This window comes from Phoxinus phoxinus (assembly GCF_949152265.1).
Source record: "Phoxinus phoxinus genome assembly, chromosome: 16".
NCBI lineage: Eukaryota > Metazoa > Chordata > Actinopteri > Cypriniformes > Leuciscidae > Phoxinus > Phoxinus phoxinus.
The window spans coordinates 14,218,384-14,340,279 of NC_136891.1; the positions used below are offsets into that span (position 1 = coordinate 14,218,384).

The following is a 121,896-nucleotide window of genomic DNA, read 5'->3' on the forward strand; positions in this document are numbered from 1 at the left end:
CTGTGACGTTGCTCTCCTCTGAACGCGAATGAGCCTTTTGGGGTGGGGATTCTTCTCTGCTGAAGACAGTACGAAAAAGCTCACGGTCTGTTTGAAATAGATGCCATTTCGCAATGTATTTATGTGGACACGAACGGCGCACTTTGGAACAGGGGCAGTGCCATGTGTTTAATTTGGTGTTGTAAACAACAATGACACGCCCCAACCGGCTATAATAGGACACATTTGGCTCAAAAACTGAGATGAACTTTTTAGTTTGAGGGCTGCCAGTTGAGGTTTCTACAGACAGTGGTACACTGCTAGAAACGGCAAGCTGCTGACGAGCAAGGCATATGTTTTTCTTCTCGTCACCAAACCATTTTGCTTTCACCATTTCTGTTAAAACATCTTCCTTTAGAGAGACTTCTTCAGCTGAGGATGTGCAGAAACTTACAGATCTGACATGCATGCACTGGTAGGATAACATACCACTCCTCTGTGCTACTTCCATGTTTACTTGGCATTCGGTTGATTCGCAGCAGACTTTTTGTTGTTCTCCCCATGTTTTGAATTGGACATGAAGAGGACTACTCTGACCAACTGCAACTTTACGCACTGTGTAAATTCCATTTGATTTGTCCACACATTGGCTTGCAAGGTGAAATCTGGCATTAATGTCCTGAATTGGATTTTTTGTGTGTTTACGGTCAATATGTTTTTTTATATTTTTTTTATTCATGATGTTATTGCAGATTGGGCATTTCTGTTTAATAACAGGCCGTGCGCGAACCGTGCCTGGCATATTAAATGCTGTGTTGGAGGCTGATGGTGTCCCAGTAGTAGGTGGCATGTTACAAACATTGCTGGAGGCTGATGGTGTCCCAGTAGTAGGTGGCATGTTACAAACATTGCTGGAGGCTGATGGTGTCCCAGTAGTAGGTGGCATGTTACAAACATTGCTGGAGGCTGATGGTGTCCCAGTAGTAGGTGGCATGTTACAAACATTGCTGGAGGCTGATGGTGTCCCAGTAGTAGGTGGCATGTTACAAACATTGCTGGAGGCTGATGGTGTCCCAGTAGTAGGTGGTATGGTCACAACCTCTGGGACAGTAAATGTATCACTAGTATTAGTGGACAGTGGCTTCTCTTTACATAATTCTAAATGATTAAGAAAAACATCTCTCCTCAGAATTGTGGCTGTACAATAGAGACAGTGGAAATGCAGAGATTGTCTGCAGCCCAAACCACATCTGTGAAATGTGAAATCTGAAATATAACAGGAAAAAAAGGAAACAATTAGTTCCTGTGCTTCAAAGTGTAACTCAAACCTACCCCTGATGGTTTAAATGTTTAATGGGATGCATTTATATACATGAAATATTACTATAACAAAATACAAATACACAAATATATAATTCTTTGTTTTTTTTTAGCTCAAGTTTCAGTGTGCAAACTTTAGACGTTAATGAAGACAATATTAATATTCTCTCTCTCTGTCTCGCTAATAAATAATATTTGATGCCTAAATCATGCAGAATACCATCTACATCTAACTAATTCCAAAGGGAATACTATTAAATATGTGTACCTTAAAATGTAATGCAAATCGCTTTGGATAAAAGTGCATAAATGTAAAATAATATCTATTGCCACTGTATATTAAAAAATAACTCAATATGTTCATACCTCCATGAACAACAGCCTTTTTTACGTGGACTTTCATATGATTGGTCAATTTGTCCAGTCTTGTTGGTTTGAAGATACTGGCATCACAAAATGGGCAGTGATAATTTGTGCAACATGTTGTGCATTGGTTCAGATGTGGTACCGCTGACCCTCTCTGAATCGTTATGTGCTTCTATAGGTGAAATAAAATACAATTAATGCAATTTTCATGGTCATAAAATGTAACAAATATTGTAAAATGCCACGCCAGTTTAACAAATTAAATCACAAACCATCAATATATAATCCAACAAAGTGATACTGTGTTATTGTTAAAGATTATCTTATAATACAAAATACTTCGTTTCAAAATACTTCGTTTAAAAAACAGTTCAGTACAGAGCCGTTTGGTATAGTTAAGCTTAACGTTATAACGTTAAGTTTGTTGCATCCATCAAAGAACCTACCTCTTTCTCCTCTTTTTCTTTTTTTACAGTGTGCTCCGCCATATTTCAACAATTTACTGTGTAACCATAGACTGGTCTCTAAACCCATAGTAACACATGTCTAAACATAAACTCCGTACACTTCCGGCATCAGACTTCTACCCCGCCCACTTCCGGCCTCAGACTGTCAGGCTGGCGCTGTCATCCTCACACTGTCATGACGTCATGGTTCTGCGGTTCTGCAGTCAGACCTATCTCCGTTTTTCTCAACCCCCCAAAAATGACAATTTAAACATGCTGTAAAAATTTTTTATTATCTGTGGGGGTAATTTGAGCTAAAACTTCACATACACACTCTGGGGACATCAGATACTTATTTTACATCTTGTGAAAAGGGGCATAATAGGTGCTTTTTAAGTTAAATCAATATATATTAAGTTCTCAGAACTTCTGTCTGTGAGTGTAAATGTGTAGTATTTACTATATTCAAATAGGCTCAGACTGTTATTAATAGCATGTATGTATTGAATACCAGCGTAGGATTACTGGCATGCCGCACGGTTTTGTTGCTCCAGTATTTCCGATACCGCGAGTGAATGAATAAATGAATGACTGAGATCAGATCAAGAACTTTCTTCCGTGGAACGCAAAAGGAGATATTTTGAAGAATGTTGTTCGCACCATCACCAAGTGTTGTGAAGCTGCACTGGAGCTGCATGAGTCCCACTGGAAATCTCTTGGAAGCGATCTTGAAAAAAGCTTGTACAGTACGCATACACAATTATGCATATTAAACGGGTATAAAGCTATATAACCTATATGTTTGTGTTTTTTCCCCAGAGAATGGGATCATTAAATCGGACCGTGTATATGAAGTTATGTTGGCCACAGACCGTTCTCATTTCTCCAGATGTAATCCATATATGGACTCACCACAATCTATAGGTAAGTTCAAGTCCAGACAGAATTATCATTTTGTTGACACAGCTGTATTGCACACACACACACACTGCGTTCTCTAGCAGTTGTCAGCCTGCACAACTCTCACTAGCTGGTCTCCGTTACACACTCAACGCAAGAGTGGATGTCTATTTATCGAAGCAGAAGTGCAACAAAATAAGAAGGAAGCACAAAAAATGAACATACATACACAAGTAAATACAAACAAGAGTTGGTTGTTAGTTGCCAACAGCACAACAGCACCAGACAAATGACCCCCAAACCATTCACATGTGGAGCGAATCCTCTGCGTCTGTTTTCAGGCCTTCCCGCTTAGGTCTCTCCAGTGCTGTAAAGCTTTGCTAATATTAACACAAGTCCTAAAGCTCTTGCCCAGACATAACCCTTCATTTGTAATGTCTCTCGGCCATCTCTCTTTCTTCAGATCTCCCAGAGAATTTGCTCGTTCTCTCCCCTCCACCGCCATACGCCCCCTAATACTGATTGGCTACACGTTTGTTGTTGTGTCTGTCCGACCAAATTTCAAACAGCGTTTTTCAAAACAGAAAGCAGGTTAATGCGTTTGCATGCTGGGCGAAATCGCCGTAAGGGGCAAAAGCCCAGCTGTGGCGATCAGTCTATGCGTTTATGACCTCCTCCCGATATAGGAAAACGGGTCAACTCTTTTACATGATCAAGTGCATTGTGGGCTTATTAAGCATAATCGGGTTAAGAGCGTGCATGTAAACTCACTCAATGTGTCTATACTCACTTTTTCTTGATCACACTCTTTTCTTGAAATCTCATGAGAGTAATATATGATAATATATGAGCCGTAGGTTTCCCGCTGACATGTAGCAATACTCTTCTTCAGTTTTTAATGCTTTATTTAACATCACAACCGACATAACAAATGAATTATTCAGAGACAGATGTGCAAATTATTACGTTTTGACGTCACCACGGTGAAATAACCTGATTTATTAATAAAGTCTTGGTAACGACGTGGTTGTCGGGTTATTGATTTGTATAGTCTGATGACAGGTTGATTCTGTTGATGTGTTTTCTTTTTGGCATGAAGGTCTGTTTTGTAATTTCGTACAGGTTACCAAGCAACTATCAGTGCACCACATATGGTAAGTGAAACTGCTTTTGTGAGTTATACTGATCTGTAATAGCCGTCGTTGGCCTTTTTGAGGTGCTGATGACCCCTCATCTGTGTGCTGTAGCACGCATACGCTCTAGAGCTCCTCCACGATCACCTGTATGAGGGAGCAAAGGCTCTGGATGTGGGATCCGGCTCGGGAATCCTGTCCGTCTGCTTCGCCAGAATGGTTAGTCACTTCATTTCCATCCTGTTAAATGAATTGGAATGGAATGCAAACAGTCATAGCATATAAATTAGTGTGTGTGTGCGTGTGTGCGTGTGTGCGTGCGTGTGTGTGTGTGTGCGCAAACCTGCAAAAATAAATGAACACATGGAGAGACCTAAAATTATTAGGTTTTCAGAGAATTAAGTTCTGACCGATGAGTTTATTCATTCTTTATTCTTTCATTTATTTATACTTGTTGGGTTAGTCCTTTTTGCTTTCATTTTGCTATATTTATTATTACAAGTACATACAAATAAATATAAATACATATTTGTGTATGTAGTTCCTGAACCACGTTTTTGTTGTTTCTACACGTGATACAATTGCAAAAACTTAACAAAATGATATAGGGTTGCAGAGTCAGAGTGTTACTCTTTTGGCGTAAGTCGACTTGTGTTGGCCGTCTGCCGGAAGCTAGTTATTTAACATATTAAATATGGATATTTTTCTTAGACGAACCTTAGGGTGGCTTGAGGGTGAGTAAATCACAGGCTAATTTTCATTTTTGGGTGAACTATCCCTTTAACTTGTTTAATAACAAAACGATCAGAGTTACAGGCACCGCTGCTGAAACCACAGTCGCTGCACGCTGGCTAATTCTCTCTGGATTTGCTCCATCGAGTAAACTCTTGATAAAGCTTGAACTGAACTTCAATTCCAACAAATTCTTGTTGGAATGCCTCTCCAAATTTAGTGGTATAAAAAAATCCCAATCCTCTAAGTAACTAACAACTACAACAGGTTTACATATGGACGCTGGTGACTCTGGTTTGTTCATCATGTATGTCTGTCTAGACCAATTTTTTTTAATTTTTAGTAGTTCCTTTAAAGTTCCTGCAGTGGGAAAGGGATTCATGTAAAAATTTAATAATTCTACTATTAGATATTGATGAATATTGTGTATGTATTTCATGCCTACATGTATTTACTTCTGGCAGTTTTTGTATACGCATGGTATGTGTGCACTACAGCGGATGTGTTGTGGTGTGTTACAGGTCGGGCCGACGGGGAAGGTGATTGGCATTGATCATATAAAGGAGCTGGTGGAAGATTCAGAAACTAATGTAAAGAAGGACGACCCTAGTTTGATCTCTTCAGGGAGAATCAGACTCCTCGGTTTGTCCACATCTTTGGTCTCTCACAATTGTTTTTGGCTGGTTTACATTGTGTTCTTTATAATGTGTTCATTTTTTAGATATGCAGAAATATTTAATTTCTGACTGATATTGATTGGCAGTTCACAACTATTAACACAGTTAATACTGTGTGGGGTTTTTTTCTGTTTAAATGTAAGTTTGTTATATTCAGAGGGAGGCAGTACACTATAGGGACAGAACAGAACCGTTATATGGGCTCAGCTGTGGTGTTGTGTAATACTGTGTGTGTGTGTGTGTGCGCAGTTGGAGATGGAAGAATGGGCCTTCCAGAAGAAGCACCTTATGACGCCATACATGTCGGAGCCGCAGCGCCCACAGTGCCACAAGCAGTATGTTTCCTTTGAATCACAAATACACTTTGATACCAAGACATTTTTGCACCTTAAGCAGGAACTTTAAAGGAGTAAATCACCCACATGTTAAAATTCTGTCATCATTTATTCACCCTGCATCGGAGACATGTTCTGTCTTTTTTCATCTTTAGAACACAGTTTTTTTTTACAAAACTTCCACTCCAAAAATATTTCTGTTCGTTTAGTTTTCCTGTTTTAGGATGTTTAACAGGTTTGGAGAATAATTAGTGTTCATTTTTGGGTGAACTATCCCTTTAAGGTGTAGCGTATGCCAAAAATGTTCTAAACGCGAGTTTATTTCTGTTTGAAATCGATGGGTTTCTGTCTTGTTCTGTGTGGTTGAATTTAAAGAAAACACATCCATGTCCACATTAATCCACCCCGAAATAAAAAAAGGAATTATATTTTGCATCAAGGATATTAAGCCTTGTTTAGGACCATTAAGATTTTCGACTTTGTGATTTCTTTTCTTTTTTTCATGACAATTAAGCACATATTTCCTCAATTTCTATTTTGTAACACCTGCAGATATGTGACTTTTTTTGTAATTCCCATTTGTGGAGGGTTGAATGAGGACACAACCCAAACTGATTTGCAGTGCACGCAATGGAGGGTGTTCACTGAACAATAAAGTTCTGTGCTCAAGGGTGGATAAAGTGATGTGCAGGAAAAGTTCTGTGGCTTTCCAGTGCTGATCGGTCAATCCTCACTTGAATCTGGAGAAGCAGAGACAGAGAGAACACTATTAGCATTTGCTGCAGTGGAGAACTAGCTCACCCTTTCCTTCTCTTGCTCTGCTTATATTCTCTCCTCTCAATGAAGCACAGGTGTGGGCGATCAGCATGATCCATGATGAGACGTCATTACAGGGCGACACTGAAGTGCACTCGGGATACAAGTGCCCTGTTCAAATACCCACACTTGTGGTCTTTTGCACTTGACCAGTTGTGTACTTGCATTACGTATTTCCTGTATTTGGCCCAAGTGTTCAAGTAGGTGTAAAGACTGCAAAGTCTTGCAGAAAATTCAAGTGTTTACAGAGCTTTATTTTATTTTCAATATTTTGCGCTTTAAAATAAACTTCTAAATGTCTGTTCAGTAGTTGCTGTGTAACTAACAGAAGATAAAATGTTAAAATTGTGGTGCCGCTAATTAAGTGAGGTTTTACAAAACACACATAGATAGTCTACTCATCTTTGCTCCAATAAAATGTGCAACACTTTATTTTACTACCAGATGTAATATCTAATTCATTTAAATTACAGTAGAATGTCTTCCTCGACATCACGCAATTTCGGGGCAAGAGAGTTCCCGAACATAATGCATGATGGGATACGCTTAGCCTCGCGCACTTCCTGTCGCGTGCACGCGCTCTCAAGTGGCCAAGACCGCAAGTGTGGGTATTTGGACATGGTAATTATACTAAAGACTTTAAATTTAGAAAGACAGGCCACTCTTATTACCATAAATGGGAGAAAGTGCAGTGTCTGACATGGTGGAATAAGTCTTTGAAATAAAAGAGCCAATCACTGATTGGTAAAGTCATCGCATCACTGCAGCTTCCGTTAGAAGCTCCGCTTGCTATAGAAACAGTCATTGTTTTGAGACTTGCTAATGACTATGCATACGCATTGGCTGGTCCAGCCTTAAAAATGCTGCTTCTTTTTTTTCATTATTTGAGCGTGAAGAATCAACGTTTATGACATAGTTGTTGTCAGATTTCATTGGTGATTTCAATAAGAAATGTAATCTAAAGACTTTAGATATAGAAAGACCATGCACTCGTATTACTATGAATGGGAGAAACTGCAATGCGCAATTAGGTGGAATAAGTCCCTTCTAAATAAGAGCCGATCACTGATCGGTAAAGTCACCGCGAATTAACTTGATTTGAAATATTAAATTTAATCATAAGCTTGGTTACCTGATTTGGAGAATTTGATGTTTCCCCATTCAAAGAGATTCAAGAGCTGTACTTGCATGACAAACAGCTGCGTGAGAGGCGTTTCAAAGATGGCCGCCGAGTCGAATTACTTAGAAGTGATTCTCATTAGTTTTACATCAGTGTCATGCATATATTTCTTTCTTATGATTTTAGGGTGAAGTATGACGTGTTCTTGAGAGGGTCGGTGAGATTCTCATGTGTGTGTGTGTGTGTGTTGCAGTTGTTGGACCAGCTGAAGCCAGGCGGGCGTCTGATCCTGCCCGTCGGCCCCGCGGGAGGGAACCAGATGCTGGAGCAGTATGACAAGCTGGAGGATGGCAGTACCAAAATGAAGCCACTGATGGGCGTGATCTACGTGCCTTTAACAGACAAAGACAAGCAGTGGTCAAGGTGGAAGTGACTTCTGTCCTCTGTCCCCTCTCTCTTCTAGGGCACAGGTGAAACGTGTGGGCCGGGGCAGCAGACAGAGCGTTTGCCGCCTGACATCTGTTTTGCTGCTCCATGCCATGATGAACAGCTGCAGTTTGCTTTCTTCTTTTTTTTACTTTAACCCTCCAGCCTGAATTGACCATAAACCACATTATAATGTTTTAAATTACTGCTGGAATGAGCTTGAGTTTGTTTTAGTTTTTTCCCCCTCAATAATGCTTTCTGAATGATGAGACGTGAAAGCATGAACACATCAAAACCTGTTTAGACTTGCCGTTATTGCTTTGTTCAGTCTGGTGGCTCAAATCCAATTTTTTCATGAAATATAGTATTGGCAGCTTTAACACTTTAACCCAACCATGACATCAATTAAAACTCAGTGCCTCAAAAGTCATTCCTGAAATCAGTTAGATTTTAACTGAATTGATTATAGTGTTGTTACAATTTGAGACTTGAGTTTACATGTTCAGCGTGATGTTTAATCTCCTCGACAGACTCGTGTCACATTTAGACGCTTGTTAGCAACCACCTTTTTTAACACACGTAACCGCTTCAAAACATCACGAGTGGGGTAATACTGATGTATTTTATGTTGTAGAATAAAACGTGAAAGTATCTTGAGCTTGTGTTCACCACAGACCTTATTTCAGCCATTTAAACAAAACCCATTCAAAAGACCCATTGAGTTCGGGACGATGGAACCGGAAGTGCTCAAATGCAACTCGGTTCGGCCTACAAAGTGATGTCATGCCTGCACAACTCTTTATCATCAGAGGCAAAGTGCAGACTATCAGTCCTAAAGATCGGATTTGAAAAACTAATCGCTTGCAGTTTGAACAGCCTATACTTTGATATCTTCAAGATTGCCGAAACTTATTTTTGCACGAGTTGTTTTTTTACAGTATGCACATTTAAGTGGTGATGTGTTGTGTATCTTTGATGTCCATAGTAACTTTATTTTCTTTGTTTTTTCTTTTTTTATAGGGATGAACTTTGAAAGGATGACCTGGCAATACTCATCACACTACACACACACACACACACACACACACACACACACAAATGGACTTCACTGAGGAGAGCATTTATAAATGCTTAATTTCCATAACCTTTACAGTCTGACGGTCATGAAAGATGGATGTATTGATCAGATTCTTTTATTTAAAAAGGAAAAAAAGTGGAATTGGGCTTGTGCTGAGATTTTCATGCCTGCAGTTTGAGAATTGCGTGAATGCAGTTTTTTGTTTGTTTTTCTTTTTGATTCTTGTGATGACTTCAGTATTACAGTCAGTTGGATTGTTCGTGTATCTCAGCGTATTGTAAACACAACACAGGGTCGGCCGTTGTGCTGAATCCAGCCTGTTATTAAAACATAATTCACTGCTACATACTGTGCAGGGATCTCTTTGCTCTACAAATCCATTTCAATAGTAGCGGCTTGTGTTTTCAGCTGAAGCATGTGCTGCCCGGGCAGAATAAACCACTGGATAATTCTGTCTAAGGATGCTAAGAGTGGAGCGATAAGCCACGAGAGGCCATGTTAGAAGGATTTTACCACGGTTATGGGATGTTTGGTCTGACGTGGTCAAATCAGTGTAACACAGTCTCGATTGGCTTAGTGTGGGATAATGTGCAGTCAGCTGGTCATTATAGCAGAATATAATATATAATAAATGGAAACGATGTATTGAAAGTTGAAATTATTTTAATTTGTGAAGAAAGTTTAGAATATGAAAAATTGGTTGTCTGGATCAATTATTCACTTTAGCGTCATTACTAAAACATATGTTCAAATCACCGAATGCTGCCATTATTCAATCACAATCAGGTATTCCAGACAACAGAATGTACAAATTGTGTTTATAGAGGCAGCAGCAATATTGTAAAAGACACCAATGTTCAATAAATAGCTACATTTAATAATTATAACAATGTAAAAAGAAAAGCAACTCTTCTGGCTGGTAATTTAGTCCATTAGCTATAACTTTAAGCTGTTTACGGTTGCCAAGCAACACTGCAACATTACTAAACTGGTCAGCGTTCAGGTGTGCGTTCATTGGAATTTTGCAGTGAGTGTTTTACAAGGCATTTGTAAAAACTATTCTAATCAGACTTTACAGTCTGAACTAGTTTAGCCTACACGTATAAATGACAATTTTAGAGATCAACTTCAGAGCGCAAAGGGGTTGTTCACCTGAAATAACTATTTTGTCATGATTTATTTTCTGTTCTGTGAAACAATAAGGAGATGCTTTTCCACATGATGAAAGTGGGTGATGTTTTATACTGTTAAAGGGATAGTTCACCCAAAAATGAAAATTCTGTCATCATTTACTCAAGTTTTTGCAAACCTGTATGATCAACACCAGGGGAGTAAATGATAACAGGATTTTCATTTTTGGGTGAACTATCCCTTTAAGCTTTTAAAAGCTTGTGTTAAATTCAAAATTGCAGCCTTAAGTCATACCCAATTTGATGCTGTTGACCCCAGACAACACTGGTTCTCGTGCTCTTGGCAAGTGTGATAAACGTGTTGAGAGTCTTTGGAAGACTTGGATTATTGCGCATGATTTGTATGGGTTGCTTTTGTGGTACTTTTTCAGGGTTTCTGCAGGTTTTATGAAGGTAAATTGAAGACCTGGTAGAGAACATCAATATGTTCTCTAAATGAAAAACTCAATGCGTTCTGTTAGCAACACTCCAGAGTTTGAAATTACAACTTCCAAAAGATACCCGTTACTTTTTAATTCATTTTTACAAAGCAAAACTAACTTGAATCGCTCTTCTCCCAACCACTTGAATATATTAATATCTGTTACTGTACCTTCTGATGACGCTGATGCACAAAAACGATGTTCTTCATCAGCATATTTGTCTTGTTTTCCAGAACAAATGTCTAAAGGTTCTTAAATCAAGATGCATTAACTTGAGATTCAAATTGACAAAAAAAAATATGAAGTCTTGTTTTCTGTGAAATTGATCAAAATGAAGTGTTTATGATTAAAACAAGAACAAATATCTTCCAATGGGCTCAGAAAAATCAACTTTGTTCAAAGGGATATTTCATAACTCAGATATTTGTTCTTGTTTTAAGCATAAACTTTTTACATTTGCATCTCAAGATGTTTATATATTTATATTGGAAAACAGGACAGAGGAAGATATTTATTTGTTTGCAATGCATGCAACATTTAATGCCATGACCTTTTTGCTCTAATTTAAGGCCTGATTGTTTTGTGTAAGGGTGAATTCAGGCCTGCAGAAACCCTGTTTTTTGTCATTTGAGCTTGCCAGCAATAATCACGCAGGCTATGTAAAATCCTCAGAAGCTTGGACATTCTGCCTACATCTCATTGTGAATTTCACAGAAGCAAGAAAATCAGCAGGTTTGGGATGATATGAGCAGAGTTTGGTGCACATGTAGCGATGCTTACTGCTCACTCTTATGAAATGTGCTTCACATCACTGCAGAACTCAAAATATGCTCGTCTCTATTATCTGTCGTGTGCAGCAAGTCCCACTCAGATACACTCTTGCTTACAGGATTGAGCTAAACCTTCAGTGGTCATTTTGATTGTAAGCGGTTTTCAATGGCAATTCTCTGTGCATGTTTGTGTGTTACCTGCACGCACAAACAGTGCTTTAACCAATAAACTCGCTGCTAAGCAATGATCGGTTCATTCTCGACTCTTCTTTCACACAATTTTAGCGCTGGTTATGCTACTTCATCTGACCCATTGTGATTCAGTTTTCATGGCTTCACGTGTTCCTTCAGGGTGTTTTGAACCTGAGCAGTGGGGATCCAGAAATAAAATCCCATTTTCTCTAGCCTGGGAAAACCCAGACCACTTCCGGCAAATTTAGATTTGCTCTGCAAGTGGGTCTGGCAAAGAGCCCATTGAAACCCATTTCCAATCCGTAGAAATCGCGGCACCAATCAGAAACGTTGGGGCGGGCTTTACACGATGACGACAGAGCAGAGACGGTAACGCAGATTTTGTACATTACAGGGATGGATGCCGCCGTGGAACATCACAACATCACTCGTTCGAATCAGCTATCGCGTCTGTTTCAAGTGATTTAAAATTGTCATTTTCGTTAACACAAACAGAGAATTGCTGAGAGTCTCGAGATGTTTCTCCGTCGCTCTGCATACGTCATGACATTCATCGCTCTGATTGGTTTTAGATCTATCCGACGTCCGTTGGTGACGCCCCTGTGGAAATGAATTGTCTATGGAGCTTTGCCAGACCCTTACTCAGTTACAACTGAGAGTGGTCTGGGTTTTCCCAGGCAACATTTTCTCCATAGATAAGTAGAATTTTCATTATATCATACAGTATAAAGTTTCAAGAAATCGAGAAACCTACATCACTTTGTCTCATGTCCATATATTTATTCACTCATTTAAAGTGCTTATTCATTTCTCAACGACACTGGTCAGAGACCTGATTCTTGGAGACTTCAAAATGCACAAAAATCTGTATTCTTTGACATGATCATCTCTGTTATGATTTTTCAACAGACCCACTCATCAACAGAACTATTTTATTAATTCTTTATTGGACATGAGATGTTGAGAATTCAAAATGCTTCTCTGGTCATTTGTTTTCTTTTGTCAGAATGCCTTGAGTATTTCAGATCGCTGCCACTATCGTAGGCTATCTGTGAAGATCAAACAAGCAAAAATCAAATGTAGTGTTCCACAAAACTATATATAAACAAATTACACATTAAGGAACTGTAATAAGAAGAGAAAACGCTAGTTACGCTTGTAACTGTGGTTCTGTGAATTCTGGATGACCGCCAGAGGCAGTGTAAACACTGGATTATCGCAGCGCCAGCTAGATAGGTCGAGAGAATATACCAACAAAGTCACGTGGCGTGACGTATGCTGAGCCCTGGACGTTTATAGGCTACAGTAGCTCATCACTCTACCTCGGTACGCCTTTCTCGCGCATTCCGAGTGACTGAGAACTCTGGCGGTCATCCAGAATTCACAGAACCACAGTTACATGCGTAACTAGCGTTCTGTTTCATTCTTACTGACCGCCAGAGGCAGTGTCTCCCTGCTGCCTTGTAAGCCAGTGTAATGGTCTCTACTATCCAGTTCGACAACCTCTGCTTCGACACTGGAGCACCTTTCTTTGCACCACCATAGCAGACAAATAACTGGTCCGACTGTCTAAATTGAACAGTAGAGTTCACATAATACTAATACAGGACACAAAAGTTGGGCACTTGAATCAGACCCTGAAGAAGTCTGAAAAGACGCCAGTTCAATGTGCTGATTTATGAACTGAGGAAGAAGGACCTTCGGAAGAAAAGAAGGATTGGGTCGTAGAACCACCCCGGAGTCATCCGGTAACCAACGCAAGCACAGTTCGCTAACAGACAGCGCGTGCAACTCACTGACCCGTTTCGCAGTAGCAATAGCTAACAAAAAAGGAACTGTGGGTCCGGTTTGAGTGCACGCTGGCGCGTTTAGCTGCCGCTACTCACCGGTGAATTTTTTATGTTTTAAAGCTTTGATTATCTACTTGTATTACTGGATTATGGATTTTCACTCATCCAACCATTAATGCTTAGTGAGAGAACACGTATCTATCTCTGGCTTCTACTCTGCTCTGCTCCTGAAACTGTTTACCATGTGGACCAACGCTATTTACGTTTGGTTTGCACTCATCTGGACTCTATCAATAATCCTCCACCAACCTGTTGCTGGTCTGTACCAGTATACAGTCGCCGATCTCCTCTGGATTCGCCATCTACCTGGATCTCGATCGGCTCCACTACATCCCGATATGAACATCGTTCAACCTTTCCGCCGGAGATACATCCACCGCGGGTCACGTAGGAACTTTCACTATGGAAACTCCACTGCAATTAAATCCTTCTGGTCCACTTCTCGCCGTCGTCCTCACAGGAATTCCAGCCGGGCAGCTGATCATTCCTCGCTGGCCAGCCTAGCCAGGTCGGCTAATACCACGTATGGATGTGGCAACACTACCGTCAACCTCGGCTTCCTCAATATCCGTTCTCTCAATGGAAAGGGTCATTTCATCCACGATCTCATTAATGATCGTGACCTTGATTTTATGTGTTTATCTGAAACCTGGCAACAGCCAAATGACTTTTCCCAAATGAATGACGCTACTCCTCCGGGGTTTGTTTACCTTTGCAAACCACGCGGTTCTCACGGAGGAGGTTTCGCGATAATCCATCGCGAGAAATGGAAAGTCTTGCCGGTGTCTGTTCCTGATTTTAATTCATTCGAGTTTTTGGTTTTTAAATTACAAGGACCAACTCCAACGATCATTACATCAGTTTACCGTCCCCCTAAGCCACACAAGGATTTTTTGCTTGAATTTTCGACTTTGCTCACTCACTTATCTACACTTTCATCTAATGTAATAGTGCTTGGGGATTTTAACATACATCTGGACAATAGCAATCTTCTTCTCACCAAAGACTTCTTATCTTGTCTGGACAGCTTTGGATTTAGTCAATACATTAACTGTGCAACTCATTTCAAAGGCCACTGCCTGGATTTACTGTGCTGCTCTGGACTTACTCCTCTTAACTGTGCAGTTGACAATCTCCTTATCACTGATCACTTTTTTATTTCTTTTAGTGTTACACTTCAGCTCTCCTCTACCAAACCAACCCGGTCTATCTCCTACAGGAATATCAAGGACATTAATCCTGATACTCTCTCCTCCTGCATTGATAATATTCCCCTGCTGGTCAATAACTCCTTACCGGATGACCTGGTTACTCACTATAATGATCAATTAGCTCTTATTTTAAACTCCCTTGCTCCAGTTAAAACTCGTTCTGTTTCTTTCACTCAGTCAGCTCCCTGGTTCACCCCTCAACTCCGGACTCTGAAAACTAAATCCAGACTGCTTGAGCGCCTTTACAGGAAAACCGGTCTTACTATCCATAAATAAATGCATAAAGCTCATATATCCCATTACAAGGACTCAATCGCACTAACCAAATCACATTATTACTCTGGTCTAATTAACTCCAATAGAGGTAACACTAAGTCACTGTATTCCATACTTAATAAGATTCACCAGCCACCTGATTCTCTTCCTTCGCACATGTATTCTACTGCCACTTGTAATGACTTCCTGATATTTTTTAATGATAAGATTCATAACATTCATCGTCACATTGATCCAAACATCCTTCCTTTTTCCTCATATGATCTTCCCCAACCATTACAATTATTATCCATTTTTCAACTTCCCAGTCTCTTTGAGATCGCTGAAACAATTCGTAAGTCAAAGCCTTCTACCTGTCTGTTAGATCCCCTTCCCACTAACTTGGTTAAATCTTGCCTCCCCTCCCTGCTCCCCCTTATCTCCATCATTATACACACATCTCTTACCACCGGTATTGTTCCTTCACTCTTCAAAACTGCTGCAGTCACTCCGATACTTAAAAAGCCTGGTTCAGATCCAAATATTTTCAATAATTTTCGTCCCATTTCTAATCTACCCTTCATTTCTAAAATTTTAGAAAAAATAGTTGCTGCTCAACTCCACACTCACCTCACCCACAACTCCCTCTATGAACCTTTTCAGTCTGGATTCCGTCCACTACATAGCACAGAAACTGCACTCCTTAAAATAACTAATGATCTTCTCATTGCAGCTGATTCTGGTCTGTTATCCATCCTGGTTCTCCTTGATCTGAGTGCGGCCTTTGACACAATTTCTCATTCCATCCTCCTCCATAGGTTATCCTCTATTGGCATTGTTAACACTCCTTTACATTGGTTTCAGTCCTACCTATCTGGCCGCACTCAGTTCATCACTATAAAATCCTTCAGTTCCCAGCCATCTCCAGTCACCTCAGGAGTGCCACAGGGCTCTGTCCTGGGGCCCCTCCTCTTTATCACATACATTTTACCACTTGGCAATATTTTCCGTAGATTTAATATTCAATTCCACTGTTTTGCGGATGACACCCAGCTTTACCTTTCCAGTAAACCAAATTCCTTATTTCCTCCCTCTTCCCTCGTCACTTGCATACAAGAAATAAAATCCTGGTTAAGTTCAAATTTCTTAAAATTGAATACTGATAAAACAGAACTTCTTGTCATTGGCACCAAAAACACCCTCTCTAAATTTGACAGTTTTTCTCTCCATATTGATGATACTTCAGTTTCCCCCTCCCCTCAGGTCAAGAGTCTGGGTACACAGTACACGACAGTACACTATCTTTTCAATCTCACATTAATAGCATCACACGGTCAACTTATTTCCATCTCCGTAATATCAACCGTCTCCGTCCCTCCCTTACCACTGACTCTGCTTCCATCCTTGTTCACAGCCTGGTTACTTCGCGTATTGACTACTGTAATTCTCTTCTTTTTGGTCTCCCTCACAAAACCCTTCATAAGCTCCAACTGGTTCAGAATTCAGCAGCACGTGTTATAATCAAAACTCCCTTTTCACACCATATTACTCCTATTCTTCAACACTTACATTGGCTACCAGTTCAATGCAGAATTGAGTTTAAAATTCTCGTGCTTGCTTACAAGGCAATCCATAATCTTGCTCCTCCTTACATCTCTGACCTCCTCCATGTTGTTACCCCGTCCCGTTCTCTCCGATCCTCTTCTTCCATTCATCTCTCTGTTCCTTCTGTCCGCCTCAGTACCATGGGGAGCAGAGCCTTCTGCTGCTCTGCACCCAAACTGTGGAACTCTCTTCCACCTCACATTAGGAACATAAACTCGCTTACAGAATTCAAATCCATACTCAAGACTTATCTGTTCAAAATATCCTATTTACTGTAAAGCATCCATTGTCCTGTTTACTTGTATTTGTGCTATGTTTTATTTTATTCTCTTGATTAATTTTACATATTTGTGTGTTTTTACTTTGTACAGCGACCTTGAGTGTCCAGAAAGGCGCTTTTAAATAAAATGCATTATTATTATTATTATTAAAAGAAGTCTTCAAGGACAACATTTTAACGTCAATGCCTTGCAAGGGCTCAAACTGGGGTGAACACAGGAATGCAAGCACGAGTGACAAATCCCACACAGGAAAACTAGGATTCCGAGCAGGGTTCAGACGGCGCGCGCCCTTCAGAAAACTGCAGACAAGACTGTGAGAGCCCAGCGAAGAGCCGCCAACTGGAACATGATACGCAGAAATAGCAGCAACGTATACTTTCAACGTGGAAGCTGCTTTTCCTTCCTCCAGTAAGCGTTGAAGAAAGCTTAAGATACTCGGAATGTCACATTTTGCAGGATCAAGCCCTTGTTCCTCACACCATGTAGAAAAAAGCTTCCAACGGGAAGCATAAATCTGTCGTGTGGAAGAAGCCCTGGCATTAGAGATGGTGTGAATAACAGCAGGGTCACAATGCTCCAGGGAAGGATTTAGCCCAATGGCCAGACCCAAAGCTGCAGACGTGCCGGGTCCGGGTGCCAGACACTGGCCTCCAGCTGGGAGAGGAGGTCCTTCCTGGGGGGAAGCTTCCATGGATTCCCTGTCAGAAGTCTCAGCAACTAAACCTAGGTCTGGCTGGCCACCGTGGTGCCACCAGCAACACTCTGTGCTTGCGTAGGGAGATCCTGTGCAACGTCTCCCATAACAGAGGGATAGGTGGAAACGCATATAGCAGGCAGTTCGGCCATTCGTGAGACAGCGCATCCAGGCCCAGGGGGCTGGACACTTCTGTTCTTGCGAACCATAATCGGCAGTGGGTGGTCATCTCTGAAGCAAAAAGATCCACCTCCGCTCTTCCAAATCGTAGCCAGATCTCCTGCACTACAACTGGATGAAGCCTCCATTCTCCTGGGTGTACTTGATCCCTGGAAAGAGCATCCGCTGTCTGGTTGCACACTCCTGGAATATGAGCTGCCCTCAGTGAAGCGAGTCGTGGCTGACACCATGTCAGGATCTCTTGAGTCAGCTGTAGAGACCTGCGGGATCTCGTGCCGCCCTGGTGGTTCAGATGGAACACCGTTAAGGTATTGTCGGACCGAACGAGAACATGGCGGCCTGCCAGAACCGGCATGAAGTACTTTAGGGCCAAGAACACTGCTCTTAGTTCTAGCAGGTTGATATGTTCTGTGGCCTGGATCGGTGTCCAGCGCCCGCAAATACCCCTCCGATTCCACGTTGCTCCCCATCCTGTGAGGGAAGCGTCTGTCGTGACCAACTCCCGACGAGAGGGAACAACACCCAGGGGCACTCCTGCCTTCAGAAACTCTAACTGTCTCCACCGCCTCAACGCACATATGCAACGGTGAGAAATTATAACCAGTCGATGGCGATTCCTGGTGGGATCTAGCCGCAAACTGTTGTTCCATAACTGGAGTGGCCTGAGGTGGAGTAAACCCAGGGGAATCACCACTGTAGCCGCTGTTAACATCCCTATCAGTCGTAGGACCACCTCGTACTGCAAAGACACCCCTGGGCGAAAGCGAGCCAAAAGTTGCAGAATGTTCGTCACACGTTCCTGAGACAGGGAGGCAGACATTAGACAGGAATTCAGGGTCATTCCTATGAACGTAGTGGTCTGTGATGGAATCAGACGGCTCTTTTTCTCGTTCACAGAAAACCCCAGCTTCTGCACATGTCTCAAAAGCAGTCTGGAGTCTTGTACAGCCTGCCGCTCTGTTGGGGCACAGAGAAGCCAGTCGTCCAAATAAGGAAGAATACGCATACCTCTCATCCAAAGAGGAGACAGAGCTGCGCTCACACACCTTGTGAAGACGCGAGGAGCAAGGGAAAGGCCGAAGGGTAGCACTTTGAACTGGTAAGCTTGATTCAGGAAACTTAAACGCAGAAACTTTCTGTGATGTACAGCAATTGGGACATGAAAGTAAGCATCTTTCAGGTCGACACTTACAAACCAATCGTCTGCAGTCACAGACCGAAGAACATCGGCTGTGCGCAGCATTCGAAAAGGAAGGACCTTCAGGAACAAATTCAGAAGCCTCAAATCGAGAATTGGGCGGAAACCACCGTCCTTTCTTCGGAACAAGAAAATATGTTGAATAGAACCCGTCTCCCTGAACGAGGGGATGAACTTTTTCTATGGCTCCCTTCTCTAACAGTGAACAAATTTCCAGAGAGAGAGCCACCGCGCGAAATGCGTCTCTGACAATCGTAGGAACAATTCTTGAAAATCTGGGAGGCCGTCGTCGAAACTGTAGAGTATATCCCCTGCTCAGAGTCGCCAACACCCAGGGGTCTGCTGTGTTGGATCTCCAGTACTCCAGTTGATCTATTGAAAAACGATCGACCGCCGGCCTGACTGTCTCAGGCTTTATGTGTGCGATTTTTAGTGTTCGCGGGGGGACGCTGACGGGGTCCTCCTGGAAACTGTCGATGAGGTGGGCGAAAAACTCTCGCATCTTCAGGAGCACGAGGTCTCTGAGGGGGCTGTGACTGAGTCCATAGTACATCCATAGTATCCCCATGATCGTGAAAAAAGGAATCTGAAGCACTTGTAGAAAGCACATCAAACTCTGAATGATGAGAAAAACCAGGGAAATCAAGAGACTCTTCCCCAGCTCCCTGATTCTGAACATTCTCATCCTCCTGTGTCAACTTCACAGGTGTAGCAGATGAGACAGGCTGAAGCGAGTGAAGCAGACGTTTCAGCTCTGCCATCTCTAAAGAAAGCACCGACACCGTCATAGAAAGTGAACTTTTCTCAACACGTGAATGTTCATCACCTCGCGATTTGACCTTCTTAGATGGGGGGGGGAGCACCAGCTGCCGGCGACGCTCTGCGCTTCCGAGTGCGTGAAGGGGCTGCATCCAACTGCCCAAGTTTCACTGTCGAATTAGGGTCTAACTCTGCAAGACGAAGCTGTCGTTCCGAAATAGGCAAAAGGCTGCAGTGCATGCACGGGTCCGTGAGAGCCTCTCGCAGATGTTGAACACCCAAACACGACGGGCAGAAGTCATGACCGTCGTCAGGGAGAAGATGATTAGGGCACAGCTTACAAGTCAGTGGAAAACCAGTGGCGATCGAGCTGTGAGCCATAGTTACTCGTTAATAACACCCTCGGATAGCACCGTAAGGTTAAGTTAAGCGGGATGAAAAAATAATAAAAATAAATAAAACAATTACCTCGGGCAAACCGACAGGTAATACCAACAAATATCTCACGAAAAAGAAAAAGTGTCTAAAATGGCCGGCGGATTGAACCGATGGACAAAAAATGTAACATGGATTCGAGGAAAAAACACTCTGAGTAACGTTAGATATGTCAACGGGAGACCGTTAACTCAGTCGCGGAAAAACACAAGCCACCGGATAGCACCGAGAGGCACAGAGTGTTACCGACGAAGTAACGTTAATATGACTCACCAAGCGCTGTAAAATAAATCCAAATCCTTGAAATTGCGTAGACGCGCGCTGTCACAGCTTGTGAGGACGAATCTCGCTGCTCTTGTAAGCTGCATTTGACAGCGCGAATAATCACTCAAAAACAACCTATCTCAACCAGGCGAGAAAGCGAAAGAGGTAGAGTGCTGAGCTACTGTAGCCTATAAACCTCCAGGGCTCAGCATACGTCACGCCACGTGACTTTGTTGGTATATTCTCTCGACCTATCTAGCTGGTGCTGCGATAATCCATAGTGTTTACACTGCCTCTGGCGGTCAGTAAGAATGAAACAGAACAATCCCTCTATATTTTTGTTGGCTACAAAAGACTGGCTGTATAATCAGACTACAAACTATATTTTGGTGTGAATTTTCTTGGTAAGCTAGTCAGATCATATGCCAATTGATGCTTCAAAAAAACTCAAAATGTTGGGTTGTTGTTGGTGGTTTAATTTTTGTACATTTTTAAACTCTACGGTTGGGCTTGTCCATATTAGACCATATATTTGAAACAACCCAGCATTTTTTTTAGAGTGCATGAGCAAACATGATAAACAATACAGTATTAAGATATCAAGCACTTTTTTTTTTTTTTTTACTTTTGTATGATAAGCAATTTTGGTAATGTGTTGTATCGCCCTTTCGTGTAGAATTAGACACGCATACCTTACACCAAGACTTTACTACCTGACTACATGAACCACTGTCTCCACACTGTAAATGTAGTCTTTTATGACAGAGAATAACACAATCTAGCCCCACTTATAGGCATATTTACTTAATCCACGAACCCTAAACTAAACCAACTGTTAAAACTAATTTTTAACTTTTCAAATTTATGCAAATTAACTTTTTATTAAGGGCATGTCTATAGCAGCCCGTAGAACCGTACAAAGAAAAGTTATGAAATTTGGCGCACAAATACAAGACAGTTTAAACATTTACCATAGCAAATTTGGAGTATCTTTCTAAAACCCTCTAGCGCCTCAAACGGCTCAAACTTATCTATGCTAATGACGTTTGTACAATAAAGGCCTAGAAACTAAATTTGATTCATTTTTAAAAATCTACTTTTTTCAAACTTGTCCTAGACAATTCATCAGCTCTTCACCAAATTTAGGTGACGCCAACTCTGAATCAACATGCACCACTGCAAAATTTTACATATATTGTAATCATTATGATCACAACTTGTATTAATCACTTTAATGAGATCATTGTTTCTGTCTAAATGAATACATGGTATTAGTTAACTGTATGATTTATATTATCTTAGAACTGTGCATGTTTGACATATGACTTTGACAGTCACCTCTGATCACAGATCACTCTAAATTGTAATGTAGACACGTGCATTTTCTGTAAAGCTGCTTTGAAAAACTATATGTATTGTGATTGTGAAAAGTGCTATACAAACAAATGCGAATTGAATTGAATCAGTTAGACAACGCTGGCAAACTTTGATCTGAAACTTACGTTTTTCACACATTTATGTATGCACAATTAAGCATGCATGTGACTAAGTCCAAACCAGAAGAAAATATGGATACTCATATAGTTGGTCCACATTTTAATTTATTTTTTATAATGTATTTCTCCAAGATTATTCCAATATAATGTGATATTTTTTTACAATTGTATAGTTTATAGTTTCAAAACATTTTAGTAACATAAACACACTAATTATACAGACTATTTAATATCAAAGTTAGCCATAAAAACCACATTGAAATCTTTCCTGACCAGAAAGTCATAACCAGATATTCTCTGATATAAGGCCATATTTTTTAATCCAAGGAATTCTTGTCATGGTCTGTTTTTAATTGTAAAGTTGAAATCTAGAACTTTTAAGATGGCACCAATATTTATAATTAAACCTGTATTCCCTGGCCTGGACTGAGATTCATAAAAAACACAACGTCAAGCACATGTTCATGTAAGGATACAGAAACATAACGGTTTAAATGTTTCTCCTACTAAGGCTGAGGCCAGACATTCTCCCGAATTAAACAGAAAAATTGTCTGTGATGCAAGTCTCATTTAAGGTCATACAGAAGCATCAGGCTTGTGGTATATCATGCTGCATTAAAAAAATAAAGCTAAATCCAAATTCATTCACATGATTGATATTTTATTTTCAAATTTTCAAGGTACCATTATTTGAGACTGACTTAACCTATTTTGGCATACTATATAGGAGAGATAGTTGTGTCATTTTGCACTATCTACAGCAAGAATACTACAAGTTTGGGAGAACTACCTCCAGCCCTGCTCAAGCACACCGGCCTGTGGTCTCCAGCCTGGTCACGTGCTTCAGGTGTGTTTCCAGCCTGGTCACGTGCCTCAGGTGTGTTTCCAGCCTGGTCATTCAAAATTCTGAAACTGCATTTGAATTTAATAAGGAGCCACAAATAAATAATATTACACTATTAATTACATTTATTATGATGGATTGAATTTGTCATGTATAACACGGCACACATAGACGTTGAAGTGTAAATGTCAACATAATTTATGTCTCAAGGATTGAAGTCTGTCTGTCAGTCTGATTTTGATGCAATTTAATCAATATGCTGCAGACTACAAACCTTGTCGGAGACTGGTAGAAATATTTTGTTTATACGCAGAGTTATCTAAGCTTAATGGTGCAAAAATATTTAGTTGTGCGCAAGATGTCATTTAGGTTTCGTGCACACTGCAACCTTAGTGCTCACTTCCAGTTTACTGCTCAGATCTGATTTTCTTTTTTTTGTATAGCAGTTCAGTCTGTTGTTTTAAATGTGGCCAATATCAATATATTTATAGTGTGATCTCCCTCGGAAGCCAGGCAATATAAAAAACAAAGACGAGGATGTGAAAAAGAGAGCAGAGATTTTAAACATTTATGGTACGAGCCCTCATGTTTTGCTTGTATACAGAGCCGTCACTGTAATACTTATGAGCTCTGATACATCACTGTCCTTCACTGACTACCTTTCACAATTGTCTTGATACCTTCGGGTATGTAAAATCTTTGAAGTGACTCCCATGGGCACAGAATTGAGACGGATGTTGATCTAGAGTAACATAGAAGTCGCATGAATTCTGATGTGACTGTTCAGACTGCGGTCGCATTACAAAACATCTGACCTGTATCGGATTTAGGACATATGGAAGTGGCACAAACCGGAATTAAAAAGATCAGATTCCATGTGGTTTGTGCCATTCATACTGTCATTAGAAAAACAGATCTGAGTCACATGTGAGCAAAAAAAAATCAGATTTGGGCCACATTAGCCTGCAGTCTGAACGTAGCCGAAGTGCCCCTTTACATCGAGACTAGGCTGTGACTGTAACTTACGCACACCTGGTGCATCATGAGCAGGGCTGGCTACTTCTGCTTAAGACTCTTTTGACAACTAAAGTATCCTCTACTACACACACTCATGCACAAACAGTGCATCAGATTGGAGGGTTGATTGACAGGTGGCTGTTCTGCTACAGATACATGCCATTGATGAGGTAATCGGACTCTTCTGTGGTGAGAGGCAAAGCTTTCTTCAGTCTGCGACGCACAAGCCAGAGCCTGACGCCCGCCATCAGCAAGAGCAGAGCGCTGATGATCAGACCCAAAGCCAGCGGGAGGATTGCACCTACACACACACACACACACACACACACACACACAATCACACTTCAAATGTTTGAAGAAATACACACACACAGAAGTATAAGTGACGTGTGTATGTTTGGGTACTCATGAAGTAAAACGCACCCGACTCAGGAGGTGGGTGTCCTTCCAGTACACGGTATATTTTAGATGCTGGCAGTGAATCCTGAGGCTCTAAGAGAGGATTCTGCAGTTTTTCCTTATGGACCGAGGCTATGGGAGCTGCACAGAATAAAAAAGTTTACATCTCGCAATTCTGACTTTATACAATTGCGACTTTATATCATGCAATTCTGACTTTATAACACACAATAGCGACTTTATATCATGCAATTCTGGCTTTATAACATACAATTGCGACTTTATATCATGCAATTCTGACTTTATAACACACAATTGCGACTTTATATCATGCAATTCTGACTTTATATCTCGCAATTGTGAGTTAAAAGTCAGAATTGCGAAATATAAAGTCGCAATTGAGTGTTATAATAGATTTTTTATTTATTATTATTTTTATTCTTATTTTAAAACAAGCTTCCATATACCCTAACTGAAGTCACACAAAAAACAATAATGAGGCATGAGACACTAACACACATTGTTGATGTTAACAGTACATGTTGTTCGTGAAAGCACACTTTGATTTTCACTTTAAGGGGAAACTATATTCTTCTTTGAAATCAATGAAATCACGGAGTGAACATGCATTAGATTTACATTGTTTAAATCATTTGAAACAAGACCTGATGTTGTTGTACATACATGTGTATATTGTCCTGCTGGGTAATGGAGTTGCAGTGGCCTGATGTTTTGTTACTGCTGAAAGATGGCAAAAGAATAATTTTTAGAGTCACAGCATTCTCAATTGAACACATTGTATTTAATACATTTAATCAGCTAATCAAAGTTTAGTGATGGGTGATTTCAAAACTCTGCTTCATGAAGCTTCGAAGCCTTTGTGAATCTTTTTTTTAAATCAGTGGTTCGGAGCGCATATCAAACTGCCAAGTCACGTGATTTCAGTAAACGAGGCTTCGTTACGTCATAACTGTTTCGAAACGTTTCAAAATGTCAATGGTTCACCGCTGGTGGGCGATGATCTCTGTGAACCAATAAATCATGCTGATTCACTGAGATTGGTGAACCATTGAAAAAGTGTCTGTGGGTTTTACCTGATCTCTGATCATTTTTATACATTTGTAGACGTTTTAATTAGACTTTAGTATAATTGAAAGGAATTATAGTAGTTAATAGTCTCTTATTGGACTGTTTAGCTGAGCCATCCATGAAACAAACAACACAAGCCATGGAAATTGATAAAAGAACATATTATACAGACACTTGATATTTAATCTTATTAGATGATTAGTTAATTGCATTTGAAAGATTTTACTTTCAAGAAAGCGTTTGCAATGGGTTTGTAAAAGGTTGTTTTATGCATGTTTGGCCAAGTTTTGGTTGCATTTCCACTGGTCTGACCAGCAGGGGTCACCAGCGTGTGGTGATTCGAATGCTTCAACAGTGAATCATTTTGCGAAGCAATCGGTTCAATTCGAAACTTTGAAAAGCTTTGTTTCTCTCATCACTATCAAAGGTGGTCAAGTCTCACATGGTTTCTGAATGCACTCATTCACACAATCAGACTTCTGGAGGAAGTTGTTGTGGTTTCCTCTGCAGCCGCCATACTGGAAGTGCTGGCAGTCTCCCGTTTCAGGATCATAATACCAGCGTGGGAAAACTCCTTTACACGGGCCGGCCACTGGGGGCGCTGCACAGGGATCTGACACACAGACACACAGACACTTTTACTTTCTACACACTATGTGTCTAGACACATACGCCACATTTACACTGCAGGTCTTGATGCCCAATTGACCCTTCGCTAAGCCCCGCCCTCCTTAGTTACTGTTGCTACGCCTGACAAGCTTTCGCGTCTGGCACATCTATTACAGTATTTAGGCACCGGTGTCAGACATTCCCAAGGAGATAATTAGTCATTTTTGGTGTACAGGTGAAATATCTGAGAGAGCAAGACAAAGGGGACTGCAGTATGCATTCGAGGGATATATCCACGACATAATATGCAACCGATTAGAGAATAATTTCATCAGAATTTAAGCTAAAGCCTATAGGTCCCAGCACAAGCAGCAGCCGCCACATATGCTGACCATTCAAATGGGAAACACACAAATTGAGGAACAGCTATGTTCATGCACAGCAGGGTAAGTGAATTTTGAAAATAATCTAATAATTATAAATCAAACAGTTTATCCATAAATTTTGTGGAATAACACTAACACCGGGAGAGCCGCGATCGGATTGGGGTAAAGTTACTCAGGGGTAGGCCGTCGATTAACAAAATGCTGAAATATATTTTAAAGTATGTCAGTGAGCCTCTGTCTTGCCTTTAATCGTCTAATTTTACGTTCAAAAATATGCATTATGAACAAAGAACCGTCATTATTTCCAAGCAATAGGTGTTTTTGTTAATCCTGTCGACATTTAGTTGTGAATAGGGCGTCCCACACTGCTTGATTCACGCCTGGTATTTCTCCCCTTGGCTTTTAGGTTTTGGGAAGGGAAAAAAATAAGGATACCGGGTATCAGATTTGCGCAATCCATACGCACAACGCTTCGGCATGTTTCCCTCGCTCGAAAGCTTGCCAGACCTCCCACACCTAGTTACGGTTGCTAAGCCACGATTGGCCTGTGGCGGTTTTTGGCCGTGGCTTAGCGAAGGGTCAATTACGATTTGTTGACTATATCTGATTGTTTCTTTTAAAAGTGACCCATATCCGATATCTGCATTTACACTATACACTTGGCGAAACAACCCAAGGTTGACGTACTGTCCAGGAAAAGCTTAGGCCAAAAAGGAACTAAAAATAGTGCAAATTGCAAAGGACCCAGACAAAATGATATTACACGTTTTTGCTTTCCGCACCATCTTTAACAGTCAGCCAAACATTTGTCTCTTAAGCCTTTGATTTACTCTTATCATCTGATCGTGGTTGTATCTCTCTATCAGTGTTACTTGATCTTAGTGCTGCATTTGACACCATTGACCACAACATCCTTTTAAATAGACTCGAACATTATTAATGGCATTAGTGGAATTGCACTAGCATGGTTTAAATCATACTTATCTGACCGTTATCAGTTTGTAGCAGTAAATGAACAGATGTCTAATCAATCTCAAGTTCAGTATGGCGTACCACAAGGCTCAGTATTAGGACCGCTGCTGTTCACTCTGTATATGCTACCATTAGGAGATATCATTAGGAAACATGGAATTTTCCCCTGACGAAACTTACCAATTCACAAAATTAACGGAATGCATAGCTGATATAAAAAAATGGATGACTAGTAATTTCCTACTACTAAATTCAGAAAAAACAGAGATTCTAATTATTGGACAAAAAACTTCCACACGTAATAACCTAGAATACTGTCTAACACTTGATGGCTGCTCTGTTAAGTCTTCGTCGTTGGTTAGGAACCTGGGTGTGCTCTTTGATACCAATCTTTCATTTGAAAGTCACGTGTCTAGTATCTGTAAAACCGCATTTTTCCATCTTAAAAATATATCTAAATTACGCCATATGCTCACATTGACAAATGCGGAACAATTAGTTTATGCGTTCATGACCTCAAGGCTAGATTATTGTAATGCTCTACTGGGTGGTTGCCCTGCACGCTTAACAAACAAACTACAGCTAGTTCAAGACGCAGCAGCTCGAGTTCTTACCAGAACCAGGAAGTATGACCATATTAGCCCCGTTCTGTCAACACTGCATTGGCTGCCTATTAAACATCGTATACATTTTAAAATATTGCTGATTACTTACAAAGCACTAAATGGTTTAGCTCCGCAGTACTTGAGCGAGCTCTTAACGCATTATAGTCCTTCACATCTATTGCGATCTCAAAATTCCGGCCAGTTAATAATACCTAGAATATCAAAATAGACTGCTGGCCGTAGATCCTTTTCCTATTTAGCACCAAAACTTTGGAACAGTCTTCCTACCATTGTCCGGGAAGCAGACACACTCTGTCAGTTCAAAGCTAGATTAAAGACATCTCTTTGACCTAGCATTCACATAACTCATTGTAGACTTCTATAATTCAATGTAAGGCTGCATAGATTAGGTCAGCCGGAACTGGGAACACTTCCCTTAAATCCTGATGTACTCGTTACATCATAAGAAGAATGGCATCTACGCTAATTTTAGTGTCTTTGTTTATCCAGAGGGTTTCCCGCAGCCTGCCGGATCCAGGCCGTATCCAGATCAGATGAAGGACCTTCGCCTGGACCCGATGTCAACGCAGTGCTGAAGTGCCAACTAGCCTCTCCCTATGGAGGATCCCTTTACCACTCTACAGATAAAGCATTGTGGAAAATTCGCGTCTCTACCCCGTAGTGATAAAATAAAATACAATTTTGTATCAAATTTATAGGCAGGACAAGTAGTTTGTTTAGGCTTGGTTTGTAGAGAATTACAAACATGCGCACATATATTCAAACGCACATAACTATAGAATTAATTAGAAGAAAAGAAAGAGGAGAGCCCTTGTTGCAGCTTTGGCATTGAACAAAGTCATGTGATCACGGTTGCTGTCCACCCAAGTTGATATATATCCGATTCATGTTAGATTTATTTCCACATATAAATGAGGCCTGAAACCGATCTGAGAATATTGGAATCCATGTGCTTGTTACGTTCGTGGGTCATATCTGTGCCACACACAAAAGAAACACATTGGAATTGGGTCACTTGAACCATGTAATGTAAATATGGCCATAGACATATGTGGCATGTGTGTGTATCTCTAATAAGGAGATATTTATATTTTTTAAATTATTTATTGATATTTATTTATATTGATTTACTGATGCACTAACTGTTTGGCACTTTTAAAATTTCGTTGTACAGGTTACAATGACAATAAAGTACTACTACTACATGCTTTGTTAATGGTGTGTGTGTGTGCGTCTGTCTGTGCGTCTGTGCGTGCGTGCGCGTGTGTGTGTGTGTGTGTGTGTGTGTGTGTTTGTGCCTTTGAATTATGTATCTTACGCATTACCTTGGTTGCTGAAGCCATAATGTTGGTGTTGTTCAGGTTTAGGGCTGTCAGTGAGCTGTATCTCTGATGGCGTCTGGGCTGCTGCTTCAGTTTTTTGAATATCTGGCCCATGTTTAGAGGAGGGGTTGGACTTGTGACCAGTATCAACTATAAAACAGACCAAACACTTTTATACATCTTAAAATAATTGGGGTACTGAAAAGCTTTTTGAGAAGATGGCCGGGGAATGGCTTGGTGGTAGGCTTACAGTTTTGGCAGAAATCTTCATCTGATCGGTCAGGGCAGTGTTGCTTTCCATCGCAGGCATAACCGATGTCGATACAGCAGCCATCATCACACATGAACTGATACCGAGAACAGTGACCTGTACACACTTTGGAGAAACACACACATCTGTGTCAAGTCCATGCCGATTCATGTTTACAGTTTATTAATCCCCACCAGGTAATTACAAGGGTCTGCACATAACAGACATCAGAACAACATTAAGAAACCAAAACAATAAAAACACATGTACAGCAGTAAGGAAACAGTGTTCTCTTTCGAGAACGGTCACTTCGTATTGCGTAGCAGTGGGGGAAACTCCTTTCCTCGAGAATAGTGAAGCTTTTATTTTAAAACATAGTGCAGCACTAAATGTGCAAGGTTCCGTGAAAAGGTTTCAGCTTTTATTTTCCTTTTACGCCCCGAAGAAGATATCACGGGTTTATCAAGTTCGTTGAAACACTGTTGCCAGTAATTTACTGTTAATTGTACAGTTATTTACTGTAATCTACAGTATGTTACTGTAAAAATGCACTAAAACTCTAGTTAAAACTAATTTCACTTGCAGAAACCGACTGCCCAACTGTTTTTTTAACACAACCCAGAGTACTCCCCCCGTATTCCTGGCTGTGGAAGGAACAAGCCAAGAGTGAGGTGTCGGGGTGGTGGAGGGAAGCTATACTCTGTCAAGGAATGTAGGTGAGTCGACTGAGTGCCTATATATATGCTTCCTCTCATGCTGATGGGATAGACATGATGATTGTTGATGATAAGTTAATTGGATTGATTATTTGAACGTGCTCCTCCCGAACTTTGATGAATAATCATGTATGGTTCCCAGAGCTGGCACAGATGATGGACACAGCCCCTGGCCTGTACCAAAGAGGAAGGATCTCCTCACACAGGCGAACGGGGCGATTTGGCACCCTCGCCCCGACTTGTGGGCCATCCATGTGTGGCACCTCAATGGGTATCCTGGGACCTCCCAGAGAGAATCTTGAATACTATCACTGAGGCTAGGGTGTCATCTACAAGGCGCCTCTATGCTCTGAAGTGGTCGGTGTTCAACAGCTGGTGCACAGCTAGGGTCCTCGAACCCCAGTCATGTGAGGTACCAGCGGTACACTCTTTCCTTCAAGAGCTCTTGGACGTGGGACGCACCCCCTCCACGCTCAAGGTATATGTGGCGGCCATAGCAGCGTATCATGCTCCTGTGGCTGACCAGTACCTAGGGAAAAGCGACCTGGTTGCTCGTTTCCTTAAAGGGGCCAGGAGGATGAACGCCCCTCGGGGGCCAGCGTGGGACCTCTCCACAGTCCTTCGGGCCCTGAAGGGCCCCCCATTTGAGCCGCTTCAGTCGGCTGACCTTAAGCCACTTTCGCTGAAAACTGCTCTCCTGTTGGCCCTGGCATCAGTTAAAGGAGAACTCCGGTCAATTTTAACATTGAGCTCAATTTTTAGTAAATTTGGAGTGCTGTCAATACAGAGAACAACGACAAAAATCGGTGTTGCCTACACCGTGTTATCCTCTTTTTAAAATTTGCACCCTATTGACTTGAATGGGGCACGTTTTAAACCTGCTTTTATTTCTCTTATCATCCTTGATGTGTCATTACAAGTGCCCAGCCATGTTGAGTGATTCCTTCAGAGTGAACACGAGTGAATCTGACTGCAGGAGATGTGAAAGATATGAATAAAAATGATGTTATATCAGCCAGCGCATATACCTGTATTTAGTTCCTGTTTTCGGTCGAAGTCCAAAGTAGTCAATTGTCGAGTTGACGCGCGTGATCTAAGTAACTAAACCTATGCGCGTCAACTCGACAATCGACTACTTTGGACTTCGACCGAAAACAGGAACTAAATACAGGTATGTGCGCTGGCTGATATAACATCATTTTTATTAATATCTTTCACATCTCCTGCAGTCAGATTCACTCGTGTTCACTCTGAAGGAATCACTCAACATGGCTGGGCACTTGTAATGACACATCAAGGATGATAAGAGAAATAAAAGCAGGTTTAAAACGTGCCCCATTCAAGTCAATAGGGTGCAAATTTTAAAAAGAGGATATCACGGTGTAGGCAACACCGATTTTGTTCGTTGTTCTCTGTATCGACAGCACTCCAAATTTACTAAAAATTGAGCTCAATGTTAAAATTGACCGGAGTTCTCCTTTAAGCGAGTGGGCGATCTGCAGGCACTCTCCATGGGTTTGTCCAGCCTGGAGTTTGGGGTTGGTGATTCCAGATTCCACTCTTAAACCGAGACACGGCTACGTACCTAAAGTGCTCTCAACTCGTTCAGAGCGCAGGTTATTACGCTATCAGCGCTTCTTCCCTCGGAGAACGACGGGGGAGCTAATTTTCTCTGTCCTGTCAGAGCTCTCAAAATCTAGCTGGAGCGTTCTGCACCGTTCAGGCAGTCGGAACAGCTCTTTGTGTGCTTTGGCAGCCGCACCAAAGGGTTACCGGTCACGAAGCAGAGGCTATCGAGATGGATAGTGGATGCCATTTCTCTGGCATATGCCTCAGTGGGTCAGGAATGTCCTATAGGCGCTAGAGCCCATTCCACAAGAGACATGGCCTCTTCGTGGGCCTGGTCCAGTGGTCTACCAATTGAAGACATATGTGCAGTGGCCGGCTGGTCCTCACCATCCACATTTGTTAGGTTCTATAATTTGGAGGTACCCTTCTTACAAGCTCGAGTCCTCTCAGTGTGATAGTTCGACCCGATCAGTCAGATTATCAGTCTAACAAGTTTACTGTCCATAAGCACATGTTGTCCTATTACTGGCCATATGAGCCCTCATTATGTCATTAGGACCCGACTCAGGTCTGGTTCGTTGGTTCTTATTAAATGGCTCGTGTCTAACTGTGAACCTCGGGTTGTAACCCTAGGCTCCATTTCGGGACGGAGTCAGTTGCTAATAGTGCTGCGTTTTTAAGTTAGTACCAGTACCAGTAGTACCAGTACTGATCATTTTCCTGTATCAGTATTTAAGCAGATATTGTTTATTATCTTTATGAGCACAGCGCTCTGTGCTGTGATGCGATCGGAAACCAGATTGTCAAAGTATCAATTTGAGCTTAAGAACCTGATTTAATCTGATGCTATGGCGAAATGGTCAGCTTTTATAGTGTAAGTCATGCCCATTCTGGCGGGATGGTCTGCTAGCTCCTGATTGGTTTGTGCGTATGAGCCGCTTCGCTGTAGGATGTACAGTTGCTGCAGCACACTTATTTCCCTCTTACTAGTGTTTTTATTTCTTGCGGTTGTACTTTATTTTTAAGGGGGTGAATTTAGAGATGTAACTTCCCAAATCCCTGTTCATATATATGTACACATGTATAGCTTTTTCACACTGTTTCAAACCATTGTTTCATTAAACGTCCCTAAAGTATCCATATTACTTCTCAGTGAACCAAGTTTACATGCACATCACTATTATCTCAATTCAGAAATCAAATTTTACTTGACCTTTTGACATAAGAGCTCATTATACTGAAAATATCCGTTAAGTTTTAGAACAATTTGAGCTCTGAACCTTCGTCTACGTGCACTTTAAACAACACTGGTTGTGACAAACACACACAGAAACTCGCACAGAAAATTACAAAAGTAATCATCCATGTTCACATGCAACTGTGAGACAGTTTTGAAGGAAGATAACCCAGTAATATCTGACCTTCAGCGTGTGGAGCTGGTGCGAGCACACTGACCGACACGTTGTCAGAGCTCTTCTGTCCCGCTGTGTCCGTGACGGTGATCTCAAAGGTGTAAATCCCTTCTCTGAGTCCGCTGAGCTTCAGCAGGCCTGGGTGAGTCACCTGCTCAAATCAGACGATATAAGACCAGACAAAAGACCAGTAAACACTCAAGACGACATAAGACCAGTAAACACTCAGACGACATAAGACCAGTAAACGCCTCGTTTCACTGAGAGTCTGTAATTGCTGTGAAAGATTACAGCTGAATTTTGTCACATGCAAAATAATTATAGGTCACAAAAAGGTCTCAATTCAAAACACTGATGTGGTTATAGCGATTTGTCAGTGAAGTCACTGGAAAGCACCAGGTCACTGTAATTGTTACAGAGCAGGCTTCCACTTCACCTCCTCTTCACCACTGTAGGACACTTTCACCAGAATATTAACCATCACAAACTCTATATCCCATCATGCCGCTCACCTGGGACTGATTACACAAACACCTGCAGCTCATCCACACTCACCCATATAAACCCCCGTTCACTCTCAAGTTCATTGCGAAGTATTGCATTGCCCGGCGTACAATTTCTGAGTGTTTTTCCTGTGTTTGCTGAACTGTTACAGACCTTGGATTGTTTATATCTTCTTCTGCTGCCTACCTCGACTCGGACTGTTATATCGATCTCTGATTGTTCTGCTGCCTGTCTCGACCCGGATTGTTCATTGGACTGTGATTCCTGCCGCCTGCCTCGACCCTTGCCTGTTAACTACTTCTGCTCTGTGATTATCCCCGTTGTTCTGTCTGCTCCTGATTTACCCGGCCTGTTGACTATTCTAATAAAGCTGCAAATGGATTCTTCTGCGTCCTCCAACATCATTACAGTAATGTTGGTTGCTAGTAATCGTTCATTTTTTAGCAAATCAGTGTTAATTAATTGTTTCCCCCCTTATACTGTATGTTCAGATGACATTGAACATATTGTTGATATATGTTGTGTATTGTATACAAAATTGTATATCATTAATGTCATCTCTGTATTTATTGTTTTATTGTTTTATTAGGATCCCCATTAGCGGCCCATTTAATGGCAGCTAATCTTCCTGGGGTCCTCTTTAAAATATTCACAACATAAAATTACACAAAGCAATAACAACACAAATTACAATCAAGAGAATTCAAACATTGCAATTACATTAAAAAAATTACCAAGTGAAAGAACATAAAAATTACCAGCTTTCACGAGGTCATTTGCAGCAGTTCCTGGGTTACTGTCCTCTTAAATTTGTATTTGTTCTGAATTCTGCGTGATGAGACCGAGAGTTGATTCCAAATAGATATTGCTCTGTAAAGTGATGTGCGTTTCAGAAAATTTGTCCTGGGAAGCGGAAGTTTTATGTCACCACCTAGTGCCTGCCTGGTGGCATATAGGTGTCTACTTCCTACAAAAACAAGCTGCTCAGAGAGAAACTGTGGCTGTTTCATAAATACTGCATTCCACAATATTAAAGTCAATCGTAGTTTAATTTTGTCGTCAACTGTGAGCCAAGAAAGGCATTTATGCATCAGGACCACGTTAGTCTTAAGAGAGCACTGGAGGACAGTCCTCGCTGCCCTATTTTGTGCCACTTGAAGCTTACGAAGGTCTTTTTGTGATGCAGACGACCATATAATTGGACAGTTTTCTAAATGGCACAGAACAAGAGACTGGACAACCTGTTTAGCAATGGACATAGGAATATATGACATACATTTTCTGGACATTGCAATACCATTCCCCATTTTAACTATCATTCCATCAATATGAGCTGACCAAGACAAGTAAGAATCCAAGGTGACGCCCAGTAACCTGGCTTGCATCACTTGTCTTAGCTGCAGCCCATTGACTGACAAGTTCAGAGAGGGCTGGGTAGTTAGTTTTGATCTTTTCCAGAATATCATAGATGTTGATTTGTCTACAATTAAAACTAATTTGTTATCTTTTACCCACTTGCTTATATTCTGCAAGTCATGATTTAATAGATTTGAGACATCTTGAGGAGTTTTTGCAGAACAGTACAGTGTGGAATCATCTGCATACATAACAACAGTCGAATGTTTCACAATAAAAGGTAAATAATTTGTAAAGATCAAGTATAGCAAAGTATGGTTTGCAAGCATAATAAAAACGTTATTTAAAAAATGTTGGTTGCCAGTAACCATTCATTCTGTTGCCCTAGTGTTACTGAAAATCACTAATGAGATTTATTGCTGGTCATTTCATTTCTTGCTGCTAAAAATTCATGCGTGAATCGTGCTCACTCAGAATGCAGACCGTTTCTGAAATGTTCTTTTGTTTTTTGTGGTCAGTGACTGTAACATGATCTTCCCCATCCATCTTGTCTATACTTGTCAACAGTCTCTCACAGAAGACAAATCACAGATATTTTTCATTAAAATAAACAAAATTGGAGAAGAATACTACATAAGGCATTGATATTATTTAGGTCACGGTGTATTTAGACTCTGCGGATGTCCATTACAATGTAACTGACACAAACATAAAACAAATAAATGTAACCGGTTGTGGATAGCAATCGATGGCTTTCAAGTCAACACAAACACTTGCAATACAGACAGCTGTGTTTATTGTAATAAAAGCGTTTAAGTTTTGCCACATAATGCAGTGATTCCTCGTTCAAACTGAGAGAAGTCTGCAGCGATAAAGTAACTAGAAGTCAGATGTGGCAGTTTTAAGCAACACAAGTAACAAAGTTGATCTAAGTTCAACTAAAGCAAATGAGTAGTGATACAATATGTGTTGACCACAAATGAGAGTGTCATATGATATTACCACTGATTCAATTGCAATCTAGCTGGAAAACCAAACATTAGTACACAAACCAATAGTACAGCAAAGGGTTTTCGCAAACATTGCTGGTCAGGATGTTCACACACGTTGAGTCTTTGAAAGATGACTGACTATGACAGGTTTACCTTCATTTTAACGGAGGGGTCTCCTTTCACAAGAGCCCAGTCATAATGTGTGATGTGATGATCATCGGTGCTGTCTCTGCCGTCCAGCACCGCCCAGTCCGTCGGCAGCTGAACCACCAGATCCTGACCCGCATCACTGCGGGGCGGCTCATCCAAACCTGTGGGACCCAGACCCAGGAAAATCAACTTCAACATTTATTGTGCCAACATTTCATTCAAGTGAATGAAAACAAAACATAAATTATTTTTTTGGTGGCACAGCTTGTAGCCAAATGGTAATCGATAACTTGGGCCCGTGGAAGGGGTATCTGCAGGATCAAGTAAAGAACTTGGGTGTCATATTTGATCGACAGATAAAGACGGTGGTTCGTAATTGCTTCTTCTATTTAAGGGCAATAGCCAAATTGAAACCAATTCTGTCAGCCAGTGACCTGGAAAAAGTTGTCCACACTTATATTTTTCCCGTCTAGATTATTGTAGTGGTCTTTATGTTGGGACCTGCCAAACACACGTTTCACACTTGCAGCTAGTACAAAATGCTGCAAGGTTGTTAATGAATGCTGGGGAAACGGATCATGTTACTCCTTGTTATTCTTTTTAGGATGGCTACCAATACATTTTAGGATACAGTATAAGATTCTGATATATGTTTTTAAAGCACGGAATGGTGCCAGAATACTTAGCTGAACTTATTAAGCCCTAGTCCCGGCATAATACTAAGATCATCTAACAAGTTTCTTCTAACTATTCCCCGTGCGCGTCTCAAATTAAAGGGTGATCGTGCTATCGCTGGTCCAAGAGTGTGGAATAATCTGCCATTGGATGTTAGATCTTCCTTAACTCTTAATAATTTTCAGGACGCTTACAATCTCATTTGTACTCTTTGGCATTTTAGTACATGGATGTTTTTATGTTTTGTCTTGTTGTTCTTTTGCTTTTATTGTAATGTACAGCACTTTGGAACTGGTAGCCTGTAACGTGCTATAAATAAATAAACGAACAAACAAACATTGTTTAAAACTACTGCCTTTTCGTTCAATGTACTATAGAGGGTACTGTACAAAGATTTATGTTTTCAATCTTAAAGGGGTGGTTGATTATGATTTCACTTTTCTAACTTTAGTTAGTATGTGATGTTGCTGTTTGAGCATAAACAACATCTGCAAGGTTACAATGCTCAAAGTTCAAAGCAAAGGGAGATATTTTCTTTTAAATAAATAGTTTTTTAAGGACTACAACAAACGGCTGATAGGGACTACACGAGCTTCCTCCCAGGTTAGTGACATCACCAACCCTAGATTTTACATCAACCCCGCCCCTGGGAACACGATTTATAGATTATCATGACAGAATATGCTAATCAATGACTAGAAGATAACTACACATAAGATACATAAATTCATCAAATAACCATTCAGAAATGTCCTGTTGCTTCTACATGTTGTCACTTCTTTTGCGTCTCTCCATAATTGTCGGACTCCGTTTTGAACATAAAAGGCTAAACCTTTTTTAAATTTTCAGTGCATGTCTGTGTGAGGTAAAAGGACACGAGCTCTTAAAGCTCGGCTTTATATAAAAGTTGGATCCCCTATGCTCCTTCTGTGGAGTGGAAGACGAGTCTGTTCCTCACCTTTTTAGGGTTTGTGGTCATGTTGCTACTTTTTGGAAGAAATTTTGTCTGTTTGTGCGTGCTTCTTTCTTAGACTATTTTTCTTTGGTGTTTAAGGATGTCTTATTTGTATTTTATAACTCTGACAAGAATCTAAAAGACAAGTATTTTCTTATAAATCTAGTTATTTTTTAATATATACAAGTGCAAATTTGTGTCTGTTAAACCTCTTTTTAGTATTTTTTGACCTGTAATATTATTTGGGTACTATCTCTTCTTCCAGCAATGTCAAAGCTTTAAAGTCCTTTACGTTGTGCACAAAGTATAATATAATGCTTTTTTATCATGTAGGCCTATGTAGGCAATTTGCTTGTGTTCAAAAAAAATAAATGGAGATACCCATTATATCATTATGCTAATTTGAAGCACAATTTACTTTAGTTATTGACTGCCTTCACGTGCTATCGGAACTTCCCACTTCTAAAGATTAGCTCATCAAGTGATTTGCTGATTTGCTACTCAAGACATTTTGCTCTTATTATCAATGCTGAAAACAATTTTTGGCATGATACATTCACTGAAACCGGAGAAACCCACCCTGCATTAGGGACTCCTCCTCCCCGATCCCATATTCGGGTCCCCTCCCGGCTGCAGTGTCGGGACGGCCCGGTGCAGCAGAGGGGTCTCCCCTCGGGGGTTCGCGGGCTCTGGTGCTGTTGTCTGCTCGGCTGTAGGTGCTGAAGCCCGGCTGGAAGGAGAACGAGCACACACTCCTGCCTCCGCGGGTGCAGTTGAACAGGTAACAGCGCAGACTGCCGTCCGGCTGCGTGAGCTCCTCCTGGATGATGGCATCAGTGCAGTGCGGCAGCGCGCAGCAGGCGTGCACGCAGTCCCTCCAGCTGAACACGCTCTGCGGCGCGGACAGGAAAGCGCCGCCCTGCTCGATGGACGCGCTGGCGCGGATGATGCGCTCCTCCTGCGCCTGAAAGACCCCGACACAGGGGTCCCCGTCCCCCGCTTCCCCTCTCGGGCCCGGCTCGTCCTGCTGGAGCTGCTTGCGGAACTCCTCCAGCAGTTCCTCCACGCCGGATATTTGGGATTTGAGGTCAGATGTTGGAGAGGAGGAGCGCGTCATCAGGACCGTCCTCGTCACGCAGAGAAGAAGCGAACAGATGAGCGCTCGCTGGACATGATGAAGCGCACAGTGAAGCATGGTTGCGCTGTAAACGCTCCTTTCCCACGGTGGAAACGATCACCCGCTTTCTCTCACATCATATTCGAGATTCAAAGTGTCAGTTTACGACGTAAGAATCGCCTTTTTGCGCATTTTAGAAGAACAGCACGAAGCACCTGTCGTCTCCACAGGCACTGAGCTGGAGTCAGCATCAGTGAATGCAGTGTTGTGTTGTGTTGCGATGTATGGTCCCTGCAGGGGGCGCTCTGTGGCTCACTGATGCTGCCTTCACGTGCTGTCGGAGATTTACCACTTCTGAAGTCGTGATTACGAGCTCGTAGCAAGTTTTCAAGTCCAATTTATTTATATAGGCTAGCGCTGTTTAAGAATACATATTGTTTCAACGCAGATTTATAGTGATAACAGGAAAATGATGCAACAGTATAGTTTAGTAGAGGTAAGTAGGTGGTTCATTTTTGTTGTATAAAAAGTTGAGTAAGAAACAGCCTCACTGCAACGTTTACTGTTTTTTTTGTGATTTGATGCAAATGTGATATAATACAAAGTAGCCTATAGTGTTATAAATAGCCTACCTACATTTTTTTTTATGAAAATACATTTACACAATGCTGATGACCATTAAAACACGTAATCACGGTCTGTGAAAAGTCCATTAAGAAATACGAAATATAAAAAGTCATGATAATCTTTCAAAAGTCAAAACAGCAGCCTAATGGTTCTGTTAAGCAAAGGTGATGAGAGGAATAGCTGTGAACTGAGTACTAGGCTACTGGTTTACAAAGACATGCAATACAAATTTCAAGAACTGATTTTTTCTTCTTCTTCAAAATCTACTTCTAGCTTAAGTGTTAGCAATGTAAATGTATTAGTGAGAAAGGTGTGCCTTCTTTGAACACAACACATCTAATCTATCTATCTATTTTGGGCAGACAAACACGCATGTCTTGTGATGGCTGTAGGCGATATCTGTATTTTGTTTTCATTGCAGTCAGAGCAGAAAATCCACTCTCACTCTCACATAGGTAAGTGGTAGAAAAAGATACAAAAATGTTGAGTGCAGCCGCTCCTAAGATGGGGTATTCCTTGGCAACAAAACACCCAGAACTGTCCAAGACTCTTTGGACCTTATCATAAACCTGCACAATGCAGCGCCAGGCACAATGCAAGTGTTATTTGTTTCAGCCCGACGTAGTTATAATTTTCACTTCCTTCGCCACGTTGTTTAAATAGCAAATGCATTTGCGCCCATGGGATGCTGGTCTGAAAACGAGGTGTGTTCAGGCGCATTGATGGTGCTTTACTGTTTTCTGCATAAAGATATGGTGGAATTCAGCTTGTCCCGTAGATGGTCTGCTTGCTTTAACCTCACGCACGAGCAGATCCGTTTCCTCTCTAGAGGCGTGTTCAGTTTTTCCACTTGCAAATTCCGCCATGTAAATAGTGCGAGTGCAACTGGCTTTTAAAGGGAATGTGAAATGAGACTCTGATTGGTTTATTGCACGTTACGGACAAAAAATTGTCCCTTTTTGAGGGTGAGCAAAAACGCGTCGTTTTGTGTGTGTCCCTTTAAATGTAAATGAGCTGCTGCACAGAGGGCGGAGCTTCAAGAGCTTGTTTGTGTATGTTAGCAGCTTCGATTACCTCATGCAGACAAGCACTGAACATTTCTAAAACTTTTAGCCTTTTATGTTCAAACCGGAGTCGGACAATGGTGGAAAAACTCAAGAAGAAGTGACAACATGTTGAAGCCACAGGACTTTTCTGAATGGTTAGTTGATGAATTTTAAGTTAAGTATCTTCAAGTCATTGATTAGCATATTCTGTCATGATAATCTATAAATCGCTCATGTGGGAACTGTTGTAAGATGCCTACAGAGTGACATGCTATTGCATTTGTGTTACTATGTTGCAATAAATTGTGAAAAGACGGATGTGCCAGCTTGAGTAGACTCACAAATGTGCTCGACTACAACAACTCTTCCTCTTCTCATGGACTCACCCCCTTTGTTGTGTGTTTCCAGGGGTGGGTTTTATGTAAATTTTAGGGATTGTGATGTCACTAACCCAGGAAGAAGCTTGTGCAGTCCCTATTAGTCGTTTGTTGTAGTCATTAAAAAGAAAATATCTCCCTTTGCTTTGAACTTTGAGCGTCATAACTTTCCAGATGTTGTTTATGCTCAAACAGCAACATTATATACTAACTAAAGTTAAAAAAGCAAAATAATAATCAACCACCCCTCTAACACCTTACCCTGTGACAGCCACCTGACCTCGGAGTGAAGAAGCAGGTGCTGATGTTCTGAGCCCATTTCTGTGCACAGTGATGTGAAAAGAGTGCCCCTGCCCTGACAGCATTTACTAATTTGATGGCAGTCTGCAACATGTCGTTCAACTCCGGGTGCAGTATCTTACTAGCAAGGGCTTCTCGATGTAAAAACTAGCTGATGGGGCAACCTCCCTTAAGTCGAGCAACAACACCACTTTGATTGCCTGTCATTGCAGCCGCTCCGTCTGGAATAGGCCCACACAGTTTTCCCACTGGAAGCACTCGGCCGTTAAAGGGATACTCCACTTTTTTTGGAAATAGGCTCATTTTACAACTCCCCCAGAGTTAAACAGTTGAGTTTTACCGTTTTCGAATCCATTCAGCCGAACTCTGGGTCTGACGGTACCACTTTTAGCATAGCTTAGCATAGATCATTGATTCTGATGAGTCCAGTAGCACTTCTTTCAAAATGACCAACGAGTTTCAATATTTTTCCTATTTAAAGCTTGACTCTTCTGTAGTTAAACCGTGTACTAAGATCGACTGAAAATGAAAAGTTGCGATTTTCCAAGCCTATATGGCTAGGAACTACTCTCATTCCGGCGTAAGAATCAAGGAATATATATATATATATATATAGGTAAGTTATGGTTAAAATTAAGTTAGGAATCTTTTTGTTTGTTGTGTTGGCCTTGCCCCCTTTCTGAAGTTTATGTTTTTATTTGTTCGTTATTTTGCTCCAATAAACATCAACTTAAATTCACTATTCAGATGTGTGTTACTTGGGCTGAGACAAGAAGTTCCTGTGCTCTTTCTCTAAATTTTGTTATTTTATTAACATAAATTATTTATCCCCCTATTTGGGCCTCTCTCCATTGACAAGCGTTAACTTCCTTCTAGGTGGGTACTCTATTAAAACTATTGGATCTGCCCAGAGCCACTCTGGATCTGCCATAACCAATCGCTAATGTTCGGTCGTGACGAAACTTTAACTTCAGCGCACGACCTCAACGCCATCGTTCTCAGCCACTTCTTTTGTTCGCTGATTGGACCGGTAAAAAATTTACCGGAGAAAGCCCAAGAATACACCGCAAACAGACGAAGTACTGAAGGAAAATGAAAATTTTACGGAAGTACGTAGGAGGCCGGAGCCAGGCTAACAATGACCCTGATTTTCCTGACTTTGTGAATTATCATTGTGTGATTCGTCAGCAGGCCGTGGAAGGGAAAGTTGTGGACCTTTCTCACGTAATGACACTGGTGGTCAAACTGATGAACTCAATACAAGCAAAAGCACTGTAGCATCACTTATTCAAGGCGTTATTGGATGAGCTCGATGGAGACCTACTACTTCATGCTGATGTCTCGGGGTTGTGTCACGGGAAAGTGCCACAGTGCTTTTTCTCTTACTACCTGAGATAAAGACTTTTCTGTCTGCATGGAACGATGAGCACAAGGAACTGTAAGATGATACATGGCTGCATGACCGCAAAACTGAATACACTCAACATCAAGCCTCATGCAAGACCAACACCTTCCCCACATGATTAACACAGTGAATGCATTTAAATATAAGTTTGGTGTCTGGATCACACATCTAAAAAACTGGAGGCTTACACACTTACCCATCCTGAAAAAAATATCACAGAGCATTGAAGACACGGATGCTTTTCACCCAGAGAATTACTTTGCTCACCTGGACAAAGTGGCAAGAGAGTTCAGTCTGTGTTTTGGTGAGTTAGATGTCATGGAATATATTGCTGCATGTCTCAAACCCATTAATGCTCATTGATATAGGAACAGGTTGCAGCCAAATTCAAGCAAGTATTTTACTTGTCAAGTGGAGTTGATATGGAGATATCAACACCTCGCAGACTGACCCTTGGCTGTCTCTAGCTATGAGCTAAACTACAGAGGATTCACAGACAGTATTGATTCACAGGCACAGCATCACACTGACTTGAGTAAACATACTGCAGTAGTTTTGCCTTCTGAAGGCATTGTGAAAAGTGATGCTGTTAGGACATAGAACTGCGCTTTGCTTAATTGGGAATTCATTTATATTGTTGTTACCATTGTTGAGATTCATACGCTGATTTTTGATGTCTGTGTGTTCCACTATAGACTAATTTGTTGTGCTCATTGTTGTCAAAATCTTATTGTGGCAGAACTGTTGGAATACAGGGATGGTATCATGTATGTATTGATAGTTCAATAAAATTGTTTGGTTTGATTAGAATCAAATGACATTAGAAAATCAGGTTATTGAGGATTATAAAGCCATCAACAGGTAACCATCATCACCTGATCTCATTTCACTTTAGCTTTCTTTGCTGCTGCAAATGTGTTTGACAAACACATTGACACAGCAGCAATTCAATATAAAAGATTAAATAAGAGTTAAAAACTCAACTAATGGAAACGCTAATCACTGTTACGGTGCCTTCAAATGAAACAGAGTTAAACCCCTGTTAATTCTCAATAAGAACTTCTGTAGACGTCTGACAGAAATAAAGTCAGTCTGGTTAGTAATAAGTGAAGCTGGTAATGCTGTTTGTGGAGTTGTTTAATCCTCTTCTGCTGAGATCTTCAGAGATTTAATGTCTTCTTTTATCTTGATTTCATCTAAGACTGTGTCTGAAGTCAGTTGTAGTTCTTGGGTTTCTGCTCATCTCCTTTTCTGTTCTCTTCTTTCTTGAGTGATTCTGCTTGTTAACAGAATTATTAAGGATGAGATGACTCCATATTTAATATACACAGATGTTTTGGCTCCGATAAGGTCCAGTTCTGGTTTATTTATTTGTTCTTGGCTGACATGTGGCATTGCTATGGCCTGCTTGTGGCCCAGATCTGGCAAACAGGAGCGGTCCGCCCAAGGGCCGTCATTCCACGCTGCATGTGGGCCAGATCAGTATTCCACAAGTACCAGATGTGGGCCGGATCTGGGCCGAAACAGTGTTGCAATGTGGGCAGGAACCTCTGTGATCCATGGTGTGAATCATATGGAGCATATCATCTAGGATATCTTTGAAAAGAATCTCTTAGACTGAGCAGACAAGCACATTTAAGTGGCCGTGGTGGCATGACAGGGAGCTTTAAGGCCAGGTAGCCACTACATGAACCATCGTTAAGCTCTGGTACCAAGGCAGCTAAAAATCAGAGAGAATTGGCACAATAGCAGTTTATACAGAAACCTGCCGAATGGCAGTAGCAAGAATTTCTGGGGCATCTAGAACCGCACGGACATGACAGAGAGCTCTGAGATGTGGATGGCCATTTCAGTTTTTTTGCGCTGGCCATGGCAGGATCCTCTGGTGAACAGTGCAGACGAGACAGGACCGAAGCAGTCATGACAAGGTTCTGCAGACATTGATGGGACATCGAGGTAAAAAACGAGGTACACATTCCCAAGTGCACAGTACTGCCAGACGCAATACTGCTGCTTCAAGCCCCTCCGCCAGATGCAACCATGGTCTCTGTCTGTCCCGCAAGATGCTGAGGCTTAATAGCGGGATGGAGAGTCTTTCTGTCACCCTGAAAGATGCAAAACTGACAGAGAGAAGACTGATGAAATATCTGGGGTGGGAGGTCCTTTTATCCATGACTTATGGGGACCTGAAACAAAATATAAAAAACAAAACATTAGACTAAATACATTTAACATGACTTTCTTTCCATTTAAAATTAACAACAAAAACAAATGTGTAAAAACGGGCTGATTTTAGGCTCAGTACCTGAAACCAGCGGTGGTGAAGGATCTTCCCCAGACAGAGGCTTAGGCTTCTGCTGCAAGACGCTATAGATCAAATGGCAGCGTTTTGTGCAGAAACATATGATTATGACCCGAAGCCTTTACATCTGCTCTACTCATGTGACCCTAATTTGTAAGATCTGATCTGGAAGAACAATTGTATGATGATTGGACTTCTTTTCTTATGATGAACATCTCTCATTTTGACAATCCAGGCTCTGATCAGAGGTTTAGGTTGGTCTTGTGCAGATCATCGCAAGTTGGAAAATGGTCTCAATCTCACAGCATCATAAAAAATATCACCACACCACTAGAGACCGCGCCAATGCAGACTTCCCATGGCCCTTGCCCTTGATCCTCAGGAGGGTAGTACCACTCTATGGTGTCTGGATTGCAACTCTGATGTAAGTTTGCAACAACAAAGCATGTTTTCTCTTTCAGCTTTGAGGGATAATGCATACCATACAACATTCCTCATGAGGTCCTCACGCCCAAAGTCAATCAACTTGACCTGCAGGGTGTCTTTGTTCACAAAGGAGTTCCCCAACTTTATTTTGCCATGAAACACATGGCAACAACACATGGGAGCCACCTGTTGCTTGCCGCATGATGTGGCACACTAAACTGTGCCTCCGTGGCCTTCCAAGAAACTAACCAAGTTCTCACCAGCAGCTTGATAATACATGGTACGCTTGTTCCCTTGTTAGCCAGGATTGTGAAGGCGATCTCCAACGGTAGGGGCTTTGGATGAGCACGCTAGAATACAATACATTTCTAAGATATTTTGTCTATTAAAAAAATAATTTGTATTCTGATGAAAACAGTGACTGGGAAGAGAAAACAGATAAACTTCTGTAAAATGAAACTACTGTATGCTACTATTTTCTAAATTCTCTTTTTGAAATCCTTTTATATTATATTGCCAAAATGAAAGAAAGACATTTAGTTTAAGATGCACTTCCCTGCATTACATGATTATGTCTGTTCCTTCAACAGTATAATCTAGCTGTGTGTGTGTTAGTCACCTCCACAAAATAAACTATGTGTGGAAGTTGCAGTAGATCCTTAAACTTAGAAGCCAGAACCATCAAACCCCCTGCAATTCACAACTGAACCAGAGAGCTCAACCGAAAAACATACAACCCAGTTCTCAGCTTACCAGAAAGAGAGCATTGGTTAGTCCCTCCTTTATCTCAATTTTACTTAGACTTATTCAAAACATAAAACACTAAATCTACTGTTTATATATCTTCTATTTCAAATTTAATGTATTTCAAAACATAATTTAATCTGGGATGAGTATCATATTCTTTTCAATTCATAGACCTCTTGTATTTAATGGGTATTTTTAAGATTATCTCCAAGAATCACTCTAAAACTGCTTAGCGTTACATGATTATGTCTGTTCCTTCAATAGGACAATGCAGCGGTGGAGCAGTCACTTCCACAAAAAAGCAGCTCATGGCAATCAAAACAACCCACACAGCAACATTGTGACATCTGGCACATGTGGAATGACGGCCCTTTGGTGGCCCACTCCTGTTTGCCAGATTTGGGCCACAAGCAGGCCATATCAATGCCACAGTCAGCCAAGAGCAAAGAAATAAACCAGAACTGGACCACAATGTCACAACGTCACAATGTTGCTATGTGGGAAGGGACCAATTTGCAAGCGAAAAAAACGGAACGCGTCCGGGACAAACCGGATTTCACCGTATCTTTATATACACAATATTAATCTTTTACATTGTAATCCTTTTATTTCTAAAATTTGGCTGTTTGTGTGCTGCTGCACGTCCTTGTGTGTAATAAGCAGAGTGTATGTGCGTTGTGGACCCGCGGCGCACATTACTAAACGCACTCTTTAAATAACAAAAAAAAAACATTGCACCATTGACTTTAGACCAGGTTTTAATTTGTCAATGGCACAGTCTATTTCAGTTCCTCAAAATAGCAACGCGCCAACAATGCGCCTGAACACACCTCGTTTTCAGACCAGCAGCCCATGGGCGAACAGATTGGCGCAATTGCATTTGCTATTTAAACAACGTGGCGCAGGGGAAAATGATAACTGCGTCGGGCTGAAACTAGCAAAAAACACTTGCGTCACGCCTGGTGCTGCATTGCACCAGATATATAATAGGTCCCTATAACAGTTAGGCCTGGTCGAACGATTAATTAATTCAACTCAGATTGGATTATGTTGGTAATAGGCACTTACCTAAAGCTAAAATATTTTTCATGCCTCTAAAAAGTGCTTTTGACCTTCTTTCTGATCTGAATGGTCTGTGGAAAACATTTGATGTTTGACACAGACCGCCCAGAACGCAACTGAATGCTTTTTCAAGATCCTCCACTTGAAAAAACGTGGAAAAGTACTTTTAAACAGCAAACGATGGAATGTTTACGTACATATTTACAGCGGGTCTATTCGCACTGGATTAGCATTACCTGAGGTAATTTTTCCTGGACATTTTTACAGAAGGTAAAAGTCGCCGTAATCTTTACTGACATTGTCTGTAATGATTAATGAGATGGCACCGTGACTAAAATCTCTGAGAAGCTCTGGTAATAATGACGTTACCCAACCTTAAACTTAATCCAGTCCGAATAGGGCTTATGGATGCCTCCCGTCTCCAGGCAACCTTGAAAGACCTGTGAGAAACCAGTCAAGTGTAGTTCTTGTGATGCCCAGTGATGAGGTGGACCAAAGGATCTGATGATTTACAGTGTCAAAGGCACTGGATCCAGGAGAAGGAGAACTGATGATTTGGATTCAGCTTTCGCAATCTGCAGTGCAGGGCTTCATCGAGGAATAGGATCTATAGAGAGCAGATAGTAGAAGATCAGGAGAGGAGAAGTTTAGATACTTCTGCTTCAGTGAGGGAAGAGAAGGAGGAGAGAAGATTTGTCTGTGGGTAATGTTGAGTTGTTAATAAAAATTAAAGGAACACCATAGGCTACTAACCTTAAACAAACGTTTAAACCAAAACTGAATATTGGAAAACGTTCAAAAATTTGTTAGCTTTGTATTGTATTGACCACTGGGTTCATTTATTAATTTGGGTGTCTTTCCTAAGATTTTTCTAATTGACTTTTAGTAGGGCCTTTTGTATGAACCGCCTAAAACTAAATAAATAAATAAAAGAACTGTACTTTAAGGCAGCTTTGTGCATTTCAGTGATGCGTGCTTCACTGGATTTGCCTGGTCATTTAAAATAATGTACCTAAAAGTTGACATAGTTTGATATTAGTGTTAGACTATAGTTTTAAGTTTTATGAAGTTGTCTGAAAACATGTTGGGCTACTTTATTGAAAAATATAAATCTATTTTACTATGTTTATGGACAGTTTTGAACAGTTGAATTAGAAATATCCTAAGAATTTGAGAAAAACTTATCCCACATAGCAAATCCCTTTCAAATGTACAATTCAGTTTAACTGCTCCTTTTTGTTGGTTACAGTCCTGTTAGTATGGGACCTGAGGCTGGATTTTTATTTATTTATTGAAATCTCAACAGTAACCTTTCAAAATGAAACAACAAAAATGGAAAATATATAGCCTATAGCCTATTTTTAATAAATTAGTCAGAAATGGCACTGTTTTCTGAGAATGAATTACCATCACAATGATGCAGAGCCATTAGAACTGCTCTGGGACTGGAAACATTTTGAACATGAACAATGGCTAGGAGGTCAATTTATTACGTAACAAACTGTGTCCACAAAGGCAGCTGACGCACCTCTTGCGTTCATCATTCATCATTCCCACCGAAGGAAGGGTCTGTGGTCTCGTGCAGGTTCCTTTGGGGGCGGGTCTCCAGAGAGAGGGCGGGGCTCTGCAGAGAGGGCGTGTCACAACATCCGGGCTCTTGTGACGCGCATGACAGCCGTTGTAAAACAACTCAAGACGACAGTAAATACCAAAGAGAAGCAGACGGTCCGTCAACAAATACATGTACCTGTCAGACCCAGCAGAACGGGTACTCATGATTATTTCACAGTGCGCAGAGGTCGATACATGTACGAACATGGTGTTGCCCCCTCAGTAAGCGGTAAGTGAATGTAATTCGCTCTTATTCGGTGTATGATAGCACTATGCTATCGCCTCAGCTTTAACATTAGGCCTCAGGTACCTGTTGTACCGATTCATTCATGATTTATCAGCATTAACATGCTCATTATACGGTAGAAATAATGTTTCAAGTTTTTCAAGGGCATTATGTGGCAATACGTCTAAGTTACACTCTTGTGAACGCGTGAGTGGCTAACTTGGTTAGCAGTGTGTGAATCTGTTGGACACTAGGATAACGTTAACGTTAACGTTAGTGTTTCTAATCCTGTGATGATGCCTAACTTACCTAGACAGCATCTGGCCATCGTTTCTGGGCACTGATGCTGTCTAACGTTAGGCTGTTTTTAGGTTTCAGACGCATTCTTTGTTTAACCTGTTTATCTGTGTGAACATCACAATCACTGGTTCCTATTGGCGTTTTATTTATAGTCTTAAGTATTTGTCGTCTGGTGAGCTTTAGACATGTAACGTTACCACAAAAAGTAGCCTAAGTGTTGTCAAATTATCTTGAACTATCATTATCACTGAAAACTTTTAGTAAAATCTAAAGAAAGAAAGAAAGAAACACATGATGAAGATATGTAGCATGATAAAAATCAATGTAAATTAGACTTAATTTTCTTGTTTTACTTTTATGAGAATCACCGTGTAGCTGTTACAAGCATTAAAGGGTTAGTTCACCCAAAAATGAAAATGATCTCATGATTTATTCACCCTCAAGCCATCCTAGGTGTGTATATGACTATCTTCTTTCAGACAAACACAATCGGAAATATATATATTTTTTAAATATAAGCTGTTTCAAGCTTTACAATGGGAGTGAATTGTACCATTTGTTTTTTAAGCCACCAAAAAGTGCATCCATCCATCATAAAAGTAATCCATACGACTCCAGGGGGTTAATAAAGGCCTTCTGAAGCAAAAAATATCCATATCCATATTTATAACTTTATAAACTATAATCACTGGCCTACGGTAACGGCCTAACGTAAGTCTAGTTCCGGTAGAAGAAGAGTGACCTCTGACCCGAAGCATGACGTATTGATGAACACGGAAGCGCAGAGGATAGAGCAAAACGACACCAGTCATGAATTAAAGTCTAAAACGAGAATTTTTAAAGAGAATTGTCAGAGGACCTTGAGTTTGTTACCCAGCCTGTTTGTTTGAACCACAAGAGGCTAAGCTTACGCTATTCAGAGGTTAGAGGTCACTCTTCCGCTGAAACTAGACTGCGTGGACGGTTGTTACCGGAATAAATGATTGCAGTTTATAAAGTTATAAATATGGATGTTTTTCTTACACAAACGCATAATTTTGCTTGGCTCAGAAGGCCTTTATTAACCCCTGCAGAGTTGTATGGACTGGAGCACTTTTATGATGGATGGATGAACTTTTTTTGGGGGGCTTCTAAAAAAAAAGGTACCATTCACTCCTATTATAAAGCTTGCAAGAGCCAGGATATTTTTAATATAACTCATAATGTGTTTGTCTGAAAGAAGAACGTCACATACACCTAGGATGCCTTGAGGGTGAGTAAATCATGGGATAATATATATATATATATATATATATATATATATATTATATATATATATATATATTTTTTTTTTTTAGGTGAACCAACCCTTTAATTATACAATTGAATTACATTGATGTTAGTAATGCATGTTTACTGATACGCCGACATCTCTCTAGTGTTTAGGTGAAACAAACACTGATATCTGGACAGTTCCACTCTTCCACCGGGAAGCCTCTTCACCACCTCGGCACTTAACGTATGTTTTTACATGAAGAGGGGCGAGAAACCCGAGGGATACAGACAGATGCGACCCAAGACGTTCCCTGCGAGCAACTACAGTGGCAACAGTCAACAGATGCTGCAGGAGATCCGAGAGAGCCTGAGGAACCTCTCCCGGCCCTCGGACACTACCAAGGCCGACGGGAGCGCCGGGAAGGGCCCGCCGGACGATCCCAGACAACAGGGGCGCAGCACCAACCCCAGGAACCCCCACCACCACCGAGCCCTGCAGGAGATCCGCAAATCACTCATGCCCTTCGCTTTTAATGAAACTACCTCCAGTGGACACAGCACAGACATCAACAAACACATGTTGCAGGTGCTGCAGGACGCGGGCTTTGATGAGGTAATGCTCCTTGTTGGATTTGGGCGGAGCTGAACGTTCCTTTACTCTTCTTCCCCTCAAATGCGTCATATCAATCATTTGTGGCAGGAATGCTCTCTCCTGTCACTTTACATTATTCCGCTTATTTGAGGAATGACTGACACGGTATGTTGCCAGACCAGCTCTGGTTGAAGAAGCGAGCTCAACGTGTCATACTCATGCTCACTAACAACAATGTGGGTGTGATGTACATATTTTAGTTTTTTTCCAATTACTGTAGATAATTGCTCTGCATTCTTCGTGAAATGGATGGATAGCATACAGATTGACAAAACAGATTTTTGTCTCTTACTCTGGCTGTACAGGCAGATGGAAAATGCTTCTGCTAAGTATACTTTAATAACCATAATGTACAGTCAGATACCCAGACAAGTCAAGATGTCAAGTCACCTTTATTTATATAGCGCTTTTTACAATACAGATTGTTTCAAAGCAGCTTTACATGGATAACAGGAAAATAATGCAACAAAGTTTGTTTCTCGAAGAAAATGGCATCACAGTCCAGCTTAAGTTCAGTGATGGTTCATTTGTGTTGTAAAAAAGTTATAATTTATATATATGTAATATAGCCGCTCTGGAGAAAACCGTGATGTCATCATCCAGCTCAGTTCAGTTCTCATATAATGGTGTCAATGCAGGCAGATCAATAATATTGTTGAATATTAAATGTCCCCATCTAAGCAAGCCAAAAACCAAAGGCGACAGAGTGATGATCAGGACTCAATGGGATAATGTAGTCTGCTGCTTCACAATAATATTATTATTAATTTTTACATGGTTGCGCTTGACAAATAATGGTCAATAAAGGTCAGGAAAGATTTGAGCTCAAAATTAGTTTATTATGTGACTGTAGTGTGTGCAGTGACGTGAAACTAGCCAGCTCTGTAATGCACAAATCTTCTGCACATATCTGACCGCAGAATGCCATAACCAATCACAATTAAGTGCTCTAGAGAGCCATGAAATAATAAAACAATATCGCACAAATGCAAATGAAATGTTCAGGAGCGATCTGTGTTCGCAGCTCAGAGATACCAGTGCGACTTGTTTCCCCTTTTGGCATTTCATGAGTGCCAATGTTACACGGATTCTCATTAGTAGTAGTAAAACTGTTTTTTTATTTGAATATCTTATTTTCTTAGATAAAAGTCAGCTCAGTGTTTATGTATGGACAACAATAATGAATATTATGTCTTCAGATGCATGAAGTTCTTTATAAATGTATATGGTAAGTCTGGATGTCGCTCAATGGTCGTCATCATCTGTGTGTTTGTACAGGAGATGGTGGTCCGTGCACTGAAGCAGACGAACAGTCGTAGTGTGGAGGCAGCCATCGAGTACATCAGTAGGATGAACTTCCAGGAACCCGCGAGGGAGCAGATAACAGCCGCCGCTGCACGCCCTGTGAACACGGGGATAAAGCAAACCGGTTCGAAACACCACTTACAAGACACACTTCCGTAGTTTGATATATCAGTCAAAATCTGCTGAGGGGTAATAATGAAACAAATGCTTTAAAAAGTGATTTTTTTCACTTTTATTTACAACAGAATCTGCATTTTCATGGCTTTAAAAAAAAGATTAGTCAACATCATTCAACATGTTGTACATTATATTTTGACTGATATTTTTATGCAATAGCTAAACATTCTGACTCTGACAGTCTTGTTTTTAATATTTTCAGTAATTTTCTATTCCTTACTGATCTTTTTTTTTCCTCCATAATTTTGGCAGTAGATGAACAACTGTTAAATGAGTGATCTTGAGATGAGTCCCTGTAGTCGTCCAATTTGACTCATGCTAATGTCAGATTCAGAAACTTCATAGGTTAATTTTTATAAAATGTAGTTTGATCACTTATGTCTAAAAAATTTAAGGCAATTATTAAAGTTTGATTAAAATGTTGTTTAATTTTCCAGTAAAAGATGATACATTTCTGTTACATTTAATTACCCCATAGCAGATTTTGACTCCTAAAGTGAAATTGGATTGAATTGTGTCATTACCCAGACCTAGTAATTCATTTTAATTGTTAATGGTTGATTTAAGGCAATTCACCAAAATTCGCCCAACTGTTGATGACTGTGCATATAGTGCAGCTCAGATGATCGGTCAGTGTAAAGGCGCCTTAATATGCCCAGGTTTTGATTTCTCTCGGGCCCTTAAATGTAAAAAAACAGTCTTGTTAACAGGTCTTCTAAAATTTCTGCACAGGCTCCTGATAGTATTGTTGTAATGTTTCCTTTCTAGGTCCATCCCAAATTCAACAGACAGTGTTGCGGCGCCAAAGCTGGAAGGGTTCAAAGGAATCACTGGCCCCACAGCGACACAGTGCTCTAATGAACGATGGCATGATTTACCGTCCCAGCAGCCCTGGACCTCAAAGTGATCTCTCACGGCCCGCTACCTTTCCTCAAAACCTTTCTGCTGCAGCCAGCGGCCAACGAGTGAACCCTAGGCAGGTGCGTAGCATCACTCCTCCTCCCTCCTCATGGGACTCCAATCCCGCAACCAAGCGGTATTCTGGGAACTTGGATTACCTGGTGCCCCGGATCTCTCCTGTGCCTCAGGGGCCCCGACCCGACGGCTACATAAACCTTCCGTCCCAGAATCAACGAGGCCTCAGTCCAGTGCCTGTGGGTCGGCAGCCCATCATCATGCAAAACTCCGGGAGCAACAAGTTCACCTTCCCTCCATCCTGGCCTCAGAATGGCGCCGTGCAAGGGGAATACATGGGCATTAATAACAGGCAGCAGCCGCCGCCTCCTCCATATCCAATGCACCAGTCCAACAGACAGAGTCCCACGGCCCAGCAGATGCAATCCAGCGCGCTGTCCACTCCCTCAAACGGTAACAACCTCCCCTCAAGCATGCTGGTGCCCAACCGCAATAGCCACAACCTTGATATGTACAACCTTGGAGGGCTTCCCCAGGTCAGACCTCAGACTTCACCCAATCAGGACGCTCCTCCATCATGGCCCCACAGCGCTCCGGGCCGCTCCAACTCCTTCACCAGCGGGCGTCAGTGCACCTCTGTGCCCAGCTCTCAGCCCTCCGCCACGACCGTCACCACCATCACACAGGCGCCAGTCCTGCAGCCGGTGAAGAGCATGCGTGTGCAGAAGCCAGAGCTGCACACGGCCGTCGCCCCTACGCACCCGCCTTGGCTTCAGCAGCCGCCCACTGTGTATCAGGAGCCGAGCGCAGAAGTGCCCAGCTACCAGGGCCCACCGCCTCCCTATCCCAAACACCTGCTTCAGCAGCAGCCGCCGCCGCCTCCAGGGTACGACCCCAACCCCACGCCCAAACCCGGCAGCAGAGAGGAGGACGGGGCGGAGCACGACACCGACACGGACAGCAGCTGCTCCGGTGAGAAGAGTCCCGAGGCCTCAGAGGAGCGCGAGAAGAAGCTCATCACCACCTCTCCCGTGCCAGTGCGCCGACTCAAGCGGGACGAGGAACGCAAAGGGGAAAGCGGAGTTCCCATGTACTCGCCGCAGGCTTTCAAGTTCTTCATGGAGCAGCACGTGGAGAACGTCCTGAAGAACCACCAGCAGAGACACCGCAGGAAGAAGCAGTTGGAGAGCGAGATGCAGCGGGTTAGCATGCGTTTCTTCACCGCCACATACTCTCACAATGCTCTCTGCTCCCTTTACTCTACTGTTGATTCACATCTTTTTCCCTTCATTATTTCCTGCCTTTTTATTCTCTTTCTCTGTCTTCCATATCTTTCAGTTTGTGGATCTCCTCTGTAAAGCCGCATTATCTCGTCTTTTCTTTGTCTGATCAACTGGTTTTCATAGTTTAAAGGTTTCTTCTGGAGTAGTCGTCACTCAGTGTGTGGTAAAGTAAGACCCTGTCAGTTGGATGGCATGAGTGTATGAGTCTTTTCCTCAAATATGTTTTCATGAGCTCTGTTCTAAAGCTCTACTGAGCTGCCTACATCATCACCTAACATCATAGCCTTTATGTTGAAAAGGCATGAAGCGTAATGGACATATTATTGGCTAAAATTAAGCAAAAATCTAGGGGTCTGTTGCAGAGAATGCAATCCCAGAATTTAAAGTTATGGACTTTGTGAGGTCTATCTAATTATAAATAGATTTTTGCCTAATATTTATGCACACAAAAGCAACATTCAGACACCTTAAAAGTTGAATAGGCTTACAGCAGTGGGAATAAGAGAGTGCATATACCTATATGTATTATTATGCTAATCAGAATATTGTCACTAATTTGCTATTTGTTTGACACAGAGTTGCTTCCTCATTTCAACGCCACTTAGGAGGTTTTGTGATGGTTCGGATAGCTAACTATTATACAGTTCACTGGGTTTTAGAACAGAGCTATGATCTTAAAGGTGGCATGAAATCTAATTTTACAATTCGTATTTTTATGTCTAATGTTGTAGTGTTTATTATAAATGATTTATCTGTGCACTTCATTATTTTTTTTTAAAATTCATGTACCCTTATAATCTTTAATCAAATATTACCCTTCCCTTCCCCCTCGAAACGTCTTCTCTTCTCTTCCTGTCATGTGCTATGGCGCGAGGGCGTGGCAACTCCCTCAAACCGTTAGTCTGCTATGAGCGAGAGATGGAGAGGAGGAGCGCTAAAGTAAAACCCTGCCCTCTGTTCAATATTCCCTTTCACTTGGAAATATGTCACAACACTGGAGAAAAGCCGTTTGTAACTTCCGGTTCATCCTGACTTTTTCCTGGGTTAAGGGTTTCCTGCATTTCTGATTTAAGATCACATCGACTCCCACATGGGATCCATCCAGTGTTTTCACATTTTCGGCGCTGATTGAGGGATACGGGGTGGATTGGGTAGAATGATAGATATATCTAAATTTGTATGTTTCATAACCCACCTTATTTTTTTAATTGAACTATTGTATCGTGTTCTAGTGTAGGGTTATGATAGCATTTCAGTAAAATACCAATTTTCATACCAACACAACACAGATTTCCAACACAACAAATACCAACACAGCATTATATAAAAGTAAATATTCAACAGGGTTGATTTATAACATGTCTATGAGGCTTTTATTTTGTAATCAACATTAATATTTTCAGGTCAATTTACATTCATGTATAATGGAAAGTGTTTTTCGGTAGGGGTGCACCTTTCACCGGTTGAAAATCTGAGCCCAGAATATGAATGGGAATCTAAATGGATTGAATAACAGAAAACAAGGTTCTTGCAGTACAGAGCATGCAATTATTGTTGACTTATATTTATATCAATTATAGTTGAAAGCATGCAATGATATCCGGGTGGATTTCAGTTGAAACTCATGTAACATTGCAAATTCAGGTTACATTTGCCTTTCCTAGTTGTGTAAGAACAAGTTAGTTTTATCCACGACTCAGCTTAAGGTATAGTTCGTCTAAATTTGTTAATTCTGTCATGTACTCACCATCATGTCATTTCAAACCAATAAGTCTTTCTTCTAAAACTTAAAAGATCCAATAAATGTCAAAGTCATGGTAAGAATAATCAATCGAGTGGTCTAATCCAAATCCAAGCCTGAAGAGACACGGTGGCTTTTATATGATGAACAGATTTACAACGACACGCAAACTGTAGTAAACAAGCGTAAAAAAGAAAGTTTACAGAGTTTCAGTGACATTACTGCATTAAACTACTAGCCTATATATATAATGAATCTAATTCAATGGGGGTAATATTTGTGGGTCCTGATAATAATAAAATAATATAATATAATGATGATAATAATAATAAACGTCTTTATTTTGGCTCAAAATATCGCGATGTACCATGAGTTCAGTACCGTGAATTGTTTCGTATCGTGACGTGTGTATCGTTACACCCCTACTTCAGTAGTAAATAATAGTTTAGATCACTGTAGGAAACCCTGTGCATTGCATGCTTTGCTGTTTTTCAGTGCTGGAAGCTGCCTGCCAATGTTGTGTTTGTGAATATTGTATAATATATTGTCTGATATGATTTCAGAAGTTTAGCTAATCGGTGTGTTGTGTGAGCAAGTTTGCCTGTGTTTATGTACAAGTGTGTATTTTGTGAGGGCTGTTGTAACCGCGTGTGTTGTGTGTTCAGGTGGGGCTTTCGGGCGACGCACAGGAACAGATGCGCATGATGCTGTCCCAGAAGGAATCCAACTACATCCGCCTCAAGCGCGCCAAAATGGACAAATCCATGTTTGATAAGATCAAGACTCTGGGAATTGGGGCGTTTGGAGAAGTGTGTTTGGCTCGGAAAGTGGACACGGGAGCACTGTATGCCATGAAGACCCTCCGTAAAAAAGACGTCCTGTTGAGAAACCAGGTGGCCCATGTGAAAGCTGAGCGGGACATTCTCGCTGAAGCAGATAATGAGTGGGTCGTCCGCTTGTACTACTCCTTCCAGGATAAAGATAACCTGTATTTTGTCATGGACTACATCCCTGGCGGGGACATGATGAGTCTTTTGATCAGAATGGGCATTTTCCAAGAGGACTTGGCTCAGTTTTACATTGCAGAGCTCAGCTGTGCTGTGGAAAGCGTCCACAAAATGGGTTTTATCCATCGAGACATCAAACCCGACAACATCCTGATTGATCGTGATGGACACATCAAACTGACTGACTTTGGCCTGTGCACTGGCTTCCGGTGGACTCACGACTCCAAATACTACCAAAGCGGTGAGCCCAACAACTCTTATTTTTGATGACTTGACCCCATGATTTTGTGCTATTATAACTATTTTTATGCCAATAGTTATTTCGTCGTTGTTTTAGGCTACTGTTGTAGGTAATGTAGCCTTGCCAGTAATTCAATGCTTTATGCATATAATGTGTTTATTACATTAAAGGATACTATGGAAGATTTTCTGATTAGAATTTCCAAAAAACACTAGAACAATGTTATTATTATTTTTTTTACTTGTGTTCTTTCATTATCCCAAATGTTTCCAAGAATGTTTTAAATCCAGAGAAATAAGTAAATTTAACCAGGATACGAACCGTGTCTGTCCGTCGCCTATCAATGACATCATACCCGCGGTTACCCTCGGTTTACGGTTTTATTTAGTAGAAACCATGGAAACACCAGATGCTTTAATATATTCTGTTTTTTAAGGGAACAACTGTTTGGATACATTTAGACAGAAAAATAATTGTTATATAGCTCAACACTGTTAGTCTTATTGTTTTCTTGATTTACTGCGAGTACCATACCTAATATTGATCTAGCTCACTGCAGTGTGCAACAAGTGTCTCATATAGTAGTCGCATAGTAGCGAACGCATAGAGTAGCATTATAACAACAACTTTCAACACACTCAAATGTATCTAAACTGTTACCTCTCATATATGACCGGAAGAAGTGGAAGAGGTCGTCTGTGGCGTAATAAAGCTCCACTGCTCTCGAGCCGAAATCACAGCGTCATCAAGCTACGCCTTTATTTTTAATAAGCGACCTCTAGCGGCGAAAAATTACATGGTGTGCCTTTAAAGTCCGCGTGAACTGGAAGTTGCAAATGTCTTTTCTCCAGTGTTGTGACATATTTCCAAGTGAAAGGGAATATTGAACAGAGGGCAGGGTTTTACTTTAGCACTCCTCCTCTCCATCTCTGCTCATAGCAGAGTAACGGTTTGAGTCACCAGTGCTTCAGCCTCCAAAAAGCCTCCTCAAAAGTGGGTTTTAGTGGGAAGTAGGCTAGTCCTCTACAAACCTCTGCAAAATCACATTCCGGTCTGTCTGACATTCTGATACAAAACACCCACTTTTTCTCAGCACATCAACGTGACTTTAATATTTATGGACCCTAGCTGTATTGTTCACTATTGAATAATGAATGATGTTGAACTTGGTGTGTTGTCAGGTGATCATGTGCGGCAGGACAGTATGGACTTCAGTAAGGAGTGGGAAGATCCTGCGAGCTGCCGCTGTGGGGACCGACTGAAGCCGCTGGAGCGCAGAGCCGCTCGACAGCATCAGCGCTGCTTGGCTCACTCCCTGGTTGGCACGCCCAATTACATCGCCCCCGAGGTCCTGCTGCGCACAGGTGTGTACGCCACAACATGACAGCATGTAAAAAAATATCCATTTCTTGATTCTTATTTTGAAGAACCGATATTGATTCTTAGATCCCAAGAATCAATCTTTCAGTCTATGCTTCGTAGCGTCCCTCCCATCAAATAAATCGCAATAACCTTTGCTACTTGTTCTGATATGAAACCGTCTCATCTGTCAAATTCTGTCAATTTTATTCTGAAATTCAAACAATAAATACCATTTTGGCTCCCTTTAATGTAGCATGACAAATCATATATAGCGCCTTCAGTTCAAGAGAAGCGCACATTAACTAGTAGTAAAGCAGAAGAGATGATCAGTCCCAGTGTGAAATTAACGTGAAGGAACATCAGAAAGTATGTTGAAAGATATAGTACAACTTACAGAAATCCATGTAATCGCTCAATCAGTGTTTCAACCGCAGATAGACATCAATAAAACAGCTTGTAAACAATGTCACGTAATGTTAAATTTACCTCAGAAAAGCCATTCAATGTCCAAAAACTCGTTAGTCAGCTAGAAAAATTTACTTCGCTAGGAGCATTTTGATAAATATATTGCATATTCATTGTATTTCTACTTAACCTGTTCTTCAATATTTAATGTGTGTGAATATATCTGTCATGTTTTTATGACAAGTCACTTTTTAAATGTTTATATTGAGTAGAAATTCCCTGTATAGTTAACAATGTTGTTGGCCATGTACTGTACCTGACTGGCCTCAATTAATCGCAAGCTTGTGAATGTCAATGTGTGTTGTGAAGTGTGTGTCAGTGTCCAGCCCGAGTGTGTACTAACACCTGCTCCTGATTTGGGAACAATAATATACCTCGTGTATTGAGCACTTTTTATACATTGACAAAGAGTGCTTGATATGGGTGTGCTATACTGATAAAAAACACGATTTCAATATTTTCCGGCATCATGTCGGGACTCGGGAACGATAATTAGGTGATATTTTGCAGAGTGTGTTATTGTGCTGGTTCCTTGACGGGGTTAGGACTGCCGACTTCCAAAGCATTGGATATTCTTTATATACTAGAGTTGTCATAAAGTATATAAACTGAAAATTTTAAATTGTGGTGCTGAGCGAAATCATAAACGTCTCTGATTGGCCATTGTGTTCACGCACTCATCAGATATGTCTGTGATTGGCTACAATGATCAGCGCACGGGAGCGTTTGAAAGTTTTGAAAGCGAGAGCGGGAGCGTCTGAAAGCACAAGCACCGGTCCGCTGATAGACGCCTGCTTTCAAACACTCCCGTCTGTATCTGTGTAAGCACTCGGTGAAGAGCGTCAAATGTATATTTACAACATGTTTTTGAAGCGATGATCATTGTAGCCAATCACAGACGTATCCGATGAGCGCGTGAGCACAATGGCCAATCAGAGGTGTTTATGATTCCGCTCAACAGCGCTCAGTCACAATTTTAGTATTTCAGTGACAACACTAGTATGTGTGGTGGTTACTTTTGCAGCAGTGAAATAATTTTTTCGAACCTAAATAAATGTATGCAAGCCTAGTACAGGGCTTCCTAACCCTGGTAATGGAGCTCCCCCAACAGTACACGTTTTGGACATCTCTCATCTGACACAACTAGGGATGAGTCGCGATCTTCGAATAGTCGAACTGCGTGCGAAATTCAATCATAAAATAGCGTTTTTTAATATCGTTATATTTTCTCGCAATTCCTATGTGTTCTACATTGACGTCACGCCTACTGTCACAGATCGCGCAGCAGGGTATTTTCCTGTCGGGGAACGGCACAAAGTCCGCACAAACGGACTTTCGTGCTTATTGTTTTTTCTTCCAATTAGCCTACGGCCTACTATGTAAAAAAACCCCAGAAGAGAACATGTTACTTGTTCAATTAATAAACTAGTTTGTTTGACAAATCGCTAAAGATGAAATTGGCCTCCCTTTCTGTCATTGTGAGTGTGCGGTTTTTTTCTGTCTTTTTTTTTTCTTTCGATTTTCGAACGATATTCGACTTTTGCTCCTCGATTGCCGAATGGCATTTTTGGCAGAAATTCACATCCTTGGACACAACCTCTTCAGGTCTTGCAGTCTGTACTAATGAGTTGAATCAGGTGTGCTTGATGAGGTAGATCTCCAGGAACAGGATTGAGAACCCCTGGTTTAGAATATGTTGTAAAGCACCCCAGAACGTTCCACTGCTGTAAACTTGAGATTTCATTACCCTTTAAATTGCTGAAAGTGAATTTATTGTTTTTTTTAAATTCTAGGTTACACACAGCTCTGTGATTGGTGGAGTGTGGGTGTTATCCTCTATGAGATGTTAGTCGGTCAGCCTCCTTTCCTGGCAACAACTCCTCTCGAGACTCAGATGAAGGTGAGAATATATTTTGCTCTATAATTTTGTAATGCACATATGCAGCATTAACTAGAAGATTTCACATTTAAATCAACAGGATCTTCACCAAAAATGGATGCCCCTCAGGCATCACAACATTTATGTCCATCAAGAGGTGCATCAATATTTGGTGAAGATCTTGTGTTGTGAAAGCAAGAGTCCAGCGCTCTGTAAAGTCTCCTCCAGCACATCCTGAAGACTTTCACTGAGTCTCAGATCTGGACTCAGAGGAGCATCAGTTCATGTGTGGAAATAATTCTTCATGATCCTCACAACCGTTCTCTCACAATCTGAGCCGGATGAATCTTGATATTGTCATCCTGGAATATGATCATGATGTGTTTCATACATGGATGTTTAAGAAATTAAAATCTACACACTCCATCAATTATTGTTAGAAGAACTGATGCCAAACATGATAGAAACATAATAACCACAGCAATAATGATCCAGCCAGAGACTCTTAAGCATTTGCCCATTTAAACCCTAACAGTGACTTTTTTTTTTTTTTTGACCAGGCAGTGTTTGTTGTCTATGTTTGCTCATGAACACAGTTGATTTTGATCAGGTGATTGAGTGTGTGTGTCGCCTCAGGTGATAAACTGGCAGACGTCGCTCCACATCCCGCTGCAGTCCAAGCTGAGTCCCGAGGCCACCGCCCTGATCCTGAAGCTCTGCCGCGGCCCGGAAGACCGGCTCGGGAAGAACGGAGCCGATGAGATCAAAGCCCAGCCGTTCTTCAGGAGCATCGACTTCTCCACGGATCTGCGGCAGCAACACCACGCGCCGTACATCCCTAAGATTACACACTGCACCGACACCTCCAACTTTGACCCCGTGGACCCTGACAAACTCTGGAGCGACGACGCCGACGGCAACCACAATGACACGCTCAACCGCTGGTTCAAGAACGGCAAGCACCCGGAGCACGCCTTCTACGAGTTCACCTTCCGCCGGTTCTTCGACGACAACGGCCACCCGTACAGCTGCCCCAAGCCCATCGAGTGCGAGGAGGACGAGGAGGACGAGCCCGGCGACCCGTCCACGCAGAGCCGCGACCTGGTGTATGTTTAGTGTGTGTGTGTGTGTGAATCTCACTAAACCGGTAACAGATATCAAAAGAAATTATATTTTGCATGAATGCACACAAGACCATTCATATCAGCATTGTGCATTTAAACAAAGAACATTTAAACCCTCAATTTCTCATTACTGTAATGCAAACAAATGTGTTATTTAAATTAAGTAATTGGATATTATGGTTGTATTTTTTTTTTTCCCCACTGCTGTTATATGCTGATTTAAAAAAAGAAAAAAATAATGACTTTGCATTATAGTAATTTTTTTATGTAATCAAAAGTAAAACATTTGGACACATAACAGGAATTTTGGGAAATTCTCAATTCTCTGAAATGTTTAATTCTCATGAAACTGCCAACAATTTGAATAGGTCTTAAAATAAGCTTGATTTTCTTTATGCAAAATATAATTTCTTATTTGTTTGATTTGTGAGGGCATATTTTCATGAGACGGACCCGTGTAGGATGTGTGTGTTTTATATGTGTGTGTGTACGTGATCTCTCTCTTCCATCTAGCTACGACTGGTTGAGTCTGCCTTGACACTTTGTGCTGTATTTATTGTCTTTTGTTCAGGATGCACTTGTCCTGGTGCCTTTTAAACAACCGAGAATCTAATGATGCAGTGGAGCTCTGTATTTTTTACTCCTCTTTAATTTATTTAAAGACTTTTTTTAATGGTAGTTGAAATGAGTGTTTTCTTCCTCAAATGATGTCTTTATTTATGATCGTGTGGATTTGTTTCTCATTCTGAGTGGCACAGGGACTATGACTTTATGCTTTCTTTCACCAAAACTATGAGGGAGATCATCCTGTACTCTGGTCAAATTTAGCTGACCGTTCATTGTACAAGTTTCCAAGAAAGAAAAAAAAACACTGTAAATTGTTGCTCTGTTTTTTTTTTTTTTTTTTTTATAATTTATACACAATTTGTATTTATAAGTTATGCGGTGTAAGTTTGTACTTCCGCTTTTCTTAGTTCCAAAGGATATGATGTCAAAACATATTTTATGGTACATATGACTCCAGATCCTGAGCATAACACTACTCTGGTTTCTCTCCTTACGAAGAGATCTTGCTGTGTCACTACCAAAGGCTTCAGTTTTTCTGCATGAATGGTCACATAACATTTTATTATTGTCTTTTTTTCTGAACTCTATCCTCCTGTGCATCTCTGAATGTAATAAGGAACTCCTTTTCTTTGATTAAACTGGTGGTCTTATTCCCAGGAAAAACATATGTAGCTACTTTGAGTGTAAGTTTGTCTTGAATGGGAGAAAGGATGGGATGGTGGTGGTGAGTAAAAGCTCTTAAAGCACAAACCACAAACTTCAGTGTCCATGTCTAGTGCATATCATTATTTGTAATATTTATTTAACATGCAGTGTCAATTTCCTGCATAAGTTGGAGTGGAGGGTAATGAGGAGATGGATACTTTACAAAAGCAGGCAATCAAATATCCAAAAATGGACAAATGTACCATTTAGTTAGTCAAGTCAAATGATTAATAATTAAAGCTGTCAGTGTTATAAGAGGGATTGGGCAAAGAAAAAAGGGCATCATCTCTATAGCATTAAAAAAAAACATAGTTGTGAAAGATTGGTGTATGACAATGATGATACAATGTTTACTTAGAGGGATATGTAGCGCTCCAACCAGAAAAGTATCCTTTTGTTATGAGTCCATTTACTTCAGGTGCGTAGAGCCAGGCGAATGGTAGGAGTAGAGAGAGTGGCTAGCCGCACACTGATCCAATTGAGACAGAAAGTGTCTACGAAAACATTATTTTATTAATAAAGTGCAAAGTGCAGGTGAATTTAAAAACAGACAAGGCGAGCAAACGTTTCAGCACATGCTTTCCTCAGTGCTCACTTAACAAACAAGATTCACCCCTTTTTTTTTTCTTTTTTTTTTTTTTTTTTTTTTAACAAGTCAGTAATTGAGATCAATCAGCTGAATCCAATTTTCACAGATAAGTGATTGAATACAATTATCTCAGGAGAGTAATTACCTCATTGATCACTTAAGTAGAATTCACAGCAGATTTTGACAACATTTAGCAGGAAATATGAAACATAACTACAGAGAATAATCAGATTTTATAAAAAGCATGACAGTTCAAGTTCTTCATTCATACCCTCAGGAAATAGGGATTTAAGTTCAAAAATCCAAAAGGCCTCTCTTTGGAGTAATTTTCTGTCTCTATCTCCACCTCTCCTGTGGGGAAGGATCCTCTCGATGCCCAGGAACTTCATGTCAGCCAAAGAGTGGTTCGCAGATTTAAAATGACGAGAAATTGAGGATGTATCATCCTGTCTTCTAATAGCACTAGTATGTTCAATCATTCTTGTGCGTAATGCACGTGTAGTTTTCCCAACATATAGTTGTGAACATGGACAAATGATGATATAAATCACATGTGTGCTTTTACAGGTAATCAATTGTCTGATCTTGTATGTTTTTAATGTACGAGGATGTGTAAAAAATTTGCATTTAACATATTTGGTACAAGAGGAACAGTTGTGACATGGGAAATTACCCTGGGCATCGACAAGAGTGGTTGGAGATGAGATGTAGGTATCAGCATGAACAAGTTTGTCCCTCAAATTCGAGCTCCTAGAAAAGACACAAAGTGGTTGATCATTAAATATACTCAATAGTTGAGGATCACTTTGAATAATATGCCAGTGTTTCTTAATGATGATTTTGATATCATTGCTAAGTGGACTATATGTGGATTTGAAAATACAAGAAAAATTCTTATTTTTTGTGTCTTTAGTCAAATTGGTCACCTCCTTTCTCTGTATTCTAGAAACCTTGTCAAGAGCAGTATCAAGCCACTTTTTGGGATAGCCCCGTGATTTAAAGTCCATATACATGCTCTGGGCTTTCAACTCAAAGTCTTCTCTCCTGGAACAGATACGATGAAGTCTCAGGAATTGACTATATGGTAGACCGCGTTTCAGGGGCATTGGGTGAGCACTGTTGGCATGAAGAAGACTGTTCTTAGCTGTCTCCTTTCTATAGAGGGAAGAGACTATTTGGTTATCCACAATTGAAATAGAAGTATCTAAGAAATTGACATCTGTGATCCCCACACAATGAGTGAACTTAATGGAAGGCCTGAGGCAATTCATGTATAGAACAAAAGTTTCAAAATCCCTTTCAGAGCCCTTATAAATAACAAAGCAGTCATCAATGTATCTCTTAAATAAAATGATATTATCAAGGAAAGGAACTTAAATCCCTATTTCCTGAGGGTATGAATGAAGAACTTGAACTGTCATGCTTTTTATAAAATCTGATTATTCTCTGTAGTTATGTTTCATATTTCCTGCTAAATGTTGTCAAAATCTGCTGTGAATTCTACTTAAGTGATCAATGAGGTAATTACTCTCCTGAGATAATTGTATTCAATCACTTATCTGTGAAAATTGGATTCAGCTGATTGATCTCAATTACTGACTTGTTAAAAAAAAAAAAAAAAAAAAAAAAAAAGGGGTGAATCTTGTTTGTTAAGTGAGCACTGAGGAAAGCAAATGATGATACGATAACATCTTGGCTAAGAGTTGGACTATTCTAAATGACTCTCTTTATATACCGTAATGGGAAAGCTTTGTTATACATGAGGACTACCAAACAGTAAGCCCGAATCCAGCTCAGATAATTAAACCTTTGTTTTGATGCAAAACTAATGTTCCAAATATAGTTTATTTATTTATTTTATTACACATTGTCACAATATGTCAGGAATGGTATAAATAGGGAAGACTGGGTCAAGTTGTCACAAGTAATCAGATTGTGTGTGTGTGTGTTTTAAAACCGGTGATAAGTAACAAAAAAAATACAGTGCTTTACTTTCCATGAAAAGTAACTAATGCAATTTTACTTTTTAGGGAGTATAAGTAAAATTTGTAACACTAGTAGTGTTAAAGGATAATTAATTCTAACATGAATTACTCTCCCTCATGTCCTCCTAAACCCGTAAGATTTTCGCTCTTCTTCAGAACACAAATGAATCTTTCTGATGAAATCTGAGAGATTTCTGTTCCTCCATTCATTGAAAGCTACGCAACTACCACTTTGTTGCTTCAAAAAGTTCATAAAGAGATCGTAAAACTAATCCATGTGAATTAAGCAGTTTAGTCCAAATTTTCTGAATTGACTGTAGGTAAATATCCCTCTTTATCCAACGTTTATTGTACTTTGAGTTCGTAATAACGTAATAGTTTTTTTGACATGATGAACTGCCCAAATAAATCGCAAACCGGTTTGTTTTCTGATTCGCTCAATTAGTGAACAATTACCCAGTTGGATTTTGCAGTTCACAGGATTTAAAGACCCACTGAAGTGCCTTGAAATGTGTCATTTCCACTGAAACAGGAAGATGGGGCGGGACATATTGAAGTTGCAGCTCCTCCCCTTTTTTAAATAGCCATAGCGTTTAGATTATATCACAGTTCAGCCAGAGCCGTTGAGCTCGTTAAAGCCACAGTTTCCTCTTAATCTCTAATCATTTTTATTCCTAATCTCTACCATATCGCTTTAAAATAAAGCATTCTGTGCAGAATTCGATTCGTGTCTCTGGACCGGAGCTGCGGAGGTTCGTGTGACACTAACATGAAACCAGTCTCCCAACCATTCGCCCCGATGAAAAGCATATTTACACTGTCTGAATCGTTCCCTATCCACTATATGTGCCATTCACCATGTAAAAAATAGTAATAGTGAAGTGACCGATTTCAGCCACACCTTCAGCAACTATTTGGGGGCGGGACTTCAGATTCTAGAGAGCATCTGATTGGACAGAAAATCTGATGAGAAGCTGAAGTGCAGAGTGATGTCATCAAAATCACTGATCCATATTGGCGGAAGTGACAGACTGTAAGTTTTGAATGCTTATTATCTTCTAAATGTGAATGTTGTCATTGTTTTGAAGCACACTAACCTTGAGGCAGGCTAACACATTCATAGTAAAAGCCAAAAAACTAAAGTTTTGATTGAATGGGGACTTAAAACAGTTGACAGAAAATACGACATGACTGCTGAAAAAAATGCTTAAAAATACTTGACATTACAACATTCTGAACCATTTTCATAAAGTGTATATAAACTATACATAAAATACATATATTTGTAGGTGACCTTTTTTTGGTCTTATTTCAATACAATCTTCACTCTCCATCCCAGTAGGTGGCGGAAATGCACCAACAGTTTGACAACCAAGATGTAACTGTTAGTAGAAGAAGACAACAACAACAACAACATCATCATGGTGATGAGGTGTATTTTAGGCTGTTCCCCTCCCCAAACCCTCTTCCCCATCCCGAAAGTGCCCTGGCTACGCGCCCGCTGGCTGCAGTTTCTGCACTTCGACGACGGAGGCGTCACGGAGAACACGCGTCTGTGCGCGCGGCACTTCACGCAGGACAGCTTCAAAAACTTCCGGCAGCACGAGATGGGCTTCGTGAAGCTGCTGCTGCTGTCGGACACCGCGGTGCCGTGCGTCTACACGGTCGGGGCGTCGCCGGGCGCCAAGGTCAGTGACTGACTGTCTAACTACAAACACTCGTATAACGGTTTGCTTCGAGGTTGTGACATGTATTTGGATGTTTGTGTGGTGCACCCGTCCGACAGCCTCTCACGCGGGACGTGGGCTGCCAGTGTTCCCCCACACCGGCGAAGAAGAGCACCGCGGTGCAGGCGACGCGCTCCACGCCCAGGCCCAAGCGACGCAGCAAAGGCAAGCTCACACTCATACTGACTGACTGCTTGTGTGAGGTCTCTCTGTGTGTGTGTTGCACTGGTTTGAGGTTTATCTCTGTGTCAGAACCATAGAGAGAGACATTTCTCTCTATGTATGTGTGTGTACATGTTTTTCTATTTCTGGTAGGGACTAGGGAGTTAAACCTGAATGCACACAGACCCATGGGGACTCGTGTCACTGTGGACATAATGGGTACACAAGATTATAAATCATACAGAATTAGTTTTTTTTTCTCTGTGAAAATATACAAATGCAGAAATGTATGTGTGATGGCAGGGTTCGTGTGTGTGTGTGTGTGTGTGTGTGTGTGAGTGAGATGGGTAGGGTTAGTTTGTGCGTGATGGGTAGGGTTAGTTTGTGCGTGTCTGTGATGGGTAGGTTTAGGGGTCGGGTTAGTGTGAGTGAGAGTGTGTGTGATGGGTAGGTTTAGGGGTCTGGTTAGAGTGTGTGTGTGATGGGTAGGTTTAGGGGTCTGGTTAGTGTGAGTGAATGTGTGTGATGGGTATGTTTAGGGGTCTGGTTAGTGTGTGTGTGATGGGTAGGTTTAGGGGTCGGGTTAGTGTGTGTTTGAGTGAGAGTGTGTGTGATGGGTAGGTTTATGGGTCTGGTTAGAGTGTGTGTGTGTGTGTGTGATGGGTAGGTTTAGGGGTCTGCTTAGTGTGTGTGTGATGGGTTAGGGTTAGGGAGTGTGTGTGTGATGGGTAGGGTTAGTGTAAGGGGACAGAATATAGAGTTTGTACAGTATATAAACCATTACGTCTCTGGAGATTGAGAGTCCCCACAAAGATAGCGAACCAGACTGTGTGTGTGAATTTCAGCGGTCCAGGTGAAACCCCCCACCCTCTCTATTGGGATGTCCTGCTCCACAGAGCATCCCGGCCCCGTCCTCGATACAACGACTTCTCCAACCAACAAGAGACAGCGTGTGAAAGAGGAAGAGGAGGAAGAGGAGGGAGTTGGAGAGATGGAGGAGAGCTGCTCGAGCTGCACAGAGGAATCAGCAGCAGCGTCTGATCTCACCTACGAGTCTGAGGACAGCGACACGTGAGTCTGTGTGTGTGTGAGAGGACAGCGACACGTGAGTGTGTGTGTGTGAGAGGACAGCGACACGTGTGTGTGTGTGTGTGTGTGGACAGCGACGTGTGCGTGTGTGTGTGTGTGTGTGAGGACAGCGACGTGTGTGTGTGTGAGTCTGTGTGTGTGAGGACAGCGACATGTGAGTCTGTGTGTGTGAGGACAGCGACACGTGAGTCTGTGTGTGTGTGTGTGTGTGAGGACAGCGACGCGTGCGTGTGTGTGTGTGTGTGTGTGTGTGAGTGTGAGTCTGTGTGTGTGAGGACAGCGACACGTGAGTCTGTGTGTGTGAGGACAGCGACACGTGAGTCTGTGTGTGTGAGGACAGCGACACGTGAGTCTGTGTGTGTGAGGACAGCGACACGTGAGTCTGTGTGTGTGAGGACAGCGACACGTGAGTCTGTGTGTGTGAGGACAGCGACACGTGAGTCTGTGTGTGTGAGGACAGTGACACGTGAGTCTGTGTGTGTGAGGACAGCGACACGTGAGTCTGTGTGTGTGAGGACAGCGACACGTGAGTCTGTGTGTGTGAGGACAGCGACACGTGAGTCTGTGTGTGTGAGGACAGCGACACGTGAGTGTGTGTGTGTGTGAGGACAGCGACACGTGAGTGTGTGTGAGGACAGTGACACGCGAGTGTGTGTGAGGACAGTGACACGTGAGTCTGTGTGTGTGAGTGTGAGGACAGCGACACGTGAGTCTGTGTGTGTGTGTGTGTGTGTGTGAGGACAGCGACACGTGAGTCTGTGTGTGTGTGTGTGTGAGGACAGAGACACGTGAGTCTGTGTGTGTGATGTGACATGGAGTGTTGCAGGTGATGTTGTGAGTCCTGCTGATCTGCATAATGGAGGAACATACTCGTTTTTCACATGCTTTAGGTTTTATTCCGATGCAATATTGATTCATATTCAGCACATGCACATTTTAACGATGGAAAAATCAACTAAAGCTTTAAACTGTGCAGGGAACTGTACAGGAAACCCTGTATATTACTATAATACCTGTACATTACTATAATACCTGTACATTACTATAATACCTGTACATTACTATAATACCTGTATATTACTATAATACCTGTACATTACTATAATACCTGTACATTACTATAATACCTGTACATTACTATAATACCTGTACATTACTATAATACCTGTACATTACTATAATACCTGTATATTACTATAATACCTGTACATTACTATAATACCTGTACATTACTATAATACCTGTATATTACTATAATACCTGTACATTACTATAATACCTGTACATTACTATAATACCTGTACATTACTATAATACCTGTACATTACTATAATACCTGTACATTACTATAATACCTGTATATTACTATAATACCTGTACATTACTATAATACCTGTACATTACTATAATACCTGTACATTACTATAATACCTGTATATTACTATAATACCTGTACATTACTATAATACCTGTACATTACTATAATACCTGTACATTACTATAATACCTATACATTACTATAATACCTGTACATTACTATAATACCCGTACATTACTATAATACCTGTACATTACTATAATACCTATACATTACTATAATACCTGTACATTACTATAATACCCGTACATTACTATAATACCTGTACATTACTATAATACCTGTACATTACTATAATACCTGTACATTACTATAATACCTGTATATTACTATAATACCTGTACATTACTATAATACCTGTATATTACTATAATACCTGTACATTACTATAATACCTGTACATTACTATAATACCTGTACATTACTATAATACCTATACATTACTATAATACCTGTACATTACTATAATACCTGTACATTACTATAATACCTGTACATTACTATAATACCTGTACATTACTATAATACCTGTACATTACTATAATACCTGTACATTACTATAATACAGACGCGGCCTTAGAAATCTTCTCCTGAAATCCCCTTATCGTTCGGGGGACACAGCTGGATGGCATGAGATCAGCTGATGGTGAAGAACCATTACATGTGTCACTCAGCAGATTTCCTGTGTTGTGTGTCGTGTAGATCACTCTGTGCTGTTCACTACTATGATGGAAGTGCGGACTGGGAGTATGTCAGTTGAAGATGGCCAGAGTTCATAAGAGTGGATCCTCTTCATCAGAAAACGGCACAGATGTACAGTAAGTACTCATAATAATTAGCACACGCGTGGATGTACATCTTTTGACAAAATGTTGTGCTTTTATTATTTAAAAGATTAAAGAAGGTAAAAAAAAAAAAAATGTCTCAGACCTGACATGACCATAAATATATATCATGTGAATAATAATTGAATAAATATAATGTCATATCAGTAATTGTTCTGATTTTTAGGCTATGTGACACCCTGCTGAAAGCTCATCTGAGGATGATGTTCTCCGTCCCAGCCTGCACCAGCTTTACATGAGTGAACCGCAGCCTCCGGACACACACACCAACATCTGTGTTCAGTGTGTGGGAAACAGTGCGTAACCTTCCTTGAAGACTGTAAAGTTCTGCTCAAATACTTATTATTTATTATATTGGGTATATCTCTTCTTCTACCTGGTCAAAACGACAGCACATAACCATAAAACACAATACTCATACAAAACAAAAAGTAAAATCACTTACAAAGCACTTACAAGGCTTCAAAGACATTAAGAGTTCTCAGAGGAGGCAATATCTGTAAGTGTAAGTTGATCTTGCAGATCGCTCACGGGGCATGACGAGTGCCAGATTCTGACGATACCTTCCCGAATGTGGGATAGAGGTCTAGGACAATAACTGTTTCCATAAAAAAATAAGTGCCAGCATGACGAAACTTAGTGTATTTACTAGTTGCCATATCAACACTATATAGAGAACAAATTCTGAAATCTTTGGAAGATATCACTGAACATTTATTTAAAGGGACAGTGTGTAGGAATTTTGCATTCAAACGAATAGTGCTCTCTAGCTCCTCGCTTTTTCAAATGCGTGTTGCAACTACGGTAGCCGTTATGTACCAAGAAGCTTTGACAACAATAGCCCTTCGTCGAGTTTAACTATACGTTACATGTTCTGCTGTTATGCTGCCTATATAATGAATTACACAGCCAAGCAATGAAAAAAAAGCTTGTAATTTTGACCGTAACATTGACTTACCTGTCGAGAAGAAAGCAGGCAACTTCAGAGTCCCTTTCAAAGTCTTTCTCCTTCATTAGCTCTTTCCACCTGGGTAAAGCTATCCTGTTATTTACCCCATTCGCCAGTCACGTTTCCTTTTAAATTAAATTTTGGCATTTCTCCTGTGGCTCGGCATAAGTATGATCCTGAATTATGACGTACCGTGCAGTGGAGCCTTTCAAATTTACCGGGGCAGTGACACGCATTACGCCTCTCTCCTTGTGGTGACGCTGGCTCTGAACGAAAACGCGTTGAGGTAAATTCAGTAAATTTCTTACTGAAGAATTGTGCAGGCGGGGGGGGGACTATATCACTGCGTTACAATAAGCCCCTATTAGAACTATTCTATACTTGTATGAATTATACATGAGAAAAGAGTGAAAAAAAGAGTAAAGACTGAGTCAATGATTAGGAATTATTATTATTATGTTTTGCACTATGTTGTATAGCTGTGTTTTGCTGTGTGTGTTTGTTGTCAAACTCAAACTATTTTTATTTTTAAAAAATGCCATTATTTTATATGAAAAAAGAAATAAAAAAATGTATACTGAGAAAATATTTTAGTTGGTCTTGTATATATTTTTTATTAGACCAGGGGCCTGTTTCCGAAAGGAGGTTAAGTGAAAACTCTGAGTATGTTAACCCTGAAATGAGGGAAACTCTGGGTTTTCTGTTTCAGAATGGGAGGTATATCAAACCCGAGAAAGCAGAGTAAGTCAAGCTCGTTTCTGAAAGAGAGGCAACTTATACTCCGAGTCAAGAATAGAGATCAGAATGTCCGTTTATACTTAGATATAAACTTAGATTCTATAGGCTACTCCACATAAAAATGTGAATGTGTAGATGTCTAGACACATAATATTAACATTACCTCTGTAGGCCTCTCTGTGGCAGCAGAAACTGTTTATTCATCCCCATCGTCCTGTGAAGATGAGCATTTGGTTGACTACACTTTATAACACTATTTGTCATAAATTCTGGTGTACTGAGTAGGCACTTACAACTGCCTTAACATTTTAAGACAATACTGATATTGCACTATCCCCCTCCTGCACTTTGTAATCTACACTGTATTGTCAGAACTAAATATACTAGTATTCTGTTTTTAACATTTCCTACTCTGTGTTTATATGTCAAGTGAGTGTTGTAGACTGTTGCAGTCAATGAGTGTTGTAATTTGAGAGCCTTGTTGTTATCAAGTCAAATTCCTAGTTTGTCTCTGCAAACATGGCCAATAAAGCTGATTCTGATTCTGAAACAGGCCCCTGGTAACATTTTAAGCGGTCATATGGTCATGTTACAATGTGGGGCATGTTGTCACATTTCACTTCCATTCTTTCGGGGTGATTCAAGGAAAAAGTTTTAATGAAACAAAACCACATAATTGTATTAGACGTGTGAAATTAATGTGGGAGTAAATAAATTCTCTGAACCCTAGGTGGATTTAACAGACTGAGAAAGTGTACAAGTGTACGGTTGGGCACCGCTCTCCTAGTTATGCATGTTGGATGTCAGGCTCATTGTTTGTGAATATGGCACTTTCCATATACAATGAACAAATTATTGAACAAATTTTGCTACAACTCTTGTTAAAGAAGATATTCTATGTAATGGAAATGGACATGTATTTGCATACGCTTGCTCTTGCTTGAGAATACAGGATAATCTGTAGATAATCAACTGTTTCACAACCCATTTATTAAAATTAAAAAAATAATTATTTCGTTTTATTTCATTTTATAGAACCACATAAATGTAACATGAACCTTTAAGTAAAAATGAATAGACAAATTAATCGTATTAATAAGCAAAAAAAAATATAATTATGTTGCTTATATAATATAATAAGCTAAAACCAAAACCGTGAAAAGGTTTTTCTGGGAAGTGAGATGAAGAATCTGAGTGTGGGGCGATCTGCAGAAAACATTTACATACATAAGGAGAATATATAATACAATATATAAAAACAATTCCACATATGGAGAAGGCATTTTATATGTTGTACAGTTAATATGTGAAGTGTTCAGCACTTGGTCTCTCATATATTCTTCAGCTTCTTTAAATTCACATTCAAATCAATGTGTTAGATGTTATTCCAGTAGGTAGCGCTATAACGAAGGCAGTGAATCCCCTATAAAACACGGAGGAGGAAGAAGAAGAAGATCGTGACATCACTGATTCTGACCAATGAAAAACCAAACCAGCAGCATCGGTGTATCTCGTTTATTATGTATCTGTGCTCTTCAACATGGCCGTGTCTCGATTACCAGCCGCTGCACTGAGTCTCAAACAGGTACACTCACTCATCACGATCACTGAACACCTGTGGACATCACGACACGAGCCGCGATAAGTGCTGTCTGGACGCTTTCAAGAACAGCTCGACGCGACGCGAGATCTTTACGTAACGCGACGACCATATTTATGTGACGTGCAAACACATAGGCTAACTTACATAAACAAACTAGAAATAAGATAATAAATGTATTTCTCTCAAGAAAGCGAATCACTCAGAACAACATTATTTTGGGGATTTTAAGTTAGTGCTTAACGTTACCCTTATAACCTGCTTATCATTAATAATATATTTTATGTAAAATTCTTATAAACTTATAAATAAGTTTTGTATCCCCAACTAAGTTAGAGAAATAATTGTACATATAATATATACACTACTAACGATATCACATCTAGATTTGGTAAAACATTTTTTTCAATTGTGTTAAATAAATAAATCTTGAGTTGATCGATCATCTTTTTTAAATGTCCCCATATCAATTATTTTTGGTTTGATCTATCCAAATTATTTGCCTCAGAAACCGAATCGGATTTTGCCTTAAACTTTATGTGGTATAAACTTTTCTCATTGTATTTATAATATTGAATATGTAAGAAGTATAATTATTATACAAATCGTGTACAATACAATTCTAAATTACTTTAACTGCCTAATTTTGAGGAAAAAATTATTTAAAAATGATCAAAACTCTTACCGTAAATTGTATGACAAACTTTTGAATGTATCATAATTTGTTAATTATAGTCAGGGCCTCTTTATAATGAACTTAGTACCATTTTCTGTAGGCTACTTATTTTTTGTTTTGTTTCTTAACTTCCTGTTTTATTTTTAAATTATGACCAGATGCTCAAATTAATGAAATGACTTTAACTCTTTCCCCACCATTGACGAGTTATTATCCAGTGTTAATTTACTTAATTGCTCAATACTCAAATCATCTGTTCGCATGATAATTCAATGATGAAAAAAAGTGAAAGATAGACCAGCAATTAAAAACAAGTGTGCAGTCAGACGCAGCTCAGAAATGTACGAAAGCTGTGGTATGAAAAGTGTGTTGATGTGGTGTTGTGGTCAGTTTTTGCAGAGACAGAAGGTTCTGGGTGTGTACAGAGACCTGCTCCGAAACATCCGCAAAATCCCACAGGAGTCTGATCGCAGATACCTGAGAGACTGGGCCAGAGAAGAGTTCAAGAGGAACAAGAGCGAAACAGACCAGGTGACCTCAAACACACACATATACCTCTGTGTTTCACCAGTCTTACAGTGCTAGTCAAGTTTCATTGCCCCATAACAAGAACAGTTCAGTCATAATCTTTATTTTGAAGTGACTAGAGTCTCTACAGGTCATACATTACAGGGATTTAGACCACGAGTAAAGGCTGACGGCCGGGTCGATCATGAACGATTCGATCAGTTTGAACAAATCTTTTATATGACTTGGGAATAACTAACGAGTTGTCTCAGAGCGAGTTGTTCGTGTTTTGTTGGATGCACGTGCGTAAAAAGAAAAATGTAATTAACGTGAAAGCCAAATAAGCAGGAGCTAAAAGCTGAAAGTGCAGCTAAAAGAAAGACGCAACTGTACAAATCTGGTTATTTCTGTTACTTTTTTTGCCCCATGCACACAAGTCGTCATTTAGACATTTGCAACAGTTTATTTTTTTACACAAAGGATGGTTTTACGCGATCAATTCGTTCCGTTTGAAAAATTATTTTATATGACTTGGGAGAGTTGTCTCAGAGAGCGAGATGTTTGTGTTTTGTTGGCCGCATGTGCGTTTTTTTTAAATTTGTAATTAACGTGAAAGCCGAATTAGCAGGAAAAATGAAGCAATCGTGATTTATTTATCTTTTAATTAATTAATTTATTTAACATGTATTTGTGAAATAAAAGTAAAATTTCGGCAACGAGAACGTTTCTGAGCCAAATTAAGATAAAGATGTGTTTGGGCGACTGGCGTGTTTTTTGAACCAATCAGATTACCGGTAGAGTAAATCGAGAGTCAATGAGGAGCTCATCTGATTGGCTACATTAGAGAAGGTGGACCCGCCCTCCTCTTCGCGCTTGCAAAACTCAATGAGTGAGAGAATCGTGCCAAAACTAGAAGCACAGGTAAAAGAAAGACACAACTGTACAAATCGGGTTATTCCGGGAACTTTTTTGCCCCATGTACACAACAAGCCATTTATACATTTGCAACAGTTTCTTTTTTTTACACAAAGGTTTGTTTTACGCGATCAATCTGTTTTGCAGTTCCTGACTGTTGTTTTTGCTTGCAAAGTGCTGTTCACAGGCTTTTGGCCGTATTTTGGCGGGGAAAAAAACATGCCAAAAGTGTAAGCGCGGAAAATTGGAAGTCAGAAGAATACAGATCATATTTATTTTGCGTTAGCATGAAGCTGCAGTTTCCACAATACATGAATTACTCTTATGAATAACAGTAATATTCTGCAAATCTTTTTTTCCTTACACTTGAAAGGCGATTTACACCTTTACAAATCTTCTCTTGCACATGCAGATTTAATTTACACTTCTTTAATACAATCTTATGTACACTTTCACAAATCTTACCCTGCGCATGCGATTCTTTATGGCATCACATTACCTTCATACAGCCTCAGCAAACGGTCCTGAGCGTGTTCACGACAGTCTGGAGCACAAGCTGAGGAAATTAACAGCAAAGTTTCATTTTTGGGTGAACTATCCCTTTAAGACAGTTTTAGTTATTGAAAGCAACATTTAAAACAACTGCTGAATAAAACAAGCATTTATGACCCAGATTTAACGATTATATAAAACAAATGTCTTCCTTGGTCTCTGATAGAAACTGTGTTCACACTGACAGGAGATCAGCGATGACTCTTGTTCTGCCACCGCTGTCCTGACGCATTTGCTGTCGATCACTTTTCCTGTGCTCCCGTTGTTAGTACGCTTCTCATTCCCATAAAGTTGAGCTCAACTTTGTCCCATCGCCAACAGCCGCTGTCGCACACATCCAGCTCATAGAAAATGAATGTCAGTTTGCTGGCAAAAGTTTTGCTTACGACATCCCCTTTACATTCAGTGTAAATATTGTGTTTTTCCTCCTCAGGATGTCGTTCGCATGATGGTCACTCAAGCTCAGAATCATCTGGAGGACTTGAGGAAGTCTCTCGCGTTGGCTGGATGCTAGAAGATCCGCTGTTAAACTGCACTGAGATGTTACACCACTCATTAAAGGGATAGTTCACCAAAAACTGCAGTTTCTGTCATTGTCACCCATAAGACTTTTGTTCATCATCGGGACACAAATGAAGATTAATAATCTCTCTTCCTTTTTGGCCTTCCATTGAAAGTCCACACAACCAAAACTGTCGCGCTTTTAAGTCTCATGTATTTGGAACAATGTGAATGTGAGTAAATGACTGAATTTTTTTTTGGGGTGAACTATCCCTTTAACAAAAAGTACACTATAGGCCTAATGAGAAAACCCCCTGATATTTTAATGTGTATATATCTACTTGTATATTTATAATGCACGAGTACTTCTTTTCATTTGCCAAATATTAATAAAAGCCTAAAATATTTACTTCTCTGAGTCATAATCAATTAGTGCGTAGTTGAAATATTGCATAATTACAGAACAAATACATCTGTGTCTGTGACATCTGCATTATAATCCCAGAAAACACTACATTGTGAGCATCAATAAACATTCCTTGCAGATCGGAAACCGTTCCTGAAAAACACCTGTCAGGGCACGACCCCCTCAAAGCTGCGTTTAAAACCCATCGTGACAAGCTCAGGAAAAAAGTGGAGCAACCGTAAATCTCGGCTAATTGTCCGTGTCCCTCAAATAACCCCGGCGAACGGAGAAGCCGTAGGGAAGTTGCAGTCCGCCACGGGGAAATGGGAGATATTGACAAACGGAAGCAGTTTACAAGAGGAAAACCTTCGATTAGCCGTGATTAACATGATCCCCACGGGGAGAGATGTTGTTGTGTAACTGCATTTTTTGGTGGAAATGTGCAAACTGTTAGCCTTTGTTTTCTTGTATATAAACTACTCTAAGGCAAGTCATATTATATTAACAGTCTATGTATGAAGCAATACAATTTGAATGTGATGTGCATGTACTGTATAATTTAGACACAAAAATTGGCCTTTATGGCCCATCAATCTGATTCCAATGGTTTTTGTCTACAAATGTACATGAATGTAGTTTATTAAACATTAATTTTTGATTTACAGATCATACAGCTGTATGACATAGTAAATTATGTATTTCCCTTTGAAGCAGCTGTAAACAATTATAGTTATAATAACACATAACAAAAAGTGTGTACATTACATATTAGTTTTTAGAATTCGTCAAAACATTGATTACATAGTTGAAAATCAATAGCAATAGCCACTGGCAATAAAGAAACAGCTCTTTATCTGGCGGGTTGAAATCATGGTGACCATGATTTCTCTCTTTTAGTTTTTGATCCTTTTTTAACAGTTCAAACAGCAACGATCTACAGGTTACAGGTTCAGTCTTCATGGAGGTGAAGTGTCTTGATCAATGGTGGTGATGGAATCAGTCAAAGTTTGTAAATCTTTAAAGTACACATGAAATGGCACTGGCTGGGCTCAACGGATTGATTGGTGAAGTGTCAGGGTTTTTCACCACACCAACCCCAAAACATTTGACCATAGAAAGGGACAGGCTTATTTCCCTACCCATGTGTTCTAAATTTTGTTGAATGAATGATTAAAAAAAAAAAACTGTTAAATTATATTTATCTACCAATATTGTGCAAATGAAATATGAAAAATCCACATGTCAATCTGCTTACAAACACTTATTTCATCATGTGTTAAGACTTTCACTACAGACTACATCGAAAATAAACATCGCAGGTTGAGACCTTTCATTTTGTGCAAGAAAGTCGATGTACAAAGACATTACAAAATAAACTAATACTTGTTTTTAACACAGTGTTTGCTGTGATAGATTTTGTTACCCTTTTATTTTGTCACTGTTCCATTGTTCACGGAGTTTTTATGATCTGGCAAACCTTCATTAAAATATAGCGCCGTAATTTAGACCTTTTCACCAAATTTGATATCATTTTTATGTTATACAATCAAGAAAACATACAGTCTTTTGAATTTCCATTCACAATGAAACAAGTGTCTATGCAGCTTAGAAACCAGAAGCGCTTTATGAAAGAGGTAAAAACCTGGAGTTTCAGCAGACCTTTGGTGGTGATGGTTTGTCATGATATTATGACTGTAAAGCCAGACACATAATCCATGCAAAAACACAAATGCAATCGCAAAGTCTTGAACAGGGCTTTGAAAGCATGGCAACTGTGTTCGTGCTTTTCATTCAACAAACCAGAGCAGACAGTTTTATGCGAAGGCCTATTGTGACGTATATCCGCGTGAAACCGCTTCCGGAATGAGAAAAACTTTGCCCTTTGGGAATTGCCTGAATTGTGGGAAATTGGGCATTGCAAACTAAATACGGAGGCAGATCTGAGAGCCACTTTGCAGTCAGTCGTGAAGGATATTTACGAGACACAGACGCCATTTTGAGGAGGTTAATGCTTTTGTTTAAAGATGACGAGGCATTTGTATTTTAAAAATAATGATGTGCAGGGATAAATTATTTATAAAAAACAGCAACATTCTGTAAAAAATCAATATCAATATAGATTTCATGGCGACTTTTAAGTATATATTGAAAGCATCACGAGACCGACTGGATTACAGTAATTTGCAGTGCATCATGGTATAGTGGGTGTTTCCTACAAACTCTTATTGGTGGAATTTTTAGGACAGCATAATGAGAAATTTTGTTTTTCATCATGAATTCAGCTGTTAAACAAGTATTTTAAAAATAAGTTGAAACATGCTTTTGTTGAAGCCATCCATTCACATTATAACATCAATTAACAACCTTGTATCTCACAGTAGGTCCGTCTTTAAAGGTTAATAAGATATTGTTAAAAATTCTCCTAGGGAGAAACATGAATTGGATTTTTACTTCCAGAGTCCGACTGTTGCGCTCTATGGCACTCCTTGTGGCAGCACTGAGAATGCATTGCTGCTTGCCCTCCTTTATGAATTGTGTTCTGGCAAATTTCCGAACACGTTTGCATTCAAGCACTTGTGTAGAGTATGTTTCGGCTCAAACTCTCTCCAGATGCTTTGTTACTTCAGTGTTATCTACATGTGTTAGCTGCTCTATCGAACTTCACTAATCCATCGAGAACCATGTGAGTTACAGTGTCTGCTACACCAGTGGCGTCTTATACACTAGCTCTCCTCCTGTTTGCTAGTTCTCAGCAGTTTGAGTTCATCCTCAAGGTAACTTATTCTGTCCAGCAGGGCGGCTCTGTCGGCTTCAGCCCTCTGGTTGGCTCGCCATCTTGCTTCCTCGATCTTCCGCTCATACCAGCGCTCCATCTGCAGGGTCACCGCCTCGAAGAAGTACTGCGTGACCTCCAGCGCGTGCATGTTCTCCCGCTCCTGGGCGAAGGAAGCCTCGGCGGCGCGGCGGTCTCCTGAACTCGCCAAGGCTTGTGCGTTTGGTTTGATCTTTGCTTTCTGTTGAGTGCGTCTTTTGAAGTTCCTGTGCTCGAGCACACATTTCTGCTCACAGCCCTGATCCGGGACGGGTCTCGGCTCCAGACTCGAGTCCTGAGGCTCATCTTGCACTCGATGAGGGTCACTACAGGCCCGTGATCGTTGTTTAGGCCGAACTATACAAGGAGACTGGGGCGCAGATTGATTCTGTGACGACTGCTTATCTGAAAAGACAGAGAAAAGTTTAAGAAGATTTTATCCTGTAATATGTAACATGCACATTGACACTAGCACCAGCTGCAACCCAAAGAGCAACATAGACTACGTTCAGACTGTCAGTTCAAAGCCGTTTTTTGTGCGTATCCGATTGAAATCCTATCAGCATTAGCTAATGTGAACAGTAAAAAATGACATGAAATGCGATCTTTACAAATCTGTTTCAAGCTACATTCAAATATGGTTTGAAATCCTATTCAAATCGCATTTCTGGAAATCAGTTTCATCTGACCGATCTGATAGAGTTTCACGTGGTTTATGTGACTTTCTGAGGCCACATCAGACGTTGCATAGGAAACATGCTAAAAAGTCGTGGCAGAAACAATGCTTTGTTGTGTCAATGGAAGTGCCGGAAGAGCAGAAAATGCCAATATAACCGAGACATGTTTTGAGACCGGCGGAGACGACAGAATAAAGCCGCTCACACCAGCCTCCTCCGGTTCTGCTGATTCAGTAAACCAGAGAGGCAGATACATATTATCATGTTGTAAAATTTAAATAAGACAACTGCAATAAGTACTGCAAACCCCTCCATGTTGTTGTTTTTGGCGTATTCCTACCAACGCAACGTCATTGCCATAGAAACCAAAGAAGATATTCAAACAAAACAAAAGAGGTGCATGGACACTCAAATCAGATCTGATACACAGTGTGGACGTCAATAAGTTTATATCAGATTCCAATCGGATTCATACAAAACCGGCCCACATCTGGTATGGATGGATGGTGGTTCTGGGCCGACACTATGTTGCTGTCTGGGAATTGTGGTGAAGTAAATGTACATCTGGTGAGTTATCACAAAATAACCCCAACAGGGCGATTAGGACCCCAGTGTGAACTAGTAGTGATGTAGTGATGTTCAATGTTAGTTCTGGGTTGATGACGCAAGACGCGCGACAGAAGTAGCACTGAATGAGCAATTAGCATTCCAGATGAGTTATTGGACCAAAGTAGTGGTTCACTCAAAATGAACGAATCAAACCTACAAGCAGCTTTTCGGTTATGTTCGACTCAAAAAGAACCGAATAACAACCCTTGGAAAACTCTGACATTTAGAACCGGGTCGTTGGTTTCTTTTCGAGTCGGTTGTTTTTGATTCGTGTGAAACGGATGGACTTGTATCACCATAAAGGGGTTTATTTCGCGAGAACAATCGGTTGGATGCACATTAGCCTGCTTGTTACACGGCTACTTACAAATTAGTAAACAATTGAACAAAATTTTGACAAGTTAAATTTTATTAGCTCATTTAAACGCAAAGCTTCCTTTAAGGAAAAGGAGCCTAGACAAACTAACAAGTAAATAGGGCATTATTTAAGGAGACAGCCATTTGTAGTGGTGTCTGAAACCATAGTGGACGTTATCGAGTGCAATCATTCAATCCCATAATGCACTGCAATAACGAGTGTACAACCGATGTACGCTCAACAGTAAATTAATTCCCACGTCTGACCTGAAGATGGCGCCGCAGCTTAATCATCCATCCATCCATATTCCAAACCGAAGGGTGCAATCTGGCTACAACGTAATATCAGCGTAAAACAGGTATACTTTCTTTTTTACTTTGTTATGGAAACTATGTATAAACCTTAATCAATAATCGAGTTCAAGATAAATCTTTTCATTACTACTGGAGCTGCCGGTTTACTTAAAGGTTGTGTAGGTTTCAAATTGGCTTAAACTGTCTTTATATACCAATACATAATTAAAATGTAAGTACTTGTAAAGAGTAGTAAAGAGAGTATAAAAATGTAAGTAAAGAGAGTATAAAAATTGAGTGACTATAGTGTATTTAATCTTCAAAAAACACAGCTCATTAATTCCATTCGGGACGAAACAAGTGATTGGCCTGCCACTCTCCGTCGCCATGACTACCGCCGCTATTATTGGCTCTGCCCACGTGCACGCAGTCGCGCACCCGTTTTTAGGTGGGAGTGAATGGAATTAATTAGCTGTGTTTATTGAAGATTAAATACACTAGAGTCACTCAGTTTTTTATACTCTTTATTTCAGAGTACTTGCATTTTAATTATGTATTGGTATATAAAGACAGTTTAAACAAATTTGAATAAAAGTTTTTTTAGACAATTCTGACCTACCCTACCTTTAATTTCAAATGATTATTAATTATTAAACATCAAGCACAAACTATGCAGAAGCAGCAGCCCTTCCGGCGCACTCAGTGTCCAAATCCACTCACTCGTTTTCATTCACTCCTTCAAGTGGACTATATTAGTGGAGTAATGTAGGGAATACTGAATGAGGGTATGTATATATATATATATATAGTCTGCTATAATACTATTGTCTACTATAATCCTTCCATAAGTGTTCAGTGTAAATAATATCAGTGTTAATTGTCATATAATTGTGTATATTTTACTTATAATAACCCTACATCACATATTTATATTATATAGCACTTATATAAGCCTTTAAAGGAGAACTCCGGTCAATTTTAACATTGAGCTCAATTTTTTGTAAATTTGGAGTGCTGTCAATACAGAGAACAACGACAAAAATCGGTGTTGCCTACACCGTGTTATCCTCTTTTTAAAATTTGCACCCTATTGACTTGAATGGGGCAAGTTTTAAACCTGCTTTTAGCCTCTTAACATCCTTAATGTTTCATTACAAGTGCCCAGCCATGTTGAGTGATTCCTTCAGAGTGAACACGAGTGAATCTGACTGCAGTAGATGTGAAAGACATGAATAAAAATGATGTTATATCAGCCAGCGCACATACCTGTATTTAGTTCCTGTTTTCGGTCGAAGTCCAAAGTAGTCGATTGTCGAGTTGAAGCGCATAGGTTTAGTTACTTAGATCACGCGCGTGAACTCGACAATCGACTACTTTGGACTTCGACCGAAAACAGGAACTAAATACAGGTCTGTGCGCTTGTTGATATAACATCATTTTTATTCATATCTTTCACATCTACTGCAGTCAGATTCACTCGTGTTCACTCTGAAGGAATCACTCAACATGGCTGGGCACTTGTAATGAAACATTAAGGATGTTAAGAGGCTAAAAGCAGGTTTAAAACATGCCCCATTCAAGTCAATAGGGTGCAAATTTTAAAAAGAGGATAACACAGTGTAGGCAACACCGATTTTTGTCGTTGTTCTCTGTATTGACAGCACTCCAAATTTACTAAAAATTGAGCTCAATGTTAAAATTGACCGGAGTTCTCCTTTAACTGAATGAGGACAAACACAGGAAAACCATTAATGCTGCATGTAGCTCTCTTTACGTGAGATGAGCCAGTTGCTCATCTGCCTCTGTAAAAGCGAGAGAAAACAGTTGAATGCGTGTGTGTGTGTGATTGTTCATTCATCCATGCAGTCCTGAGCAAGTGTCCTACCCGGTGAGGCGTCCACCTCGATCACATAGTAACTGGCAGGCCCGTCCTCGGGACACGTGTTCACTGCTGTCGTCTCACCTCCATCTTTCGGCTCGGGCTGGTTTGCTGAAGGAGAGTAACTTTTTCTGCCCTCAAATGTGTCCAGGACAGCTGTGTGGGAATGGGGATCCCAATCCGAAAGCATGTCGGTGAGGGATGAGGAGCGCCGTAACTTGGAGTCGCAGCGATCACCAGAGAGACGCGTCTCCAAACTGTGGATCTTAGAAAGGCACCAGTTCTTGATATCGTTGACTACTGAAGCCTGCTTACAAAGAGAGCGATGGGATAAATAATCCAAAGATTAGCCCATAATTCATATTAGGAATGACAAGAAAACACTAGAATCCATGTAAGAGTTGATATGTATAAGGCCGTGTCATTCAGTCACTTATAATTAATCTGCACAGATAGCCGAGATATATAATATCATATCGGGTATCATTACAGGGCAGAATAATCTCCAGATTATTAGCTGTATTGTCAAGCACTAAATGAGTCTGACCTCTTAAACCAGACATTGTTCCTTTTACATCTAGACAAAGACCAAAAGCATTCTATCAAAGTCCCTTTCAAGGAAAGTCTGTCACTCGACGGCTCCGGGCAGCTGTGTCAGGCATTCAAGACCAAGTCCTGTCTACGGGAATCCTGAAATCTCAAAAACCGCTGGCCAAACTAACGTTTTGAATCAGCAACCAAATCTGACATGAACTGTCCCATAAATGTTGTTTCTCAGCAACAAAATCTGACATGAACTGTCCCATAAATGTTGTTTCTCAAAGTCTATATTACTGCTTTGATGCCGCCATTAAACACACGTCTCAGGCTTATAAATGGCAGCTGCAGTGACATATGGCTGCATCCGAAACCGCATACTCCTCTACTATATAGTAGGTGAAAAACAGTATGTGAAAAAAGTAGTATGTCTGAATTCCCAGTACTCATAAAAGATTAGGCAAAAAGTACTTCCCGGATAACCTACTTCTATCCCATGAGGCCACGGGACAGGATTTATGAATGACAATAAAGCGACGCAACTGACGCTGGTAGATCACAAATTAACCACAACATAGCGAATGAAATACTTCCAGATTACATTCATACTATATAGAACATACTTTTTTAGCACTTGTGAATTAATTACTTATTCAAAATAACTACTAAAGAGAGTGTGCGACTTTACCAATTGGCTCTTTTATTTAGAGGGCGGGGTTTATTCTGCCACACTGTGGCCACAAGTTGCACTTTCCCCATTCATAGTGATGTCAATATGAGTCTTGGTTTATCGAAGTCTTTGTCTCTTTTTTTAAAGCATGTAAAACGGTGTTTATAATAAATGTAAAATTAAATATTTATGCACATTTTTTGTTGAAATGTACCTGTCTTTTTTCTCCTTCCAGGCGTTCCTGTCCGGCTCTCTTGTCAATGCGATGTAAACATTCAGTCCTCTCAGCGGACACTCTCTCTAAAGTGATCTTATCTAGAGCTCTGATCTGAAAATCAACACACAATTATCAATCCCACATAAACATTTAAATAACAGATAAATATAGGTGGAAGCAGCATGATTAACAATTGGAATTATGGGCTGCTGAAGTTGGATTGGTTATCTTTTCAGATATACTGTAGATATAAGTCAATATAGGCCAGAGCCAAAAAGTTAATTAGCTTGAATCTGGGAAATGTTTCAACAAACCAACATTTTGTATGCACCTGGTGTTTGTTCTTGCGGTCCAGCTGGCCCATCTTGCTGTTCATGAGCTCTTGTACAGTGTGAATCTCTGACTGCATTTCCTCTTTAGTGGCCATGAGCTGGTTCTCCAGTTTATTTATGAGAGGCTCACACCTGCAGCCATTCAGTGGGGCCTTTAATGGAAATAACACATATTCAAGAGTCAAAAATACATTAAAATGTTTCTCTGACCATTTACTGCACAAGATATTTGCCATTTTTCACTGTTTGGAGAAAATGTTTGATAAGCCTTGGGACCTGCAGACAGAAACGGGTTCTTCCAGGCAGTCAACTTAGTTTTTAATTAGTTTACAAATAAATTAAATGGATTATTTCTGAATGAATTTTGTGGTAATGACATTTAAATAATGCTATTCTCAGACTATAATGTAAAATCATTAAAGGAACACTCCACCGTTTTTTGAAATAGGGCTTATTCACCGTCTTTCCTACATTTAGATAGGTGAGCAAATGCATTTTTGTCTCAGTGCATGCATTGTTTTATTTTGGCAGGGTCACCGCTAGCTTAGCTTAGCATAATGAATGGAATCCTTTGTTGCCAGCTAGCACGTCCTGAGTAAAAGTGATCAATAAATCTTCATGCTTAAATAATGCTAAAATGAAATCTTCATACTCGTGCTAAGAATAGTTTGACTAAAATAATTTATATTCTAGCTTGACATTGTTTAAACAAATGTTTTCACTTCTGACTCGTATATTCATTTTCAAATGTCTGATCTAGCCAAGGTCCAAGATCCCAAGCTAATTAAACACTATTACAGTACTAAACAATATAATTTCTTACAGTGGCATGATTAAAAACAACTTTACTATGTGAAATCACAGTAAAACAAGAGCAGTAAATTACTGTGATGTCAGCATCATTCTGTTGTTGATTCACAGTCATTTGTAATAAAATTACCGAGCATGCATTCATTTCACTGTAAATTTCTGACTACAGTAATTTATTGTAAAATAATACTCTTTAATCCTGTAAATTCCTGGCTTTTTTTTTTACAGTGTGGCACTGTCCCAGGCAGAGATGTGTGTCATGTGTAACCCAAGAATACAAATATACTCTAAAGGTTATTTGACAGTCTAACTAATAAAAGTTTTCAGTGGAGCGCTAACTGAGTTTAATCTGATTGTGAAACCATTTTGGTTCCTTGCCTGCATGATCTTGCCATCTTTGCCTCTGTAGAGAGTATAGAGCTGGTAAGCCTTGTAGTTATGAGGAGGAGGAGGAGGAGGGGGAGGAAGAGCAGCTGAGGGACTTGATCTCTCTGTTTTACTCTTCTTCTTATGATCGCTGGGTTTATTTTGTCTTCGAATGAGGGCATCTGATGGTGACAGCTGCAAACAAACACACAGTACACAATCCTTGAGATATGAGTATGTAGGGAGCTGTTTAACATGAGAAAAAGTCAGTGGAAGGAGCACTTGTTATGAGTCCATTAATAGTCTTTTTTTATGCAAATTCCTATCGTTACATGCATGCAATACATACCCAGACTCTCCACTTCACATATAATACCCAGCTGATTCTACATTACTCCTTAAAAGAGAAAATGCATACCCTCTCTCTGACCTTCTTGTCGCTGGTTTTGTTTGCACGTGCCTCTGTGACGAACCCGGTGTCGTTGTGGCGGAGAGAACTGTCACTGCCGTGAGTGTCATTGGCTGGAGAGACACTGTCCTGCACAAAAACACGAGGAAAGGCACAGCATTTACAATGACCAGCAAAGTCCACAGACAACAGAACTGTGTTAAACACAACAGAGTACTACACATTTATTGTAGCGACAGATCTTTTCTTCCATACTGTGACGAAAAAGAAAACATGTATTGCTGGGACTTGATTTAATGCACTGGTTGTTGATTGGATGTTGAGATGTGGGCGTGGCACTCAAAAGTGGAGGCGGAGCTGAACGTGAGCATGCAGGAGCGAGTTTGAGCGCACTGAGACTATTTACACTGGTATTAAGATGTGTTTTGGTCCATCGGATCACAAGTGGACGACACTAAACACAGGTGTAAACGGGGTCTGAAGTGTTTTGAGGTCGTCCACTTTCCAACACTTCCAGAGGTAGTTGAAAACACAGACCGGGTTAGTTGCGTAGTGTAAAAGCTCATGTGGTCGAATGCGTTTAAACAGCCACAAAAGACCGTCTACTCTCCGTCCACTGATCTAATGCGTGAACATTATGGGAAGAGCGCGCTAGCCAGACGGGATTTAAACTTTGTCGGCTGAAGACTCAAGTTTGGTTTGAAGATGAAAAACGTTCCAAGCACAATGTTCTCTCATCACAGTGTTCGGCTGGTGTCGCGTCTGTCAGAGCAGAAACTAAAGCTGATTCTCTCTGTGTTTTCTCTTCGTCTCCGGTCAAGTTTATATGTGAATTGCGTGAGCTTATTTTGTCCATTAGATTGAAAGATCTGAAAAACCCATACATTTACCCGCCCATAGACCCTCCCATGAAGAAATCAGGACAGAAGTGGTTGAAATTGGACAAAAGAGACTGATTAAACACCAGGTGTAAACGGGAATGTGTCTCCCTCGTCTACTAGTGATCCGATCCACCAAAACACATCTTAATACCAGGAGTAAACAGGGTCTAAATGAAGTCCTGCGCACATCACCAGCGAAGCATGTCATTTTCACTGGAAGGTCCAGTTAGGCCGACTTTAATAATGGGCGGGCATGTGTAGAACTATGAATAATGGATGTTCAAAGTCTATTGAGACTAGTTGCACTTTCTGTTCTGCGGTCAGAGACTCTGCATGGCTCAGGCAATGAAGTGAACAATGCCTTTCCCTTCCAGAACTGAGTGTCACCACACATTTGGTGTCTGTATTTAACAACTGTCTGAAATAATGTCTCATGTACAATTGTTTGTACTCTGGTTCGAGTTTTCTTTGTCCAGATGTGTAAAAATCATCCAACGGTGATTCATTTTCAGCAACTGCACATCTATGATATAGTACCAGATTTGTTCAAGTTTTAGACATATACAAAATTAGTAATGTTGACTTGGGCTGTTACTATATTATTGCTGTAGTTCTACACACTAAACTTAGGATGAAAACCTGAAAATGTCCTGAGAGACACATGGAACAATCTTCATTTTTGAATTATTGAAAATGTTATGCACATTGTCTTATTACCATGGGAGTGTAAAAGTTGAATTATTAAAGGTTCTGCCATTAATTATTGCTTGCATAACATTCAGTGACGGCATGTTTGAACTTGATTTGTCTCTAGTACAGTTGCTCATTCTGTATTGATCATACAGCACCATCTCTTTAGATTGGCTTTTGACACCTGATGGACAACTGATTAGCATAATGATTTTATAGATGTTTTGTATTTTATTTTATTGTATTGTTTTGTATTTCACTCATTTATTTTTTTTGCCTGTACTTTTGTCTCTGTCCAGCGCTTTGATCAACTTTAGTTGTTGTAAAGCGCTTTATAAATAAAAATTTATTGATTAATTGATTGATCATGTCTGAGAGTTGTTTTGCTCCTCTACCTTTCTCGGCAGCATCTCCTCGCGAGGGACCGACTGCGCTCGACCCTCAGTCTTCATCTTGTCCCTCCTCTTCCTCACAGTGCGTCCTCGAGTGAAGCTCTGCATGCACATACAGACATTAAAGCAAATGTTGCTGGTCTTAATTCTTAACACAAATAAATGTAAAGCTGAAAAGTGTATTTTATTGCATGTCAAAGGGATAGTAAATAAATAACAATTAAATCTGTATGACTGACTTTCTTCAAGTGGAACACAAAAGGAGGTTTTATTTTTGCTGCCTATGTAATTGAAGTTGATGGGATGCGATGTTGCCCTGGCCTGCACCCCATGAAATACCATAGTCCAAAACAGTTTTGTGTGTGTTCCAGAGAAGAACGTCATACAGATTTTGACTGAAATAAGGCTTTCCACCAAAGAGTTTTTAGTTATTTGAAAATGCCAGGTGCTCTTCTTGGCAATTTTTTGTCAGTTTTTTCAGTCAACACACTTTGATTGCTATGTAAGGTATTTGTTCTGTCTCTCGTTTTAAACGTTTTATTCTGTTTTTGTGCATGTTGTTGTCGTCTGTTGTCGTTGTGTTGCGGTTAGTCAATGTGGTTTTTGTCCCGCCCTCCTCCACTGTGATTGGACAGCTAGGTAAAAAGTGATGGCGATGAGCACTGCATTTTACCCAGAGATGAAAATTTTTAAACTCTCGGCATCCGGAAAAACCCCGGAAAGCACTCAGCGCATCATCATGCTGCTGGAGTTTCTAAATATGCGGCGCTCCCATTGAAAACAATTGAGAAAGACAAAAATACGCTGGCCTTAGGTGAGTAAATGATGTGTAAGTAGTGAGTAAATGATGACAGAACTTTCATATTTGGATGAACTTACCCTTTAAAGTGTTAAACCAGTTCTGATGTATTCCTCTGTACATATTTGGCACTGATCATATGTGTTCATCTGACCTACAACTAAACACTTGTGTCTATTTGTCCTCGAAGTTCAAAAATTAGTGAATAAGAATAAGTGAATAAGATTAGTGAATTAGTGATTCAGGAAGGATGTGCATGAAGCTGAGCTAGAGCAATTTATATTGAATTTATTCCTAAAACATCCCACTTGAAACTTGATAAATAATAGATAATAAATAAAGAATAAATAAATAATTGAAAAATAGAATTTGAATGTTTTTTTTCTTCTTTTTTTTTGTTGAGCATATAATGAAAATGTAAGACTTGTCATATCAATGGCTCTTGAGTATGTGTGTGTTTTCTTACCTGTGGGGCTTTGGTGAGCAGCAGTGCCACTTCAGGATTATCATTTTCACGAGCCTGATCGAGGGCCGTCTCTCCTGTCTTCACCCAAAACAGACACACAGCTAAGAACCATGCACATATTCACACAGTTAAATGTGTCATTTCTGCTGCATGCCAACCTAGAGAACCGTGTTCCTTAAAGTCCCCCTGTAGTCAATCATTTTATCCCTTAAAACTCATCTTTGTTCACCAAAATTACATATTTTAAAAAAATTGAATGTAACTCTACACCCTTGCCTCATTTAGTATATGTGGTTTGAATATGCAAATAAGCCCCGCCTCCACTCACTCACTCAGCTCAGAGATCCACTCGTTGACGATCACAAGTTGATCTGATTGGTTACAAGGTAGTTTGTGACGTCAGAAACACCAGCGATTTCAAATCGTGTTTTTGAGACTGTCTTTGGTTCACTGCAGTTTTAAGGAGAAAACACTCAGCAATGGTGAATTTACACATGGTTTGTCTTCAATCACATTAAAAACACCACAAAGCTGAGTTTTAAGGGATACAATTATTGACTACAGGGGGGACTTGAACTAACTTGCTCAGTAAGATTCAGCCAAGAATGCAACGCCTACTTGTGTTGCGTTATGAATTTCGCTCAGACACATTATGTGAAACTGTATCAGTGTATCATATCGAGAAGCATTTGTGTTCAAGCACTTGTGTAGAGTGCGTTTCAGGGCTTCACTAAGCTCCTGAAATATTTCTGAAGGTGCTCACATTGTTTTTGATGCGGCTGTCGGCCCCAGCCTCCAGTAACATGCGGACAGTCTTCCTGTGGTTCAGAGCAGCTGCAATGTGTAAAGCAGAGTCCCCTGCCTGCACAGCAGATTCATGTGCTCATAATTACAGCTTACACAAGATCAGTATAATGTTGTTTGGGTCATTCTGTGTCAACATTACCAGAGGTCCTTGGGTTAAAAGTTTTTTTTTTTTTTCTGGAAAATACATAAATGAAGAAGAATACCAAAATATTAAATGCCATGGATGAATATTTCCAGAGTAATACACTAAGTAGAGAGGGGTCAAAATGACAACTTGACTTTTTACCAGAGATTCTGAGCATGTGTGTACAAATTACTTTAGAAATATGGCAGCATTTTTTTACAGATATTGGTGGACCTATTAGTAAAATAAGTTGACTTTAGCAATCTTTGTTGCATTATACGTCAACAGTGACAGATAAAAAATTGCCATTTAGCATTTTTTTCAAAGTTAGCAACTTTCAAAGAAACTCAAAAAGTATGTAAGATCTCTTCTTAATATACATTTAGAAGTTTTGTTCTTAACTAATGTTTTTTTTTTTTTTTGGAACATTCTTATTTGGTTGTTGACAAAAAAGTGCTTTTCCCCATTTTTGAACTGTCATCATTGGCATATACTGCAACAACGATTGCAGTTACACTTTATTTTACAGTATGTGTACTTACGGTGTAGTTCCCCAAGAAAGTACTGGTAATATAAGGCAACTATGGGTTAAAGTGAGGTTTTGGGGTAGATTTAGGGTTAGTACCTAGTTATTACCCAGTTATTATAATTGCTATAATAAGTACATAGTGTGTAGATGCGGAACAGGACTGTAAAATAAAGTGCTACCAAGATTGCCAAAGTCATCAGATTTTACTAATAGAGCTACCAATGTCTGTATTATAAAAAAAAAAAGAAGAAAAAAAAAGACATCTTTCCAAAGTAATTTTACCTCGTCCTGTTATTTAGCTCCAATATCAGGTAAAAAAATATCATTCTGATCCCCCTTTACAAAACAGTGGATTACTAAGTAAATATACTTAAATATATGGCTTCCATCACTATTTATGTTTGTCTTTCTTCAGAAAAAGTATTTTTAGCCCGGGAAGTTTTCAAAGTTAGTTTGATCCGACACAGAATGACTGGTATAAAACAGTTTTAGAAGGAGTATAGCACGCCAAAAGCAGTCTTCGCTCCTCACTCACGTGGTTTCGCTCAGTGACCGAGCAGATGGCACCCAGGAGCGCTCGGATCACACTCACATGGTTATACCGGGCAGACACATGCAGACACGTGTCCCCTACCTGAGGAAAACAAGAATATTACTGGAATAGCTTGTTGTTTCCAAGTTAAATAACCAACACACAGATGAAGAGAAGAGAGAGACGTATTAGAGACACTCACGCTGTTCTTGCTGTCGGGCCGAGAGCCGCCCAGCAGCAGGACCTTCGAGCTCTGAGCGTGACCGTTCTGACACGCCAGATGAAGAGCCGTGTTCCCTGCCTGAGAGACAGCACATCACGTCATCCAGAACAAATTACACTGACGGGAATTATCCGAAATACTAGTTTTCTAGTTCCTTGGACATGAAAATTGGACATGAACACATGTACAGCACATCACGTCATCCAGAACACCAACACAATTACTCTGACAGGAAGTATCCGAAAACACTACAGTAGTCAACATTTGAAGTGGATCAAAAAAGTTAATCAAAGTTGTCCTAAGACAAGAACAGGTATTGTTCAAAAATTGATGTATAACTTTGATGAAAGGTTTTGATCTACTTCAAATGTTGACTACTGTAGTTGAAAAAATGGACAAAGGTTTTGATCTACTTCATATGTTGACTACTGTAGTTTGTATGAACACCATGTAAATGTATGAACACCCTCTCAAGTCAACATTTGAAAGCGATGAACTCGTAATCACGATTTCAGAAGTGGGAAGCAGGAAATTTCCAATAGCACATGAATCTCAATCTCAATTTATTTATAAAGCACAATTAAAAACAACCACAGTTGACCAGTGTGCTGTACAATGTTCTAAAACCAAAAACAATTCATACAAATAAGACATCCCAAGTTATAGGCTCCAGAAAAGAGAAACGTTTTTAATTTAAGAATATGCAATGCTTGTGCAGTTCTAATATGAATCGGTAAACCGTGCCAAAGTTTAGGTGTGGCTATGGATGAAGGCAGCATTACTGGATCCAGATGCAGTCCTGAATGCTGATTGGTCAATAGAGCTATAAAAAAGCAGCCATGGATGGAGTATTAAATATTTATCTTAAATGTACAGGCTTGATCTTCTGATGGAAGGATGCCACTTTATGAATGAATTAAATAATCATAATCAAATAAACACTGACATACTCATTTTTATTAATTAATGAATTAATTTAAACGATGTATTGAGTGTTTTATTATAGCAATAAGGCACTTGAGGCTGTGCTGTAATGTGAACCATAACTAGTCATGACTTAAGGGGTTGCAGAGCTGCATGAGACTGAAACTATGAAACATTCATAAACAACATCATCATGTGTGCAATGCATTCACGATTGTAGTGACATCACCCAAACACAAGATCAGTTGGAAAACAACCAAACTAGCACTACCATTTGTTTGATTAATCATATACAGTAGTCAACATTTGAAGTGGATCAAAATCTTTCATCAAAGTTATACATGAATTTTGAACAATACCCGTTCTTGTCTTAGGACAACTTTGATGAACTTTTTTAAACCACTTCAAACGTTGACAACTGTACATGCAAAAAGCTGAATGTTGGTTGTTTTAGCGGTGGCAGCAGATGTTACCTTGTTTTTAGCGTGAACGTTGGCCCCAGCCTTCACCAGCAGTTTGACAGACTGACTGAAGCCGTGCCACGCAGCCTCGTGTAGAGCAGTGTTCCCATCCTGAGGAGACAGAGCAACCGCTGGCACACACATATATAAACACACACACACACCAGCCACAGCTACACTTGTTCAACTGCTCGTTAATGCAAAGATCTTCTCAGCCAATCATTCGGAAGCAACTCAATGCATTTAGGCATGAGTCTGAATTTCTGCGGTAACATTCAGATGGTCGGGTCAGGATTTGGTGTAAACATGTAAGCTTGGATCCATCCTGCCTTGTGTCAATGGTTCAGGCTGATGGTGGTGTAATGGTGTGTGGATTATTTTCTTGGCACACTTTGGGCCCCTTAGTACCAAGCAACGTTTAAAGGCCACAGTCTACCTGAGTATTGTTGCTTCGGGATAGCAGGCCATGTCACAAAGCTCAAGTAATCTCAACCCACTCAACTGGCCTTCACAGTCACCAGATCTCAATCCAATAGTGCAGCTTTGAGATGTGGAGGAACAGGGGTTCCTAATGTACAGTTAAAATGTACAGTACAATTTTTAAATATATGTTTTTATTAATATTATTTTTATTCCTTGTTTTCTTATTATTTATATGCACCTGTGCACCAGGACAAATTCTTTGTTGCTGAATCGTGGCCAGGTGTACCAATAAAGTGGCCTGTGAGTGTGTATATATATATATATATCTCGTTGTAGATAGGCACCAAATGATGTCACTTCCTAGGTATCACAATTTAAGGAATTACTTCTTCTTTTTTTTTAAAGGTTCAAGCACAAAATGTGTCTGTTTTGTCTGTTGTCCCAGACAGCTGAATTCCTACATAACTGTGATAGTTTCATATCTCTCATGTCACTCCATGTTCTCCTTCTCACATAATAAAAGTATTTACACTGAAATCAATATTCCAGTTATTTAACCAGATTACTGTACATTATACTTCACATATTTACATATGTGCAGTGAAAGTACTGGAAACAGACCAATGCAACTCCTGCTATAGGAAGTGTTTTCCAGCATATATGAGAATGAGAAATATGTACCTTGTCTTGTCTATCTAGTGCACATCCTTCCTGAACGAGCGCTGAGATGACGTCGGTGTTCCCCACCACAGCGGCTCTGTGCACGGCTGTCTGGTCACCCTGAGGGAGAGCAACACATGTGACTTCACCATCAGTCCAGCCATGCTGATCCTATGGTCTGGCTCTGTGTGTTGCTTATGGGACAGGTGTTACAGCGCATTAGAGGAACGTGCAGCGGTGTGTGTTTCTCTCACTCACACGCTGAGAAGGGATCTTTTAAAACAAGCTCCAAAACAGTTTAGCAATCTTGTTTTGGACAAATCTTTCCAACAGATTTCTGATTCTGGTCATAAGCTTTTGATTCAATAAAAACAAAAAAGCTGTATAAATAGTTTTTTTTTGTTTTTTGCTGTAGCACTATAGATTCAATAAAAGTGCAGGGAACACGGTTTAAGATCCACATTTCTCTGTTCCCGGTTTCCTGTAGAGGATCTTCTGTAAAATCAGGATTCTTTCTCTGGAGCAGAAAGCAAAACAAACTACAAAAAAAAAAAAAAAAAATGGCATGGTTGCCAAAACACAGATAAGGTTCATAAAAACAAATTTCAGTTTGTATTGTGGAAAATCAGAATATGTCCAGAATATGAATGAAACTGTGCTCTGTTCCTCATCGGTCCTGAATATAACACATGAGTTATGGTGCTTTTATGCTTTTCCTCAAAACATCTGCTTTTGTGCAGCACACAAGTCAGTCATGGGGGTTTGGAAGTATATTTCTGGGTGAATTATTCTTTTAAATGTACATAGACATTTGTGACTCTTCAGTTGCACTATATAATGTTTCAAAAACCCAATTACTAGTTTAGCGTGTTTGTATTTTTAACGTAGTCATTCAGACAAAAGTGGCCCAAATCAGTTTTTAACAGTGTGAACAGCACAAAGTGCATGGCATCTGATTCTGATCATCTACATCAGGTCCAGGTCTGATGTTCAGTGTGACTTCAGTCTGAACGGTCATCTCGGATTAGACCTCAGCAAATTGAATTTAACACGGATGAAAGCAAGGCTGTGAGGGATAGACTTGCAGTCTTTAAAATGGCACACACTGAATAAAAATACTAGAGCATGTCATTTTCACAACACAATAATTATCTTTGTCTACTGTTTTTTTTCCTTCAGAAAGATGTTTCGTTGGCATGTTGTTAAAGGTGCAGTGTGTGATTTTTAGCGGCATCTAGTGGTGAGATTGGCGAATTGTATAGAGCCAGTCACTTACGACCTATCCCTCCCTTTTCAAACTCGAAGGAGAAGCAACGGTGGCCGACGTAAACAGTACATTTCTCCCCACATAGCAAACCCACAACACAGCCAGGGAGAAGATTAGTAAAAGTTCAGCTGGCTAATATGAGCTGTTATGCTGTAGGGCAGGCTAACGTCAATGTTTTACGGTCAATAGTACTAACATTGTTAAAGTTGGAATACCTATCCCAGGGCTCCAGACTAACTTTTCCACTGGTTGCACTGGTGCTACCAACTTTCTCAGTTGGTCGCACCAACACATGATTTGGTCGCACCTTTTTCTTTTCTTTTTTTGGTATAACATAGATTAATCAATGCATGCTGATGAATAGTTGTCTCAATCTTTTCAATTTAATATGACTTATAGTCCATTAGGAATACAGGAAATTTAGGAATTATGCAGTTACTTCCTGGTTTTCAATAAGCCAGCTCGAGCATTTCCGGTGAAAATTCTGTTCACTGTACATCCACACAAAACCATCAATTATGGTTGACTTCTTATTGTTGTATTTATATTTTAATGCCGTTATCACACTTACCTAATTTGCAAATAAAGCAGTTTTATTGATTGCAATAAAGACTTGAAGCTACTGTGAACGTTGGAATAAGAAACTGAAACGCAATGCCTGTAATTGGGCACACGCAAAAAATGTTCAGCACTTCAAATGTTATTTTGAATGTGATAACCAAAAACTATAAATATATCCCAATAAATATGATAAATTCACTAGGTTTAAAAAATAACCTGTCAAAGTGAAGTATCAGGTATTCACAAAAGTCTCATGAAAAACAATAACTGTCAGTCAGTGCAGAGCTGCCAGCACAAGCTCACTGATTTCAGCACACTTGTGAAAACTCTAGTTTTGTTCAATAAATTTATACTCACTAAATCTTTAATCTTTTTAGTTTTCAAACGAAAGTGTGAATGATGATCGAATTTAGCTGAGGGACACGTCTTTTTTTTTATGTCGTCTTACATTTGAATAACTAAATGAATGCTAGGTATGACTATATTCTGATTATAATCTAAGTATTAAAATATGTATGCTGTTAAATCTACCTCAGGACATTGAAGATATCGACACACCAGCAAGTGACATTTCACCTGAGATTTTCCAGCTGGCTAATATGGAAGTTTTAAAGAACGCTCTGTGCATAGTCCATTGATGCGTTTCATCATCAGTGTGCAATCAATGCGCGTGTACTTTTAATCTCTAGCGCGATCTTCTTGCGAAAAAAAAGAAAAAAAAGTATTGCGGAAGAACACAGTAGCTACTTGTTTGTTTGTTTGTTTGTTTTAACTTTATTGTCTGTTCAGATTTACTGGACAGAAATTCATCTTTGATACTGGCTTCAACAACATTATACAACCACATTAAACACATAATACACACATAATAATTGATAAATACATGATTCAGTAAAGTACAGTGTACATTATTCACAATAACAACCCTAATTGAGAATTTGGTTTAAAACAGTCACTGCCAATGGGACAAATGATCTTTTAAAAATATTCTTTCTAGCATACGGTGTACGTAGCCTGCGACCCGAAGGGAGGACTTCAAAGCAGGAATGAAGGGGATGAGTCTGATCGGAATACACAACTAGCGCCTTTTTCTCCATAAAATTTGAGAATAGTTCTTGCAATGTACTTTGTTTATGGCCGATAATCTTATTTGCTTCGTTAATTACTCGTGTTAATTTATTCTTTAATTTCATTGTTAAATTTCCATACCATGAGACAATATTGTAGGTTAAAATGCTTTCAATCATCGATCTATATACAATAGTTAAGATCCTCCTTTCGATGTCAAGGTTGCGCAACTTTCTAAGTAGGCTTAAACGCTGTCTTGATTTCTTATGTACATATTCACATTACTTAATGTGTATGGCGAGTCACACAGGCACTGTGCTCCTCCGCAGCGCAGTCGACCCCGGTCTAAAATAGTCTGATTATAAACACTTATGGTTGTACCGTAGTGATTCAGGATAAGACAAAAACACGGTTTGGAAAATGGATTCATGATGTACTCGTTCATTATATAAATTCTGTTAATTTTGAACACAAAAAGTTACGGACTGCAGCAGTTACGGATACAACGGCGTTCTGTTGCGCACGCGCAAATTTAACTGCGTGCATGACCATGCACTCCCACAAACTCGACCACATCAAATTCTAACTCGCACATCGTCAAAAAATGGTCACAGTCTGGAACCCTGTATCCAGCAGAAAACAGGCAACTTCGGCTTCGCTTTGAAAGCCTTTTTCCCCTCATAAGACCCTTCCATCGGTGAAAAGCCACACCGATGTTGACCCGTGATTTTTGCCTTCGAAGAAAAGGAAGTATGATGAAGCCAGAAAAATAAGGGAGAAACGAAGCAGATTTACCCTCCGTCGGATCTTGTCCTAAACAAAAAGCGCTCTGTAGCGCTGTTTGTTCACTGTCGGCTACGGTAGAAACATGACGTCACAATATGTCGACCTTCATAGAAGGGGGTGCCCGCGGTTATGTATATATAAATGACTCATTCTAAGGTAATAAAAACAAAACGGTTCATTAAGTAAGGTCATGGATCTTATATTGCATTTCTGTCAATAGATCCTCAGAAATATTACACATTGCACCTTTAAACAACAGTACAATCCACTGAACACTTTACTCCTGTCAGGAAATAAACAAGGCAATATCCTGACTTGCACATCACTTTGAAGGCAGTCGGTGGAGGGATATGAGGCGTTTGAACTCACAGGTATTATGGTGGAAGATCTATACAAGCAAAACTTCAGGAGTCAATATTAATATTATTTGATCATTTTGTTCTTTTTTTTTCATTCTCATTCTTATCGCACAAATTCGCAGGCTTCCGTGGTACATCACCGTATAAATGAAAACATAAATACTGATTTCGATGACTGTGTTCTTCTGCGTAAGCGGGTCAGTTTAGGACTGTGATCAGTTCACACTCGATTCTGACTATGGCAACCTTTCAAGATAATGTGAACAGCCAGATCTGAGCAATAAATCAGAAGTGAGCAGTGTGAACATAGCAGTGTTATTTATTAGTCAGATAATATTATTGCGTTTTTATATTTTTCAGGTTTAATTTAAATTTTAAAGTTTTAGTAGTGATGTGTATATATATATATATATATATATATATATATATATATATATATATATATATATATATATTTATTTTTTATTTTTTATTTTTTTTGTTAACTATAATAACCCTGGAACATAGCCATAGTGAAGTCTTTTTTTATAGAAAGATTAGACTTCAACAGTGACTTTGCCCAATGAAAATGTACATAGGGCCCAGAAAACACATCATGAGGTTTATACACACATATACTCACATCATCTTGAATATCCAGGTCACATCCAGCGGCGAGCAGAATCCTCACAACAGCAATGTGGCCTTTATAGGCAGCCAGATGCAGAGGGGTTCTGCCATTCTGCAAGAACACACACACACACTTTATTGTCAGTAACGGTAACTGCATTGTAACGGATGAAACAGTAATTAGTTTGATTACTTGTTACTGAAAAAAATATAACGCCATTATTCCCATCACTGGTGGGCACTTAGCGCTTGCGCAGAGTCCGAGTGGCTCATCACCGCTAAGGGATCGAAATCTCCCCGAGGTGATGTTATAATTTGTTCTGTGAATATGTTTTGCAACATTTTTTTGGGGCATTGTGTTTTGCAACATTCTCTGGGGGTACAGTGAAAACCTAATTGAATTTTGAACATGAAAAGTGCTTGTGACTAGTGGGTGGGTGTGCACCACTCAGAGCATGTGAGCGAAGCGGAGCAGTGTGACGCTCGGCTCAATATTCCGCTCTATGCGCGTGCGCTCCACTCAGTCGCTCGCGTCCCAAGTGAACGCTCCACTGATGAATCGCTCACGCTCACCGGTAAAACAAATCCCGCTCAGACATAAAAATGTCTCTGTAGGCTACTTGCTTTCTGTTTGTACTTTGTAATGTAATTTATACATTTATTCCAGATATTCAATAGCTAGGATTGTAAATGGAAGTTATTTCGGGGTGATTCTGAATAAAAGTCTCTTCTTTTTATTCATTTAAATGCTTTAAATTAACTTAATTAAAAAACATGCCCAGTTTTTTCTGTAAAAACAAATTTGCGTACATTATAATAGCGTACAGTACATTTTCTGTTGCCTACATCTAAATTATAGCCCTACCTAATTATTCGGGTCAGTTTTTTTATTTATTAAAATTTTAACAAGTGGTTCAATAACTTCTGTCTAATTTCAACTTAAAAATAGGCTACATCAACTACAATTATGTAGGCTAATTCATATTGTGTGTTGGCTATAGGTTATTTTTAGTTGCACTGATATGATGATTGCATAACGAATTAACAATTCGTTCCAACCTGACCAGCATGTTTTAATAATTAATTTCTTCATTTTATTTAAATCGTACAAAATTAACAATATAATATTTCGATCCATGGTTTAGTAAATCGTGACCACTTGTAATAACTTGTTTCCTTGTTTTAATAAAACGAGAGTAGCCTACGAATTAGTTCAACATGGCCACGATTTACAAAACCAGGGAACGATTTAAGAATTTGTGGAAACGAATTTAATTCGTGGCCACCCTAAATGAGAGAACGAATTCTTAATTCATGGGAAGTTGGGAACGAAATGTTAATTTGTATATTACAATATATTTTTGTCTGCATGTCATGAGAGGGGCTCAGTACAACAGCCTACCTTACCCATGTACCTATTAATTTATTTTCGAATGGTATAGGCTATAGCTCACCTTTTGCTGCACTACCATGTTTGCGTAGCACATCCTCGTGCTTTCTGGCAATGTGACGCTTTAGATTCCAATATGAATCTTTGCTAACTCAGTCTCTCCACACTCCCTTTCAATTTCTTCTCCCTACTCGTTATTAACTGTGATTTTTACTGTGCATTTATGCATAAGGCTTACAACTTCCTTAAAACAATATTTGAACTCCATAACCAACCCACTATTGCTTTAGCTAATTCACAGATTCTCGAACTAGCAAATCACAATAGGGCATTCTGGGTTGAGGGAGCGGCGCTGAGCGGACGGAGCGAGCGGAGCGGAATCTTCAGCTCCGCTCAGGAGGAAGTATTACCGCTCCGCTCACATGCTCTGGCACCACTGCACCGTGTCTTTTCCTTTTCACCGCTCTGCTTCCCCTGGCCCAACCGGGCGCTGTTTTCCCCACAGAACATCTGTGAACAGTGGAACTCGTGACTTGTCGAACGCTGAACGACTGAGAGTCGGGAGCTAGCAAACTGGGGGGCTGTTGACTCACTTCCCTTGGGAAAGCCCTGTCAAACTGTCTTCTTCCTCCTCGCTCCCTGAAGATGGGGATTAGGGTGAGAAGCTGGCTGGGCCGTCTGAGCTGCTGCAGGCGGATAGTTCTTCCTAGGCCAGGCAGATCTCTGTTCCTGCACTCCACCCTGACCCGCTGCATTCACATTAGGTCTCTGCCATTTCGGAATGCGAAAGTTGAGGGGTGGGCGGGCCGCAGCTTGTGCGAAGGTCTGTCGGGGTGGTGGAGGTGGTGCAGTCTGCATCTTTCTCGGCATACAGAGTTGCAAGGCCGCCCTCATCATCCCTCTTTTTCTCTTCGCATCTCTTTTGAATCAGTGTCAGAGCCAAAACTGCCCTCTGCCACGACCGGTGCGTCCAGGATGGCTTCTTTTTCCCTGTCAGAGAGATTAGCCAGATTAAGCCACCATTGTGGCCATGGCTTTCCCAGCGGCTTGAACCGCGCATCTCTGAAGACGCAGAGAGAGAGATCCATGATGACACAGATCTCTTCCCAGTGTGTCTGACCTGGCATGGTGGACACTTCGTCCTGCAGCTCCGCTCGGTATGCGGTCAGCAGAGAGATCGCGTTCATAGCCCTGGCAGAGAGTGCGACTGCTTTATAAGCGTGTTCCGTCATGCTCGACTGGAAACGGTCAGCTTTAGATGGCAACGTCGGATTTGCAGTCGCCGTGCCTTTCGGGTCATAGCACTTACATACAGTTGTCCTACTGCTAGTTTAATTGCTTCTATTGTTTCTCATTTGTAAGTCGCTTTGGATAAAAGCGTCTGCTAAATGAATAAATGTAAATGTAATGTAAATGTAAGTGCGCGGCAACTAATGGCTCCATGGGGGGCATTCGGATAAGGCCTTCCTTTTCCATCCCCTCCACATTGAGAACGGAGCCACCCTGCACGGGCATCTTGCTGGTAAACGGCTTGTCCTTCCACGTAATTGCGACCTCCTCCAGGAGATCTGGGAAAACAGGAAGGAGCTGTCGTGCTGCCCGTTTTCCACTCGGCAGCCTCTTACCCTCATAGCGAGACTTTGCAGTCTCTGCTACCACGGTCGGCCACGGAATGTTTAGTTTCCCTGTAGCGCGTTTGCACACATCTTGCAGATCAACACTGAGAAGTGGGGAGGGTGGTGCCCCGTCCGCCTCTTCCGTGAATCCCGTCGCAGAGAGGAGCTGTGCAGGGTGCACGGGGGGTGGGGAGGTGGGTTGGTGATGGAGAGTCCCCGAAGTCTTCCTCTTCATCAGAGAGAAGAAAGTCAGATTGCCCCTCCTCTTCGAAATCGAGCGCACCCTCTTCCTCGTCCGTGCTGAGCAGACTGGGTAGAGGCATGCACACGTCGAGCTGCTCGCTCCAGGGTAGGATAGAGAATATGGAATGGAATTCTACAGGAATGGAGCTCCTTGCACATTTTTTTCCAATGTGGTTTTATACTGCAAATGGCTAATAAAGTGAATCTGAATCTGAACCTGCGGAGTGGCAGCTGGCGCGGGGCTAGGTGTCATAAGGGGATCCTGGCCTGACAGGCTAGCTTGGTGTGCTAGCCTGCGACAAAGGCTCTTCATGCTGAAGCGTGTGCAGTGTTCACATGTGCCGGGATTCTCGATCGCCAATTGAGCATGTTTCAGCCCGAGACATGCAGAGCAGACCTGGTGTGTGTCCTTGCATGAAATTTTGTTCCCGCATGAACAGAGTCTCACAGAATCTCCCTCACTAGCTGGGAGTGTCTGCATTGCTGCAGCCATCATGGTGTCGAACAATCCTTACAATCGGCTGGAATGTGAATTGAAGGAGCCAGGCGAAAAACGGCGTGGTGGCCTGTAATTCGTCCAGAAGTTTGTAGTAAAGTATGTAGGCTTCTAGGCTTCTGGTGTGAAGCGAGAAGAGGTTTTTGAATGTCGTAATGACGTTGTGTTGCTCCTCTTATACTGAGGGGTGGGGTAGCCCCTACCAGACACTACGACATGTCTGCTAGCCAACTGGGGCTGGTGTAATGTAATAGGGCTTCTGAGGAATACGCGGAAGGATCCCATAGTGAAACACCGAAACGTATGCTTGAAAGATAACTTTTCCCATCCCTTCTCCCTCTAGTCTAACTGTGACCGTGTCGACTGACCTGAAGGATGTTTTTCATTGATGTTATGGCAGTCCACTGTGCTTATTGTTTTACGAGAATGTTGCACTCCTGTTTGTCATTGTGCATGAAACTTCGCGCCAATAAATCATCAGAAATATTGCTGACTTCTACGTGTCTCAAGCGCCCTCTTTACGTTCGTATTAATGCCTCTTAGTTGTCCGTGGATATGCCTATATTTGGCGTTGAAGACATGGAACGTCTTTAGACATGGAAAATCGATTTTACAATCTATTCAATGAACACTTATGTCTCAAAAATCGAACAGGATTTTTTTCTCAAAAGTGACAGCCCTAGAAAGCAACGTAACCGGTCTCTGATTTATAGGTTGCATTGACACCTAAAGGTAGATGCAAGTAAAACAGCGTAACACCATTGAAATGAAATATATATTTTCATATGATATATATTTTTGTTTACTTTTCTGACAGTACAGCATATTTAAAGCTATACATTTAAGACAAGAATGTTACCCATGTCAGTGACGTCACAATATGCAAATTTGTTCAAAAAAAATATATACGGATTTTTATCAACCTACTTTTTGTTTTTATACATTGAATCTTGAAAAAAATATATAGACCTACCTACCGACCCTTTTTTTTTTTTTTTTGCTGTTACTGCAAACCAAAATATTTTTAAGGATGGCCTAAGGACATCTTATTTATTTCAGTGCCATCACAGAACTTAAGAATCTGTATGCACTTTTCCAGGAATGTGTAACACAAAGCATGTTAAATCCGGCCTCTAGTTCATAACCGCCATAGGAGAACTGGCCTCCGACTGAGCCTGGGTTCTCCCAAGTTTTTTTTTTCTCCATTAGGTCACCTGATAGAGTTTTAGGTCACCTGATGGAGTTTTAGGTCACCATTAGGTCACTTGATGGAGTTTTAGGTCACCTGATGGAGTTTTAGGTCACCATTAGGTCACTTGATGGAGTTTTAGGTCACCTGATGGAGTTTTAGGTCACCATTAGGCCACTTGATGGAGTTTTAGGTCACCTGATGGAGTTTTAGGTCACCATTAGGTCACTTGATGGAGTTTTTCGTTTCCTTGCCACTGTTGCCTTTGGCTTGCTCAGTTGGGGATAGTCAATTTAATTAATCAATGAATATTGATTAGCATTACCAAACATGGAGGTTTTATTATTATTTTAATTTAATACTGTGAAGCTGCTTTGATACAATCTGTATTGTGAAAAGCGCTATACAAATATTCTTGACTTGACTTGACTAAGCGTCTAAGAATTTTGCATAGAAGAAACATACATTAATAAGGTAAACATTGCCCTTATCCAGGAAAAAAATGCTTGTTTCTGTGATGTGATTATGCGAGTCTATTGTCTGTACTGACTGAGACAAATCAGTCCAACAAATATGTGTTATATTTAACAAATAATCTTTAAAACACTTTACCCAACAAACAAACTGTGTAAGAGTTGTATGGGACGACCCCCGAATGGCAATTTACACTGAGATGGAGGACCAGGCCTCTGCTTGCCTTGGCAAGCAACGAGAAATCATCTGATAAGACTGTTTTATTGCTCAAAAGAATGTGGAAGTTGGCCACATGCAAAAGCACAGGCCATAGGAAAGACACAAAGCCTGTAAAACAGACTTTTTTCTTCATTAATTCATAGAGAAACTATGAATGAACATGCATATCCCCAAGACATTGTTTACTTTCTATTATTACCGTTTTGTATATTGTCTCTTGTATTGTATTTTGTTTTAGGCATGTTTTATGATTGAGCCACTAGATAATGTACCCTTATCGGTATCATGCTTCCTATCAAATTAATCCGTGTGTGATGCCCTACACATTGGTGTATCACCTTCTTATAGCATGCATTGTATGCTTGTTATATAAACCAGAGCATAAAGGGACACAAACTGACAGCTTACTACAATCATGCAAATGAGTCAGCTTCCAAACAAAAGGAACAATTTCCGCTCGACAATCGCACCTTTCTCACTGGTCAAGCCAAACTCGAGAGGCGTGACCTCAGTGGAGGTTAAAGAGCTCCCGCACAGGTCCCCTTCCTCTCTTCTGTGCGTCTTCTGGTTGCTGTTTGTGTGGGACCTCACTTGGTCCTGGGGCCAGCGCAGCGGCACCGACAGGCCTCAACACATCAAGCCATGTGTAACCTCCCCGTCAGGAGAGAAGACTCGCTCAACAGCCAGAGTCAGACTAACATCACTGAAGTTACAACCTCTTTCACTCAACACGGAAGAATTGCAACTTCGTCACCATAAACTATTAAAAGCCATTAAGACTTTCATCTGAGACTGCATCTTTGAACGCAACGCCTGAGACATTTCAAGTAACAAGAGCAGTTTCTTTGCTTTTTGTATTTGTATTGAGGTCAACGATTCCCTGACACGTATGTCCAGAACGATATGTGCATGTACTCTCACCCTAGGGTACGAACCCATAAAAGCTAGATATGTTTCATATGTAGCTATGTCTGGTGGGGAGAATATAAAAATAGATTTTATCATCTGACTGGATCTCTCCTTGCATCATATCGCATTTTTCTTCAATATCGTGCAGCCCTAATCGAGGGAACATAGCAGACACAAAGAGGGTGCTCACGAGTGACCTTCTGATGCCTAATATCACCAATGGGACTTCACAGGTGCACCAAGGTCTTCAGATGCAATATGTAAATGCACACCACCAAGACCTGTATACAAGTGCATTTTGCTCATCCTATGTACACAGATGTTTGAATGAAATAAAATGACTTCTGAACCTCACTATATAACTAAGATTAGTAACACTGACCTTGGTAATGGCTACCTTGGCCCCTTTGTTGATGAGCTGAACCACATGCTCCGCTTGGCCCTTGTGCGAGGCTATGAGGAGACGCTCAGAGAGAGCTCGCACAGATGATGCATCCTGCTGGGTCATGAATTAGGGAAAGACTCGGGTGGGGGGGAGGTTTGGGGATCAGGAACAGGAACAAGTCCCTCTGCCGTGGGATGAGAGGAGAGAGGAACCATAGATGTCCAGCTCCTGGAGGGATCTAACCCTCATGTCCTTTGGAGAAAGCCTGTAGGGAAACAGGAAATGGCACAACTGTCACAAAAGCAGAAATATTTTTCCAGAGTAAGAGCGGATGTGACCACAGGCAATGTGAAAGAAGAAGAGGAAGGTTTGTGGAGTTGTCAGCACAATGTCAATAGATATGTCAGTAATGCTTTACAAAAGGTCTCATTTGTTTACTTTAGCTATTAATGTATTCATTAACATGAACTAACAGAGTAATTTATTTTTACAACATTGATTATAACTGCTAGGTCCTGCAGATTTGCCTTGTACAACATTAGGAGGATCAGGTCCTTCCTATCAGAGCATGCTACACAACTCCTTATCCAAGCACTTGTTCTATCCAGACTGGACTATTGTAATGCTCTCCTGACAGGTCTTCAAGAAAGCACCGTCAAACCTCTGCAACTGATCCAGAATGCTGCAGCTAGAGTGGTCTTTAACGGGCCGAAGAGAGCACGTCACTCCTCTCCTCACAAAATAGCACTGGTTGCCGGTTGCCGCTCGCATCAAATTCAAATTTGCCAACAGAACAACCACTGGCTCTTCTCCCTTTTACCTAAACTCATTACTTCAGACTTACGTGCCATCCAGAAACTAGCGCTCTGCAAAGCCGTCTTGTGGTGCCATGTCAAAGAGGCACTAAATCCCTTTCTCTGACCTTTACCTTGACTGTTCCCTACTGGTGCAATGACCTACCCAATGACCTACCCAGCTCAACCAGAGCTGCTGAGTCCGTGGCCATTTTTCAAGAAATGGCTGAAGACGCATCTTTTTCGGCAACAGGATCCATTAATACTAACACTTTATCATCTATTCTATATCTATTATCTTAAAAAGAAAAAAGAAAAAAGTATGTACTGCGTTAGATTAAACTGGGAAGGGTCATATTGCATATTGTCACTTGCATATTGTTGTCCTATTGTTAGTTTAACTGCTTCTATTGTTCTCATTTGTAAGTCGCTTTGGATAAAAAGGTCTGCTAAATGAATAAATGTAAATGCATTAATCTTTGTTAATTCTATTTTATAAAAATATAGCTGTTCATTATTTCTTCATGTTAGTTTACGGTGCATTAACTAATGCTAACAAATGCAAATTTTGATTAAAAAAATTAGTAATTGTTGAAATTAACATTAAGATTAAGATAAATACTATAGAAATATTGTTTATACATGTTAACTAATATAATTTGCAACATACTGTAGAATATAATCGCCCCACACGAGCACTGCATGTATGCAGATTAAGTTGGACATACTGGACATTTTGCAGCTAAATAAAAAAATATATTATGTGTTTCTAAATTAATATATCTTAAGAAGGATCTGCAGAATGGTAGCGCAAGCTTTGACAGACTGATTTCACGCTGACACTGAGTATTTACACCTAGTTTTGGCAAAGACTTGAGAAATGTCATTTGATCATGTTGTGTTTGACTCACGGGCACATGCTGTGTTTCCTGTGTGCATGAATTTTCTTGACACTTTCCCTTGATTTACACAGGGTAACGCCCCAAGGTCAGCAAATGACAACAGTTATACAGCTTCAACTTAACATATATTGTTAAATGATACAGATCAAGAAATGTATTCCTTAAAATTAACTAAATAACATGCAATGCATTTTGCACCAAAGCACAGCACCAAGGGATAACGAGTTTGATTAATATTCTATATAATGTTTATGTGGTAAAAGCGGAACGAACCAGTGCTACTCATTTGAACCACGTCACACAGACAATTTATCCACTCGGCAGATGCGATTCCTCGTGAACATGAATGTCTTCGTGATTTAAGCTAGCGAAACACTGTGTGCAATGATACAGTCAGAAGGCTTTTCAATTTAAATCGCCATAATTTACCATGGATTTACTGTAGTAACTCTCACTGCACCATGGTATTGGGCCAGCAATGTGGGATATGGAATTTTCTTATATTATTATTGTAGACATTTATTAAAGGAGTAATGGGATATAATTAGCATTTATTAAAATGGATTTGTGCATTTCTAAATGTATTTAGGCTCCTGTTTTTCATACAAATACCATATAGTTACATTTTACCATGGTATTGAAGTGCTATATGCATGGTTTTACCTGTGGTTATCATGATCTAAATGTATGCTACCATGGATGACCAATGGTTCAATTTTATGAAACTCATATTAAAGAATATTAAAATTGTAGGCTATCATATAAAAATTAGGTTGTTACAGTTTTTACAAATGTTACTGTTTTTGATAATGAACATAAATGTACATCTGCATCCTAACTCAAGCTATAGATATTGTCAACTCAAGCGACTGTCAAATGTGCATTTCTAAGAGACAAAACATGTAATATTTTTAATATTGCAGCCTCCATTGCAAACTGTGCTGGAGAAACACGTCAAAGTCAGGCAACACAAAACTGTTTCATGACTTTAACAATATCACCCGTTAGCACATGCAGAAACTAAGAAATACATTTTTCTAAGATATTTATTTTAAGGAAAAATGACTGGAAAGGTATGAACAATTCAAAATTCTTCTGACAATAAAGAGTTGTTTAAAAACAATTAATGGTCTGGTTTCAAAACTGCCTCAGGAGCAAAAATCAGCCTTGAAAATTTAAAGAAATAAAGATTTGACATTTATAGCGATAATTATCGATATCGACTGATTTTATAGATTAAATTATTATCAACAATTAATCGATAGTTGAATAATCATTAGCATCCCTACAACACCATGCAGCATTAACACTAATTCCTTAAATTCGGCATCAACAGCTGTAACGGATTCCACATGATACAAACCTGATTAAATAAGTGCTTTGAAATGTACAAAGCTACAATCTAAACCCCAGGTCCTTCAAGTCAAAAACTTCAAAGACAGCAGAGAGATTTATGACGTATATTGATGACCACTGAAAGGGCCACAAATGCACTGTGGTAATAATTCATTCAGAGAGCTGACATGAGCAAGTGTAGACAGATCCTCAACACCACACAGCCATCCGTGTCTTTGACGGGTTCCCAGGACGAGGAGTTCTCAAGTTATATAGGAGGACTTCTCATGTTATATACAGTCCCAGACAGTGGCAAACCCTAAACAATGGCCTGTTCACACCCTGAAACATTACTCATAGTAACAGGATACATGGCTCATAAATACAGCTGTGTCATGCTTTCCCCAAAAATAAAAGGGAAAAACATTCTCAACTTTTTAGGAGTTAAAATTCTATTTGTAAAGCTTAATGCTTTACTTGGGCGGAGGGATTAGCGCAACACTGAGCGAACTCTCTGCTCCTTACCACGGGGCTCAGGTGCTGCGAGCAAATCACTCCACAGAAGTAGCAGTGCTTCGCCTTCTGAGAATATAGTTCCCGGTACGTATATGGTTAGAAGATGGCTCTGTCTCATATGACCTTGTTATTTGGACACGCTGTGACTATACAAATCACAACATGTAAATAGGAAAATGTTGGCGTTATTTTGTCATTTATTGAGAGGCAGTATGCTAGCTGGAGCTGTTTACCTCCAGTCTTTGTGCTAAGCTAGGCTACGTCAGACAGAGTTACGGCACGCACGGAGATGAAAAGGATCTTCATATGGACTTCTCATCACACATGATCTATAAACAGTATTTTTAATGACATTATCAGATATGCTGTCCTCACTGTTAACTAATTAGTAACTTGAATAATAATTAAATAACTACAAAAAGTATTTGACTTCATTTGTTTTTGACATTACTCAAATATTTCAGATAGGTTTTCTGAGGATAATTGCATTAACTTAGCCACTATTTTAAAACACTCATGTTGCGTTCAGGTCATTTTGATCCGGAGTGGATTTTCTTTTTCCTGAAAATGCTAGTTAACATTATCACATTAGATTAAATCTTACTAAGCAAGTAAGTTTTAATCCAACTTTGACCAGCCTGACAAAAAGTGCTTATAATTATCTCATTACTCTATATTATCACCAAATATTGCTTCAATATTTTTGTCAACTTGTTTTCTTTCAATTAGGACAGGCCTGCATTTCATTTTATTTTTTCAGTATTTAAACTGACTGATTTTAAGCCTTATTCATCTGAGCTTATATTAGTCAAAAATGACTATCCATTGAATATGAATGGGGGAGATCGAAAATAAGAGAAATATTTAGTGTTCAGGAACATGTTCATCATGTTCACATATTTACATGTGTGCTTGGAAAGATAAAGGCCTCAGACCTGTGCATGTGTGGATTTATGCACAGACACGCACACATTCATGTACACAAACAAACTATTTTGAGTATTACAGGCTTTCTTTTACACAGAGATGAACTTCATCTTCAGATCGAAGATCTGAGATCTACGATCAATCAGTTCCAAAAATAAATATAAAACCAGCCCTATTTGGTAAAAAACAAGTTGATAAAAAAAGATTGAATCCAATATTTGTTGATAATATACCATAACGGGAGATTTATAAGCAATTTTTTGTAGGCCGGTCATTTTTGACCCGGAACACCACAATTGTGTAGCAAATTCGCTCAAGAGGAAAATATGAATAATCAATCAGAACTCGTTATAAAGCCTTTAGCCGTTGACCGAGAGTCTAGATGCAGTCTCAAGAGAGTCTTGATGGTTCTGCGAGTCGATAGTGTTGCAGTTGCAATCAATTTCTTCCGCGTAGAATGAAAAAATGATGATGAACTTGCGATGTCAGCCTTACTGTTATGGTGGAGGAAATTAACACCGGAGGAAAGGTCAGGATGTCGAACACACGAACAGCAACCAGGGGAAGAAGCAAGAAGAAAAAGAAAAAAGAGAGGGAGGTCACTCTGACAATGGCCTTTATCTTCTTGTGAGCCAATGGTACCTTCAGCTTTCAGAGGGAAAGTTTTACGACCCTTTGTCTTCAGCATGGTGCGTAACTGGATTTCGATGAATGAATGGAGAAGAGTCCTTTTTACGGCATTAAGGCGTGTTTGCTCTGGCCTGAGGTCTCCTTCCCCCTCCTGGAATGTGTCTGAGGTCCACCAGTCTCTGGACTATAGTGTCGGCCAGGGGATGAAGCTGACACTGATCAGGGGGAGAGCATCTTAGAGCTCGCTTGGGCCTACGTCTGGAGGCGTATGCTGGCTTAGTCATTAAATATGATGAATAATTGTGTGTCTGATTGGTCCAGACGCTACATGTGTGACTTTGAGCCATGTTGTTCAAAATAAAAGCATTTCAAAACAAACTTCCTGGTTAAACATCAAAGAACACCACTGTGATAAACACTGTGCAATTTATATCCTTATTTTGTCATATATTGACAAATTTATCCACAAATAATGCTTTTTTCACTCAAAAGTGAGATGCATTTGTGCACAAACGAGGCCTACCATTAATCATCAGTTTTAAAAATGTATACAAAACCTGTGCAATTGAAAGAAAACAAGTTGACAAAAAGATTGAATCCAATATTTGGTGATAATATGGAATAACGAGCGATTTACAAGCAATTTTTAAAAGGCTGGTCATTTTTGACCCGGAACACAAAAGGTGTTAAGGGTTAAGGGCACAAGGGTTAAGACTTTTAAATTAACTTGGGTTTTCATTTTTTAGTTTGACCATTTTTTAGCAGTTAGATAAAAGGTAATCAGTCTTACTTTTTCAATTCAAATTAGACTTTAAAAAGTCTTGAAAAAAATATGAGATGAGTTATGCAACTAGCTACTGAATTTGGTCGTTTGACTTCTCTGGAAGAATGAGGCCCTAGTCTGAGTATGTGAGTGTTGAATCTTGATCTTGAATCATTCACACTAGCACTTCTGAAGCGCATCCAGGTTTGTTTGGATGATGTAAAACATTGTTTTATGAACTCTTCAAAAGGTGCAGAGAATGGTTCATGCAATCTCCAGCAGTGTTCCAAACACAAAGAACACTTTTAGAAAACAAAACATGACACATAAAACCGGTCAATATACTGGATGTCTGCATGGGGTTCCTGTATCGTGAGAGTTCAGAAAATGTAAAAAATGTGATTGAAGTTTGAATGGAAAAGTCTGTTTAGTATTCAGGAGCATGTTCATCATGTTCATGTTCACATATTTATATGTGTGTGCTTGCAAAGATAAAGGCCTCAGACCAGGGCATGTGTAGATTTATGCACTGACACACACGTTCGTGTACACAAATAAACTATTTTGAGTAATACAGGCTTTCTTTTTGCATCTTTCTGCATCGTGAGAGTTCAGAAAATGTGCAAAATGTGATTGAAGTTTGAATGGAAAAGTCTCTTTATATTCCAAACATTTTTTTCTATATTCGGAGTGAAGCTTATTCACTTAATTTTCCTGAAGCAATTGTTTTTTTTGTTTTTTTAAAAGTAAACTCAACTAATCATACTTTACAGTGTACTTATTTATCAAATTTGGACACATTTGTAATCATAGAATATTTAAATAACATTTGACATCTCTTTAGAGGGTCATGAAGAAAATTAGAGTAAGGGAGAGCGGGGCACAACCTAACACTTTTTGACTTTCTCCGTTTGTGTAAACCTTAGGGTTCAGAGTATTTATTTTTTTCCACATTAATTTCACACGTCTAGAACAATTATGTGCTTTTTGTTTCATACAGTGTATACTTTTTCCTTGATTTACCCCGAAAGAATGGAAGTGAAATGTGACAACATGCCCCATAGGTGGGGTACATTATAACATGACCATATGACAGATTAAAATGTTATCTGATCTAATAAAAAATATATATATGGTATACAAGACAAACTAAAATATATTTTTTAATAAAATAATATTTTTCATATACAATAATGGAATTTTTTTAACAATTAAAAATAAACATTTTTGAGTTTGACAACAAACACACCGGAAAACACAGCTTTACGGCATAGTTCAAAACATAATCATTAATCATTTCTGAACATTGATTCTTAGTCTTTTATTCACCTCTTTCTCATGGTCACTCAATAGAATTCACAAAAGTTGTTAATGTGAATTATATCGCTAACATCACAGAATAGCATAGTTTTAATAGTGACTCGGCACAACTGGAATTTAAACCCATAGCGAAGCATTAAAGAATGTTTTTTTCTTAACTGTTAAATAACAGATATAGATTAAAATAATATCAGATTTGTCTAATTTTAAATAAACACAAAAAAAAGAGATGAAAAACTAACCTAAGAAATTCACTTTTGCAATGGTTAAATACATTTTCAATAATATCTTCCATAGCTTTCAGAATTTTGGCGTAATGTTTCTCTATAGTGTTGATATGGCAACAGTAAACACTCTAAGTTTGGTCATGCTGGCATGTGAGGAAGTATTTAAAACAAGTGTGTTACAACTAGCCCCGCGTGAGGTTGTGCCCCGCTCACCCCTAATGCAAATATCTCCTCAGCATCTGTGCAAGACGGTGCTCAGTTTGTCCATTAACAATCGCAAAGCCCTCCGTCATCTTCACTCATCACCAACATGTCAATACTGCTAATCAGATTCCTTTTCATAACACCGACACATCACACACGCATCTCAACACCAGTACATTTAGTTATGGTCCTGTGAGAGAGAAACACGAGTATGATGCAGAGAAAGGTTCAGAGCGTAAAAGTGCACTTAACAAATCTAATCTTCATGACATCATTCTCTGCAAGCAACAGCTAAAAGCCCTGAAAACCATTTAACTCTAAAGAATGCCATATATCATATTAAAATACTGTTTAAACCCTCAATTATTCTGTCTTTATATAAAGAGTGGGGACTGCTATACTAGACACCTTTTCCTGAGAGGTCTTGATTATTTCCCCGTTTGAAACCTAATCCCAGTGATGGTTAGTCATAATCCTGTGGCGACGTACAGCAAGAGTTTCGTTTTTCAGCTCTATTCAGAGGACTGGAGGACGAACACAGATGTTCTTGCCAGGAAATGTCTGGAGTTTGTGTCGCTCAGAGGCATAGAGTAGATCTATTAAATTATACTAAGTTTTATCCACACAAAAAGGGTGAATCTCACGAAACCTGTCAAGAACATATGCATCTCATATTTCATTTTCAAAACAAATCTATTTTTAAGACCATAACAATTTTCTAACTTTATTTTCATGTCAATTAAGCTCTGTTCCACATAATTAAAAGTTATGCAAAATATTATTTACTTTTTAATTATATATATCTATCCATCCATCATTTTTGGGGTGAAATATGACCATGACATGTTTCTGTGAGAATCAACTATATAAATGAATATTATATTTGTGGTTGGTGTTATTTTCATCCATTAAGGCACAGACTGCCCAAAACAACATGATATGCTGAAATATGTAAATAATATGGTGTAACATTATTTTCTGTGAAACACTAATTTGCATTTAAATTACTCTTTAAATGAAAATCACAGAATGTTTTTTGTTTCAAAAGCTTTTAAAACTCAAGCAAACTGATCTTAAAATCTGTCTCTCCTACAAACTTAATGAAATGTCTTACAGAAAATAATAATAATAAATGATAATGGTCGTAGTTTATTAGTTTTACAAAGCATTATCTATTAACCATGATGGGGTTTAAATGGGTTATAAGATATGTACTTTAGATGACCAATACCAGAAACAATCTAGACATAGAGAGTCTGAATGATATCACCACACCCTTTATCTGAGCCACAAACCCCTCCATCAAACAAAGGGTTTGAGGCAAACAATATCAGGAAATAATGATAAAGATGTATTTATGAAAGCAATGTAGGGTATTCCAAACCATTTCAGACACTATAGTCACTAAATACTGATCAGCAGAAGGTTGAACTGTTGTAAACTGAGCTCAGCTGTGTTCATCAGAAATACACTCATGCAGACATAACTGAATAAGGGTGTGGATGAGCGGTTTACTTTAAAAGAGCGTCAGATCTGACATGTAAAATAATGTGTTTCTGACCATGGCCAGACATTGGACACATTTGCTGAAAACTCTTACATGATAATCACAGTTTGGCAAAAGTTAATACATTCTTAGAAATAAAGGATCCAAAAAGGGATCCTTTGCAGCAATGCCATAGAAGAACCATTTTTTGGTTCCCCAAAGAACCCTCTAATGATCATCCTTAAAAATAAACTTTATTTTTCTCTGTGTAAAGAACATTTTAAAAATCTAAAGAATCTTTTTCCACTATAAAGAACCTTTTGTGGAATGAAAAGGTTCCATGGATGTTAAAGTTTCCTCTTGGAACCATCGATGCCAATAAAGAACCTTTATTTTTAAGACGCATCGTTCCTAATGTAAAATCATAATAAATTACATTTATAAATAAACTTGGTGGCTGATACCAATCAGTCAAATATATTAATATAGTACAGTATAGTATAATATATTATGATATTATTTTGGTACAGTACAGTATTTTTAGCAGTGGTTTCATGGTGTTGGTTACTTACCATGGTAAATGGGGAAAGGAATGCTATGGTTGTAACTTGTATCATTAAGGATACAACCAGATTTGTGTGTAGTTTGTGCTCAAAAATAAAAGGCTTCTTCATAAATAGGCCTAGTTGATAATAGTTTTTAAATGCCAAGGTTTGTCCTGCATTAGCTGCATTCATCATTAACGTCATTTAAAAACAATATAGTTCAGTTGTGGGTGTAACAATAACCATATTTTGGGGGCAAAAGTGAGCAAAATATATATTTATTTATTCTAAGTGAGCAAAATATGACAAAATGAAATAAAATAAAAAATCCACCACGTTTTCTGTCAAGATTAGGGTGTGTGGGTGAGTTTATTATATAGCTGTATAAAAGCAAGTGTAATTGTGTGTGTGTGTGTGTGTGTGTGTGTGTGTGTGTGTGTGTGTGTGTGTGTGTGTGTGTGTGTGTGTGTGTGTGTGTGTGTGTGTGTGTGTGTGTGTGTGTGTGTGTGTGTGTGTGTGTGTTACTGTTCTGTCCAGCACATTCTTGTGAAGGATTGTCCCAGCAACCACAGCACGTCAGCCTGATTATTATTCACTAAAGCTCGTGAGAGAAGAGAGAAATGCTCCTAACAAACAAATCTCGCATGCTCCTCATCCCGAAGTTAATATTGTATGGAAACAGCTTAAAACAGCAGTGAACACAGATGAGCACAGAAACACACACAAAAACGAAGCAAACAAAGCAAAACTATGTTAATATTCATTCAAACCTACCTCACACACAGAGGACGGTCACTTGAATTCTTCCTTGAACAGTGTTATACCGATTTCCCAGGAAACGCGCAAAATCCCGCAAACTGGCGCGTGGGAAAAGTGGAGCGCTTGATAAACATTATCCAAACTGCGCAATGAAGTGAGGAGGAGGAAAAGGAGGAGGAGGAGGAGGAGAGGGAGTAGTAGCCTACTAGTATCATAGTATGCATGTGCCATCCAGCGGTGAAGAGGCAGACTTCACCTCAACCATGCAGCGCATTTACACTACTATGGCGAAGGATTATAGGATTATTAATCAGACACCGACGGTGGGTGGTAACTGATGGAGCGTCCTGTCGTGTCTTTCCCTTCTTATAAAGACAGAGGACATAAGAGTCAGAAACATCAATTCAGGAACGAAAGAACTTGCATCTCTTTAATGCTCACATTCACTTATATTCACTTGAGCACATCACTTCGTCATCATTACATGACTCCACACATTATGTCTTAAAGTAACAACGCATTAGCTATAACATTCCTTCCCCCCCAAACATGTCCTCTTTTTTTCTTCTTCTCTTTTTCACTATAAATCAAGTCTTTTTGGTGGGTGTCGATCCCTAGTGGAATAGCGGCGTTCTGTGTTTGACATGGGCTCTGAAACAGATTTGGATAAAACGCATGCGCAGATCCAGAGGTGTAAAGTAGCCTACTTGAGTAATTTTACTTGATTACTGTACTTAAGTATTATTTTTGGGGATTTTTACTTTGAGTACAATTAAAAATCAATGCTTTTACTTTTACCTAATTAACATTTTTTTTAAGTAGCCTACTTTTTACTCCTTACAATTTTATTTACAGTCAGTAGGCCTACTTCTTTTGGAGATCACTTCATTCTATTTTCCCTTGCTATTACCAAACCAATTGAATTGCGCTGATGCCCAGTTTAATTTAAATGTTATTTATTCTGCCAATGAGATTCGTTTTCACATTCCAGGAAATTGGTCAGACATGTTCATTGTTGGTCTTGGAAGTGACGTCATGTCGCATCTATTTCCACAATGCACAGCACCTTGACCTGGAAATTAGAGAAATTATAACAGTAAATCAGTGGAAGAAAATGGAGGAAGAACGTGATTCAGCTGCGAACACAGTCCAAAATCAGCCACAGGATCAAGAGCACTTGTGGCCATATACCTTAGCAAATTATTATAATTACAACACATTAAGCCAGCAAAGAGTTGGATGGATATCTGGCCTGTGTTTCAGACACTAGGGAGTCTCTGCTCACGTTCCCTGCTATCTGCTATCTCTATAAAGCCTAATACACCTCTTCCTGCATCGGCTGCCTGTGAGAGGCTTTTCAGCACTGCAGGATTGCTTTTCAGGCCCCAAAAGAGCTAGGCTTGACACTCACCATTTTGAAAATCAGCTTCTGCTTAAGTTAAATGAATCCGAGGTTTTACAACTTTGAGTAGCATGTTACATACTGGCATTAGATAGTAGTCTTATAGTTTGATAATTAAATACAAACAGTTCTAAAGCTTTTAGAGTTCAAAATATATGTAATGTTTATATTCATAATGTTTTTAGAGATCAAAAGCTTAAACAAGAATATCTTTTCTCTTTTACTTATTTAATACTCAAGTACAATTTTAATGTGGTACTTTTTTACTTTTACTCAAGTACGATTCGATACTTTTACTTTTGAGTAAAAATTTCCCTCAGTACTTGTACTTTCACTTGAGGAACATTTGAGTACTTTTTACACCTCTGTGCAGGTCACTTTACTTCCTGAACAAGTGCGCACCGGAGTCCGTGTTGCTTTCACATTCACACAAACTCCGGCACGGTTCGGGAGCAACCGAACTCAGAGCGCCTCCTCCGGGTAGTCTCAGGACCCCAGTGCGCACCCGGGTCCACATGACGGCGTTCACATTAGCCTTTTTTCATGCGAACCGTGCCCCGTTCCGAACTAAACTGCCAGTGTGAAAGCACCCTTATTTTCTAACAATATGTGAGCAAGATAAGACAGGGTTAAAAGCCATTTCTCATCACTGAATGAGCTTGCGAGATGTGACAGTTTATCAGTTAGAAAAGCATGTATTTCTTCCCTCAATTCGTACACTCGGCGGCTGAGCACCCTGCCATCTCACGTCTGTATGAAAGAGTAAATGTTTGTGCTCGGCTCCCATTTCAATACACAGGGCCTCGAAAAGTCAGCTAGAGCACTGCCTTTAATGTAATTCACAACTATGACAGTGTCTCTCATCACTTCAAGCTCAGGTGGGATTTCTTTTGATGCCAAAGCTTCACGATGAATAAAACAATGATACCAAACAATGTTCTGTCCTACTGCATCCTTAATCCTTCTGACAACTCCGCTATTTTTGCCAGTGCAATTGGCCCTATCCAGACCGCATTTTGTTATGAAAGCATTTAATTGTTCAAAAATATGTGCTCCTGACGTGCTACAGTAGAAGGCAATGTTAGGCAGCACAGAAGATCTTCAAGAAATTCACCTTGCCAAATGTACCAAACATAAACCAGTAATTTAGCACTTGATGCAACGTCAGTGCTCTCATCCAGCTAAATAGCAAAATCCCTCTTCAGTCTCACTATGAGCTGTTCTTCTAAATTCTGGGCAATATCCACAATTTGACACCGTATTGTCACTAAGAGGAATTAGTTTTAGCTTTTTTAGATGCCTTTTCATCCAGAACTGTATTAACTATGTCTAGTAGTGCAACAGGCAATATTATTCGCTCTGCAATTGTGTGTGGCGCTTTTTCTTTGGCAACACAATATGAAACTTTATAAAATGCCAAGTGCAATTTGTGATTGTGTCACACTTCTGCCGAGTAACTGAGCCGATGACTGAATTTCTTGAGACTTCCTCTGAAAAAAAGATAATGGTTTGTCCGCAAGATCTGCATGGCGTGTTCTTAAATGTCTTTCCAACTTTGCTGGTTTCAAACTTTCATTTGCCAACTTTTTACTGCATTTACACACATTGCTATTGCAGCACGGACTGTCTCCGAACAGTTGACAGACCCAAACTTAAACAAAAATCATCTTTATGTGGCCTTACTCTGGATTTCTGCTTTTTCTTAGCTGGATAAGTAGACCTCCTGCTACTCTGTTCACATGCATCGCCTTCGTTATCTTCCCTGCTGATCTCCGCTGTTTGTGGCAGGGTTTGATGGCTGACTGCATTTTCTGCTGCTT

The 121,896-nt window shown here is 40.0% G+C and overlaps 7 protein-coding genes across 16 annotated transcripts in view; 4 read left to right on the forward strand and 3 right to left on the reverse strand.

The window, feature by feature from the left end:
- Nucleotides 1-2,299, reverse strand: part of LOC307012415 (uncharacterized protein) — an 8,034-nt gene extending 5,735 nt beyond the window's left edge. For both annotated transcript variants that reach the window (XM_079639066.1, XM_079639065.1), the window contains exons 1-3: nt 2,112-2,299; nt 1,666-1,837; nt 1-1,245 (exon numbers count right to left, since the gene is read on the reverse strand). The exon at nt 1-1,245 is cut by the window's left edge and continues 249 nt beyond it. In XM_079639066.1, the coding sequence (XP_079495192.1) occupies nt 1-1,245; nt 1,666-1,837; nt 2,112-2,153 (1,459 nt within the window). In that variant the 5' untranslated portion in view covers nt 2,154-2,299. The remainder of the gene's footprint in view (nt 1,246-1,665; nt 1,838-2,111) is intronic.
- pcmt (protein-L-isoaspartate (D-aspartate) O-methyltransferase) overlaps nt 1-11,224 on the forward strand; it is a 20,099-nt gene extending 8,875 nt beyond the window's left edge. Inside the window, exons 2-8 of one of the 2 annotated variants that reach the window (XM_079639071.1) lie at nt 2,931-3,035; nt 4,134-4,165; nt 4,259-4,363; nt 5,398-5,518; nt 5,803-5,888; nt 8,078-8,247; nt 9,271-11,224. In XM_079639071.1, the coding sequence (XP_079495197.1) occupies nt 2,931-3,035; nt 4,134-4,165; nt 4,259-4,363; nt 5,398-5,518; nt 5,803-5,888; nt 8,078-8,247; nt 9,271-9,283 (632 nt within the window). In that variant the 3' untranslated portion in view covers nt 9,284-11,224. Of the gene's footprint in view, nt 1-2,930; nt 3,036-4,133; nt 4,166-4,258; nt 4,364-5,397; nt 5,519-5,802; nt 5,889-8,077; nt 8,295-9,270 lie in introns of both variants that reach the window. The other variant, XM_079639072.1, reaches the window with a different exon arrangement.
- Nucleotides 11,225-23,411: 12,187 nt separating this feature from the next.
- On the reverse strand, nt 23,412-39,372 carry lrp11 (low density lipoprotein receptor-related protein 11). Of its 3 annotated transcripts, none has more exons than XM_079639068.1 (9): nt 38,553-39,372; nt 36,347-36,504; nt 33,351-33,492; nt 29,645-29,770; nt 29,398-29,544; nt 25,922-26,092; nt 25,075-25,131; nt 24,415-24,531; nt 23,412-24,292 (listed from the first exon to the last, which is right to left on the reverse strand). In XM_079639068.1, exons 1-9 carry the CDS (start codon nt 39,166-39,168, stop codon nt 24,138-24,140), a joined length of 1,689 nt encoding a protein of 562 aa, XP_079495194.1. In that variant the 5' UTR covers nt 39,169-39,372; the 3' UTR covers nt 23,412-24,137. The 3 variants fall into 3 exon arrangements, with proteins under 3 accessions (XP_079495194.1, XP_079495195.1, XP_079495193.1); XM_079639069.1 differs by having other exon boundaries at nt 25,075-25,128; nt 25,922-26,095; XM_079639067.1 differs by having other exon boundaries at nt 25,922-26,095.
- A 9,678-nt stretch (nt 39,373-49,050) lies between these two features.
- On the forward strand, nt 49,051-64,225 carry lats1 (large tumor suppressor kinase 1). 2 transcript variants are annotated; one of them, XM_079584138.1, is made up of 8 exons: nt 49,051-49,222; nt 50,938-51,386; nt 52,704-52,854; nt 53,676-55,024; nt 57,512-58,094; nt 59,276-59,458; nt 61,715-61,821; nt 62,437-64,225. In XM_079584138.1, exons 2-8 carry the CDS (start codon nt 51,030-51,032, stop codon nt 62,914-62,916), a joined length of 3,210 nt encoding a protein of 1,069 aa, XP_079440264.1. In that variant the 5' UTR covers nt 49,051-49,222; nt 50,938-51,029; the 3' UTR covers nt 62,917-64,225. The 2 variants fall into 2 exon arrangements, with proteins under 2 accessions (XP_079440264.1, XP_079440265.1); XM_079584139.1 differs by having other exon boundaries at nt 49,053-49,222; nt 50,945-51,386.
- A 2,192-nt stretch (nt 64,226-66,417) lies between these two features.
- On the forward strand, nt 66,418-74,205 carry LOC307012408 (uncharacterized protein). Of its 2 annotated transcripts, XM_079639026.1 has the most exons (8): nt 66,418-66,561; nt 67,666-67,803; nt 68,110-68,458; nt 68,557-68,662; nt 69,505-69,730; nt 71,829-71,944; nt 72,138-72,947; nt 73,244-74,205. In XM_079639026.1, exons 3-6 carry the CDS (start codon nt 68,192-68,194, stop codon nt 71,884-71,886), a joined length of 657 nt encoding a protein of 218 aa, XP_079495152.1. In that variant the 5' UTR covers nt 66,418-66,561; nt 67,666-67,803; nt 68,110-68,191; the 3' UTR covers nt 71,887-71,944; nt 72,138-72,947; nt 73,244-74,205. The 2 variants fall into 2 exon arrangements, with proteins under 2 accessions (XP_079495152.1, XP_079495151.1); XM_079639025.1 differs by having other exon boundaries at nt 72,138-73,473.
- An 888-nt stretch (nt 74,206-75,093) lies between these two features.
- On the forward strand, nt 75,094-78,817 carry lyrm2 (LYR motif containing 2). Its single transcript, XM_079639669.1, has 3 exons — nt 75,094-75,243; nt 76,325-76,465; nt 78,342-78,817. Exons 1-3 carry the CDS (start codon nt 75,199-75,201, stop codon nt 78,420-78,422), a joined length of 267 nt encoding a protein of 88 aa, XP_079495795.1. The 5' UTR covers nt 75,094-75,198; the 3' UTR covers nt 78,423-78,817.
- A 610-nt stretch (nt 78,818-79,427) lies between these two features.
- Nucleotides 79,428-119,175, reverse strand: ankrd6b (ankyrin repeat domain 6b). 4 transcript variants are annotated; one of them, XM_079639666.1, is made up of 16 exons: nt 118,690-119,175; nt 108,264-108,531; nt 101,359-101,457; nt 96,717-96,815; nt 95,625-95,723; nt 94,207-94,305; nt 94,008-94,106; nt 92,776-92,874; nt 92,013-92,090; nt 90,751-90,849; nt 88,794-88,913; nt 88,388-88,570; nt 87,199-87,351; nt 86,865-86,978; nt 85,450-85,750; nt 79,428-82,032 (listed from the first exon to the last, which is right to left on the reverse strand). In XM_079639666.1, exons 2-16 carry the CDS (start codon nt 108,387-108,389, stop codon nt 81,539-81,541), a joined length of 2,262 nt encoding a protein of 753 aa, XP_079495792.1. In that variant the 5' UTR covers nt 108,390-108,531; nt 118,690-119,175; the 3' UTR covers nt 79,428-81,538. The 4 variants fall into 4 exon arrangements, with proteins under 4 accessions (XP_079495792.1, XP_079495794.1, XP_079495793.1 ...); XM_079639668.1 differs by having other exon boundaries at nt 79,434-82,032; nt 88,806-88,913; nt 118,690-118,825; XM_079639667.1 differs by having other exon boundaries at nt 79,434-82,032; nt 85,450-85,753; nt 88,806-88,913; nt 118,690-118,825.
- Nucleotides 119,176-121,896: the final 2,721 nt, after the last annotated feature.

What these genes read in the sequence shown, in the direction of transcription:
- lyrm2 (XM_079639669.1), top strand. Translation starts at nt 75,199, where the DNA reads ATGGCCGTGTCTCGATTACCAGCCGCTGCACTGAGTCTCAAACAG. An exon ending in CTGCACTGAGTCTCAAACAG is followed by an intron (nt 75,244 to 76,324) that starts GTACACTCACTC and finishes TGTTGTGGTCAG; the next exon opens with TTTTTGCAGAGACAGAAGGT. An exon ending in ACAAGAGCGAAACAGACCAG is followed by an intron (nt 76,466 to 78,341) that starts GTGACCTCAAAC and finishes TTTCCTCCTCAG; the next exon opens with GATGTCGTTCGCATGATGGT.
- LOC307012408 (XM_079639026.1), top strand. Translation starts at nt 68,192, where the DNA reads ATGGTGATGAGGTGTATTTTAGGCTGTTCCCCTCCCCAAACCCTCTTC. An exon ending in GGGCGTCGCCGGGCGCCAAG is followed by an intron (nt 68,459 to 68,556) that starts GTCAGTGACTGA and finishes CCCGTCCGACAG; the next exon opens with CCTCTCACGCGGGACGTGGG. An exon ending in GCCCAAGCGACGCAGCAAAG is followed by an intron (nt 68,663 to 69,504) that starts GCAAGCTCACAC and finishes TGTGAATTTCAG; the next exon opens with CGGTCCAGGTGAAACCCCCC.
- lrp11 (XM_079639067.1), bottom strand. Translation starts at nt 39,168, where the DNA reads ATGCTTCACTGTGCGCTTCATCATGTCCAGCGAGCGCTCATCTGTTCG. An exon ending in TTATGGCTTCAGCAACCAAG is followed by an intron (nt 26,096 to 29,397) that starts GTAATGCGTAAG and finishes GTGTCTGTGTGT; the next exon opens with CAGATCCCTGTGCAGCGCCC. An exon ending in ACACCCACCTCCTGAGTCGG is followed by an intron (nt 24,293 to 24,414) that starts GTGCGTTTTACT and finishes GTGTGTGTGTAG; the next exon opens with GTGCAATCCTCCCGCTGGCT.
- ankrd6b (XM_079639665.1), bottom strand. Translation starts at nt 108,389, where the DNA reads ATGACCCAGCAGGATGCATCATCTGTGCGAGCTCTCTCTGAGCGTCTC. An exon ending in TGCTCACCAAAGCCCCACAG is followed by an intron (nt 90,850 to 92,012) that starts GTAAGAAAACAC and finishes ATGTGCATGCAG; the next exon opens with AGCTTCACTCGAGGACGCAC. An exon ending in ACAAGAAGGTCAGAGAGAGG is followed by an intron (nt 88,571 to 88,793) that starts GTATGCATTTTC and finishes GTTTGTTTGCAG; the next exon opens with CTGTCACCATCAGATGCCCT.
- lats1 (XM_079584138.1), top strand. Translation starts at nt 51,030, where the DNA reads ATGAAGAGGGGCGAGAAACCCGAGGGATACAGACAGATGCGACCCAAG. An exon ending in AGGACGCGGGCTTTGATGAG is followed by an intron (nt 51,387 to 52,703) that starts GTAATGCTCCTT and finishes GTGTTTGTACAG; the next exon opens with GAGATGGTGGTCCGTGCACT. An exon ending in CTCCAAATACTACCAAAGCG is followed by an intron (nt 58,095 to 59,275) that starts GTGAGCCCAACA and finishes GTGTGTTGTCAG; the next exon opens with GTGATCATGTGCGGCAGGAC.